We start from the raw sequence: 121,857 nt of genomic DNA, 5'->3' as shown, positions 1-121,857 counted from the left end.
TTTCGTAAGGCTAAGTTCAATAAAATAAAATCTTGCATATCATCAATCTTTAATTGACGCACAGCAGCAACAGCGGCATCGAAAGTTTCGATGAAATTATTTAATGAGGCGGAATTATTTGTGGCCGATTTAATGTTAAATAATGTAGAAATATAATATGAACCTAAGGCCCTTTTATCCTGGTATTTCTTTACTAAACTTTCCCATATGGAAGTATAATTATCACCAGACGGAATTATACCGGCCATTATTTTTTGAGCGCTTCCAGTTAATTTACTAAGTAAATACTGAATTCTTTGTGAATCGGTTAAATCGGTGTTACAATGAATATTACTCCTAAAAGATTCATAAAAGCTAGACCACGTGGACATATTCCCGTCAAAACAAGGAATACAGAGAGGTTCTAGTTTGATACTAGATTTATTATGCGGTACCGATTGTGAAGACGAAGGCTTATTCGCTTCGCTTAATATTAAACGACATCTTTTTATTCGACTAAAAATATCTTCAAACGTTAAAAGTGCCTGGTAATCAGGTTCAAATTTAGGATTCAACTGCATTTGTAACTCGTTTATAGAATCTAAATTTTGTATATATTCATGGCGCAGTGTATCAATGGTTTCACTGTCCGCCATGAATGCCTGCGGAGCGTAAGTCGATTGACGACGGTGACAGATTTTTACAAGTATCACGCAATCTTGTAATACGTTGAAATATAGCTCTGTTTTTAGCTTCTAGCATTTTTAAATTCGACTCCATTATCGTTACGATTATTGGCGTTGAAAAATACAAATTAATGTAGGTAGGTATGTACGCTTACTGCGTAATATGTATTATACAAATAATAAAGTATTATTAAGCGGTAAATGCGGTAATTATTAGAAAATATACCCAAGACTAGGCTTACACACCTATAAAGGTGTGGCGTACTAATATATTAAGTACAGAAAATGCGTATGCGCGGGTGAATATACGAATAGGTACAAAGAAGCGGTATGGCTTATAGCGGGCGGTATAATATAATGAAATTATGTACCTATCAATGCGGGGATGTAAATCTCGTCCTAATTATAGTATTTAAGCGGTAGGTATCCGGTTCGAAGGCGTACCATGGAGAAATGGGGGGTAGCGGGTAAGGTAAGTGGACTGTATGGAAATTGAAATAAAGGGGGATGCACAGTACGTACCTGCGACTGTAGAGCGGGTGTATTCTTGCACAGCTGCTGCACTCGATGAATACTAAGTTTAACACAGGCACGCACACAAAGTTACTTATTGTTAATGTCAATATTATATTAATTAATTTAAAGCGGAGCGGTTGGGACGAGATGTCACCATTCACGTTAGTAGACGAGGTCGTCGGGCGACCTCAGTTGACATACCGTGTGCGGGAAAGGGATTAGGATATGGGGAATAATACCATACCACTTGATATGTTTATAAATGGCGCGAACAAAGGGATTGTTAGTAACATTACTAACTGACCCTTTCTCCCGCATTATTATTTCTATTTGGGTCACTGATATGATCATTACATATTTAAATATTGATTTCAGAATACGATTTCATACGTAATTGTAGGAAAAAGACATTGTTAGTAACATTACTAACTGACCCTTTCTCCCGCATTATTATTTCTATTTGGGTCACTGATATAATCATTACATATTTAAATATTGATTTCAGATACGATTTCATACGTAAGTGTAGGAAAAAGACATTGTTAGTAACATTACTAACTGGCCCTTTCTCCCGCATTATTATTTTTATTTGGGTCACTGATATGATCATTCCATATTTAAATATTGATTTCAGAATACGATTTCATACGTAAGTGAGGGAAAAAGACATTGTTAGTAACATTACTAACTGACCCTTTCTCCCGCATTATTATTTCTATTTGGGTCACTGATATGATCATTACATATTTAAATATTGATTTCAGAATACGATTTGATACTTAAGTGCGGGAGAAAGGGATTGTTAGTAATATTCTAATCACTATGACTGATTTCCACTTATTAATTGTTTAACCAGTTGGTTATATATTCAATATTTTTTCTATTCGAGTATTTAATTGAATTAGTGCTAATTGGTGGTTTGTATTCACACACTTAAACTTAAAAATGTAAAGTAATAATAAAATTATTTAAAAGCAACACGCAAGTTTCTTGCTCGTTCTTCTTGTGATGAGACAGCTTTCCGAACGAGCGGTAGATTAAAAAAAAAATGTAATGACTATTCAAAAGTGCTTCAATGTAAGTTTATTTGAATAAATGATTTTCTATTCTTATTCTATTCTATTACTAACTGACCCTTTCTCCCACATTAGTATTTTTCTTTGATTCATTGACATGACTATTTGTTATTGAAATATTGATTTCAGATACGATTTGATACATAAGTACTTGAGTAAGGGATTGTTAGTAACATTACTGGATTTGTTAGTAATGTTACTAATGACCTCCAGGCTGCTCCACGCTATGTTCAAACGGGGACCGATGTTACGACGGCCTAAGCCGAGGTTCGAACCCCTAGCGGTGCTCTCGTACTAAAGTCGTATCTGTCAGACGGGAGTTGGCCCTCAGCCGCTCCATAAGTCCTTCCGCGGGTTTGGAGTCCCATCTGCACTCGCCCGCTATCGTCCGGTGAAGCTGTAAAGGCCAGCTGCGGCCAACAGCATTAGAGTAGTCCGAAAAAAGATGGCTTTTTTTCGGACTTACTATATATACTTCTCCAATAGTGCTCCGCCAGCGTTCCCTTTTCGTCCATTATAAAAAAGTTTGTAAGTATAAAATTACATTTCTGTACACGAAACTCGTAAAGTAAAAAGGTGGGATCTGACGATACGTTTGTGTTTGTGATGAGTAATTCATAAGGATCTTTAAATGTGGTCACGTGTGTACACTTGGGGCTGTATTTACATTTGGTTTGTTGTATACTAGCTACTTGCCTCGGCTTCGCACGAGTATACATGCATTATACATATAAACCTTCTTCTTGAATCACTCTATCTATTAAAAAACCGCTTCAAAATCCATTGCGTAGTTTTATAGATTTAAGCATACATAGGTACAGACAACGATAGTGACTTTGTTTTATAATATGTAATGATGATGATGATGCTACAGTGATGAGGTGATAACCATCGCGCTACAATAATATTATTAATTCGGAAATTTGTGAGTTTGAATGGATGAATGAATGGATATTTGTTACTATTTCATTCAAAACCTAATGTAGCTTTTACTATAAGAGAGACAAATGTAAGAAGGTTGGTCACTATGCCGGACTGCCGTAAGAAAATATCAGGTAAAGATAAGCAACCAAAGTCGAGCAGCAGATCTGGTGCAGCCAAACACATATTTACATCAGAATGACAGTTTAATATAGAAAGTAGTGAGGTAAGAAATGTTCATTTTATTCTAGAAATAAAAATAATATGAATTTAGATCAATACTATAAATTATTTATAGTATTGTATTCATATTTTTTAATACGTATTAAAAAAAATATAAATTTATATATAAAAATCAACTGAATACATTGCTTTCCTGAAAATAACTTTAAAATACAGCTATTATTATAACATGTTCGAAGTTAAAACTATAAATTTACCCAAAACTGGGAATAAGTTGTGAACATTGCTTTATTTCATTAAAGTAACTTTTAAATTTATGGCCATCGAACTAATACATGGAATAAAGTAGATAGATAGATAGATGGAAAGATAGATAGATAAATTCTTTATTCAACAATTACATACACATAACATAACATGATGATGATGTAATCCTGGCTGATTTGCTCGTATGTGACTTATGTAGTTAATTTTGTTTATGAAAACTCTCGTACATTGCGGGAATGAGAGCACGCCGCTCACATAATTATAGCTGATAGCCGCAGGTGGTCGGAATTTCAGCTCGTTGCATTTAGCATCCAGCTCAAGGAGCCGCCGGTTTTCAAAAGCTTTGACGCTAGATTTATCAAGCGCTCTCCACTCTTCAGGGGTTCTTCTGCGGGCCCTTAAAATGGGTCGCAGGTACGGGCCTCGAGCATATGCTCATTACCTGGGCATACAGCTGGGGTGCACACCCGCGTCGTTCCTTTTTACCACAGTGGTGAAGTCGGCTACAGTCATGTAGCTGGCTGAAGGAGTGGTGGAGCATTGTGGGGATAAGGATGGCTCGCCGGGCCGACTTTGTACGCCGCCCTGCCGCGAATGACGAGTTTCCGTGATGGAGTGAAGGTCGTGCGGGAGCGCGTTAGTTTCGTCCGCGCGCGCGCAAGTGTGCTTCGCGCCCACTATTCGCGGATGACAAGTTACTACACCGTGGGGACCTTAAGATCGCGGGAGATCACGTCCTTACGGACGTACCGTCCGGCATTTGTGCAGAGACGGAGGGCGACGTTTTGTTGGACCTATATTATTTTCAACAGAAATACAACGATTCCATACCACAAGATATACCATCATGAAAGGCACGACCACTCTGCCAAGAATAAACGCCTGAAATAGAAGATTATATTCACCAAAGGTTTGTCTCCAAATTAGCTTGCAGTTCATCTGATAGTAAGTAATCACCGCCATTCATCAGTATCTGCAATACCAAGGGGAATTGCAAGTGCGTTGCCGGCCTTTTAAGAAGGAATAAGTTCTTTTCTTGAAGTAACTTCGTATTGGTTTGCAAATATCATTGCTGGAAGGTGATTCCACAATATGGTTGTGGTTGGCAAAAAATTTCTGCAAAAACACACGGTGGAAAAACCGCCATTCAGATTCATGATCAGGATAATATTTTGGTTCCAGCCGGATAGTGAAATGGTAAAATTCAGCAGCTGGTATTAATCCGAACAATTCATCAGAAGACTCTCCGTGGTATATGCGATAGAAAATGCACAGAGATTCAATGTTTCTCCGCAAAGCCAATGGGTCAAATTTATCACAAAGAGGTTGATTACTAATGTCGTTAGGTTAGTAAATCTTTGCGGACAAATTCGTCATAGGCTATATATAGTTTTCCGTTGAACAAATCCCATAATCCCCCTTCGGCAGGTGAATGGTTTTCCGTTGAACAAACTATGAGACTCCCTTTTAGCCAGGTGAATATACTTTGTGAAGATTTTTTAAACTCCAAAAAAGGTTAGAAAGGTTTAGATAAAAGCCCACTTTCATTATCTAAAAGGAACTGCGGTAATAAACGAGTAGCAAATTTTATAACCAAACTAACTTTGTTCTTTTATATTTAATTTTAATTGAAACGCCTTTTATGAAAGTTTGACGATAAATTTCTGGATTTAAATTTATATTCGGCAACGGTGCAGATAAAGTTTAAGATGCCTAAAAACCAAACGTTTAACTACCTGAACACTGGTTTAAGATAGCAAAGTTTCGAATTTTATTCTCGAATTTTGTCATTTTATAGGAGGTACGTAGTAGTTTTAATGGTTCTGTACTTATTTAGTCAAGTTAAGCGCCACAGCGCTAATCTCATGGTAATCGATGGGAAGACGTGACTTGAGAGAGTTTTGGCATAATGATTTACTACACTGGCTTCGAACTTCTAAGGTTGTTACTTCGAGTCTAGCCGACATCATCAATTTTGACTGACTGTCTAAAAAATACGTCGGCAGGTGCCTTTTTTATCTATTTAGAGACAAAAAATAACATATATATTTGTCTTTTTTAGTTAAAATCCGCTTAAATTTATACAATTTTATTTTATGTTCACTCGTATATTTTTCCAAAATACATAGAACTTTTTATTTGAGCATTAGAGAGAAAAATGTTGTTCACGATGTGCCCTCCAGCGAGCTTCTAAATGAAAGGATTTGGGACATATGTATTTTATTTTTATGCAACAATCTCTCTAATTTTATTATTAAATTTATTCTCCACATAAGTTAAGGTTAAAATTGTCTAATTCTGCTAACATTAGCACGTGTGAGATCACAAATATTCACTGTGGAAACCTGTCGCAGTTTGGTCGCAGAGCAGTCATCACTAGACTCCCTAGCTATATCGGAGCTCTGTTCATTGCAAATGCCTCATTCAGAGGCATAATAAAATTGTTTACTTTCACAAAATATTACCTAATTCAACAAAACACATTTGTATCATCATCACCATCATCTTTATACCTAGTATCTACAAGACTATTTGCGAGATTAAAAAAATTTAGGACTAAGGTTATGGTTGAAATAATTTTCGTAGCATATTTATAATTTTCATTTATTCCTCGACTCCGTGTAAAACTGAATTAGGCGTAGCTATTGAATTACGTGGGAAAGGCTACGTGTGTCCTGAAATTTCTTCTGAACATAAAGCATAAACAGGATGTCGGGGACGCGCAATTTAGGACTTTTCAGACGAAGTGGAGCAGAATGGAATTTTCTTTCGGCTTCTAATGGAATGAAACGCGCGTACATAATATAAAACAGTGCTGGCGTTTTATAAAAATATGACCAACATTATTCACATCACGGCGTTGTTTTGAATGATTATAATAGGGAGTGTGATAAAATTGTACAAGCACCACAAAGATGAAACGATTCATGAGGAACGTCAGGAATTAAACTGCAATAGTTTTCAGAAAGTTGTTGATTTTCATTTAATGTTAGACAATGTTAGACACCTATATATACCTATACATTGTAAATAAACTGACTTTTGAAAAAAAAAGTAATTCAATTGAGTTTATTGTCAGTTCTTCTCAATTGGATCTATATACCGAACTGGACGGACTGGGTAGGGAAAAAAATATATAATGTAAAAACTTGACGTTCATAAGCGGCTAAAATGTCCTACATGAATGCAAATACTGATAATGATTTGCTCCGTTTTTTTAACACTACAACGGTACTAACATATGACTCAACGAGAAAAAAAAAATACCAAAAAGAAGTAATTACATCGCGTCCTCTTTGGAAATTATTGAAAATAGAATAGTTCTATAGGGAATATAAATATCGAAGGACGTATATATGCATGTTTGTGTTAAAATTACTCTCGGTGGTCTAGTTGTTTAGCACACCGCTTTACGTCCGATGGTCGCGGGTTCGATTCCTCGCACGGCACAAACATTTGTATTCATGAGTACGATTGTTTGTGTCGATCTGGGTGTTTTCTATGTATATATGAAAAAAAATATATATCTATATATTTGTATCAGTTGTCTAGTACCCATAAAAGCTTTAGCTAGCTTAACTTGGGTCTAGATGGCGCTGTGTGAATTGTCTTGAGATTATTATTATTATATATATTTTCGAGGGTGGGTCGCTAGTTCATAATAATTTGCATTAAGAAATTCAAGGTCCATTTTTAAATATGAAGAGATAAGCACTGCACTTATTTGAGCCACCTACTAGGGTCTGTATTTATAAACAGTCTATATTAGTTTATATTATCTGTATCGTTATCTGTCCTCTGTATATACCTAAAAAATAAACTACGTTAACTACATTTTTCACAAATTTTATACTGACGAATATACGTAAAGAGATTAAAAAAAATCCATTATTTCCGCCAATGGAATGGAGCTATAAACTTGCTGTTCAGTAGTACGCAAAAGCAAATTAAAACAATTATTAACAGGCCGTCGAGGCTCTGTAAATAATTCGAGAAACTTCCAAATTGTCCGATCCATAGTAACAAAAATGCCAATATTAATTTTGCAATAAATCAAACGCTCGAAATATAATGTTAATGAAAGAGACTTCGGTAATTAAAATTGTGTAAAGGGATATTTTGCTATAATAAATATATGTACCTAGTCTGTCTATATTTATTATTACGTCATTATTTATTTTATTGGATTCATCTCTTATTGTAAAATTAAGTAGGTATTGTTTTTATTGCTTAATTTATAAATTATTTTTTATAATAATAATAATCTCAGGACAATTCACACAGCTCCATCGGGACGCAAGTTAAGCTAGCTAAAGCTTGTTTTATGGGTACTAGACAACTGATACAAATACATAGATTTTTTTTGTAAATTTTTGTAAATACAATCATATTATACATAGAAAATATCCAGACCAATACAAACAATCGTACTCATTAGTACAAATGTTTGAGTGCGAGGAATCGAACCCGTGACCACTGGACGTAAAGCGGTGTGCTAGACCACCGAGGTCGTCATATAATAAAAACTAAGGGGAGCTTGTACAATATGTACTATCTGACAGTTTTTTCTAAACAGATACTTCTTATATTTACTTTATGTAATTGGAATGCCTAAAAGAGCTTTTCGCTATCAACCTCCTTCCAAATCTTATACATCTCTTATAAAAACAACAATTTGGATTATTGTAAAGTACTGTATTAATTGTCTTCCTAATTAAAACTCTCAAATAGACACCACTGTTCTCACTCGCCGTTCGCAGCTTAATGCACGCATGACGCCAGCAGTGTGCGCTAGAGACGACATGATACTTCTTTCTCTTTTTCTCATAGGTACATTCAATATATCATATTGTAAAATTTAATGCATTCATACAAATTTAAATGAAATTTATAGAAGAAATTTACATTTTAGAAAGTAGAAAAATCTGAAGTGAAAATTATACTTCAAGATGGATGAATGGCCTTTCGAACGGGTGACGCGGCCGCCTACGACGTGAATTAGGGCGTGATTTAATAATGAAGGGACAAAGTCAACATTAATCTTTGGAAAATATTCAAAAATGCTGCGCTGGAGAATTTTCAGTGTGACGAGCAGATTAAAATTTACCTCAAATTTATTATAATTATATTTATTTACTTGGACCCTCCATACTGTTATAATAGTTAAGTCACAGTAAGAATTACGGAATTTAATATTTTATTTAGTACTTCTTGTGATGAGACAGCTTTCCGAACTAGCGGTAGATAAAAAAATTTGTTATTACTATTCAAAAGTGCTTAAATTAAGTTTATTTGAATAAATGATTTTCTATTCTATTCTATTCACCGAGTAATGGATTCAAGACTCCCATAATATATACATATATACACATGTATACATGTACAGCACTATGAACATCAGAAAGGGAGGTTCCAACTCAATACGAACATGTCCGGACTCAGCCAATTAACGATATATGCCTATTTGCATGCTGATTAATAGCTCCAACAGATCGGCTGCCAAAACGTATTGTGTTTGCTCTTATGCTACGTTTACATTCAGCCGCTTCCCCTGCCACTCGCGCTGCCGGAAATATTGCCGGGCGACTGAGCGAGAGGGCTGAATGTAAAAACACGCTGCCACTCGCGCTGCCAGTCCTTTGACTCGCTCACGAAAAACCGACAATTGAGAGAGCGCCGGGCAGCGCGAGTGGCAGCGCCAATGGCATGGGAAACTTTGTCAATTTTAATCCGATCGGGCTGAGACTTTGCATGCATAAAGCTATTATGATGTAGGCATCCCGTAAGAAAGGATTTTGATAAATTCCATCCCTAAGGGGATAAAATAGGGGATGAAAGTTTGTATAAATCTTCTTAGATTTTCGACTGATTGAACTGAAATTAAAGATTGGAGCTACTATGATGAAGACGTTCGCTTAAATAGGATACTGATAAATTCAACCCCCATGGGGATAAAATAAGGGATGATGCAGGATGTAAAAGTATTCATTTGAACCTATTAGTATGTAATGGAACGAATAAATGAAGACGTAACATAACTATTTTTAGTTCTTTAGGCTACTTTTATTTTAAAAAAATATATTTAAATTCCACGCGGACTAAGTCGCTGGAACACCTAGTTAGATACAAAATATCGATTTTCATATTATACATGAGAATTCTATTCAACAATTTCACATAAAATAGGAGCTGTTTATACAATAATTTCATTACGTTTGTGCTAGTTATAGCAAACCTAATAAAATCATATGTATTAATATTGTATGAGAACATGTCTGTCCCGCAAGTTGTTAGGACAATCTTTTTACTGTATATATTTCTACGAACAAAATAATTTTTAGTTCTTTTGGCTACTTTTATTTTAGAAAAAGAAAGTAATTTTGCAAAATTCCACGCGGACGTAGTCGCGGGGACAGCTTAATTAATAAGTATGTTAGGGAATTTACTCTCTGCTACCAAAATGTTAGGGAAAGTACTATGTATATATATAGGGAAGCGTCTGTCACGTACCTGTATGGTTCTGCGGATTTCTTGGGCTTCAGGGTCTCGAAGATATCTTCGCTAGCTTTCCAGTTTCACAGTAGGTTTCACAGTAAGTTTAACACAGTTCTAATTTATTTTAATTCACAACACAATGCGCGCGCGCGTCAAGGCCGCTGTACGGTCAGTTCAGTACTAGGTAAGGGAGGGGAAGAGAAACCGCGGGAACACAAACTAACGGACTCTAATATAATAATCTGTGCTTACGATGATACAGGGTAGATTTTGAACAAAGTATTTAATTTTGAATAAAAATGTCCTTTTCATCATTTGATTTTAACGAATACTTCACCAGATATGTTACTTTCAATAAAAGACGAACCTTACAGACTGACATATCAACGCAGTGTTACTAAAATGGGTGTAAAAGTTAAAAAGTCAAACAAATATTAGACCCGACCGAGCGAATTGCTAGTATATTATATTTATTTTCCTTTTGTAGTCGTAAAACTAGTTCGCAGTATTTTCACTTGATTTTCTTTTCACGTGCCACCAACGTGGTACGCCCTTTCTCATTTCGACACCTACACTTTCTAAATATGAAACGGGCTATTTAAGGTTCATTTCTACAGAAATTCCTCAGCTCGCGAGCAATACCATCTGCCGTACATTTTCCTGAGTTGTTATCAATATTGGAATTTAAGTGAATGTTTCAATATTACACTTTTAACTTTAAACTCTTAAAATGTATTAACGTGTTTTTTAAATTATAAACGCGAAAATCTGTGACTATGAATGGATGTTTGTTGCTATTTCACGCAAAAACTACTGAACAGTATTTGTTGAAACTTATATATCAGTATAAGATATAGGCTGTATATTTCACACGAGTTAAACTGCGGGCAGAACTAGTTCAATATATACTGAGATTGTTGATCGTTGTTGATTGTTGTTCTTGTAACAAACAAATAACTGTAATTAAGATACATCTACATACATAAGTATATACACTGTTTTGTAATATTATACGTATGTTTTTTTTTTGGACTATTCTAATGCTGTTGGCCGCAGCTGGCCTTTACAGCTTCACCGGACGATAAGGGGCGATTGCAGATGGCACTCCAAACCAAAGGAAGGACTTATGGAGCGGCTGAAGGCCAACTCCCGCCTGACGGATACGACTTTAGTCTGAGGGCACCGCTAGGGATTCGAACCTCGGCCGTTACGTTACCCGTTAAATTGATCCAATTGAGAAGAACTGGCAAGAAACTCAATTGAATTACTTTTTTTTAAAGCCAGGTTATTTACAATGTATATATAAGTGTCTATGTCTAACATTAAATGAAAATCCCGAACATGAAAACTATTGCCATGCACACTCGTCATTCAAGTAATCGTTTAGAGAGTAATAGGATTTGCTCAATAATGTGATTTTGAATTTATTTAAGGGTAATTCCATTATATCCTTTGGTATGTTATTGTAAATGTTTATACCTATTCCCATATAAGATCTATTGACTTTTTCTAAACGATACTTGGGGCTAGCAAGTTTGTCTTTAAATCTAGTATTAATATTATGAATATTGACTAGTCACTAGTACCGTATTAACCTTTTCAGACCTAATTTTTTTTCATCCGATGGATCTGGTAAATTAAAGTATGAAAGTGACACCGGTGTTAGAGAGGTTGAAGAGTAATCGTCTATCATGGTATGGACATGTAATGCGTAGGAACGAGGATAATATTTTAAGAAAGGTGTTACATATGAATGTGGATGGTTATAAGGGTAGAGGAAGGCCGAAAAAGAGATGGATGGACTGTGTGAAAGATGATATGGTAAGAAAGGAAGTAAATAACGCGATGACTGCGAACAGGGATGAATGGAAGAGAAAAACATATTACGACGACCACAAATAAATGGGATAAGGAAGAAGCAGATGATAATGGATCTGGTAAATTCCTTGTGTCTAAACTATAATAAGGAGACTATAATTGACAGCCTCGGTGGTCTAGTGGTTTAGCACACCGCTTTACTATCCGATGGTCGTGGGTTCGATTCCTCGCACGGTACAAATATTTGTATTCATGAGTATGATTGTTTGTATCGGTCTGGGTGTTTTCTACGTATAATATGTATTTATTTACAAAAAAAATGTATCCATGTATTTATATCAGTTGTGTAGTACCCATAACATAAGCTCTGCTTAGCTTGGGACTAGATGGCGCTGTGTGAATAAGACAGGGGATAAACAAGCATGCGGCTCACCTGATGGTAAGTGATTACCGCCGCCCATGAGCACCCGCAACACCAGGGGAATTGCAAGTACGTTGTCGGCCTTTTAAAAAGGAATAAGCTCTTTTCTTGAAGGTTTCAATATCGTATCGGTTCGGAAATACCATTGCTGGAAGGTGATTCCACAATGTGGTTGTGCGAGGCAAAAAGTTTCTAGAAAACCGCACTGTGGAAGACCGCCATTCATCCAGCTGATCAGGATGGTATTTCAGAATTGTCCTGAAATATTATATTATAAAAAAAAATTCAGCATTAAACTTTTCAAAACAAATGAGTAGTCCTAAATTGAGTAGTTTAAAGTGAACAAATGCGATCGTTTTCAATCGGAAATTATAAAACCGTTGTAAATTATATCTCATGCCTACAGTTGTGCAGGCCAGTTTTGAAAGGGTTAAACAACGACAAGTTGATATGAATAGAATAGAATAGAATAGAAAATCATTTATTCAAATAAACTTAATTTAAGCACTTTTGAATAGTCAACATTTTTTTAAATCTACCGCGTATTTGGAAAGCTGTCTCATCACAAGAAGAATAAGCAAGAAACTTGTGTGTTGCTCTTTTAAACAATCCTTATAAGGTCACATTTTACAAGTGAATATGAAACGTGTGAATACAAACTACAAGCCAGCACTAATTTATTTAGGCTCAAATATAAAAACTAAATAAGATTAAATCAGTGTAGTGATAAGAGCAGACCAGTCCCTACAAGCAGCACTCGTTCACGAGTATAACGGATGAGCCAGCCATCACTGCGCTCGACCATATTTTAGGGAGCCCAATGACCCGGCCCACCATATGTTGATATATCACAGGGGAGGCCGTGTGATAGTTTATTTATGTTGAATTTGAATTTACTGCCAACCTCGTGCGTTTCAGCAGTAAATATAACAGTAACGCGTTTATGACTGCCGAGCGGTGGTTGCTGCCTCGTTTGGGGTTTATTTTTATTTTACGGGGCGGCTTTTGGGGTTTGTTACGTGGGGATGATATGGGGGCATTTGTAACGTAGATATATATATATATATATTTGATTGAGCATATTTTTTTAACTCTTTTAGCTTCTGCATTTGCGCTTTCAGGATATGCTAGCTTTAGAGTATGTTGAAAGTTTTGGAAGTTTTATTTGTTTGGTTTATATATATATATTTGATAATACTAATAGTTATGTTATTATGTGTAGTTTAGATGTTTATCTAAATATATATAACTCAAAGGTGACTGATTGTGATAGTGATCTATCAACGCACAGCCCAAACCACTGGACGGATCGGGCTGAAATTTGGCATGCAGGTAGATGTTATGACGTAGGCATCCGCTAAGAAAGGGTTTTGATTAATTCTATCCCCAATGGGATAAAATAGGGGATGAAAGTGTGTATGAAACTTTGTCCTTATGTATGCTTAAATGTTTAAGACTACGCAACGGATTTTGAAGCGGTTTTTTTAATAGATAGAGTGATTCAAGAGGAAGGTTTATATGTATAATACATGTACACTCCGGCGATGCAGGGGCGAGTAGCTAGTACTATAATAAATACTATAATAAATATAATAAATATATAAATTAGTATTTGGCATGAAACACGAATTGAGACGTCGCTTACGTCAGCATAAAAATATTGAAAAGAGATCGAATAGAAAAATTTTGCTGACTAATAATCCTCTTTCTGTAGCTTAATTGGAAATGCCCAGTTCCTGACTTCAGTCGGAGAATTACATTTCCCACCCTATCCTTCCTAAGACAGCAGCAGACATTTTGAAATTTCATCAATGACAATTATCTTATTAATAACTAACTGTACCCGCGACGTCGTCCGCGTGGAGTTTAACAAAAAAGTTAATTAGAGAATTTTTCTAAAATAATATAGTAGCTTAAGTAACTCGTTATTACATCAGCTACCTGTCAATAAAAGTCGCATCAAAATTTGTTCAGTAATTTCAGAGATTATCCGGAATAAACAGGCAGATAGACAAAAATTGTAAAAAGTGTTATTCTGGTGTATGTACCGTATTTATATTCAGATGTTTGTAGTAAAATACTATTGTTTCAATATTACAAACATATACTCCAATTTTATTTATATGTATAGATATAAACGCGAAAGTCTGGAGTACGGATGTTTGTTACGTTATCACACAAAAACAGCTGATTGCATGATTACATTATCATCCTTAATAAAAAAAATATAAAAGAATAGATGCTCTACTACATAGTGATTAAGAATTCTTTTAAAACGCACAATTAGGGTGCTCTGTCCCATTACATCCATTATTGACGACCTCGGTAGTCTAGCGGTGTACCGCTTTACGTCCGATGGTCGCGGGTTCGATTCCTCGCACGGCACAAACATTTGTATTCGTGAGTATGATTATTTGTATCGGTCTGGGTGTTTTCTATGTATAATATGTATGTATTTACTAAAAAAATATGTCTATGTAATTGTATCAGTTGTCTAGTACCCATAACAAAAGCTTTAGCTAGCTTCACTTGGGTTTAGATGGCGCTATGTGAATTGTCCTGAGATTATTATTATTATTAATATAAAAAAAAATAGATGCTCTACTACGTTGTGATTAGGAATTTTTTTAAACCGCACAATTAGGGTGCTCCATTCCATTATCATCTATTATAAAAAAAAAACATTAATTTAAAATGCTCTACTACATACCGGTTGGGAATTCTTTTAAACCTCACAATAAGGGTGCTCCATTCCATTATCATCTACTATAAAAAAAAATATTAAAAAAATGCTCTACTACATACCGATTGGGAATTCTTTTAAACCTCATAATTAGGCTGCTCCATTCCATTATCATCTATTATAAAAAAAGACATTAATATAAAATGCTCTACTACATACCGGTTGGGAATTCTTTTAAACCTCACAATTAGGGTGCTCCATTCCATTATCATCTATTATAAAAAAAAATATTAAAAAAATGCTCTACTACATACCGATTGGGAATTCTTTTAAACCGCACAATTAGGCTGCACCATTCCATTATCATCTATTATAAAAAAAAACATTAATAAAAAATGCTCTACTACATACCGATTGGGAATTCTTTTAAACAGGACAATTAGGGTGCTCCATTCCATTATCATCTATTATAAAAAAAAAAACATTAAAAAAAAATGCTCTACTACATACCGGTTGGGAATTATTTTAAACCGTACAATTAGGGTGCTCTATTCCATTACATCCAGTATAAAAAAACATAAAAGAATAGATGCTCTACTACATAGTGATTGGGAATTCTTTTAAACTTCACAATTAGGCTGCTCCATTCCATTAGACCTATTATAAAAAAAAAACATTAAAAAAAAATGCTCTACTACATACCGGTTGAGAATTCTTTTAAACCGTACAATTAGGGTGCTCTATTCCATTACATCCAGTATAAAAAACATAAAAGAATAGATGCTCTACTACATAGTGATTGGGAATTCTTTTAAACTTCACAATTAGGCTGCTCCATTCCATTATCACCTATTATAAAAAAAAAACATTAAAAAAAAATGCTCTACTACATACCGGTTGAGAATTCTTTTAAACCGTACAATTAGGGTGCTCTATTCCATTACATCCAGTATAAAAAACATAAAAGAATAGATGCTCTACTACATAGTGATTGGGAATTCTTTTAAACTTCACAATTAGGCTGCTCCATTCCATTATCACCTATTATAAAAAAAAAACATTAAAAAAAATGCTCTACTACATACCGGTTGAGAATTCTTTTAAACAGCACAATTAGGGTGCTCTATTCCATTACATCCAGTATAAAAAACATAAAAGAATAGATGCTCTACTACATAGTGATTGGGAATTCTTTTAAACTTCACAATTAGGCTGCTCCATTCCATTATCACCTATTATAAAAAAAAACATTAAAAAAAAATGCTCTACTACATACCGGTTGAGAATTCTTTTAAACCGTACAATTAGGGTGCTCTATTCCATTACATCCAGTATAAAAAACATAAAAGAATAGATGCTCTACTACATAGTGATTGGGAATTCTTTTAAACTTCACAATTAGGCTGCTCCATTCCATTATCACCTATTATAAAAAAAAAACATTAAAAAAAAATGCTCTACTACATACCGGTTGAGAATTCTTTTAAACAGCACAATTAGGGTGCTCTATTCCATTACATCCAGTATAAAAAACATAAAAGAATAGATGCTCTACTACATAGTGATTGGGAATTCTTTTAAACTTCACAATTAGGCTGCTCCATTCCATTATCACCTATTATAAAAAAAAACATTAAAAAAAAATGCTCTACTACATACCGGTTGAGAATTCTTTTAAACAGCACAATTAGGGTGCTCCATTCCATTATCATCTATTATAAAAAAAAAAACATTAAAAAAATGCTCTTCTATATACCGGTTGGAAATTCCTTTAATCTACACATTAGTCGTTCATTAGACCTCATTTACTGTTACAAATATCGATTCCCTGTCGTGTTCTCTCGTTTGGAGGCACAACACGTGTCGCAGCGAGGCGTCTCAACTAATGCTTGTGGAAGTAACAAATTAACCTCGTTCCTCTATTCAGAAGTCTTCCGCAAATTAACCGTAACCGTTCCTGATTTTTCCGGAAACGCCGAGGAAAGAGATTCTACGTTTTGGTCTCATGGGAACTGATTGTCCTGATTCGACGAAAGTTATCTCAGTTTTAGTGGATATGCTGGAGACAGTCAGATGGTGGGGTTTGAAACAAATGGTTGTCATCAATTTTTACTCTATATCTCTGAGTCCTTATTAATTTTATCAATATTAAATCCAGTTTCTGCAGAACAAAATATTAAAATAGAGATGTGCTAACTCGTAATCAAACTAACTCGAGTTGAAATTTAGATAACTCGAGTTAACTCGAGTTGACTCGAGTTACCTGGAATAACTATAGTCTGTTTTTTAATCCAGAAGACTAAATTGACAGGTGTAAATAAAAAAAATTAAAATAATATTACAACCTATAGCGTAGTAATGGTGTACTTGCGATACCAATTTGTTTAACCGTAAATTTTATTTTAACATATTAGTTTTAAAGCTTTAAATGACATTTCCACAACAGAATTTAAAGATTTATGTACATATATACATACGTGTACGAGAAAAGAAAAAAAGAGAAGACACTAAAATTATATAAATAATAATAAGTCACACTATAAGAAGGAATATGCGTCGGAGACATGGACTCTTCGTGAAACGGAGAAGAAGAAAGTTGACACGTCGGAGATGTGATGCTGGAGACAGATGCTAGGAATATCGTGGACAGAGTTTCCTTCAAATGGTTCCATATTAAAAGAAGTCTGCATCATACAGCGCCTATCAACCACAGTGCAGTCACGCATTCTGACCCTCTTCGGCCACGTATCTCGCCGTGGTAATGACTCCATCGAGTATCTCGCAGTGGTAATGAGTGGTCGCTGCATAGAGCATCTCGTAGTGCAGGGAAAAGTGGAAGGCACCAGGCCACGTGGTAGATCACCAATGAGATGGACAGACCAGATCAAGGCTGCAAATAAGTGCTCAGTTTACGAATGTACCCGGAAAGCTGCAGTCTGCGACGAATGGTATTACCAAAAACCTCACTCATCGTGATTCTAAATGTTGACCACGACCACTCTGACTAGAGTGTGCCGACTAAGAAGAAGAAGAATAAGAAGGAATAAACATACACAAACATATGAATAGTTTGTCACTAGATGGCGTTATTCAATTGTTACAACGCGCTATATTTTCGTTTTCGAGTGACGTATAAAGTGCAGCAGTTTTTTTAATTGTATGACCTTTTCCGGACGATCCCTTATCCAATTCAAACGGGGATCGAAATTACGACAGCCTGACCCCAGGTTGGAACCCCTTGTGGTGCCCTCAGGCTAATTTGATATCCGACAAGTGGGAGTTGGCCATTAGCTACTCCATACCTTCCGCGGTTGTGGAGTTTCATCTGCACTCGCCCCCTATCGTTCGGTGAAGCTGTAAAGGCCAGCTGCGGCTAACAGCAATAGAATAGTCTAAAATAATATGAATTTTCCTCTATACATGTTAATAACATATTTAAAATAAAGAGACAGCCTTGGTGATTAGCGGTTTTGCACATTGCTTTTCTTTCAATGGTCGCGGGTTCGATTCCTCGCACGGTGCAATAATTTGTATTCATGAGTATGATTGTTTGTATTGGTCTGGATGTTGTCTATATTCGCCTTTTTTCAAAATAACTCGATAACTGTAAGAAATATGAGAAAATATTTCAAATAAAAGTTGTAGAGAAAAAAATTCTGCACAAAACAGGTCCTATTCATTAGAATAGAATAGAATAGAAAATCATTTATTCAAATAAACTTACATTGAAGCACTTTTGAATAGTCATTACATTTTTTTAATCTACCGCTCATTCGGAAAGCTGTCTCATCACAAGAGGAACGAGCAAGAAACTTGCGTGTTGCTCTTTTAAATAATTTTATTATTACTTTACATTTTTAAGTTTAAGTGTGTGAATACAAACCACCAATTAGCACTAATTCAATTAAATACTCAAATAGAAGTAAAATTGAATATATAACCAATTGATATAATCTAACTAATATATATTATGTATATATTTAAATAAAATTTTAACAATTTATATCAGTTGTCTAGTACCCATAACACAAGCTAAGCTTACCGTGGTACTAGATGGCGCTGTATTAATTGTCCAGGGTTTATTTATATATAGAATTATACTCATAATATAATAATGTTTTGAAATAGTATTCTTATTTCTCTGACGTAAAGTTTATTTTTGAAGCAACGGCGAGTACACAACTATTCTATATAAAAAATACACAAATAAACCTACAGTTCGTGACAACACATTCAAATATATGAGTGCTTTCTGTACGTGAAGGTTTTAAGGGTGATACTATATCTTCTTTTATGGCCTATCTACAGATTATATAGGTATTGGTATCACCTGATTTTTGCTCACAATAGATCCATATAGGTCGCAGTGATACAGGTCAAAGCACCTTTTTTTATATATACGATGGTGGCAAACAAACATACGGCCCATGTAAGAAAGAAAGAAGAAGCCTATGTTAGGGGTAGTCCACCCCTAATTTTTTTTTTTTATTTTAAGGCAAAACAACGTTTGCCGGTACAGCTATATAGTATATATATATAATAATAGCCCAAAACTCTCTTTATAACGTGGATAATATTCAAGCAACTCTGTGTAATTTATACATGATCTTTATATATTTCACAAACATACTCCTTTAATTTCATCACATGTGTCAAGACAAGTCCAAGCACCAGACAATAGCCCAAAAAAAAAAAAAAGATATTCTAAAATAAAACTTGTGCATTAATGCATATGTAAGTATAATAAAATCATCAGCGGTAGTGATCGCATCCGGGTGGTAACAGATGGTCGTCGTCAGTTAAGTCGTGGTGAGGACGGTGACACTTGAAGTTGCGTATGGCCGCGGCACGGGCCGGCAATAAAAGACAATTTTAAATGAAACATGTGTATTAGAGTATATATATATATATAGAATAAAATCATGAGCGGTAGTGAACGCATCCGGGTGGTAACAGATGGTCGTCGTCAGTGAAGTCGTGGTGAGGACGATGACACTTGAAGTTGCATATGGCCGCGGTAGGGGCCGGCAATAAAAGAAAATTTTAAATGAAACATGTGTATTAAAGTATAAATATATAGTATAAAATCAGCAGCGGTAGTGAACGCATCCGGGTGGTAACAGATGGTCGTCGTCAGTGTAGTCGTGATGAGGACGGTGAGACTTGAAGTTGCGCATGACCGCGGCACGGGCCGGTAATAAAAGAAGATTTTAAATGAAACATGTGTATTAAAGTATATATATATATATATATATATATATAGAATAAAATCAGCAGCGGTAGTGAACGCATCCGGGTGGTAACAGATGGTCGTCGTCAGTGAAGTCGTGGTGAGGACGATGACACTTGAAGTTGCGTATGGGCGCGGCGAGGGCCGGCAATAAAAGAAAATTATAAATGAAACATGTGTATTAAAGTATATATATATAGAATAAAATCATGAGCGGTAGTGAACGCATCCGGGTGGTAACAGATGGTCGTCGTCAGTGTAGTCGTGATGAGGACGGTGACACTTGAAGTTGCGCATGACCGCGGCACGGGCCGGTAATAAAAGAAGATTTTAAATGAAACATGTGTATTAAAGTATATATATATATATATATATATATAAACACCTCTTTGGGCACTTTGTTGATCACGCCACAACCTAAACACTTGCCGATTCCACCTTTTGCACTGAATAACTTGACCTCTATCGCGTATATCTCAGGCGGTATGGCAACGTCGCATTCTATTTTGCGATGCGGCCATATATATTCGTCGATAGTACGATATACTCGACACTTTTTTTACTAATAATTCGTGACTGAATGGCTCCGAACGGCTAAATTTTTGGTATACACAAAGACTTTTTGGCTCTGAATATATTCCAAAAATCAATTAATTATGTTGATCACTTTATATACTCGTCCTTACTGCGATACTTACTTTCATCCGAATATATATAGATACCGTAACGGTCTATCAATTATGACTTTATTAATTTACTAATGTAGATATTTTATATTCGCAATGCTCCATACATGCAAGCTCCAGCAACGGTGGAGGCAGGGTCCCCCCTGCACCGTACACCGCACCCCGCGCACACAAACAAATTAGATATTTTTGAATACACAAAGACTTTTTGGCTCTGTATATATATTTCAAAAATCAATTAATTGTGTTGATCACTTTATATACTGGTCCTTACTGCGATACTTATTTTAATCCGAATATATATAGATACCGTAACGGTCTATCAATTATGAATTTACTAATCTAGATATTTTATATTCGCAATGCTCCATACATGCAAGCTCCAGCAACGGTGGAGGCAGGGGGAGCACCGTACACCGCACCCCGCGCACATAAACAAATTAGAATAAATTAAATTCATAAGATTATTTATATATTTCGACTGCCTCGGTGGTCACACCGCTTTACATCCGATGGTCGCGGGTTCGATTTCTCGCACGATGCAAACATTTGTACTCATCGGTCATCGATTGTTTTCATCGGTCTGGGTGTTTTATATGTATATTATATATGTATTTACAAAATAAAAATATCTATTTATATCAGTTCAGTATCAGTCTGTGTTAATTGTCCAGGGTTATTTATTATATTTTTATAAACGGTTATCTTTTTCCATCGCACCGCTCGCTATCGACAGTGAATTCATAGAAATGTCACTCTAAAAACAAAAATAGTTTTGTGTTTTGTATTTCAAATACTAAATGCAAAATAGGTATTTTCAAAATACTTTTTAAAAATTAAGTACCTTTTGAATTTTTGTCCAAACCTCAGATATTTTATTTATTTTAGGTATATCAATCATTACATAGTAATATAAAAACAAAGTCGCTGTCGCATCTAACAGTACATAAACAAAGAAAGAAGACTTTGGCTCTGATACCGTAACGGCCTATGAATTATGAATTTATTATACCTAATCTAGATATTTTATATTCGCAATGCTACGTACATTGTAATATCCGCCTCCATTCATTGTAACGGTGGAGGGACTAAATAGTTGAATAAAACTGAATAAGCAGTTGCTCCACTCTATAGGTACTGCGTCGTCGTCGTATGCTGTTCATTTTTTCACTCGTTTTGGCGCCAAGAGAGGGTCACATAGTCGTGGTCAAGTTAAGAACTTATAATTTAATTTTGATAACAATAGATACAAGTAAAAAGTAGGTATTATATTAATGTACGTAAGTACTGTACTTAAAAATATTTATTCTTTACTGTATGTACATTTGAAAAACTTAACACTTAAGGACTTGTACATATACACGTACATACTGCCATTTTCTCTTAAAGACATCCAGAGAAGCACTATTTATCAAATACGCGGGGTGCACCGACCTTTGACCTTATAACACCTGATTCGCGCGTTATATAATTACATTGCTACTTTTTGGTATTTTATAGTGGATATGTCACTATAAAATATTATTATTTCTTTAGATTATGACATAATAACATAGTTTACATGATTTTAAGGGAAACATACGATAAAAAAAAATCCCGTAAAATGTAAAAGATAAAAAATGGTTATTGTTGGTTATCCTTAAGAGATAGACATATACCATCACGGACTTTTTTGTTGACCTTATTTTGATACATCTCAAAGCACTAGACAACACGCATTTTCATTAAACAGTATTGTATTTTTTTATTTCTTTAACTTTAATGCACAAAAAAAATTGTACATGTGGCGGACTTAATATTTTGCCGCGTTATTTACCAGGCAACCATGAGTGGTGCAGCGAAAGATTATTGGCGGTGCACTAATATAAATAAGAAATGTCAAAAAAAGATTTATAAAGATAATAAAGATAAGCAAAATATACATTTCTATAAAAAAATAACAATATACATACATAAATATATATCTAAATATAACCCATAAATGTATAAATATTATATATAAGTAAATACATAATGATCCGATAATCAAATTATAAGTACAGTCTCAAATTGAAAGTAAGAAAATCAGAAAATATAGAGAGAACTATATGGATATAACAGAAAGATGTGAAAAAAGGAGAAGGACAGTAAAAAAGTTACAAATTTAAATAATGTTCCCGCAATTTCTGTTTAAATGAATTTATTACATTATTATATATATTAGGCATACGACTAGCCTTATGACTGTTACTTTTTTTTTTAATCTATACATCTATACATGTAAATAAAATTGGAGTGTCTGTTTGTAATATTGAAATAACCGTTTTTTACTACTTGCATATGAATATAAATACGGTACATACACCAAAATAACATATTTTACAAGTTTTGTCTGTCTGTCTGTCTGTTTGTTCCGGCTAATCTCTGAAATAGCTGGACCGATTTTGACGGGACTTTTTTTGGCAAGTAGCTGATGTAATAAGGAGTAACTTACGCTACTGTTATTTTATAAAAATAAAATAAAATTTCACGCGGACGAAGTCGCTGGGGCCAGCTAGTCTATAGATATACCGAGATTTAATGTTTAAGTTGCTATTATGTTGTTGACAAATTTTTACTGTAATGTTACTATTACGTTATCCTACACAATTTGTATTATTTTGGATGAATAAATAAATAAATAAATAATAATCTATACATCTATACATTTAATAAAAATTGGAGTGTCTGTTTGTAATATAGAAAAAACCGTTTTTTACTACATGCATATGAATATATATAAGGTACATATACCAAAATAACAATTTTTATAATTTTTGTCTGTCTGTCTGTCGGTCTGTTTGTTCCGGCTAATCTCTGAAATGGCTGGACCGATTTTGACGGTACTTTTTTTGGCAGGTAGCTGATTTATAAGGAGTAACTTAGGCTAATTTTATTTTAGAAAAATAAAGTTAATTCCACGCGGACGAAGTCGCGGGGACAGCTTGTTTTTAATAATAACTGTTTATTTGATAAAAAAACATCTTTTTTGTGGTACTTGAGAATGTTGTAGCCTGTTGTTTGTAATATTGAAATAACCGTTTTTTACTACTTGCATATGAATATAAATACGGTACATACACCAAAATAACATATTTTACAATTTTTGTCTGTCTGTCTGTTTGTTCCGGCTAATCTCTGAAATGGCTGGACCGATTTTGACGGGACTTTTTTGGCAGGTAGCTGATGTAATAAGGAGTAACTTAGGCTACTTTTATTTTAGAAAAATAAAGTTAAAAACCACGTGGACGAAGTCGCGGGAACAGCTAGTGTATAATATATTAGAGATACTTACGTGTTTTTTTATTGATGACTAGCTGTACACGGGATTTCGTCTGTGTTGAATTTAACTTTATTTTTCTAAAATATAAGAAGTTAAATTCCACGCGGACGAAGTCGGGTGTACAGCTAGTTGTCGATAGTCTAGCGATTTAGCTAGCACACTGCTTTGATTCCTGCTTGGTGGTCGAGGGTTCGATTCCTCGCACGCTGCAAACATTTGTATTCATGAGTATGATTGTTTGTAACGGTCTGGGTGTTTTCTATGTATAGATAATATATATGTATTTACGAAAAAAAATCTTTGTATTTATATCAGTACCCATAACATAATCTTCAGCTAGCTTAACTTGGGTCTAGATGAAGCTGTGTGAATTGTCCTGAGATTACTATTATTACTATAATAAATCTTTTCAAATCAGCCGATGTTTATTTTTGCCATAATACCTGCTGTTACCATGTGATAATATTACGTACGTACTTATTAAACTATTAACGACCACCAAGCAGGAATCAAAGCAGTGTGCTAGCTAAATCGCTAGACTACCGACAACTAGCTGTACACGCGACTTCGTCCGCGTGGAATTTAACTTCTTATATTTTAGAAAAATAAAGTTAAATTCCCCTTTATTCGCTCAGTAACGTTGTTACAAAAGAAAAGATTCCCATCCAAAAAATAACAAGTATTGAGGTTTGATCTGGAGTCACGTTACTCCAGACTGATTTCTATAAATATTTAGATTAGGTAGACTATTATTTTTGAAATACTAGCTAGACATTATTAAGTTACTGTAGCCATAATGTAGTAGCCCAAACGTGCCAATGAGGAAGCCCTTGGCAAATGCTGCACCCTGATTGGCCCGTTTGAATTGGATCAAGAACTGCTCGTATGCCAAAAAGGTGGATTTGTATAAAATCGTGTATAAATCGCTTAATTATTATTATTACTCGTCGTGACAGTTGTGGCTCAAAACGGATCAACATTTATATATGGTCATCTGGCATTAGATCAACAAAAGGCCTCCGGATCAACAAGTGAAAAAGGATCAACAAAAAACTACCTATACGGCACGTCTGAGCCACAAAGTGCCCAAGGGGATATTTATATATATATATATATATATAGAATAAAATCAGCAGCGGTAGTGAACGCATCCGGGTGGTAACAGATGGTCGTCATCAGTGAAGTCGTGGTGAGGACGGTGACACTTGAAGTTGCGTATGGCTGCGGCACGGCCCGCATTAAAAGAAAATTTTAAATGAAACATGTGTATTAAAGTATATATATATATATAGAATAAAATCATCAGCGGTAGTGAACGCATCCGGGTGGTAACAGATGGTCGTCGTCGGTGAAGTCGTGGTGAGGACGGTGACACTTGAAATTGCGCATGGCCGCGGCACGGGCCGGCAATAAAAGAAGATTTTAAATGAAACATGTGTATTAAAGTATAAAATCATGAGCGGTAGTGAACGCATCCGGGTGGTAACAGATGGTCGTCGTCAGTGAAGTCGTGGTGAGGACGGTGGCACTTGAAGTTGCATATGGCCGCGGCAGGGGCCGGCAATAAAAGAAGATTTTAAATGAAACATGTGTATTAAAGTATAAATATATAGTATAAAATCATGAGCGGTAGTGAACGCATCCGGGTGGTAACAGACGGTCGTCGTCAGTGAAGTCGTGGTGAGGACGATGACACTTGAAGTTGCGTATGGCCGCGGCACGGGCCGGCAATAAAAGACAATTTTAAATGAAACATGTGTATTAGAGTATATATATATATAGAATAAAATCATGAGCGGTAGTGAACGCATCCGGGTGGTAACAGATGATCGTCGTCAGTGAAGTCGTGGTGAGGACGGTGGCACTTGAAGTCTCGTGTGGGCGCGGCGCGGGCCGGCACTGCGGCGCTGCACCAGCTGCTGCCTATCGCACTCACCGACACGCAACCCTCCGCTAGTCCTCCCGACCATCTTATGACAAAACCATTTAAGTTTTTATAATAACAAACTAGCAATATACCCCAGTTTCGCACGGGACTTTTATTTGTTTGACTTTGAAACTGTTTAACACTTATGTATTTAGATAAGGATTAATGTCATGTTTATACAAACATCTTCGCAAATAATGCATTGTTTAGAAGAAATTTGATTACCATTAGAAAGGTTATAGTGAATTAACCTTAAAAGATAGATATATTATATATATAGACACATGTCGGATTGTCCGCTCCAGAGACACTGGACATCGCTGTATCGCTTATAAGTCGTTTACTAACATAATATGGATACATATCCGAAATATATATATATATATATATATATCTTATATATAAAATTCTCGTGTCACAGTTTTCGTTCCCATACTCCTCCGAAACAGCTTGACCGATTCTCATGAAATTTTGTGAACGTATTGAGTAGGTCTGAGAATCGGCCAATATCTATTTATCATCCCCCTAAATGTTAGGGGTAGTCCACCCATAATTTTTTTTTATTTTAAGGCAAAACAACGTTTCCCGGGACAACTAGTATATATATATAATGTGTTATGTATTTTTCAAACACCTTTTTTATGTGAAATAATATACTCAATTGTGTTGCTCTGAAAAGAGATTATATTTATTACAAACAATTGTCTTAACAAGTATAACAGCGCATTACTAATAGTATCAATTTTAAACAACTCACCTGAAAAGAGAAACAACATTTAACGCTATTACTTCACAAAATTATCAACTCAAATTATAAACAATTATACACGTATTATTCAGCAAACAAACTGTTAGAAACATCTAGAAACTTCCTCGACAAATGACGTACGTCATTCTGACGTTTAAATTTAATTCACCTACAAATGCGCGCCAAATTCAAATAATGAATGTCAATGACTTTCATTTACATATATATATATGTATATATATGGACTTTTTTCAGAACTATTAAAGGAGAATAATTCCGTAATACTTATATTTTGCGTAACTAAACGTTTATGCAGTGGAAGCACTCAAAAATAATCTTTTTTGCCACATCTTACATTGCTGCCCCCCTTCTATTGGTCGTAGCGTGATGTTATATAGCCCAGGGTAAGCGAACCATTACGCATCAACGTGCCATTTTTCCAAAAAATGTTTAATGGGGTCATTGACCGGCCATCAAATATTGACTTTCTGATTATTTGAAAAATAATAATAATAAATATTGTGCGTGTTTAGTATCTTTCATAATATGTTCATCGTTATCATATACCCTTATCACTTAATAGTGTTCGAGTTCACATTAATATTGTAGAAAAATCCGATATCTTAAAAACATATTAAAAAAATTTTTAGAATGCATTAACACTCACCTTCACTACTTGTGGTATCCTCCCAGTCCCTATAATATTCACAATTACCTATCTCTTATTAGTTTTTATAATAATATAAACACTCCAACCTTTTCGCTCCAAACTACCGCTACGTCAGTTCCATCCATCCATCAATCTACTTGTCAATGTCAAAATGTTACAAACTTTTTTAGACTCTGGCCTCTGCCGTTTCGTTTCAGGTTACTCTGAACGCCATAGATGATTATTGACTTTACCATTTTTAATTAATGGTGTTTCACACGATTGTTAACATATAAAACACTACATACTTAGCTGTATATTGAACGTAAATACGTTGAGAGTCGGAGGGCGAGACGGTACACTGTAGTGGCCACACTTCAAATCCTTTACTACCCACCCATTGGATAGTTAAGTCTAGTTTTTGATCTCCTGCAAACAAGACAAATTATTTAAAAATATAGCATTAAAAATAATTTTTATTTCATCATCATCATCATCATCTCAGCCCGTAAGACGTCCACTGCTGGACAAAGGCTTAGGATTTCCACGACGATTCTGCGCTGCTCACATCCAATGCCTTCCAGCGATCTTGACCAGATCGTCGGTCCAACTTGCTGGAGGCCTTCCCACGCTGCGTGTTATTTTTATTCAAATTAACTTAATAAAAGCTCTTTTAAATAGTCATATTTTTTTAATTCTGCCACTCGTTCGGAACCCAGACTCGTCACAAGTAAAAAACTTGAGTGTTTCTCTGTTAAATAAGTGTAAAAAAAGAGTGATTACAAAACTGCCAAATGATAAAGTTGATATAAATAGTTATTTGAATAACAACCTAAATCAGTCATAGTTAAGAGCAAATCAGCCCCTACAAGTAGCACCTTTTCACGAGTATGACGAGTGAACAGCAATCACTGCACTGTGTGGAACTGCACCACCCTCCGTATGGAATTTAAGTGAGCATGACCTTAAACCACGTATCAAATTAAAATTCTTTAAGATAACAGTAGATTTGTTTATTTTCTATCTTCATCAAGATAAAATTAGAAGATGATGTAGAGTTTTGATGGAGATCTGATTGAGACTATGCAATAAAAGTCCGGGTGATAAACCACGATGTTTTCACAAAAATACTTATTTGAAAATCTATATATATATATATATAACTCAAAGGTGACTGACATAGTGATCTATCAACGCACAGCCCAAATCACAGGACGGATCGGGCTGAAATTTGGCATGCAGGTAGATGTTATGACGTAGGCATCCGCTAAGAAAGCATTTTGATTAATTCTATCCCCAAGGGGATAAAATAGGGGATTAAAGGTTGTAGGAAACTTTGTCAATTTTAAACCGATCGGGCTGAGACTTTGCATGCATAAATCTACTATGACGTAGGCATCCCCTAAGAAAGAATTTTGATAAATTCCACCACTAAGGGGATTAAATAGGGGATGAATTTTGTATAAATCTTCTTAGATTTTCGACTGAAATTAAAGATTGGAGCTACTCTGATGAGGACGTTCGCTTAAATAGGATTTTGATAAATTCAACCCCCATGGGGATAAAATAAGGGATGATGCAGGGTGTAAATGTATTAGTTTGAACCTATCAGTACCTAATGGAACGAATAAATTAAGACGAACAAAATAGTTTTTAGTTCTTTAGGCTACTTTTATTTTAGAAAAATAAAGTTAAATTCCATTTAACAGCTAGTAGGTTATAATCTATATATATTAATATTATAAATGCGCAAATGTGTTTATCTGTCTGTATTACCTTTTAATAACCAAACGGTAAGCCGTTTTGTCCTATTAGAGATCCTAATAAAATTTGATATGAAGATAAATCTTACGAGATCGGATATAGGTTATCTTTTATCTCAAAAAGGCAGACAGACGTAGCCGCAGCTAACGGTACATAAGAAAGAAAATAAAGAAAGAACATAACATGAAAATACACTTACGGCAAGTGTGTGCGACAGTGAAGTAAGTCTTCCTGGTATCGCCGTCGGTGACAAACCCGAAGTCAATACTAACCGGCTCCACTTTGAGAATTGGAAACTCCACGTCGAGTACTAGAAGCTGAGTCTGCGAAGTCACATATATAATAATAATAATAATAACATTAGTTCAAAATGATTATAAGCACCGCCATGATCAAGTTGCTACAATTATACATCAATATATAGCACATAAACATAAATTCATAGAAAGCAAAGTTCCATATTACAAATACAGCCCTATTAATGTATTAGAAAACGATCACTGTAAACTGTACTGGGATAGAACAATAATTACTGACAAAACTGTACATCACAGTAGACCAGACATAACATTACACGACAAAATCAATAAAAAATTATATCTTGTAGATATAGCCATCCCAAACACACACAATATACAAAGCATAGTCAATGAAAAACTAACAAAGTACACAGATCTAGCAATAGAATTAAAAAAACAATGGAAAGCACACACCATCCACATAGTACCTATAGTTTTGTCATCCACAGGAGTTATACCAAAAAGTCTGAACAAACACCTAGACACGTTGCACATCCCCTCCTCTACAATAGACCTATTACAAAAAGCCGTCATACTAAACACATGCCGAATAGTCAGAAAATTTCTATCTTCATCACATAACTCATCCATGCTTGGCTAAGGCCCGCGTGTTTGAATATATTACCCCCGTAAAAAGGGAGATATAATAAATATATATATATATGTAATAATAATAATAATAATAATAAGTATAAGTTGTAAGTAATAAGAGGTAAGTTAATGGCAACTTACCTCTTATTACTTACAACTTAGAGGGGACATGAGAATTTTTGTAAAATAATAATCTCAGGACAATTCACACAGCACCATCTAAAACCAAGTTAAGCTATCTAAAGCTTGTGTTACGGGTACTAGATAACTGATACAAGTACATAGATATTTTTTTCTATGTAAATACATACATATTATATTTAAAAAACATGACTAACTAGTATAAGATATGGCTCAACCGTCACACTCGTGAACGGGTGCTGCTTGTGGGGACTAGTCTGTTCGGTTGCGAACACTGATAATTTTTTTGTTTTTTGCAATAGCATATGCTGGTGGTCACTCTATTCTCCCAAATTTGAATTTAAATGAATCTGTATTATTGTAAACATGTACAACATTTATTTGAAAAGAATACGAGCCGAATTTCTAGTGAGTTCTTCTCATCTGGAAATCATTCCGAACTGACGGTAGATTCGACATATCATAAGAGTCTGTAATAGACCTACACGAATATAGATATTTTTTTGAATTTTTAATGTACAAACGCACAATAAAACAAGTATATGCTCTTAATAATATAGAAATGGTTTGAACATTTTCCTTCTAAAAATATTATTTCTGTTCAATTTCAAATATAAAATAAGCTGACTTCCACGAGAGTGCTGTATCATCGTATAATGCATCCGGGAAAATGAAATATTGAATTTGTACTCTCACATTCAATAAATATTTCCTACTAAAGTCTTATCAATACTCCCATACTAATATTGGTCTGTATTATGAACCTGGTAAGCAGATTGTATCACCGGCTTGCTTACTGAACCAAAGGGCGCTTGGTAATACTGGCCACAAATAAATATGGCCACTAAATGTCTAATCTATACATATAAATAAAATTGAAATGTCTGTTTGTAATTGTTACGGAAGGAAGGATGGACTGTATTAAGGCTGGTTAAAAATGAGACACGTTCTTAGGTGAGGTAAAATAGCTGTAATCAGCTCGCTAGCAAAAATATAAAGACAATATGGCATTAGAAAACAAATAGTATAAATAAATAAATATAGTTTTTCTTTTTTTTTTGAGGGTAGCTGTGTAACACTAAAGACAAAAGTTTTTACTCTCTATTACAAAATTATAAAAAAAATATTTATATCTTCATATTCTACATTTATTTATATGAATTCTTAAATTAATTATATTATCTACCTGAAGTGCTAATTTCCTTTCACTTATATTAACAAAATTTGTAAAATGGACACACTACACAATACTATGGCCGGTATGTTGGAGCATTTTAACAAAACTATGGCTGATTTCAAGAGTCAGTTGGAGAAGGCAAGAAACACACCCACTACTATATCCTCACTGGAGTCAGACTTCGACACATTCCGGAGTTTCATTACCACAGCACTCACAAATCTTCAGAAACAAGTGGAATTGGTTGCTCGTCAACAAGATCAGATGGAGATGCGTAGTCGACGCAAAATCTTATTGCTGCATGGTGTCACCGAGTCTCAGAAGGAAAATGTTGCCCAGGTATTATCAAAGGTTGTCATTGATAGGCTGCAAATAGATGACTTTTCAGCTGATCAAATCCGTCGCTGTAGCCGCCTTGGTCGCTCCATTAAAGACAAACCTCGTCCCATTCTTGTTAAGTTCCGCGATTTGGATATTAAAGACGAAATATGGCACTCCAAGACTAAGCTCAAAGGTACCGGTATTACTATGTCCGAGTTTTTGACTGCAACTAGACACAGCGTTTTCATGGCGGCGAGACAACTGTTTGGAATAAAAAAGTGTTGGACACAGGACGGGTTCATTATCGTTGCTGGTGAAGATGGAACAAGGCATCGTATAAGTAGCACCAACGAACTAAACCAGTTGATGAGCCTGTCGCCACCCCCAGCAGTGCATTCTGTTTCAACTCCTAATAATACAAAGGACTCTGGCGTCATCACGACACGCTCAAAGCGCCATAAAAAGTAGGATAGTTCATAGTTTTTTATAGTCCATATTGAGTTTCCATTATGTTTGTACTATTCACGATCATAGTTACTTTACTTTATTTATGTACCTCTAAATCACACTTTATTAATTTACCGACAAATTACTTTTATTTTATAATTATTTTGTAAACAGACATGTCAATCAATTTTTTGCCAGCTCGTAACTGACAAACGTCAAATTGATCGTCATTCATTCATGTCATCATAGTGTTGTCTGTAATAAAGTAACTAATATTTGCAACGTTCCGTTACATGCACTTATAATCTTTAGATATTTCTATAGGTTGTTATTAGTATTAAATATACATATTTTTTTTTTTTTTTAATTTAATTAACAGGTAGATAAGATCTTGGGATCTTGATTTAAGTTTAATTACATTAGTAATAAGTTTAGTACTTTTATAGATAATTCTTTTTTTTTTTTGTTAACTTTTTCTTGTATAGGTATAATATATATTTATTAAGGTTTATTTATGTTGGAAGATGATAATTATTCTTCGTCTTCAAATTCATCTTCTAGTTATAATTCTACATACTGTGATATTATTCCCCTTAATGAGATTTTAAATGTTAATTTAGATAAAACAAATAAAATTTTTAATGTGGTGCATATTAATGCCCAAAGTATTCCGGCCCACTTTCCAGATTTTTTAACATCTTTCAATGTTGAGAATTTACACGCGATTTTGATATCAGAATCATGGCTAAAGCCGTGTCTCCCATCAGTGTCATACTCTTTACCCGGCTTTAATCTGATTCGTAATGATCGAATAAAGGGGGGTGGTGGAGGAGTTGCCATCTATCTTCGTGCTCATTTATCCTATAATATTATCCTGTCCTCTGATATTTCCAATCCCTCCCTTGAACCAGAATTTCTTTTCATCAATGTTGATTTCTCACACTCTAAAACTCTTCTAGGTGTTTTCTATAGTCCCTCGTCCTCTATTGACTACTTCTCTTTTTCTAGAAAACACTCTTGAAAGTCTAATCCCCTCCTTTAATCATACCATTATTATGGGTGATTTTAATACATGCCTCCTTAAAAATGACTACCGTTCAAACCGACTAAGGTTGTGACGGTTCGCCTGGTATTCATTTTAGTTAACACCATATATTTTATAGAATTATGATAAAAGAAAATAATAACAATAATTATTTAAAGATTAAGACTTATAAGTTATATAATGGAAATAAAGCAAACAAAACAAAAGAAAGAAATAGTTATTAGTAGATAATTCTAATGTAATTATCATTCTGATAAACTCCATGATAATTAGGGGGTCGACTGTGACGGTTCGCCTAGTACTCATTTTAGTTTTAACGTCATATTTTGCATAAAATGGGCGATAAAAGGAAATAACAATAAAAATGTACATATTAAAAATATTCACTTCAAAAATTGTATTTGATAACTAAACATAGAATAAATTAGCATATATTCCGTTATTTAATTGACAAAATAATTGTAGTAGAAGCATCGTCTTATTTGATAAATAAAATACATAAAATAAGTTATATGTAAAATAGTACAAAATATTAAATAAAATCAATATTGTGTATTTAGCTTTCAACACCAGAAAAAGGATAGTTCGCTATAACTATCTATAGGTATAACATGTGTGTCAAAATAAAGCCATTAAAAATTGTTAAATGCATATATGTAAACATGGTTACTAGCAGAAAAGACAATAGGGCGGCATCCTTTTGTGTTCGTCAAAAAGAAGGCCGACAAACACACTATCTACAGATATTACACGTGTGTTAAAAACAAAACTATTAAGAACTGTTAAATATTTTTCTGTAAACATATTTACTAGCAAATAGGACAATAGAACGGCATCCTTTGTGTTTAACAAAAGAAAGCCGACATGCATGCATAGGATGTTCCAATTTACTATGTTGTAAGAGATCATGATTTAAATAGATAAATAGAAAACGACTTCTAAGGAATTAATTGTATTGACACATTAGTTCAGGTTTTGATAATAGAAAGGAATTTATTAGAATTTCATAAAAACACAGTATGTAAAATAATAGTATCAACAGAATGAGCGGTTATATATGAATACTAACGTTTATCTAATTATAATGATTTATTAAGTAAATTATAAATTACATTTTTATTTTTATTACAGACTTTAATATTAATTACATATTATATATGTGTTTGCGATTTATTATAATGTTATATCAGCATTAAATTGATAAACAAGTAAATATATTATGTAAACTCGGTAAATGGTTGTTTATATTTTATATAAGAAAAATATTTGTAAAACAAAATAAAATTTAGGATAAAGAAAAGTGTTACAAAATAAATTTAAAAATCATCCTGTATAATTAGTGTGAAATGCCTAAGAACGAAGTTCTCACGTTGAGTTATGTTTAGATATATATATTTGGCAAAAACAAAGTCGGTAGAAGGTTGTTAGGAAGGATGAAGAATCAAAAAAAAGAGTTAGTCGTCGGCGAGCTTCCGTAGGAGTAACAAGTGTATATTTAACTTTTTTACTATTCGTAAATGAGGAGATTTTAGTAAGTGATTTTAATACTTTAATATCCGTTCTTGTCAACATATTGGTAAGTCATTTTAATTCTTTCACTTTATTTATTGTGCTCATAATATACTGTATGTCTGTTTTCATTTGACTGTATTATTGGGATATGTTAGATAAACTGCCAAGTTAATTAGGAAATGTACATGTGTTTATTTATTTTATGATTTGCGTGGAATTAATATGTTGACGAATACATTGATTTAGTTTAATTACTTATAATATAAAATTTAACGAGCATGGTTTATTTGTGTCTTTCTTATATTACGATAATAGTCTCAATTTGTACCTAAATCTGAGTTATATTGATTTATTTTCTTTAGTTTTAAAAGGTTAGGAGTTTAATATTAAATGTGTATATTTACTCGTTAGATGCTAATGAATGTAATTCTGTTTTTTAACAGTTGTTGATAACTCTGATATTTTATATGAGAATTATATTAATAATAAATTTACTACGACTAAACTAAAAGTAAATTAAGGAAGTTATAGTAAAACCCTATTATACTTATAATGATGGCTAATAATAGTTCAGTTACTTATCAAAAATAAATATTTCATTCACTTATTTCAACTATTTATTACTTATTTCAAATATTTCATTATTCACACTAAATGTCTTGCTGTGTGGTGTTCCTTGTTTGGGATAGTAAATTACGTTTAATATTTCGAATATGTATTACATTACACGGAAGATGTAGTGAGAGGAAGATCCTTGAGTCTTATATATATTTTTGCTGAAGGCTTTATTAGAAGGAGGCAAATGTTTGTATCGATGAATAAACTATTGAAGTAACATTTTCCAATAATTTATGATGATCAAATGTGAACCGTAAATCTCTATGGAGATAATAAATAGGTTGTGGAAGTTTTCTTTCGAGCAATGTAAATCATTTGAAGTTATAATAAATAGGTTGTGGAAGTTTTTATCAGTTGTAGGAGAGAGAGGATATGCTTGTGTGGGTAAAGTTAGGACAGATTAAATAGATAATTAATAGACGATGAATTATATACTATGATGAAGTCACATGTTCCATCATTTGAGGAGAGATGAAGTCAAAGCTCGTAATGAAGGTTTTTTGAGAGAGATGGGTCAAAGCACGATCCACTCCCTGTGGAGATTTCTACAACCAATAGGGATTTCTGTTTAGTTGATAACTGAGTGGTTATCTAGGACACACCCTAAGTTTTATCGTATGCATGTTGTATGGCTGGTGTATCAATATAGAGATATATTGCTACTCTGGATATGCAGCATTGTGTGAGTAAAGTTTAGGACGCATTATATTTATTATATTACAACTTATTATACACTGCACAAATTAAATAAGTAATTAATAGACGAATTAACCATTGAATATAATTATATTAACCAGCAGAAGCAATAGCAATGCGGTTCACTATGACTTCCTTATAGATATATCTTGCATTTCATAAATAAAGGAATTGCTAAATTATAATATAGAATTATTATATTGAAGTATAAGAATGCATTTATTAGATCACCACATTGAGATTAGTAATATTAAGTGTATATGCACTTAATGTTGTAACAACCTTTATGTTAAATATATTTTATATGAATAGCATAAATTAATAATTAGGGTTGTAAGAGATTACATTAATATATATGTAACTGTGAATATTGTAGGCATTGGGGGGTTTATTAGATGAATTCTGGGAGGTTCCCAGAAGTAGTGAAGGTGAGTGTTAATGCATTCTAAAAGAGCTCTTTAAACCTACACCCGAGTCACAAGTCTCGGGCACCACTTGTGGTTCTCTCCCTGAATCATCAGTGGCCGGTATGAAGGCTAATCGTCATCATAACTAGTGGGTTTAATAAACATGTACATATAAAAAAGTATAATTGCTAATTAAGCCAGTATTATAATAAGACTATATTGTTTCTTATTTAATAAAACTACAATGTAATAATATATAAACTAACTATAAATAAGACATGGGATCTTAACATCTCCAGTCATTCCTATCAATCACCCATTGGGCAATCGGATTCATGTGGGCGATGCATTATCAAAATTATTATATAATTTTGAATATATTGAAATACAAGACCAACCATATACATATAGATATCGGTAATAATAATATTACATTTTATTCTACAATCAATTCTAAGGAACTTCGGTTCTTTATTAATTAATATATTTAATATTATTCTTCTTGTTCCAGTCAATTCAATAAAATAAAGGTTTATTTTAAGGTCTTTGGCCTTAATAATAAATACTAATTACTTGAGCGTAAATATTCAGTATAATAATATTAGGACTCTTAGTCCTTTAATTTATATATACATATTATATGTATATATACATATATATAAATATAAATACATACACATAATCACATCTATGGGCTTCGGTCCTCAATGAAAATATATTTTATGACTATCCATTTTATGGCTAAACATTTTATCAATTACCAAGCCTTGGCTTTTATATCCAGGACTCCGGTCCTCTATCATATCGACTATCCACCTAGTGGTTGTCTATACATAACAATCATCCAGGTCACAGACCTCTGTCACTATTATTTATATTATTATGATTATTTCACTATGTGATTAATCAAATTCTACTGATTACTATATCAGGACATGCAGTCCTTCTACAAACTAAACATTACCTTCTGGTTGATTCTTTATGTGGAGCATCCAGACATTTATTTTCAGATATGGGACTTATAGTTCTCGCTTATAATATCTCATCAATATAAAGATTACTTCGCCATGCAAGTAATTCTAATTTACATATAATCAATCATATTAGAGCCCAGCTCTTATTCACACAATATCTAATTCTTAATTCCTTGAGTATTCTTGGTATTAAGTAAATTTATAAACTTTATATGCTATGTTTGTAATATAGCAATTATCAACATTATATATTGGATTGACCAATATTGTGGTGTTGATGGCATTGAGCTATCACACTACTCTATTATTATTATTTATCGTACTGCAATTACTGGTGATCTCCAATGTCACATTATAGGGCCGAAAGGATTATCCATTAGTAAGTTCTGGTATTTGATTGACCTCCTAGTTTCTGTTACGACTCGTACTGTATCTACAGTCTGATCTCCAATGTCACATTATATATAGCCGAAGGGTATTCCCCATTAAGTAAGCTACGTGACCGAGTGATGCTGGGATTTAGTTTCGAGATCGGGCAGTCTCTTTGACAGTCTCTCTATCGCCACATAGAACCGAAGGAGTCAATATCCATAAGTAAGCTTCTGTGTCGTGAGTGATCCTGAATTCAGTTTCGATCTGCCTATGGCAACTATATTTTATCTACCTACTTTAAGCATCGCAAGCTTGGTGAAACCACTTGTAATGTTGAATTAATAATATAAATTAATCTTGTTTTGGTGCTGAGAATACTCATCCCATTTCACTTTCAAATGGTGCATATTGCAACCCTACCTTGCATATCCCACCTTATTTATTAAAATCATAATGGTTCAATGATTCAAATATATACCTTATAATTATTATTCATAACATATACTCTGTATCATAATTTGTATTATTGAGATATGTATTTATCTCGCAGTTATTACTCCATCATATACCAATAAAAGAATCTATAGTTACTACATATACACAACGGGTCCACCGATACTAGACGATCACAATAATTTATTTATATGGCCAAATGATTAAAGATTGAGTGTTCCATCGTTATATGATCTATATTTAGATGATCCTCCGATATTTAGAGAGGGTGTTTAGTTCAATTTCGATAGGTAAGGGGGGAACGTTACAATTGGTGTGGCGCCGTAACCAGGATTACCAGGATGCCAAAATTGGGGTATAAGTAAAATTTTATTAAAATAGATCACTTCGAACACTTGATCACAATTGGAGTCTGTGACTGAGTGAATTGGTTTTAAAATATGATGAGAGTAGCAAATATATGTAATTTAATATGTTATACTATTATGAAAATAAATTTACGAATATATTAGGTAACTTATGGAATATTAGGTGACTTGTGGAATATTAGGAAATTAGTGGAATATTAGGGGACTTATGGAATATTAGGTAACTAGTGGAATATTAGGTGACTTGTGGAATATTAGGTGACTTGTGGAATATTAGGTAAATAGTGGAATATTATGTGACTTATGGAATATTAGGTGACTTGTGGAATTTAGGTGACTTGTGGAATATTAGGTAACTAGTGGAATATTAGGGGACTTATGGAATATTAGGTGACTAGTGGAATAGTAAGTGAATAATATAGGTTTTACAGTGGAATATTAACTAGTGATTTTTGTGGAATATTAGGTAACTAGTGAAATATTAGGTGACTTGTGGAATATTAGGTAACTAGTGAAATATTAGGTTCGACTTAGGTAACTAGGGAATATTAGGGGAATAGGAATATTAGGTAATATGTAGGGGACTTATGGAATATTAGGTGACTAGTGGAATATTAGGTGACTTGTGGAATATTAGGTAACTAGTGGAATATTAGGGGACTTATGGAATATTAGGTGACTAGTGGAATATTAGGTGACTTGCGGAATATTAGGTAACTAATCCACTAGTACGAATCTAATGAATCTAATTGCTTTTACAGATGACGTCATTTTCACAACAATAAATAATTGCGAAATTTTGCGATCGAAGTTAGATAATTGGTCCACTGGTTAAAATATAAGTAAATGTGTTAAGTTAGTTAATATGTATTATTGTTTCGAAATTACTAAAGGTTTGGGGTCGCTTAGAAATTAAAACTGTTGAGGAGATAGAATAAATTTAACGAATAATTAATTATATAAAGTAAATGTGTTAACTAGCTACTACTATTTTTATTGCTTTCAAAATTACTAAAATATTGGGTGTCGCTTATAAATTAGAACTTGTTGGGAATCGATAGAATAAGTGCAACAAGTAAATAATTATGTAAAGTATATGTATCAAATTAGTTACCATGTTATTAATTGTAGGGTCGCTTATAAATTAGAACATGTTAATTATATAAATAATATGTATCAAACGTAAAGTTATTATGCTATTGTTTTTTCAAATTACTGAGAGGTTGGGGGTCGATAGAAATATTTATATAACTATGTTATGCATAAAACTAATTATTAATTACTGTTTCCGAATTATTAATCAATTGGGGGTCGTTTATAATTTAAAATTGTTGGGAGTCGATAGAAATATTTACAACAAAATTAATTATATAAATAATATGTATCAAGCTAGTTATTGTGTTATTGGTTTTTCGATATTACTAAAGGATGGGGGTCGATAGAAACATTTACAACAAAATTAATTATATAAATAATATGTATCAAACTAGTTATTGTGTTATTGGGTTTTCGAAATTACTAAAGGACGGGGGGTCGATAGAAACATTTACAACAAAATTAATTATATAAATAATATGTATCAAACTAGTTATTGTGTTATTGGTTTTTCGAAATTACTAAAGGATGGGGGGTCGATAGAAATATTTACAACAAAATTAATTATATAAATAATATGAATCAAACTAGTTATTGTGTTATTGGTTTTTCGAAAGTACTAAAGGATGGGGGTCGATAGAAATATTTATAACAAAATTAATTATATAAATAATATGTATCAAACTACTTATTGTGTTATTGGTTTTTCGAAATTACTAAAGGATGGGGGGTCGATAGAAATATTTACAACAAAATTAATTATATAAATAATACATGTATCAAAATAGATATTATGTCATTGTTTTCGAAATTACTAAGAGGTTGGAGTCGATAGAAATACTGATATAATTATATTATGTATAAAACTAATTATTAATTATTGTTTCCAAATTGCTAGCAGTTTGGGGGTCGATTATAGTTTGAAAGTATAGGGGTGTGATAGAAAGATTTATTAGAAATGTGTTGGCGACAGCTCCTCAGGGAGAGCAGTGGACTGTATCGATGGTGGGGTTAGAAAGAAACGGTTGTCTCTCGAAGCCTGTTTATTCTCTCCACAGAAGTTTCACAATTGAGTTATAACCGTATTCGATGTTACATTCAAGTTTCAGCCGCTGTAGCTTAGACTGTATGGCGTCTATAGGAAACTACCGCGACTGACTTTACAATAATAACGGACTATAACTGCCGTCCGTACTGTGTTCGATTATGACAGCCGTCGGCATATAACAATCCGACTATGACTGTCTGAGTCCCTCTATTATAACAGTATTATGACTGCATTATAACTATATTATGACTAACTCGATACAAAAATTCCTCGCCTTATATATGGGAGGTATAGACTGTAGTGGGGACTACAGTCCTTACAAAATTCTTACTGGCAATAAACCAATTTCCTTGTCTAATTACAATGCACTGTAAACACGGATTGGACAATATTCATAAAGACATGAATTACCGTGTTCCGTCCGTTAGTCTACAATAAGAATATGTTTACAATTCCCTACGGTCTACTAAAGAAACCCTACGGTCATCATAAACCCGATGGCTAGAAAATAGTAACGGTGTTATCTTATCACAAAAGGCCAACAAATATTCATTGTGTTTATAAACAATGAATGCCAAATGAACGCTGGTACCCAAACAGATGTTCAACCGTTATCGTAGTTTTAAACAGTGAATCGATGTCTTATTCTAAAACAGCACTTTTAAAAACTAATATTATTTCTAAGTTATTGTCCAATTTCAACACACAACTTATTGTCTACCTAATCTACACAAATATTATAGGTGCGTCGCGACGCCGCTTATATGTGTCGCCTGTCGTCAATAAAATGAATAATTATTTTCGAATTGTTACCTTCTATTAGAAATGGCATCGGCCTCTGCAATAGTATACTTAATAATCCATTAATAGAAAAGACCATCAAAATTATCAATATAGTCAAATTTGGCATTATCGAAAGAAATGTATCATAATTTAGATATTTTGTATTGATGCATCGATAGGAGTGGCATATTCTCCGAAAAAAAAAAAAAATTTGAATTTTAAGTATTAATAATAACATTGAGGTCGAAAAAAAACCGTAGGGGTAGATATTAATATTTACCACAAAGTATGTACCACCAAATAGGTTAGAATGCAATGCAGGTTGCAATTAGCGTTAGTATATAATATTATCTTATTAGTAGCATTAGAAATAATGATGCATATGTTTTATTAAATTGTCAACCATACTGAAATCTCCGTTAATACGTAAGTTAGATATTGTATTGCATAGCTTTGGGAACAATATTACAAAACATAACCACATAAGAAAAAAAAAAAAGAGTTATGTTTGGTCATTCTTAATAAAAGGAAACAGTCTTATAATTATAAAATAAATTGTCAAAAGTTTAAAACTATAAGTTATATAATGAAAATAAAATATGTTATATAGGAAAATCTAATGTAATTATCATTCTGGTGAACTCCATGATAATTAGGGGGTCGACTGTGACGGTTCGCCTGGTATTCATTTTAGTTAACACCATATATTTTATAGAATTATGATAAAAGAAAATAATAACAATAATTATTTAAAGATTAAGACTTATAAGTTATATAATGGAAATAAAGCAAACAAAACAAAAGAAAGAAATAGTTATTAGTAGATAATTCTAATGTAATTATCATTCTGATAAACTCCATGATAATTAGGGGGTCGACTGTGACGGTTCGCCTGGTATTCATTTAATTTAACACCATATATTTTATAAAATTATGATAAAAGAAAATAATAATAATAATTGTTTAAAGATTAAGACTTATAAGTTATATAAGGAAAATAAAGCAAACAAACCAAAAGAAAGAAATAGTTATTAGTAGATAATTCTCATTTTAGTTTTAACGTCATATTTTTTTAACGTCATAAAAAATGGGCGATAAAAGGAAATAACAATAAAAATGTACATATTAAAAATATTCACTTCAAAAATTGTATTTGATAACTAAACATAGAATAAATTAGCATATATTCCGTTATTTAATTGACAAAATAATTGTAGTAGAAGCATCGTCTTATTTGATAAATAAAATACATAAAATAAGTTATATGTAAAATAGTACAAAATATTAAATAAAATCAATATTGTGTATTTAGCTTTCAACACCAGAAAAAGGATAGTTCGCTATAACTATCTATAGGTATAACATGTGTGTCAAAATAAAGCCATTAAAAATTGTTAAATGCATATATGTAAACATGGTTACTAGCAGAAAAGACAATAGGGCGGCATCCTTTTGTGTTCGTCAAAAAGAAGGCCGACAAACACACTATCTACAGATATTACACGTGTGTTAAAAACAAAACTATTAAGAACTGTTAAATATTTTTCTGTAAACATATTTACTAGCAAATAGGACAATAGAACGGCATCCTTTGTGTTTAACAAAAGAAAGCCGACATGCATGCATAGGATGTTCCAATTTACTACGTTGTAAGAGATCATGATTTAAATAGATAAATAGAAAACGACTTCTAAGGAATTAATTGTATTGAAACATTAGTTCAGGTTTTGATAATAGAAAGGAATTTATTAGAATTTCATAAAAACACAGTATGTAAAATAATAGTATCAACAGAATGAGCGGTTATATATGAATACTAACGTTTATCTAATTATAATGATTTATTAAGTAAATTATAAATTACATTTTTATTTTTATTACAGACTTTAATATTAATTACATATTATATATGTGTTTGCGATTTATTATAATGTTATATCAGCATTAAATTAATAAACAAGTAAATATATTATGTAAACTCGGTAAATGGTTGTTTATATTTTATATAAGAAAAATATTTGTAAAACAAAATAAAATTTAGGATAAAGAAAAGTGTTACAAAATAAATTTAAAAATCATCCTGTATAATTAGTGTGAAATGCCTAAGAACGAAGTTCTCACGTTGAGTTATGTTTAGATATATATATTTGGCAAAAACAAAGTCGGTAGAAGGTTGTTAGGAAGGATGAAGAATCAAAAAAAAAAGAGTTAGTCGTCGGCGAGCTTCCGTAGGAGTAACAAGTGTATATTTAACTTTTTTACTATTCGTAAATGAGGAGATTTTAGTAAGTGATTTTAATACTTTAATATCCGTTCTTGTCAACATATTGGTAAGTCATTTTAATTCTTTCACTTTATTTATTGTGCTCATAATATACTGTATGTCTGTTTTCATTTGACTGTATTATTGGGATATGTTAGATAAACTGCCAAGTTAATTAGGAAATGTACATGTGTTTATTTATTTTATGATTTGCGTGGAATTAATATGTTGACGAATACATTGATTTAGTTTAATTACTTATAATATAAAATTTAACGAGCATGGTTTATTTGTGTCTTTCTTATATTACGATAATAGTCTCAATTTGTACCTAAATCTGAGTTATATTGATTTATTTTCTTTAGTTAGGTTAAAAGGTTAGTTTAATATTAAATGTGTATATTTACTCGTTAGATGCTAATGAATGTAATTCTGTTTTTAACAGTTGTTGATAACTCTGATATTTTATATGAGAATTATATTAATAATAAATTTACTACGACTAAACTAAAAGTAAATTAAGGAAGTTATAGTAAAACCCTATTATACTTATAATGATGGCTAATAATAGTTCAGTTACTTATCAAAAATAAATATTTCATTCACTTATTTCAACTATTTATTACTTATTTCAAATATTTCATTATTCACACTAAATGTCTTGCTGTGTGGTGTTCCTTGTTTGGGATAGTAAATTACGTTTAATATTTCGAATATGTATTACATTACACGGAAGATGTAGTGAGAGGAAGATCCTTGAGTCTTATATATATTTTTGCTGAAGGCTTTATTAGAAGGAGGCAAATGTTTGTATCGATGAATAAACTATTGAAGTAACATTTTCCAATAATTTATGATGATCAAATGTGAACCGTAAATCTCTATGGAGACTTTAGCAAGTAAATGAAGTTATAATAAATAGGTTGTGGAAGTTTTTATCAGGAGGAGAGAGAGGCTCAGATCGATGAATCTATGATGAAGTCACATGTTCCATCATTTGAGGAGAGATGAGTCAAAGCTCGTAATGAAGGTTTTAGACCACGATCCCTGTGGAGATTTCTACAACCAATAGGGATTTCTGTTTAGTTGATAACTGAGTGGTTATCTAGGACACACACCCTAAGTTTTATCGTATGCATGTTGTATGGCTGGTGTATCAATATAGAGATATATTGCTACTCTGGATATGCAGCATTGTGTGATATTACAACTAAAGTTTAGGACGCATTATATTTATTATATTACAACTTATTATACACTGCACAAATTAAATAAGTAATTAATAGACGAATTAACCATTGAATATAATTATATTAACCAGCAGAAGCAATAGCAATGCGGTTCACTATTATACTTTATACATTGCACAAATTAAATAAGTAATTAGATAATATCTTGCATAGATATATCTTGCATTTCATAAATAAAGGAATTGCTAAATTATAATATAGAATTATTATATTGAAGTATAAGAATGCATTTATTAGATCACCACATTGAGATTAGTAATATTAAGTGTATATGCACTTAATGTTGTAATAACCTTTATGTTAAATATATTTTATATGAATAGCATAAATTAATAATTAGGGTTGTAAGAGATTACATTAATATATATGTAACTGTGAATATTGTAGGCATTGGGGGGTTTATTAGATGAATTCTGGGAGGTTCCCAGAAGTAGTGAAGGTGAGTGTTAATGCATTCTAAAAGAGCTCTTTAAACCTACACCCGAGTCACAAGTCTCGGGCACCACTTGTGGTTCTCTCCCTGAATCATCAGTGGCCGGTATGAAGGCTAATCGTCATCATAACTAGTGGGTTTAATAAACATGTACATATAAAGGTATAATTGCTAATTAAGCCAGTATTATAATAAGACTATATTGTTTCTTATTTAATAAAACTACAATGTAATAATATATAAACTAACTATAAATAAGACATGGGATCTTAACATCTCCAGTCATTCCTATCAATCACCCATTGGGCAATCGGATTCATGTGGGCGATGCATTATCAAAATTATTATATAATTTTGAATATATTGAAATACAAGACCAACCATATACATATAGATATCGGTAATAATAATATTACATTTTATTCTACAATAAATTCTAAGGAACTTCGGTTCTTTATTAATTAATATATTTAATATTATTCTTCTTGTTCCAGTCAATTCAATAAAATAAAGGTTTATTTTAAGGTCTTTGGCCTTAATAATAAATACTAATTACTTGAGCGTAAATATTCAGTGTAATAATATTAGGACTCTTAGTCCTTTAATTTATATATACATACATATATAAATATAAATACATACACATAATCACATCTATGGGCTTCGGTCCTCAATGAAAATATATGTTATGACTATCCATTTTATGGCTAAACATTTTATCAATTACCAAGCCTTGGCTTTTATATCCAGGACTCCGGTCCCCTATCATATCGACTATCCACCTAGTGGTTGTCTATACATAACAATCATCCAGGTCACAGACCTCTGTCACTATTATTTATATTATTATGATTATTTCACTATGTGATTAATCAAATTCTACTGATTACTATATCAGGACATGCAGTCCTTCTACAAACTAAACATTACCTTCTGGTTGATTCTTTATGTGGAGCATCCAGACATTTATTTTCAGATATGGGACTTATAGTTCTCGCTTATAATATCTCATCAATATAAAGATTACTTCGCCATGCAAGTAATTCTAATTTACATATAATCAATCATATTAGAGCCCAGCTCTTATTCACACATATCTAATTCTTAATTCCTTGAGTATTCTTGGTATTAAGTAAATTTATAAACTTTATATGCTATGTTTGTAATATAGCAATTATCAACATTATATATTGGATTGACCAATATTGTGGTGTTGATGGCATTGAGCTATCACACTACTCTATTATTATTATTTATCGTACTGCAATTACTGGTGATCTCCAATGTCACATTATAGGGCCGAAAGGATTATCCATTAGTAAGTTCTGGTATTTGATTGACCTCCTAGTTTCTGTTACGACTCGTACTGTATCTACAGTCTGATCTCCAATGTCACATTATATATAGCCGAAGGGTATTCTCCATTAAGTAAGCTACGTGACCGAGTGATGCTGGGATTTAGTTTCGAGATCGGGCAGTCTCTTTGACAGTCTCTCTATCGCCACATAGAACCGAAGGAGTCAATATCCATAAGTAAGCTTCTGTGTCGTGAGTGATCCAGAATTCAGTTTCGATCTGCCTATGGCAACTATATTTTATCTACCTACTTTCAGCATCGCAAGCTTGGTGAAACCACTTGTAATGTTGAATTAATAATATAAATTAATCTTGTTTTGGTGCTGAGAATACTCATCCCATTTCACTTTCAAATGGTGCATATTGCAACCCTACCTTGCATATCCCACCTTATTTATTAAAATCATAATGGTTCAATGATTCAAATATATACTTTATAATTATTATTCATAACATATACTCTGTATCATAATTTGTATTATTGAGATATGTATTTATCTCGCAGTTATTACTCCATCATATACCAATAAAAGAATCTATAGTTACTACATATACACAACGGGTCCACCGATACTAGACGATCACAATAATTTATTTATATGGCCAAATGATTAAAGATTGAGTGTTCCATTGTTATATGATCTATATTTAGATGATCCTCCGATATTTAGAGAGGGTGTTTAGTTCAATTTCGATAGGTAAGGGGGGAACGTTACAAGGTGTCTTGCAAATTCATGTAATCTCAACATACTACCTCTACAGCCGACTCATTTCTTTCCTAACTGCAATCCTTCCCTTCTAGACCTTATGCTTGTCTCCTCTCGTGATCACGTGGCTAGACATGGTCAGTGTTCCGCTGAAGCTTTTTCCTACCATGACCTCATCTATATTTCCTATAAAATCCGTCCTCCTAAAGTTAGGCATAAATTCTTAATGCGGCGTAGTTTTGGTAACATTGATCAGGAAAGTTTGAGGAACGATGCAGCTGCAGTCGACTGGGTAGCAGTTCATAATACAAAATTGGTTGACGACCAAATTAAATTATTCAACTCTATTTTATTGGAACTATATGATCGGCATGCTCCCGTACGACCAGTACGAGTTAAGCATCTCCCTGCACCTTGGTTGACCGACGAGATCAAACCCCTTCAAATAAAAAAAAATAGAGCCAAAGCCAAATTTAGGTCAAACCCCGATAAATACCGAGAATATTACATTCGGGCAAGAAATCTCTGCAATAGAGCTTGTAGGAATGCTCAACATCGCCACATTCATAATTCTGTAGAGGATAGTGATCCGGCTAAGGTCTGGAGATTTCTTAGATCACTAGGAGTTGGAAAAACCCATAGTCCCGGACAGAATAACATAGACGTCGAAAGTCTTAACAAGCATTTCTGCTCTTCTGTTGTGTTTGACAACAACGATAAATTAAGCACACTAAATGTTCTTTCTACCTTCTCAACTCCTGACATATCTCCTTTTTCTTTCAGTCAATTTACCGATTGTGATGTTAAGAAGAATATACTTGCCATAACCACGAATGCCATGGGTAATGATAGTATTAGTCGTAATATGATCATTCCTATCCTTGATATTATCCTTCCTACTGTAACAATTATACTCAATAATTCTATTTCCTCTGCCATATTTCCTTCCACGTGGAAAGATGCACATATAATACCTCTCCCCAAAAATAAAAATCCTTTGACCTTTTCAGAATACCGACCCATCTCTATTCTACCATTCCTATCTAAGGTTTTAGAACGCCTTGTTCACAAACAGCTATATAATTTCCTTTCTGTGAACAATCTCCTTAATCCACTCCAGTCTGGTTTCCGTCCTGGTCATAGTACGACTACCGCTCTCATCAAGATCACCGATGATATTCGGCTTGGCATGGACAAATCGCAACTGACAGTGCCAACGCTATTAGATTTCAGTAATGCGTTCAATACTGTTGATTTCGACATTTTACTCAGTATACTTAGTTCTCTTAACATATCTCCAACGGTGATTGAATGGTTTCATACTTACCTGTATGGGCGCCGGCAGCGTATTCGTATCGAGGATATCTGTTCATCCTGGTGCACAACGACTGCGGGCGTACCTCAGGGTGGCGTTTTATCTCCTCTTCTCTTCGCATTGATTATCAATTCTATCACACTTCATCTTCGTTCATCCTACCACCTCTATGCAGACGATTTACAAATTTATTCTCAAGGCACTTTGTCCAATATCAATGATACGATTCGTGATATTAATCTTGACCTCATCTATATCTCTGATTGGAGCAAAGCCTATGGCCTTATTATTAATCCAAAAAAAACACAATGTATCATAATTGGAAGCCCATATTTTATGTCTAAATTAAATAAAACAAGTCTCCCGCCTATTACCTTCAATGGCCATGTCATTGAATTCAGTGCCCAGGTAAAAAACCTCGGTATTTATTTCGATGAAACATTATCATGGTCGCACCAAATTTCGCAATTAAGTCGTAAAATATTTGGGTCTCTCGGAAGCCTAAATAGATTGCGAAATTTCCTGCCAGTAGTTACCAAGACTGCGCTCGCACATTCGTTGTTACTCCCAATCCTAGATTATGCAGGTTCCTGCTATGTAAATCTTACTGAAGAACAATTGAATAAACTTGAGCGACTCCAAAACATTTGTATACGATTTATATTTGGTCTTCGTAAGTATGACCACATATCTCAATTTCGCAAACAACTCAAGTGGCTTCCCATTCGTCTTCGCAGGAACTACCATATTTTATCCCTCCTTTATACAATCCTCTCCCACCCTCATACTCCTCATTACTTAAAAAGGAACTTTCAGTTCCATTCTAAACACCCGGTTTCTGAATTACGCAGCACAAGAAGCCTCTGTCTTACCTTCCCACCTCATTCTTCTAAATATTACGCTGATTCTTTTACTGTACAAGCTATTCGTCTCTGGAACTCCTTACCACTTCCCATTCGATCAGCACAATCATATGCCATTTTTCAAAAATTATTAAAATCGCATTATATATCCCTGTAATAGAATAATAACACGTCCTCTCGTCCATTATTATGTAGTATATGTATGTATATTGTATGTATTGGTGTGTAAGTTTATTTATTTATGTTTATAAAATGTATGTTTATCTATAATTGTATAATAAATACAGTGTTTAGTGCGCCTCCTACCTTCTCTCTTTATGTAAATACTCTCTGTTAGCACCGGGTTGTCTGTAAGAGATTGCTGATAGCGATAAGACCGCCTTTTGTAAAACATTTATTTTCATTGTTTTATATCTGTCCTATGTTTATGTATGCGCAATAAAGAGTTATTATTATTATTATATAGTATATAAAAACAGAACGTCAAAATATAAAATTCAAATATATATAAAAAACATAAAAACTATCAAAAAGCTTGCCATCGGCAACAGTAATATTGTTATAACATTTTACTACATGCATATGAATATATATACGGTACATACACCAAAATATTTTTTTTACAATTTTTATCGGTCTGTTTGTTCCGGATAATCTCTGAAACGGCTGGACCGATTTTGACGAGACTTTTTTGGCAGGTAGCTGATGTAATAAGGAGTAACTTTAGAAAAATAAAGTTAAATATCACGCGGACGAAGTCGCGGGAACAGCTAGTGCTGTTCGTAGAATAAAAAAACAATTGAAAATAAGAACTGAAATAAAAAGGACGCTCCGTATTTTTAACTATATGAAACAAGATAATTAATGATTTATTTAACATAATACAATTGTTTTTATGAAAATATACACTGTAGAGTGCGTGGCCACTAAACAGTACTACACATCGGGACGTTCCTGAGCAAAGGTGAGTAAGTTTGGTGTTACATTGCTTACTTTGGGGTGGTCGGAGTGTGGAAGACGTTCTTCCAGGTTGAATATTATGTATATACTATTTCTGCTTACTTTTCCATTAATTATTTTCTTTTCAATAAACACAATAAAATATGGCCCAGCGCAGTGATGGCTGGCTCATCCGTCATACTCGTGAACGGGTGCTGCTTGTGTGGACTGGTCTGCTCTAATCACTATGACTTATTTCCTCTTATTAATTGTTTAACTAATTGTTGTGTATTGAATGTTTTTTCTATTTTATTATTTAATTGAATTAGTGCTAATCGGTAGTTTGTATTCATACACTTAAACTTAAATTGTAAGTAAGAATAAATTATTTAAAAGAGCAACACACAAGTTTCTTGCTTGTGATGAGACAGCATTCCGAATGAGTGGTAGATTTAAAAAAAATGCGATTACTATTCAAAAGTGCTTCAATGTAAGTTTATTTGAATAAATGATTTTCTATTCTATTATTCTATTCAATTCTTACAGTCCACTCTCTATTTTATACATATATATATATTCTTTATTGCACTTTTAAATGTAGTTGTAAACATAAATATATACAGAGTGAGCAATCATGGACTTATCTCTAAAAGAGATCTCTACTAGTCAACCCAACAGTGAGGCAGAACTATTAGTGATTGGGTAACACATATACATTTAACAATATGATGTAGAAATGTCCAAAAGTTGAGAAAAAAAAAATTCAACAACTTAAATAATCTTGTAATAATTATAATTATTTATTATTGTATATTTTATTATAATTGTTGAATATTATTTTCTCAAACATGAATAAAATATATATAGACAAATACATATATATTACTTTATAAGGATTCGTAATTCAACAAATGTTATAAATACGAAACTGTATCTTACTTTTTTATACTACGTAAGTGGCAAACAAGCATACGGCCCATCTGATGGTAAACGGTTACCGTAGCCTATGAACGCCTGAAACACCAGGGGTGTCACGTGCGCATTGCCGACCCTTAAGAAACCTTAATATACCCTTCTTGAAAAACCCCATGCTGTAGTCTCGTGGGAAAACCTCAGCAGGTAGTTCATTCCACAATCTAAGTGTACGCGGGTGGAAACTCCTCTTGAATCGTTCTGTCTATATTTTTAACATTACTACTATATGTATAATATGTATATATTTACAAAAAAAAATCTATCAGGCTTTAGCTAGCTTACCTTGGGTCTAGATTGCGCTGTGAATTGTCCAGATATTTCTTTTTTTTTCTTTATTTTGGCAACAAACAGTCGTTATAAAAACATATAAATATACAAATACAAATAGAAGTAATTTTTACAATAGACATTGAGTGCCGAAAATTTTATACTTCATTTTAGTGAGCCTAGTGGACTAAAATAAAAACAAAACAATACAACTACAAAGAAAATGAATAAGAAAAAATAAATGAGAATATTACAGTACAAACATTATAATAATTATAATAACAAAAATAAAAATAAAAAGGGCTTACTTTAGTGTTTCGAATAGTTTCTTTCTGTATGTAACTAAGGTGCAACAAAACGGATCCAAGTCAACAAACTTTGTGTTATACATATTGACGGAACGGGGTATAAAGCAATTACTGGTATAGTTCTTTTTAAATCGTGGTCGTACCAACATGTTACTGGAGCGTCGAGAGAGGGATGCAGGTCTACATATTTGTGTAATTATTACAAACAATGGTTATCACTTCTGTTAGGGTTCACAAATCTGATATTTTATATTAAAAGAAGGTAGTTTCATTATTACTCGGTATCGTTAAACTAGTTTCATATAACCCCCACTCATATCTTCTCTGTATAAAAGGGAGGGTTTTTGTAAGCCGCGGCACGTCGCCCGAGGCTCGTTCTCATTGACCCCGATGACCCCATAACGGCAGGTAACCTCCCCACGGGCCCACCCGTTCCACCCCGACCACACTTTTACACACACACACACACACACACACGACACCGTCCTCGCCGGCGAAGACGACGACCTCAAACACTCAATATCGTACATTCAACCGGGCGCCTGCGCGCGCCCGGGCGCTCCACACCGGCGCCCCCGGGCGCCCTTCCGTTCGATCCCCTGTCCAATTCAAACGGGGATCGAAATTACGACGGCCTGAGCCGAGGTTCGAACCCCTAGTGGTGCCCTCAGACTAAAGTCGTATCCGTCAGGCAGGAGTTGGCCTTCAGCCGCTCCATAAGTCCTTCCGCGGGTTTGGTGTGCCATCTGCACTCGCCCCATAACGTCCGGTGAAGCTGTAAAGGCCAGCTACGGCCAACAGCATTAGAGTAGTCCGAAAAAAAAAAAAGCCGCGGCATTCGGTCTTTGTGCACAGGATGTGGTTGTATTTTAAATTGCTAAAGTAAATTGTGTTAGAGACATAGTTAAATTAATGTTATATAGTTGTTATTTTATTATAATACATACTTTTACTAGTACATAGAGTTGATATATCTATCACTTCCTACCAGACGGTCTATTTGTTTGCCATTCCAGTTTTAAAGAAGAATAAGGTTTGTTTTTCTTGTAAGTCCTTCAATAATTCACAATGTTTTTAAAGTATAAAGAAGTAAAACCTTTCAAGTTGTAAAAAGGCCATGAAAGCTGGCATGCTTTTAATATCGGCCGCGTCGCAAACAAATGAGTTTAAGTAAAAATAAAAACTTCGTTTTTTCATAATCTATCAATAATTTAGTTACGACTTCGTCTGTATATCTTTATATATAAAACTTACGTGTCACGTTGTTTATCCGCGATGGACTCCTAAACTACTGAACAGATAGCCAATTTGATTTGCACATTGTGTGCACTTTGATCTAACTTGAAAGATAGTATAGGTTACATCTTAATTTATAGTCGCAATATTATTTTATTGGAAATAGCCACAACAACGCATGGACAGGTCTGCTAGTTTAAATATATATAACTCAAAGGTCAAAGTAAAAAAAAAGTCAAAGGTGACTGACATAGTGATCTATCAACGCACAGCCCAAACCACTGGACGGATCGGGCTGAAATTTGACATGCAGGTAGATGTTATGACGTAGGCATCCGCTAAGAAAGGATTTTGATTAATTCTATCCCCCAGAAGATAAAATAGGGGATGAAAGTTTATATAAAACTTTGTCAATTTTAAACAGATCGGGCTAAAACTTTGCATGCTTAAAGCTACTATGACGTAGTCATCCTCTAAGAAAAGATTTTGATAAATTCCACCCCTAAGGGGATAAATTAACACGAGCGAAGCCGCGGGTAACAGCTAGTAAAGGATAAATAAATAAATCATCATCATTGCCTTGCCTTTATCCCATTATTAGTGATCGGCGCAGTATGTCATTCTCTTCCACTGCTCTCTATCAGTCGTCATATCTGAACATACTCTTCTTTTATTCAATAAATAATAGGTTGTAGTTAAATAAAATTTTGTGTTTGTTTTATAGCACACATAAAACAGTTACTCACCTACGAGGTCAATTAATAAATATTACGTACAGCAAGCAAGTTGTCGCCATCACGGAACACCAGAGGCGTGACGGTTCTCCGTCGAGGGGGATACGATGGCGGCTGGCATGGTGGGGCACCAGCTGTAGTCGGCCAAATCTCCGCAGCATCACAACACACCTCCACGCACATCTGGTGACAAAGCGCTCAATTAAAACATACCAATCTCAAGGTTATTTTGGTGTATATACCGTATTTATGTTTTTTACTACATGCATATGAGCATGTAGTAAAAAACGGTTATTTCAATATTACAAATAGACACTCCAATTTTATTTATATGTATAGATGAGTGACAATACTGCAAAAAAAATCATTTTTTATGGATGATAATGGAATTATGCACCCGCCTGCGCTAACGGTTTACGCTGGCGGGGCACCAGTGGAGGATGATAAGATGAGCATGAGATCAGGTCAGTTTGCCCATAATTATTAAATAATCAAGAATTAACCACGATGGTTTTCGAGGGGCACCGCATGGAGGTCGACCTAACATGGTACATGGCTAGGAATGGAGTTGTTAGTAACACACCATTAGAAAGAGCACATTGGAATTAGTGTGATAAAATAATTACGTTATAACAATTGAAGGATTTTTGTACTGAGTAAAATTACATCGAAGGCCTCCAGCAAGGTGGACCGACGATCTGGTCAAGATCGCTGGAAGGCATTAGAATAGAATAGAATAGAATAGAAAATCATTTATTCAAATAAACTTACATTGAAGCACTTTTGAATAGTCATTACATTTTTTTAATCTACCGCTCGTTCGGAATGCTGTCTCATCACAAGAAGAACGAGCAAGAAACTTGCGTGTTGCTCTTTTAAATGATTTTATTATTACTTTACACTTTTAAGTTTAAGTGTGTGAATACAAACCACCAATTAGCACTAATTCAATTAAATACTCAAATAGAAAAAATATTGAATATATAACCAACTGGTTAAACAAATAATACGAGGAAATCAGTCATATTGATTAGAGCAGACCAGTCCCTACAAGCAGCACCCGCTCGACCATATTTTAGGGAGCCCAATGAGCGAGGAGCCCAACAATAATATAAGATTTGAATTGCCTCTCTGTCAGATTTAATGCAGATTCTGGCAGTTTATTATAATTTTTTGGTTAACACACGTAGTGGACAATAATAGACTCAGTCCCTTGGTATTTAAAATTACTTTTAAAATAATTGGGAGGTTGAATTACTAAATTTATTATTTATACTAGCAGCCATATAATGTGGTCGTGATTTCCTCTGCATGCGAGCACCGCAGGACCGATCGTCGTGGAGATCTTAGGGTCTATGTCCAGTAGTGGACGTCCATCGGGCCGCGATGGTGATGGTGATGATGATGAAAATCACATCGCCATAAGGCCAATTTTGTATCCGTGTTCAGTTTCCAAAAAACAAACAGTGAATTGTAAACTGCAATTCAGCGACCGTAAGATTTACGCGCTGGCAAACAAGCGATATATTATCTTGTTTGTTATTTTATGGGCACCGTGCGACAATTTATGTGGTTTGGTTCCAGTTTAAAGAGTAACCTGTGTAAACAACCTTTGTATTAAAAACAATTTTTTCGTTGAAATTTTATGACTTTTGAATGAACTGAATTTATTTTTTTTTTATAACACAGGGGACAAACGAGCATATGGCTCACCTGATGGTAAGTGATTACCGCCGCCCATGAGCACCCGCAACACCAGGGGAATTGCAAGTACGTTGTCGGCCTTTTATAAATGAATTAACTCTTTTCTTGAAGGTTTCAATATCGTATCGGTTCGGAAATAGCATTGCTGGAAGGTGATTCCATAATATGGTTGTGCGTGGCAAGAAGTTTCTAAACTCTAAATCATGTCAGTCCTATTGTACCCTAAAATTTATAACTATATCACTTCAGTGAGCAAATTGCCTACTAGTGTTACAACTTGAACAGTGAACAAATTGCCTTTAAGAGGGAAGTGAATTGTTGGTCGAGTATCCTCACTGCTAGCAATGTACCATTTTTGGTCGACCTCCACGCGGTTCCCCCCGGAAACCATCGTGGTTAATTCTTGATTATTTAATAAAGATAAGCAAACTAACCTGACCTCATGTTCTTCTTATCGTCCTCCATCGATGCCTCGACAGCGCAAACTGCGCAGGCGGGTGCACCAGTCCATTATCATTCATAAGAAAAATATTTGTGAGCAATGATGGCTGGCTTAACCCTCATACTCGAGAACGGGAGTTGCTTGTCCCCACAAGCAACTCTCGTTCCCGAGTATGACGGATATACGAATATGACTAGTCTGTTCGGGTTACGACCACTAACTAGATTATTTTCTTTTAACAGAAATAAATAGCATATTCTCGTAGTCGCTACATTGAGCAACCAAGTTGGTTTACATTTAGGGTACGAATTAGGGAAAAAATTCTCTCTGATTTATAATTTACGATTCCCTTATCATTGTAGGATAAGAAAAATAGATGTTGGCTGATTCTCAGACCTACCCGATCATCATCATCTGCTTCTTCCTTATCCTACTTATTTGTGGTCGTCGTAATATGTTTTTCTCTTCCATTCATCTCTGTTCGCAGTCATCTCGTTATTTACCCCCATTCTCACCAAATCATCTTTCACACAGTCCATCCTCAGACCTACCTGATACGATCCTATAATTTCATAAAACTCGGTAAAGCCGATTCGGACGAGTTTGATAACCGCGATACGAGAATTTTCTATTTAAGAAATTAGGGATAAATTTAAAATGTAATATGAGAGTTAATAAACGGAATAAATGTTTTTCGGTACCAGAAATGAATTTGTTTTTGTACACCATATAAGGTACACAACACACTTGAATCAGCGCCGGCTTTGTTTACCAACAAGGTTTGTGTAACAATACACCCTTTAATAATTAACCATGCGTTCTTATTTTGTCATAAACATTTTTATTTTTAACTACATGTACACGGGACTTCTTCTGCGTGAAATTTAACTATATTTTTCTAAATAAAGGTAGACTAAGTTACTCGTTATTATATCAGCTACCTGCCAATCAAAGTCCAATCAAAATCGGTCCAGCCATTTCAGAGATTATCCGGAACAGACAGACAGATAAACAAAAATTGTAAAAAATGTTTTTTCGGTGTATGTACCGTATTTATATTCATATGCATGTAGTAAAAAATGGTTATTTCAATATTACAAACAGACACTCCAATTTTATTTATATGTATAGATTAACATTCGCCCGAGGTAACTTGTGTTACGAAAGAAAACATTCTTGGACTTTTTTCAGAGCAGAAAGTTTTCATAATAATGAAACACAAACAACGATCTGTGTCAGAGAGGCAAAACTAAATGTAAAATTTTATACCTAGCATCTTGCCTAAGGTTCTAGTAGGTAGTGCTAAATCTAAAAAAACACGTATAGCTTGCAGTGGTACGTTAATGACAGCCTCGGTGGTACAGTGGTTAACACACCGTTTTGCTTCCGATGGTCGCGGGTTCGATTCCTCGAACGGTGGAAACATTTGTAATCATGAGTATGATTGTTTCTATCGGTGTGGATGTTTTCTATGTATGTTTTTACAAAACAAAAATCTAAGTATTTGTATCAGTTGTCTAGTACCCATAATACAAGCTTTAGCTTGCTTAACTTGATTTAAATTAAAACAGGGACTAGATGGCGCTGTTTTAATTGTCCAGAGTTATAATTATTATATCGTTAACCGGGTCTTGACACGAATAATTTAAGAGTAAATAAAGATGTTCGGTGTTGTGTTGTTGTGAATACAAATGTTTGTGCCGTGCGAGGAATCGAACCCGCGACCATCGGACCTAAAGCGGTGTGCTAGACCGCTAGACCACCGAGGTCGTCAAATATAATAAAACAATACGTGCATCTTTGCCGCGATCTGGTCGACGTCGTGTTACGTCGACCAGTGGTTCGCGGCAAATGTTCAAAACTCATATATGACGACTTCGGTGGTCGAGCGGTCTAGCACACCGCTTTACGTCCGATGGTCGCGGGTTCGATTCCTCGCACGGCACAAACATTTGTATTCATGAGTATGATTGTTTGTATCGGTCTGGGTGTTTTCTATGTATATTCTATGTATGTATTTACGAAAAAAAAATTATCTATGTACTTGTATCAGTTATCTAGTACCCGTAACACAAGCTTCAGATAGCTTAACTCGGGTCTAGATGGCGCTGTGTGAATTGTTATTAGATTATTATTATTATTCTTTATTTTTTCTCAGCTATTGCTGGTTTTCTCCACACTTACGGGCCGAAACCGAGTAAGTGCAGAGTGTGTGTATGTGTGTCTGCGCGTGTATGTATGCGTGAGTGTGTGTGTACTTATTGTGTGCCTGGTGTGACTGGTGTTATATCATTTTCATCGATTTCGAGAAATTTTCGGACTGTACGACAAGTATTTAAGATGGCAGCTTTTTGAAGGGTGATGTAAAGTGTTTTTTGTATATCTAACTGTTTCAGGCTATGATGTAGGTGTTTGGGTATGATACCTGTAGATGAGAGGACTACGGGTATTACATAAACTTTTTCCTGTTTCCAAATTCTTGTTACTTCTTCCTTTAGCTCTGCATATTTGTTTATTTTTTCAGCAATTGTCTTCTGGAGATTATGGGTATTAGGAACTGCAATATCTATCAGGTAGGTTTTTTTATTTACTTTATTTATTATTATTATTATTATTATTTTGTACAATGACGTTTTGAGATTGGTGTTCACGACTGTTTCCGGTTTATTCATGAACTCAGAATAATATATTGAATAATGTAGACACCATAGGAGTTTATAAATGACACAGAAAATCCTCCATAAGTACATTAATCTTAATATGTAATATAACAGAGACAAATTCCTGTGTGTTCAAATATAGGTTCGAACTAATACATTTACATTCTGCATCATCCCTTATTTTATCCCCATGGGGGTTGAATTTATCAAAATCCTATTTAAGCGAATGTCCTCATCATAGTAGCTCCAATCTTTAATTTCAGTCCAATCAGTCGAAAATCTAAGAAGATTTATACAAACTTTCTTCCCCTATTTTATCCCCTTAGGTGTGGAATTCTTTCTTAGGGGATGCCTACGTCATAGTAGCTCTATACATGCCACGTCAGGTTACGTCGACCAGTAAATCACGGCAAAGATGTTGTATCTTAATATTAACTCATTGTGCAGATTTACAAATAAATTACATACTCATATATTATATTGTACAATGACGTTTTGAGTCTGGGTTTACTACTGTTTCCGATTTATTCATGAACTCAGAATGATATACTGAATAATGTATGCCATAGAAGTTTATAAATGACACAGAAAATGCTCCATGAGTACATTAATCTTAATATGTAATGTAACAGAGCCAAATTCCTGTGTGAATGTATTGTACAATTAATGGTTCAATGTTTCAAATTCAAATTCAATTCAAATTCAAAAATCATTTATTCATGTAGGACATTTTAGCCGCTTATGAACGTCAAGTTTTTACATTTTTTTCCCTACCATCCAGTTCGGTATATAGATCCAATTGAGAAGAATTGGCAAGAAACTCAATTGAATTACTTTTTTTTAAAAGCCAGTTTATTTACAATGTATATTTACATAGGTGTTTATGTCTAACATTAAATGAAAATCCCGTGCATGAACAACTATTGCCATGCACGCTCGTCATTCAAGTAATTGTTTAGTGAGTAATAGACTTTGCTCAGTAAATATGATTGAACAGATGTTTTGAATTTATTTAAGGGTAATTCCAATATATCCTTTGGTATCTTATTGTAAATTTTTATACCTATTCCCATAAAAGACCTATTAACTTTTTCTAAACGATACTTGGGGACAGCAAGTTTGTCTTTAAATCTGGTATTAATATTATGAATATTGCTGTTTTTTGGAAATAAGTCAAGATTTTTATGAACATATAGGATATTTGAATATATAAATTGAGAAGCAACGGTGAGAATATTTGCCTCTTTGAATTTCTCTCTTAATGAGTCACGACTCTTCATACAGTAGATCGCTCGAATGGCACGTTTTTGTAATATGAATATATTTTTAATATCTGCCGCTTTTCCCCATAGTAATATTCCATAAGAGAGTAAACTATGAAAATAACTAAAATAGACCAATCTAACAGTATCAGTATCAGTGTACTGTCTAACCTTACGCACGGCAAAAGCTGCTGAACTCAGTTTCGCTGCAAGACTTTGAATTTGTGCACCCCACTGTGTTTTATTATCTAGTGTGATTCCTAGAAAGACAGTAGATTCTATAAATTCGAGAGATTCGTCATTTAATTTTATGTTGCAAAATCCGTTCAGTAGTTTTTGCGGGAAAGAGTAACAAACATCCATACTTACAAACTTTCGCATTTATAATATTAAAAAGAGTCCAAAACCTCGAAAACTCAATACATTCTAAACGAATATATCTATACTTTATCCTAATTACACCTACACACCTACGAGCTATGAGCAAATAAATCTGACCTCTAAAGAGCTTCTAGGTTCAAGATGAAGAGGCAGGAGATCAAGTCGTTTTCTCGTTGCCCGTTGATAGCATCCACAGCCAGTGCCACATGGTAGACCATGTTCTTGTCTGTCCTCCTGTACAATGCGCCAGGGTGCTTCCGTCTCAGCTGTGACATTTAGAGGTCCATTACCTACATTCTGTATTCGGAAACGTTTTCTAATCCTGCAACAATATTAGAATAGGTTAAACATATAATATATAGTGTTGTAGTTTTATTTTACACTTTCTAAAATAATTCGATTTTTTATAAAATAAAAGTAGCCTAAGTTACACCCTAGCAGCGCCCCAGGCTCCATTATACTGACAAAACGTTCCGGTACTGAACTAGGGTAGTTCATTATCATTAAAAATTGACAACCTTTTGGACTTTATTTTTATTTATATACTAGCTGTTCCCGCGACTTCGTCCGCGTGGAATTTAACTTTATTTTTCTAAAATAAAAGTAGCCTAAGTTAACTCCTTATTACATCAGCTACCTGCTAAAAAAAGTCCCGTCAACATCGGTCCAGCCACTTCAGAGATTAGCCGGAACAAACAGACAGATGAGACAAAAAATGTAAAAAAAAATATTTTGGTGTATGTACCGTATTTATATGCATGTAGTAAAAAACTGTTATTTCAATATTACAAACAGACACTCCAATTTCATTTATATGCATAGATGTATAGATTAATAAATAAATAAAATAAAAACCCTATCACATATTAAACATTCAATTACCTTAAAATAAGCGTACGTCGACGCTGGCAACAACTAGTATCTAAATTATCTATAAGAGTAGATCCACACCCCCCAACTGATTTGCTGGCGATATGGTCGCCGGCAAGTGTAAACGGCACTCGAGCCGGCGCAGCGCCGGCCTATAATCCACATTAGCAATAGCAATACCTTAAAACATCACCAAACGGCAAGTCGAGAGCACTCAGCTTGGCGATTACTTCTCGGCAAGAAAGACGCAGCTGGCCCTCTCGGACTGTCTGCTTCAAGTATACCAGCTGCGGAGCTGGATCAGGTCGGTACCAACTGTCACTGCAAAATATCACACATGTATATATTTGGACACTTGGTGTGACACGATGAACTTACGAATAAAATTATCTAAGGAAAGAAAGGAAGGAGAAGACCAAGACACAGCTATATTAAGCAGATCAAGGAAGAAATAGGAGTCGTGTTGTCGTATCAAGAACTAAAGAGATTGGAAGAACTTACAAATAAAATTATAGAAGGAAAGAGAGGAAAGGGAAGATCAAGACACAGCTATATTAAGCAGTTCAAAAAAAATAGGAGTCGTATCGTCGTATCAAGAACTAAAGAGATTGGACGAACTTACGAATAAAATTATAGAAGGAAAGAGAGGACGGGGAAGAGCAAGACATAGCTATATTAAGCAGATCAAAAAAAAATAGGAGTCGTGTTGTCGTATCAAGAACTAAAGAGATTGGAAGAACTTACAAATAAAATTATAGAAGGAAAGAGAGGAAAGGGAAGATCAAGACACAGCTATATTAAGCAGATCAAGGAAGAAATAGGAGTCGTGTTGTCGTATCAAGAACTAAAGAGATTGGACGAACTTACAAATAAAATTATAGAAGGAAAGAGAGGAAAGGGAAGATCAAGACACAGCTATATTAAGCAGATCAAGGAAGAAATAGGAGTAGTGTTGTCGTATCAAGAACTAAAGAGATTGGAAGAACTTACAAATAAAATTATAGAAGGAAACAGAGGAAAGGGAAGATCAAGACACAGCTATATTAAGCAGATCAAGGAAGAAATAGGAGTCGTGTCGTCGTATCAGGAACTAAAGATATTGGACGAACTTACAAAAACGAACTTATCGAAGGAAAGAAATATTATAGTGAACTTATAATTAATCCGAATTGCAGTATTAAAAGCAATTAATTAAAAGAGCATAACGCACGTTTCTTGCTCGTTATTCTTGTGATAAGACAGCTTTACAAATAAGCGGCAGATTATATATACATATATATTCTAAAGTGCTTAAATTGAATAATTACTTTATATTCTAAAACTATCTATCAATATATATATATAACTCAAAGGTGACTGACGTAGTGATCTATCAACGCACAGCCCAAACCACTGGACGGATCGGGCTGAAATTTGGTGTGCAGGTAGATGTTATGACGTATCACGTAGGCATCCACTAAGAAAGAATTTTAATTAATTCTACCCCCAAGGGGACAAAATAGGGGATGAAAGTTTGTATGAAAGTTTGTCAATTTTAAACCGATCGGGCTGAGACTTTGCATGCATAAAGCTACTATGACGTAGGCATTCCCCAAGAAAGGATTTTGATAAATTCCACCCCAAAGGGGATAAAATAGGGGATGAAAGTTTGTATAAATCTTCTTAGATTTTCGACTGATTAAACTGAAATTAAAGATTAGACTTAGACTAGGATGAAGATATTCGCTTAAATAGGATTTTGATAAATTCCCATGGGGATAAAATAAGGGATGGTGCAGGATGTAAATGTATTAGTTTGAACCTATCAGTACCTAATGGAACAAATAAATTAAGACGAACAAAATAATTTTTAGTTCTTTAGGCTACTTTTATTTTAGAAAAATAAATGTAAATTCCACGCGGACGAAGTCGCGGGAACAGCTAGTAATATTATAAACGCTTATGATTGTGAATATTGATGGATGTTTGTTACTCTTTCACGCAAAAACTGCTGAATGGATTTCGATGAAACTTTACAGTGATATAGCTAATACATCACTATAATATAAGGGCTATAAATTTCACAGCTAATTAAAAATGTAATAAAAAAAAATTATGTTAAAATATTATACTAAGGTAAGAACTGAATAGCGAACATTTATTTGTTACAAAACAATATTTACATACCACGAAATTCTCACGCTGACCCAAAAGCGGATACATTAGGGATGAAATTTTAATTAATTGCCGCATACAATGGGATGCTGTACTTGGTTAGCGTGAGAGCGATTACGTATGCCACCAATGCCTACTGCATGGACCATTACATCGTCTCGTTTATGAATTATCAGCATTACCCGCGACTACGTCCGCGTGGAATTTAATATTTCTAAAAAAATATATTTTTTCAAAAATAAAAGTTAATCACAATACTTTTTTTTAAAATAAAGTAGCCTAAGTTACTCCTTATTACATCACCTGCCAATAAAGGTTCCGTCAAAATCGGTCCAGCCATTTCAGAGATTACCCGGAACAGACAGAGTGACAGACAAAAATTGTAAAAAATGTTATTTTGGTATATGTACCGTATTTATTTATTCGTATACATGTAGTAAAAAACGGTTATTACAAACAGACACTCCAATTTTATTTATATGTATAGATTACCCATGTTTTTTATGACTGCTAATCTGTGGGGTCTTTTAAAATGCGTAAACAGATGAAAGCCGCAATAAACGTTGTTAACTTTGTACATTTTTATTTTATGTAATTGGAATGACAAACAAACATACAACCTGACCGAATGTTTGTTTTTCCTTGCAAATAAATGAGTGCTAGTTGTTTGTTTGTATTTACACGTTCTACCGATTATACAACGGACTGTGTTCTGAGGAATTGTTCGACATGATACCGACGGCCACCTTTTACCACCGCACCGCTCGCCATCGACAGGGAATTCATCCCCACACGCTGGAACCTAAGTGGTCTCGGACAGTGCGGTTTCAGAGGAGCTTCCTCCCGCGTACACTTACATTGTGGAATGAACTACCTGCCGAGGTTTTCTCACGAGACTACAGCATGGAGTTTTTCAAGAAGGGTATATTAAGGTCTCTTAAGGGTCGGCAGCGCGCACGTGACACCCCTGGTGTTTCAGGCGTCCATAGGCTACGGTAACCATTTACCATCAGATGGGCCGTATGCTTGTATGCCACCATAGTAGCATAAAAAAACACGTATCGACTTGAAAAATATAACGTTAGAAGGATTATTTAAAAGAGCAACACACAAGTTTCTTGCTCATTATTCTTGTGAGGAAACAGCTTTCCTACTGAGCGGTAGATTAAAGAAATTGTTATGACTATTTATGAGCGCTAAATTTGAACAAAGTATTTTCTATTACTATTTTTCTTTTTTTCTCTTCTTTTATACATTTAAAAGAAGGTTATACTCACCTACACGGGCCTTTGCCAAGTGTGGGAGAGGTTGTGCTGGGTGAGGATATTGTTGAGGAGGTCAAGAATTTTCGAGTTATGCGACAGGTATTTAATATTGTGAATTTTTGTAGGAGATATGTTTTGGAAGGGTGAATATTTAATGTTTGCAGACTATTTTGAAATGTTTTGGGTACAATACCCGTAGTAGAAAGTACAATAGGTACAGTATGTACAGTTTCAGCTCTCCATTATGTTATTACCTCTATTGCAAGATCCTGATATTTTGAAACTTTATCTGAAATGGTAGTTTGTATATTGTGTGTCTGTAATTGTGAATAAAGAAAATCTATCTATCTATCTAAATAACAAATCACTATGTTACATGGTTATAACAGAATTACCAATGCAAACATTCTTCGTCCCGTAAAACTATTGAAAAAATCGTCTGGGAAAACCCAATCGTAATTTGTCCACAGTTTATCTGACAATCATGCAGTTGCTGAGGCTATTTACTTGTTAAATTCCACACAAAACCTTTCCGCCCCTTATCTAAACGCTCTCGTACAGGCTGGACCAGGGGCGGATCGTGAATTTGTGGGGCCCTGGACTAAATCTACTTAGGGCCCTACCTACATTACGCAACTAAAAAAACCACCGACCAAAAACAAGCGACCAGAAATTTCCCGTTCCTTTCGATAGCACCTGCATGTGTTGATTGATCTCAGGATTGCCAACCTTATGATAGGTTTTTTAACGTTATAGATATTTTTTTTATATTCTAAATATCGTTTCAGTGGGGATTGGGGGCCTTTGTAAATTCGGGGCCCTGGGCTGCAGCCCAAAAAGCCCTTAGGTAGATCCGCCCCTGGGCTGGACACTCAAAATCTTGGCCCATAACCGCTCCACTCACCCCGCAGATAATTTTGCAGGTCCATTGGAGCCGTCATTGTCATTTACTCATACATGTACACAGAAATGTTGAATTTTATAGGACGGTCCTAAAAAGGAACGTACGTTCTCAATGTTCACCCTCACTTCCTTACTAATATTATAAATATGAAAGTAGAGATGTTTGTTACACTTTCACGTAAAAACTACTGAACTGATCACCATGAAATTTTGTACACATCTCCTTGGAGTTATTAGAATGAACATAGGATACTTTTTATAAAAAAAAAACATATATTTTTAATAGAATAGAATAGAAAATCCTTTATTCAAATAAATTTAATTCAAGCACTTTTGAATAGTCATAACATTTTTTTTTAATCTACCGCTCATTCGGAAATCTACCTCATCACAAGAAGAACGAGCAAGAAACTTGTGTGTTGCTCTATTAAATAATCCTTGTAAGTTTACAATTACAAGTCGAAACGTGTCAATACAAACTACCAACCAACACTAATTTATTTGGGTCAAATATAAATGTACAATAAGATTAAATCAGTCGTAGTGATAAGAGCAGACCAGTCCCTACAAGCAGCATCCGTTCACGAGTATGACGGATGAGCCAGCCATCACTGCAAATAAAAAAAAAAACAGAAAAATATAATATCAACCTTTTGCTGCTTCAGCGCCATCTAGTAGCCAGTAATTAAATTATACATCAATTACAAATCAGCGCCATCTAGTAGCCGAATAGTGAAGTTTTCCGAGCGAAGCCGCGGGTAAAAGCTAGTATAAGATATGTTCGGTACGTTTTTTATTTCATCATATCATCCGAATGGCTGAGCAGTATACGAGACTCGAATAAAGAAGGTAACTACATCTTAAAAATTCGTGGGTAATGCACTGAATTTTACTTACCGTTTTGTTGTTCCTCTTAAGTCAAGAAATTGTATTTTTTAAATCTTATTAAGAATATAAACGCGAAAGTTTTTTTTTATACTGCTATGGTGGCAAACAGGCATACGGCCCATCTGATGGTAAATGGTTACCCTAGCCTATGGATGCCTAAAACACCAGGAGTGTCACGTACGCGTTGCCGACCCTTAAGAAACCTTAATATACCCTTCTTGAAAAATCTCATGCTGTAGTCTCATGAGAAAACCTCAGCAGGAAGTTCATTCCACAACCTAAATGTACGAGGTAGGAAGCTCCTCTGAAACCGCACTGTTCGAGACCACTTAGGTTCCAGCGTGTGGGAATGAATTCCCTGTCGATGGCGAGCGGTACGATGGTAAAAGGTGGCCGTAGGCATCATGTCGAACAATTCCTCAGAACACAGTCTGTTGTATAATTGGTAGATCACACAAAGCGAAGCGAAGTCTCGCCTCAAACAGATTCAAAACCGCAAGAGAGATTAGGTGGATGGATTGACAGATGTTTTTTTAATCCGAGAAACTTTACAATAATATAGCTCATACGTCAGAATAACACATCGGATATAAATTTCATATGGACGAAATTGCGAGTATAGCTAATCTATACATCTATACTTATAAATAAATTTAGAGTGTCTGTTTGTAATACTGAAATAACAAAATCAGACTTTTAAAGAAAGAGAATAAGTTAAGAAATCACTGTGACAATAATCTGATATTAAATATATTACAATTACTTGATCAGTATGACCCGTAACTCTAAACTACAACGCCGAAAAAAATCGAGAATACAAAATGTATGGAAAAAAAACGTAATAATAATCTCAGGACTATTCACACAACACCTAGACACAAATAAAGCTAGCTAAAGCTTCTGTTATGGGTACTAGATAACTGACACAAATACATACATATTTTTATCGTAAATACATACATGTTATACACAGAAAACATCCAGACCGATGCAAACAATCAACTCATGAATACATACGATTGTGCCATGCGAGGAATCGAAGTCGTGACCATCGGATGTAACATAAACCGCTAGATCACCAAGGCCGTCAAATAATAACATTTATCTTACTTTCCGTTATATATGCTGAATTCATTTTGCCACGTGTTAGCAGTCATTTAACATATGTAACGATGAAAAGAGAAATATTTCCTTTTATATTTATGAGCAATTATTTTCAAAAAGGAGTAAATATGTTGATATAGAAGACTAAACAACCACCTCATAAAACATTATGAGGCTTCAAGGAAAATAAACGTGATTTCCCGTAAAGTCTTACATTTAAAAACAAAATTTATAATGAGACTTGCGAAAAGAGAAAAAATAAAAGTAGGGAAAAAGAAAGACACAACCGAGCAGGAATGTAATGAACGATTTTTCGAGACAACTATGAAGGAGAATTTCAATGGCTATAAATTTTTCATAATTACATAGTATTGTTAGGTGTATATACGGCCTCCTCACCGATTACGATTTTATAATAGTTGTTGTCAAAATACTGATTGACATTATTGTAAATATATTATAAAAAGGGACAATAGAATTATTCTGCTGCAAACATATATATTATTTATTAGTAATCATATCATCTTACATATCATCTAAACAAAAAGGAGCCCCACCACAACAAGTATAAAACAAAGTCTCTGTCGCTGTCTGTCCTTCCTATGTATGCTTAAATCTTTAAAACTGCACAACGGATTTTGAAGCGGTTTTTTTGACAGATCGAGTGATTCAAGAGGGAAGTTTATATATATAATACACGTACACCCGTGCGAAACCAGAGCTGTGTCGCTGTGTCGGTGGAGCTCCCACCACCTTCCACGATCTTCTATCAGTCTTTTTAGCTGTTGATATGACACGATTCCAACTTGTTCTTTAACTTGCTTGATATATCTGTGTCTTGGTCTTGCCCTTCCTCTCTTTCCATCTATTTTTCCTTCGATAACATTATTAATTATTTGATCATATCGTATCAAATGCCCCAATATTTTTCTCATATATTTTCTTAATGTAATAATTTTAAGAAGAACAGAATGAATAAATTTATCAAAAGACATTCATGTACATGAATATTTAATATCTATAATTAGGAAATTTTAAACAAAGACGTAGCACAAACCCAAAGGTATCTAGCGGCAGACAGCGCAGCAGTATCATGGAGTTAGGTGCAAGCTCACCATGTCCTGGTGACATCAAAGTTACCGTCCAAGAATTGAAAGCATTTGGATCTACTGTGCAGACTTCTGGCTCCACCTATAAGTTTAAACGCATTTTATTCTTAAGGTTTCACATTATTCGCAAATAGAGTGTGAATATACAAAGCACCTGCAGCACTTATAGTTGGAGATTTATAAAAATTGTTTGAAGGTACAAATTTAACAGCATCGTCTTCAATTAATTAAATTAAGTTTAATTAAATGTACATATTATTTGCTCTTTTTTATCGTTTGTTGTTTATATTGTATTTTTTACATTGCACTGAATAAAATGTTTCTTTCTTTCTTTTCAATGTTAATATAATATCAATGTCTCAAAATACTATATCCCAATTTAGATTTACACTAATGTCGATTTAGACAAAGTTAGCAATTCTCGTTTTGTTATGAAAATATCATTCTTTAGTGACTCAATTATTTTTTATAGCTTTTAGCTGTAATTTTGTTCGTTGCTGTTATGTTGATATATTTTACAATATTCATATTCTATATGAATTACAATTTTATTGCAATTCTATTTTAATATTAATAGTAGTAAAATACTATAACTAACCTTATAATATTGATCGTCTTGCACTCCATAGTCCTCTGCTAAATATAATTCTATACCAGTGTCCATTTCTTCAGAGAAACTTGTAGATTTGGTTTCAATATCACTTTCACCAGGTAAACTATCCGCTGCAAAATTTATTAAGCCAATTACATTAATTATAATTGCATCTATCAGAGTACTATTTATATTGTTGTTTCTTTATCGACAATATTTATAATCATTATAATTATCTTTATTAGCATTTCAATTATTTCAATCATTCATTTATTCATTCATAGTTAGGCAAAGAAATAATCATTGCTTCTATTATACACTAATTGGGCCTGCGATTTCATCCGTGTGAATTTATGTGCTATTCTGATGTATACGCTATATTATTGTAAGTTTTAATAAAATCCATTTAGTAGTATTTGCGTGAAAGAGTAACAAACATCCATTAATCCATCCAAATTCACAAACTAGCTCTTTTATAACATTAGTAAGATTTACTATTTCCATATCTTCATAACACAAAAAAATCACAATTGAATTAAATTTCATTTTTTCCTCAATATCTAAATATATATAACTCAAATGTGACTGACATAGTGATCTATCAACGCACAGCCCAAACCACTGGACGGATCGAGCTAAAATTTGGCATGCAGGTAGATGTTATGACCAAAATACTAATGCTATGATCCGCTAAGAAAGGATTTTGATTAATTCTACCCCTAAGGGGACAAAATAACGCGAGCGAAGCCGCGAGCAAAAGCTAGTACTGCAATAAAGTTCTTGATAGCTCATACTAAGTTGTTTGGACTAAATTGTTATCCGAACACCAATATAATAAAACTAAATGAAAAATTGGCAATTTCGTTAATTGAATAGTTGAATCGCTTTTAGTCGATCGTATGTGCAAATGTTCAATTGGCATCACAACAGTTGCCTCTGTCGGCAGCAATAAATCTCGCTCAGAGCCCGCTAATAAATCACATTATTGACATCAGCCCACCCACTCTGTTCTCTACGTAGATGTATTACAACTAAATTGAAATGAATGCATCAATTTAACATGTTAACGTTGGATAAAAGTTGTAAAACATGACCGGACAGATTTACAGTGCGATTGTGTAAGTACATTGTTTTTAATAGTTGTTGATGAAATTGTGCCACCGCCGGCGCTAACCATTACGGTGCATGATATACACTGTTGGTAACTATATTCATACAAAATCTTAAGCATACAACATTCTATTATAACGGTTGTCTGTAAGAAATTGCTTTAATACCGCCTTTTGTATAACATTTTTATTATACTTTATTTCTTTGTTTGTCTGTGCACAATAAAGAGTTATTATTATTATAACATTTGTTTATAGAATAGAATAGAATAAAGAAAAAAAAATAAACTAAACTAAATTTAAGCACTTCTAAATATACAATAAGTAACGTTTTCTAACGTTTCTTTTGTACCTAAAGGTTAGCTGGTAGAGTATGCCATTTTGCATTAAGCTCGCCTTTTGTACACGTGTTTTTGTACAATAAAGAATAAAAAAAAAAAACTCTAAACAGCAATAGCTAAGTTTCTCTCTTATTATACGTTGCGGAATCTTTATTATAAACTCAACTGTAACGCTGCACGACTTCCTAAGCGGGGAATTTAACTTTCTTTTTTACGGAAATAAATAAAATATCTACAATAAAAGCAACTTAAGTTAAGAAAGTCCCGTGAAAGATTATTTTTTAATTTATATTTTGAGATATTTAATATATATACTTTCATATGAATTTAGTGCGAAGCTATTAATTTGAAAGTAATAATAGAAATAGCTTAAGTTAAGAAAGTCCCGTGAAAAAGATTATTGTTTTAATCAATGTTTTGATATATTTATCGCATATACATTTCTCATTTATATTAGTGCACCGCCAACAATCTTTCTCTGCACCACTCATGGTTGCCTGGTAGATAACGCCGCAAGGTGTTAATTCCGCCATATGTACACATTGTTTTTGTGCATTAAAGTTAAATAAATAAAAAATAAAATATACTTTCATATAAGTTTAGTGCAAAGCTATTAATTTAAATGACCTATTCACTTTTTCTAAACGATATTTGTCCCCAAGTATCGTTTAGAAGTCACTAGGTTTAAATTTTATTAAAAGTTTTCAATTAGTTTAAAAGTCAATAGGTCTTTTATAGGAATAGGTATAAAAATTTATAATAAAATACCAAAGGATATATTGGAATTACCCTTAAATAAATTCAAAACATCTGTTAAATCATATTTACTGATCTAGGCCTATTACTCACTAAACGATTACTTGAATGACGAGCGTGCATGGCAATAGTTTTCATGTACGGGATTTTAATTTAATGTTAGACATAAACACCTATATAAATACCTATGCATTGTAAATAAACTGGCTTTAAAAAAAAAGTTATTCAATTGAGTTTCTTGCCAGTTCTACTCAATTGAATGTATATACCGAACTGGACGGACTGGGTAGGGAAAAAAAATTATAATGTAAAAACTTGACGTTCATAAGCGGCTAAAATATCCTACATGAATAAATGATATTTGAATTTTAAACTTCGAAAAAAGTATAAATAGACACTTCATTTTTACATATGAATAAATATGAAGACAAAAAAAAATAAAATGAGAATACTATTGATTTGAATAAAGATAATTTATATTACACAAAGCCTGCGAACATGGACATGTTGCTGAAACCACATCCAGAAAACGTATGTAGATACGAAATGGCAGACGATCTTGATGTTGTTCTGAAACAACAATATTGACGCTTCATTACATATATAAAACAAACTCGCTTCCTGTGCGTCCCTATGTATGCTTAAATCTTTAAAAATACGCAACAGATTTTGAAGATGTTTTTTTAAAGGATAGAGTGATTCAAGAGGAAGGTTTATATATATAATACATTATTTATTATAGCTATTCTTTAATTTGTAAAGTCTAACATCTAACGTGCGGTGTAGAATAAACTACCTACAGCAGTTTCCTCTGGAGACAATAAGGAATCGCATCATCATCTGCTTCTTCCTTATCCCATTTATTTGTGGTCGGCGTTTTTTGTTGTTTTTCTCTTCCATTCATCCCTGTTCGCAGTCATCGCGTTATTTACTTCCTTTCTTACCATATCATCTTTCACACAGTCCATATGAACTTAATATAGGCACTTTTGAATAGTCAAGTTTTTTATTCTACCGCTCATTCGGAATACAGACTCATCACAAGAAGAATGAGCAAGAAACTTGTGTGTTGCTCTGTTAGATTAAAGTTTCTAATATAACAAAACGCAATGTAAGCACATAAGCAAACAATGTAACAAATATAGTATCAAAACGTAATATGCCATCTTTGTATGATGGGTTGTACTTAAAAAAAAAACTATTCTTTGTCTAAAAATATTTAATAATAATAATAATATATTTATTTGAACAGAATATGGTATGTCATCATCAACGTCATCATCGCAGCCCGGAAGACGTCCACTGCTGGACATAGGCCTCCCCCAAAGATCTCCTCGACGATGGTGGTAAGTATATATAATATATGTTTCATCATAATCTGCTGTTTCCAGCGTACAAATATTAATTCTGTAATCCTCATTATAAATCAATCAAGTCATTATAAATTCTAAATATTAGTCATTCACCATAACTTCTTACTTTAAAAACATTATGGAATATAATAAAATTTTACGGAATATAATATAATAAAATTGCGGTCAAGCACACCGCTTTACGACCGATGGTCGCGGGTTCGATTCCTCGCACGGCACAAACATTTGTATTCATGAGTATGATTGTTTGTAACGGTCTGGGTGTTTTCTATGTATAATATGTATGTATTTACAAAAAAAATCTATGTATATGTATCAGTTATCTAGTACCCATAACACAAGCTCTAGCTAGCTTAACTTGGGTCTAGATGGCGCTGTGTGAATTGTCCTGAGATTAAAAAAAAAAATGTTAATATTTCATTAATTGTCAACATTTTATTTTAATTCTATATAATTCAATTGATTGATACTATTTCGAAATACATTAATTAATCGGATAAAAACTAATTAAACAATTGTATTACCATGTTCACATATTACATAAGCGTGTACATAGAGCCGTGATCTGGAGGCATTGCGAGCACGAACCTTACGGGTGGGGTCTGATGCTGACATCCTGCGAATAAAGAAGAATAATTTCAGTATCGTACTTACCAATAAAGATTTAGATAATAATAATCAATATCTAGTAAGAATAAGTTTATTTGCAGACAACGTTATAATTTCCTTTACTTCTTCCTGTGTTAAATATCCCACTTTGAATATTGTCTTAATATTATAACTGTTTGGTTTCGTTCCGTTGCCTGTAGTCCATTTTAAAAAAAATAAATTACGTTGGCGCCAAAATTTAAATATATATAACTCAAAGATGACTGACATAGTGCTCTATCAACGCACAGCCCAAACCACTGGACGAATCGGGATGAAATTTGGCATGCAGGTAGCTGTTATGATGTAGGCATCCGCTAAGAAAGGATTTTGATTAATTCTACCCCCAAGAGAATAAAATAGGGGATGAAAGTTTGTATGAAACTTTCTCAGTTTTAAACCGATCGGGCTGAGATTTTGCATGCATAAAGCTACTATGACATAGGTATCCCCATAGAAAGGATTTTGATAAATTCCACTCCTAAAAGGGATAAATTAACGCGAGCGAAGCCACTGGCAAAAGCTGGTTTAGTCTAAAAATATAACATAACCAAGTCAACCTATCATTTCTTTTTCCAACTTTTCTAGATGTTAAACAGTGTTAAATTATCTATGACCTTCAATTTGGAAACTTGTAAATTATATCAACGGAAAACGTGATCTGATTAGCATTGCAAAGTATTATTGTCTGTCTGTCGTAACTTTATTTAAAGTTGTCTCACTGATTGGTTACGTTTTATTAAAGCGCTATATCTGTATCTACTAATAAACTACAGAACAAAGATTTGCGTTTAGTTTTTTTTTCTTTATATTCTTTATAGCACCAATTAGAGAACGAAAAAAAAAACAATTAAAATAAAAAATATACATTGACTGATGTAACAGGCTGTCTTATTGGTAAGCAAACTCTTCCAGACTACCTTTAGGTGGATAGAGAAATAAAAATAAGAACAGTGTAGGTGACGCACGTAATAAATAAATTAAATATATATGACTCAAATATACATAAATATATATTTATAGTTATTTTTAATCCAATCCAGTCAGCTCGTGACCACGGTTAGGGCAACCTATTTCGGACTACTCCAATGCTGTTACAAACAAACCAACAAAAATTTATATCATTAACCGTCTCAACACAAATAAATATATGGCAAGTAAAGATTTACCTCTTTGACGTTTTGACTTACACCATCGATACCCCGTCCAATTCAAACGGGGATCGCTATTACGACGGACGCTCAGTGCATTTTTTACTACATGCATATGCATTATTCATATGAATATAAATACGGTACATACACCAAATTAATATTTTTTTTTAATTTTGTCTGCCTGTCTGTTTGTTCTCTGAAATGGTTGGAATAATTTTGACAAGACTTTTATTGGCAGGTAGCTGTGTAATAACTTAGTAACTTAGGCCACTTTTATTTTAGAAAAATAAAGTTATTTCCCACGCGGACGAAGTCGCGGGAACAGCTAGTCTTATTAATATTATAAACGCGAAAGTTTGTGAGCATGGGTAGATGTTTGTTACTCTTTCACGCAAAAACTACTGAACGAATTTTAATGAAATTAAAGTAGCTTATAAATTAGAATAACACATAGGCTATAAATTTCACGCGCGCGAAAAAGCGGGCCCAACTAGTATAGAATATAAGCCAGTTAGCATCAATTTGTGCGGCGGCAGTCACGTGGATGTACAATTAATTATACAGTACGTACTTATGGTCTAATCCTTATCAAGGGCGGAGGTATTAGAGGGATATACAGGTAAAATATTTGGATTGCTACATCGCCCTTTGTTTAAACAGCCCTCTCTATATCTGTCACGTTCAAATTCAATTCAAAATATCTCTATTCATGTAGGTCTATTACAGACTCTTATGATATGTCAGATCTACCGTAGACAGGTGAAATATTTGGATTGCTACATCGCCCTTTGTTTATACAGCCGTCTCTATATCTATCACGTTCAAATTCAATTCAAAATATATTTATTCATGTAGGTCTATTACAGACTCTTATGATATGTCAAATCTACCATAGAGAGGTAAAATATTTGGATTGCTACATCGCCCTTTGTTTATACAGCCCTCTCTATATCTGTCACGTTCAAATTCAATTCAAAATATCTTTATTCATGTAGGTCTATTACAGACTCTTATGATATATCAAATTTACCGTCAGTTCGGAATGATTTCGAGATGAGAAGAACTGATAAGAAACTCAGTTCGTTCTTTTCAAACAAATGTTGTAGGTATGTAATTTTATGTACTTTACAAAACAGCTTTAAAATTTTCGTTTCATTTTGAGATATTTGAGAAAGTACATAAAACAGAAAATTACCAAATTTTTCACAAAAAAAAATTTTCATTGAAAGTTATGTCTCTCCACCCGCTACTTTTTATATTAGTTCACAGTATAACTATTCATTAGTAATATACAAAAAAATCAGCTGCGGATATTTGCGGTTTTAGAAGATATAAGAACAAACTGATAAAAGTCGGAGTATGAAAATTCGGTATCATTTGCGGTTTACCACAGGGACTGTTCGCATGAACATTATGGGCTATTTTTTTTTTTTTAATTATTTTAATAACTAAAGTGTCTTATCAAATTTGCACCCGTTTTGCGTGAGACAATAACAGATAATTCTAGCCATTAAGTCCAGTGTAACTTCAAGTGAAGTATAACGAAGTATATATAAACCACATGTTGTACATAGTCTCGTGAGAAAATATATAACATTCTCGTGACGCAGTGTTTGTTACCAAACTCTTGTATTATAGCTACAAGACAACTAATATAAATATTTAGATATGTTTATTGTAAATACACACTTAATATACATAGAATTCAGACCGATACAGTCATATTCATGGATACAAACTTTTGTACCGTTTGTACCGTGTGAGACATTGAAGCCGCGCATTTACAGCTGTAATTAGCACAGATTGTGAATTATAGTTATACAATGTATTCCTTAAACTGTATTATTTATATTTAGTTGTAATTTTTATAACAATTGTTACTTTATATTGGACATGTAATGCGTAGGAACGAGGATAATATTTTAAGAAAGATGTTACAAATGAATGTGGATGGTTATAAGGGCAGAGGAAGGCCAAAAAAGAGATGGATGGACTGTGTGAAAGATGATATGGTAAGAAAGGAAGTAAATAACGCGATGACTGCGAACAGGGATGAATGGAAGCGAAAAACATATTACGCCGACCCCAAATAAATGGGATAAGGATGAAGCAGATGATGATGATGTTACTTTATATTTCACTTTAAATATATAAGTTACCTCTTTTTTCGTGCTTATCCCGTGTTTTGTCGCTTTACGCTATTTAAATTTAAACATACAATGAGAACTCATTATAAATTATATATTATTTGAATCTACATACATTACTGCATATATATACCAAATTTCATTACGATATGATAAAAACTCAGGAAGTTATAGATTTTTGATCCGAAACTGACCTATATTTTCCATAGTGCGCCGCCACAAGTTTGAACTTTATAGCGGGCATGACTGTTTCAAGTTACTCCACTATGTCATTTATATTATTTACTTGAGTTATTGTAATATGTCTGTTTTATTTGGGTACAACGGAGCCGAAATCACATTACAGCAACCTTGTATTGCACCATCTGTTTTTATAGAACTCCTACTGGTAACGTTTGCAATAACTATAAATATATTTTTTTGTTTTTGTTCATTTTTATTCCAAGTCGATTGTAATTGGTGTCGTGTTTCTAAATGCCAACCAAATGTATACCATTTTTTTAATCTAATATGTTATCTAAACATATAAATAAAATTGGAGTGTCTGTAATATTGAAATAACCGTTTTTTTATTGAAATATACGCATTTGAGATAAAGTATATTCTAACCGTCGAAGGAAGTAGAAAGGGTTTTAATAATGATTATTTTGAAGTTATGATAAACTAGCTGTCCCCGCGACTTCGTCCGCGTGGAATTAAACTTTATTTTTCTAAAATAAAAGTAGCCTAAAAAACTAAAAATTATTTTATTCGTCTTAATTTATTCGTTCCATTAGGTACTGATAGGTTCAAACTAATACATTTACATCCTGCATCATCCCTTATTTTATCCCCATGGGGGATGAATTTATTAAAATCATATTTAAGCAAACGTCTTCGTCATAGTAGCTCCAATCTTTAATTTCAGTTCAATCAGTCGAAAATCTAAAAAGATTAATACAAACTTTCATCCCCTATTTTATCTCTTTGTGGGTAGAATTAATCAAAATCCTTTCTTAGTGAATGCCTACGTCATAAAATCTACCTGGATGTCAAATTTCAGCCCGATCCGTCCAGTGGTTTGGGCTGTGCGTTGATAGATCACTATGTCAGTCAGTCACCTTTAAGTTATATATATTTAGATTATTGGTGATGATGTCACAACGGGTCAATTGACTTGGTGCTCTGCTAGCATTCATTGATAGCATAAGCAGTGCATCATTGCCAGACGTCCCGTATTTCCTGGGACGTCCCGTATTTCAGGCTTAGTATAAAATGTCCCGGTGGGAGTGACTGTCCCGTATTCGAATCGTGCTCCGTTTTTTTTTAGTACTAAATCGATCTACGCTAGATAATTTGTCTTTTGATAATTTGTCCCTGGTAAAAAACTAAATTCCTGTATTTTGTTGCCTATTTAAGCGTCTGCCTCTTAGAGGCTGAAAAAGAGTCTGCTCTCTAATCATTTCGAAACTCAACAAAGATATTCTTGATTATATGATTCTTAAAAAATATATAATTCAATTAGTTAAGTTTCTTGCCAGTTCTTCTCAATTGGATCCATATACAGAACTGGACGTTAGGGAAAAAAGAAAAAAAATATAATGTGAAAAATTTGATGTTCATAAGCGGCTAAAATGTCCTACATGAATAAATGATTTTTGAATTTGAATTTAAATTTAGAGGCGAAATCCGCGTCGCAATATGGGTATCGGACAATTAAACAAAATAATGTAAGTCCAGTAAGTAAATCAACAAATTACAACGGTAGGGAAAAAAGAAAAATATAATAAAAAATTTTACGTACATAAGCGGCTAAAATGTCCTACATGAATAAATTATTTTTTAACTTATATTTGAATTGATGGTACAAACTTAAGCCAGCTCTCATCTCCACATAGATCTACTCCACCGATTAAGAACCAAAGTCTGTCCGCAGTAGATGCTTTAAATTGATTATGTTAGTCTGATAAAACAGACACCATTAAATATTATGGCAAGTTTATCTAAATTACAAGTCGAGATGGTAACACGGAGCAATTTATGGTTTGGCACATTGAATAAATCCGTTGTTAAAACAGATTTTCTTCCAAGACGATCTAATTGAAATAAAAAAAAAATTAGATCTAACACAATACTCTAACTTAAAAAAAAAAACATTCATCTAATAAATAATTACTTTAAAGATGAATAATTAATAATAATAATAATCTCAGGACAATTCACACAGCGCCATCTACACCCAAGTTAAGCTAACTAAAGCTTGTTTTATGAGTGTTAGACAACTGATACAAATACATAGATTTTTTTTTGTAAATACATATTATACATAGAAAGCACCCAGACCGATACAAACAATCATACTCATGAATAATGTTTGTGCCGTGCGAGGAATGGAACCCGCGATCATCGGACGTAAAGCGGTGTGCTAGACCGCTAGACCACCGAGGTCGTCGAAGATATATTTCTCAAAACCATACAATTTCAAAACTCAAATTAATTTTTTTTTACTTTTCAACAAGTTTTTATTTTACTAACTCAACACACACTTTCCACAGACTACAGTCTAATTCTATTTTTATTTTATAATTAATATCAGAAACTTAAACTGGTGCAAAAAAAAATACAAATGTCACGTATAACTACATAAGTATACATTATTATCATAACATAGTATAAAACAAAGTCGCTGTCGCTGTCTGTACCTAGGTATGCTTAAATCTTTAAAACTACGCAACCGATTTTGAAGCGGTCTTTTTTAATAGATAGAGCAATTCAAGAGGAAGATTTATACGTATAATACATGTACACCCGTGTGAAGTCGGGGCGAGTAGCTAGTTATTACATAGTATAAAACAAAGTCGCTGTCGCTGTCTGTACTTATGTATGCTTAAATCTTTAAAACTACGCAACGGATTTTGAAGCGGTATCTTTTAATAGATAGAGTGATTCAAGAGGAAGGTTTATATATATATAATACATGTACACTCGTGTATTATAATAAATAATCATAACATATAATATAATTCACACAGCGTCATCTAGTCCAAAGCTAAGCAGACCTTCTTATGGGTACTAGACAACTGATACACATACATTTATTTTATTACACATACAAAACATTCATACTCATGAATACAAATATTTGTATTCATGAGTATGATTCCGTGCGATGAATCGAAACTGCGACCATTGGTAGTAAAGCGATGTGCTAAACTGCTACACTAACGAGGCCGTCTAAAATATTAGTACGGTAAATATTTACTATCAATCGAGGTATTTGATTATTTGCCATTCAAATAACATTACATACAACATTTAAGAAACTTATTATAAATTTTGTAATGACATATTGTAAATTTAATATTGTAATGGGTGAAAACTGTGATCGGTACAGCCTATGCTGTAAATAATATAATTGACGTAGTGGAGTAACCAGAAACAGTCATGCTCGCTATAAAGTTCAAACTTGTGGCGGCGTGGTGGGCCGGGTCGATGTGCTCCCTCAAATATGGTTGAGTACAATGATGGCTGGCTATACGTCATACTCGTGAACGGGTGCTGCTTGTGGGGACTGGTCTGTTCAGGTTGTGAAGTGATTAAATTTTTTGTTCTTTGCGATAGCATATGCTGGTGGTCACTCTATTCTCCCAAATTTGAATTTTAATGATTGTGTATTATTATAAACATGTTTCACTGTTATTTGAAAAAAATACGAGCCGAGTTTCTTGTCAGTTCTTCTCATATCGATATCATTCCGAACTGACGGTAGATTTGACATATCATAAGAGTCTGTAATAGACCTATATGAATAAAGATATTTTGAATTTGAATTTGAATTTGAAAAAACATAAAAAAACCTTACCATAGTACTGGTGAGTCGCCGTCAGGTCTTTTGGCAGGGAAATAAAGGGGAGCTCCCAAAATCTCCACCCACACATCGAGTATAATTGGCTCCAGACTTTCAATCTATAAATACATATATATAACATATAAGTATTTAGTATATCATATCATAAATCGTGTACAACACAGCAATACACCAGCCCAGGTCTTGTGCTGGAAACAGCGTTGCAGCGCTCCAGCCGCTGCAGCATTATGCTGAGCACGGATCAATTCGGTAGATTCTTCGACAAACATACACATGCGCACACACGTAATTTGTGTACTTTTTTTTTGTAATTGTTGCACTGTTTGTTTTTTTTATTTGTTTAATGTGCGTTTTAATTTTTTCTCTATCTACTGATCTACTGAATAAACATCATTTCTTAACATTTTAAGTATATATAATACCAACGAACGAGAAATATTGTAAAAAGATTATTACATAGAAAGAAGTGTAGGCAGATTGTATAATTATAATATAAAAAAATAAAAAAATTCACACAGCGCCATCTAGATCCAAGTTATGCTAGCTAGATCTTGTGTTATGGGTACTAGATAACTGAGACATACATATAGATATATATTTGTCTGTAGTCAATTTTCCAGAAAAAATCATCAATTGTGTCAAAATATATTCTCTGTAAAAAAGCTTATTATAAAATTGAAGAATTTATAAATGATAATAATGTTTTTGTACAAAATATCTAACTTAAAATTCATAGCGCTGACAATGTTATCTGATTGAACAGAGATTAAGTGTGTAGCGGTTTCTATGTTGATTGTCGCATGCCTAATCCTTGTTATTAATTAAATATAAGTAAATAAATATTTATTTAAAAGAGCAACAATCAAGTTTCTTTCTTATTCTTCTTGTGATGAATCTGCATTCCGAATAAGCGGTAGAATAAAAAAACTTGACTATTCAAAAGTGCTTATATTAAGTTTATTTGAATAAAGATTATTTCTATTTCTATACATAGAAAACACCCAGACCGATACAAACAATCATACTCATGAATACAAAATATTTGTGCCGTGCGAGGAATCGAACCCGCGACCGTCGGAAGTAAGGCGATGTGCTAAACCGCTAGAACACCGAGGCCGTCAGCAAAATGGAAAACATATAAGTCATATATAAATTTTTGTGTCACAATGTTAGTTACCATACTCTTGTGAAACGGTTTGACCGATTTTTATGAATTTTTATATACAGGTTCAGTACGTCTGATAATTGGTTTCTATGTATTTTTCTTACCCCTAAGTGATAAAGGTTGTCCAACCCTAATATTTTTATTTAATTTTATGGACTAATATTATTTCTTTATAATGTGGCATTAAAAATACATACAACCCTAAATTTTCACGCTTCTACCATCAACTGTTATTTTTAATAGCGATTTTAATTTATATGTCAAAACATTTCCGGGGTCAGCTTGATAATATAATAAACGGGAAAGTTTGTCAGTATGGATGTTTGTTCCTCTTTTACGCAAAAACTACTCAATGGCTTTGATCAAACTTTACAGTAATATTGCTTTTTTTTTTATAACACAGGGGACAAACGAGCATGCGGTTCACCTGATGGTAAGTGATTACCGCCGCCCATGAGCACCCGCAACACCAGGGGAATTGCAAGTACGTTGTCGGCCTTTTAAAAAGGAATAAGCTCTTTTCTTGAAGGTTTCAATATCGTATCGGTTCGGAAATACCATTGCTGGAAGGTGATTCCACAATGTGGTTGTGCGTGGTGAGAAGTTTCTATAAAACCGCACTGTGGAAGACTGCCATTCATCCAGATGAACAGGATGGTATTTCAGTTTCTGGCGGGTGGTACGGTGGTGAAACTCAGCAGCTGGTATTAATCCGAACAATTCCTCAGAACACTCCGTGATATATGCGGTAGAAAATGCACAGAGATGCAATATCTCGCGCAAAGCCAATGGGTCGAGTCTGTCACATAGACGTTGATGTTGATTGTTGCTTATACATCAGAATAACATATAGGCTATAAATTTCACGCAAGAAACCGCGGGCATAGCTAGTATATACATAAAATAGCCGGTTACCATATCTCTCAAGTTTCTCGTTCACGTTATATTAAACTAGCTACTCGCCTGGACTTCGCCCGGGTGTACATGTATTATACATATAAACCTTCCTCTTGAATCACTCTATCTATTAAAAAACCGCTTCAAAATCTGTTGCGTAGTTTTAAAGATTTAAGCATACATAGGGACGGACAGACAGCGACTTTGTTTTATGCTATGTAATGACTAGCTAGTCGCCCCGACTTCACACGAGTGTACTTGTATTATACATATAAACCTTCCTATTGAATCACTCTATCTACTAAAATAAACCGCTTCAAAATCCGTTGCGTAGTTTTACAGATTTAAGCATACACAGAGACGGACAGAAAGCGACAGCGACAGCGACTTTGTTTTATACCATGTAATGATAACATGGGAGAAATTGAGAGTAATACAAAGAGAAAATGTGTATCATAAGCGAAACGTAATAAAAATGCACTGGAGCAAGTATCTGTTATATTTGATACGTAAATATTGAAAGCAATAAGCTGAATACCAATAAGAAACAAAACCTTCAAGTGAAAGGAAGGAAGTTCAAAAGATCCGAGTGAAATATTTCCCTTATAAATAGAAACTTTTATTCTATCATTATATAGCATAAAACAAAGTCGCTGTCGCTGTCTGTCCGTCCCTATGTATGCTTAAATCTTTAATACTACGCTTTTGAACGCAGATTTTGAAGTTAAAAATGAATCTGTATTATTGTAAACATGTACAACATTTATTTAAAAAGAATACGAGCTGAGTTTTTTATCAGTTCTTCTCATCTCGACGTCATTCGGAACTGATGGTAGATTTGATATATTTATGATTATATCATAAGAGTCTGTAATAGACCTACACGAATAAAGATATTTTGAATTGAATTGATTGAATTGAATAACTGATTACTCTCTCTAGAAAGTTATTAAATGCCTCCAGATTTAAAAACAAACTTGCCATAAAACATCTTTTATATAATAAAAATAACAAGAACAAATATATTATTCTTCAAAACATCTGTTAAATCATTTAATAAGAATCACTAAACGATTACTTGAATGACGAGCGTGCAAATTAGTTTTCATGTTCGGGATTTTCATTTAATGTTAGACATCTATATAAATACCTTTGTATTTTTAAAAAATAAAAAGTAATGAATTTTGTCATTTTCTCAATTGGATCTATATAGAATATAATGGAAAAACTTGACGTTCAAAAAAATGGACATGAATAAATGATTTTTGAATTTGAATTGAATTTGAATTTGATAAATTCGAACTCACGACTTTCAGACCGCCGTTTGACGCTCTCAATTTTCATATTCAAAAGATTCCGTAAGTTGGACGTGAGCATGGAAGGGTCGAAAAACTATTAAATACAAAATTGAGTGGGAACTGTATGAATTATTGATATGAGAAGCCATGTCCGACAATCTGCGGAGCCCCGGGCACCCATCGCACGGGAACGGTCCGCGACTCGTCACGCCAGATGTGTCCACCCTATTTGGGAGTAGGGTTACCTTTTGGCTATATAATTTAGGGAGAAAATATAAAAATATAGATCTTTATAACTTGTTCTCTATTTTTACAGAATTAGGTGTTCTTTTCCGGAATTTCATTAGATTATTTTTCTCTAGTTTTCTATTTGACCCGTGTCAACACTAGAGTTCTGTTGTTCTTAGCTCGAAGGCACTCCGAACTGACGGTAGATTTGACATATCATAAGAGTCTGTAATAGATCTACATGAATAAAGATATTTTCTTTTTTTTATTACATATACACCAGAACATATATTTACAAAGTGACAGATTTTAATCTTGCATTAAAAGCAGTTTAATACCAGAAATAAAAAAAAAACTGTACACGATTTTGTCATCATCTACTTCTTCCTTATCCCATTTATTTGTGGTCGCCGTAATATGTTTTTCTCTTATATTCATCTCTGATTGCAGTCATCTCGTTATTTACTTCCTTTCTTACCATATCATCTTTCACACAGTCCATCTATAGTATTGCACGATTTTTTGGAAAATTATATTGAAAAATATTCAATGTATTTTGTCTATCTGAGAAATTCCAGGAGACCTTTTGTTTTCTATTCGATTTGGGAAATTTTCAGGACCGATTTCGAGGGAACTCCTGGCATTCTGGGAAAAGTGGATACCCTAGCAGCGCCCCAGGCTCCATTATACTGACAAAACGTTCCGGTACCCTAGTTCATTATCATTAAAAATTGACAACCTTTTGGACTTTATCATTATTTATATACTAGCTGTATAATCCACGCGGACGAAGTCGCGGGAACAGCTAGCTATTTTTCTAAAATAAAAGTAGGCTACTTTTATTTAAAAAAAATATCTTATTAACTTTTTTGTTAAATTGTTGACTATTCAAAAGTGCTTAAATTAAGTTTATTTGAATAAATGATTTTCTATTTCTATGTAATAGACTATTCATTATATTTTTTTAATATACATATAACATTAAATTCCACGTAATATAAATAAAAATTCAAAGTTGTTATATGTATATCATTATCAATATACATATAACATACAGTTCTGGAGATGTACATCTCATCTAAGTACAATGGGACGGCTCATGTTACTAAATATCTTCCTGCAATATCAGTTTCCGATATTTAACTGCTAAACTTAACTCAATAATAACTCGCAAACCATCTTGTTAAGTTAACCACTTAGAGATTACTACTGTACCCTTCATCTTGGAAACTGTTACAGGATTTCACAAATGGCAGACAAAACAGTTAGACGCTAAACCGCAAATTCTAATCTATACATATAAATAAAATTGGAGTGTCTGTTTGTAATATTGAAATAACAGTTTTTTACTACATTCATATGAATATATATATATACGGTACATATATCAAAATAACATTTTTTACAACTTTTGTCTGTCTTTCTGTGTGTTTGTTTGTTCCGGCTAATCTTTGCAATAGTTGGACCGATTTTGACGGGACTTTTCTGGCAGGTAGCTGATGTAATAAGGAGTGACTTAGGCTACTTTAATTTTAGAAAAATAAAGTTAAATTACACGCGAACGAACTCGCAGAAACAGCTAGTGTATACATATATAAATAAAGTTGAAGTGTCTGTTTGTAATATTGATATAAACGTTTTTTACTACATGCATATGAGTATAAATACGGTACATACACCAATTTCTTTTTGTTCCAGCTAATTACTGAAATGGCTGGACCGATTTTGACTGGACTTTTTTGGCAGGTAGCTGATGTAATAAAGAGTAACTTAGGCTACTTTTATCTTAGAAAAATAAAGTTAAATTCCACGCGCACGAACTCGATTGTATAGCTAGTGAATAATAAAATTGAATTGTCCCACTGGTAGAACTCTCGTTAGTGAGATGAGTGCTTAGAGAGTTAACTACGAATTTTGTCTGGATTGAAGTAGGTTTATTGTTAGAACTATATATAATAAATTTATAGATTTCCTTCAATGTAGAAGATATTGTGTTTCTTCACCCTTAACTATAATTATTATAATACTAGCTTTTGCCCGCTGTTACGCTCGCGTTAATTTGTCCCCTTAGGGGTCGAGTTTATCAAAATCCTTTCTTAGGGGATGCCTACGTCATAGTAGCTTTATGCATGCAAAGTCTCAGCCCGATCGGTTTAAATTGACAAAGTTTCATACAAACTTTCATCCCCTATTTTATCCCTTTGGGGGTAGAATGAATCAAAATCCTTTCTTAGCGGATGCCTACGTCATAACATCTACCTGCATGCTAAATTTCAGCCCGATCCGTCCAGTGGTTTGGGCTGTGCGTTGATAGATCACTATGTCAGTCAGTCACCTTTGAGTTATATATATTTAGATAATTACGTGAATCAAAAACTTTATACACCTTTTTAAGAAAAATGCGCGGACGGTGGAGTCTGATCTGATCTATCATCATTACTTAGTATAAAACAAAGTCGCTGTCGCTGTCTGTCCGTCCTTATGTATGTTAATCTTTAAAACTACGCAACGGATTTTAATGCAGTTTCTTTTTTTTTATTAGATAGAATGATTCAAGAAGAAGGTTTATATGTATAACTAGCTGTTCCCGCGACTTAAACCGCGTGGAATTTAACTTTATTTTCTAAAATAAGAGTAGCATAAGTTACTTCTTATTACAGCAGCTACTTGTCAAAAAAAGTCCCGTCAAAATCGATCCAGCCTATTACTATCAGATGGGCCGGCCGTTTGAAACGGCTTAACCGATTTTTATGAAATTTTGTATGCATACTCAGTAGGTCTTGAATCAGAATTACTTTTCATACCCCTAAGTGATAAGGGTTGTCCACCCCTGGCATTATTTTTTATTTTTTGAGCAAAACTTTTTATTTATATTTTTTTATTTTGTGTCATTAAAAAATACATACAACCCTAAACATTTGCGGGGTCTACTAGTACAGTGTAGGCGAACCTTTATGCATCAACGAGCCATTTTTTCCAGAAAATGTTTAATAGGGTCATTGACGTGCCATCAAATAATTTTGACTTTCTGATTATTTAGAAAATAATAATAAATACTATCAAAACTCTCTATGAAATAAAGTAAACAAAAGAGGTACATTTTGGATTGTTTTCATTACACGCATAAATTATATTACTGTAAAATTAGTGTGACTTCTATTGCTGCAAGTTAGATGACAAATAATTTATGTCAGGCTTGTACAATGTTACTTTTAGCAACTTTTAGCAAAATGCATGCTGAACTGGATTCATCTGTTCAACGGTTTATAACCGAGTTTTTAATGTTATTCATCTCTGAAAATAAATCGCAGGCATAGGTAGGTGAAAATATTGTTAAAATAGCATGAGCCAGCTTCTTCAAACAGTTTTATGATCGTCGACGTGCCCAAAATATTGTGTCGCATGCCGTCAATGGCACGCATGCCATTGGTTCGCCTATCCTGAGCTAGTATATCTATAATAGTATTGTGTCGCGTGCCGTCAATGGTATGCGTGCCATTGATTCGCCTATCCTGAGCTAGTATATCTATAATAGTATTGTGTCGCGTGCCGTCAATGGCACGCATGCCATTGGTTCGCATATCCTGAGCTAGTATATCTATAATAGTATTGTGTCGCGTGCCGTCAATGGCACGCATGCCATTGGTTCGCCTATCCTGAGCTAGTATATCTATAATAGTTAGTGTATACGGTTCATCGGGACACAGTACTTAGTATCAAATAACGAATAACACAAAAAGCAAACATGTTACACATAGAAATCAATCCCGATACGGAAGAGTGAATAAACACATTAAAGTGCTCGAGGCGAGATATTTGCCCGCTTCTGTTCTCTGTCGAGTGCCCAAGTTTGTCTATACAGGGTGATGTAATGGGTCGTTGTTGAGACGTCGCCTGATAGATTGTTTTTCCTGTACTTTTTTATACGACAGGGAATTCAACCTCACACACAGACACCCGAACCTAAAGTGGTCTCGGACAGTGCGGTTTTAGAAGAGCTTCCTTTCGCGTACAGTTAGATTGTAGAATGAACTATTTATATGGCAGGGAATTCAACCCCATATACGTACCTTACCCAAAGGGGTCTGGGACAGTGCGATTTTATAAGAGCTTCGTCCCGCGTACACTTAGATTGTAGAATGAACTCTTTCCAAGATTTTCGTGGGAATTTCAAGGGAATTTAACCCTACACACGACAGTCGAACCTAAAGTGGACTCGGACAGTGCGGTTTTAGAAGAGCTTCCTCCCGCATACACTTAGATTATGGAAGGACCTCTTTCCAAGATTTTCGAGAGACTACAGCATGAGGTTTTTACAATATAATTTTTACTAAGGTTTCTCAAAGGTCGACAACGCGTACCTGACACCCCTGGTGTTTCATATGTCCATACCAAACTACCCGAGGTGAGATATTTGGTCGCTTCTGTTCTCTGTCGAGTGCCCAAGTTTGTCTATACAGGGTGATGTAATGGGTCGTTGTTGAGACGTCGCCTGATAGATTGTTTTTCCTGTACTTTTTTATACGACAGGGAATTCAACCCCACACACGGACACCCGAACCTAAAGTGGTCTCGGACAGTGCGGTTTTAGGAGAGCTACCTGACGCGTACAGTTAGATTGTACAATAAACTATTTATACAGCAGGGAATTCAACCCCATACACTGACACCTAATCTAAAGTGGTCTCGGACAGTGCGGTTTTAGAAGACTTTCCTCCCGCATACAGTTAGATTGTAGAATGAACTACTTGCCAATATTTACTCGCTAGATGGGGTCGCTAGACTATAGTATGGGGTTTTTCAAGAAGGGTTTTATTAAGGTTTCTTAAAGGTCAGCAACGCGTACCTGACTGCCCTGGTGATTCAGATATTTGATCGCTTCTGTTCTCTGTCAAGTGCCCAAGTTTGTCTATACAGGGTGATATAATGGGTCATTGTTGAGACGTCATCTGATAGATTGATGGTACATTATTTTTCCTGTACTTTTTTATACCACAGAGAATTCAACCCGACATATATACACCCTAACCTAAAATGGTCTCAGACAGTGCGGTTTTAGAAGAGCTTCCTCCCGCATACAGTTAGATTATAGAATGAACTACTTGTCCAGATTTTTTCGCGAGACTATAGAATCCGATTCCGGGTCGTCCGCTGGTCCTTTATGGACCGCCGGAACGGGCCTCGAGCTGAGCTCTTTACCCGAGCGTACTGCTGGGGTGTACCACCCCAACGTCGTTCCATATTATGTTATATTTTGTTCTATATTACGTCGTTATCTTTTACAACTATAGTATGGGTTTTTGAAGAAGAGTTTCTTAAAGGTCGGCAATGCGTAGTGGTTCAGACGTCCATACACTACGGTACCCATTTAAAGATAGTCTGTAAGATATTGCTTAGCGGTAAGACTAACTTTTGTACCAGTTTATGTAAACTTATTTTAATTCCACTGAAAATCAGCGTTTGGGCATTACAGCCCAGACACAAAGCTGAGTGGAAACCAATTTGACCGCAGCTGTATTTTTAAAATATTTTGTTATTTTTGTTATTTTTTTTAATATGTTGTATGATTGTTTTGTATGCGCCAAATAAATAAATTTTTCTTTCTTTCTAAATGTATATAATGTACAAAGTTGCGGTCTTAGCTTGTCTTTAAGAAAGCAATGAAAGATATACCTGTATCATAATCTGATCGCGGTACAGTCCCCAGCAGTCGGAGTACACTCGGACGGTGAGTTCCACTTGTGACTGGCCAGCTAAAACACCACTCGCTGGCTTCACTTCTAGAGCTAATCCAGGATCACGCATCATAGCTGCCCAACGATCTGTAAGTAGGATTTTAAATTCAATAATCATTTATTCATGTAGGACATTTTAGTCGCTTATGAACGTAAAATTTTTTATATTATATTTTTTTCCTACCGTTCAGTTCAGTATATAGATCCGATTGAGAAGAACTGGCAAAACTCGATTGAATGACTTATTTTTTGAAGTCAGTTTATGTACAATATAAAAAATTATAATATAAAAAAATTTAAGTTCATAAGCAGCTAAAATGAAAAATCCTATATAGGTGTCTATAAATGAAAATCTTCGAAAATCCGCGACATCGTCCGAGTGGAATTTAACATTATTTTTTTTAAATAAAAGCATTTTTCTAATATAAAAGTAGGCTAAGTTACTCATTATTACATCGCCTGTCTGCCAAAAAAATTTCAGAGATGAGCCGGAACAACCAGACAGACAAAAATTGTAAAAGATGTTATTTAGGTGTATGTACCGTATTTATATTCATATGCATGTAGTAAAAAACGGTTATTTCAATATTACAAACAGACACTCCAATTTTATTTATATGTATAGATATCATATTGCCTGTACTGCCTACACTCTCACTCAATCATCACAAGAAATGAGTATATGATGACCATATTCATCATTCATATTCTGGATATACATAAATAATCTAACACGTGTATGAAATCACGCATGCCACGCATCAAATATGAATACAATGGACATAGGTAATTACGACTCGTGTAATTGGAGAATGCTGTGATGAAAATTGTATACATCGTACGCAATAATAATAATGATAATCTCAGGACAATCCACACAGCGCCATCTAGACCTAAGTTAAGCTAGCTAAAGCTTGTGTTATGGGTACTAGACAACTGATACAAATACAGTGATATTTTTTTTAAATGAAATAAAAAACACTTTATTGTTCCTCTCATAGAAAGATATTACAGTTACATAAATTAATATGTATATTAGATATAAAATGTGGCGGCGTGGTGGGCCGGGTCATTGGGCTCCATAAAATATGGTCGAGCGCAGTGATGGCTGGCTCATCCGTCATACTCGTGAACGAGTGCTGCTTGTAGGGACTGGTCTGCTCTTATCACTACAACTGATTTAATCTTATTGTGTTTTTATATTTGAGCCTAAATAAATTAGTGCTTGTTGGTAGTTTGTATTCACACGTTTCGACTTGTAAAATGTGAACTTACAAGGATTGTTTAAAAGAGCAACACACAAGTTTCTTGCTTATTCTTCTTGTAATGAGACAGCTTTCCGAATAAGCGGTAGATTTAAAAAAATGTTGACTATTCAAAAGTGCTTAAATTAAGTTTATTTGAATAAATGATTTTCTATTCTATTCTATTCTAAAAAGAAAAACAACATAATTATAATATAGAGTTAACAATGGGCGGCCTTATCGCTAAATAGTAATTTCTTCCAGCCAATCTTAGGATAGAGAGGAGTGATTAGACTGTGCTGGTCGAGGTGTAACAATTAGTTATTGGATGTACAATTTACATATCATATACACTATAAATACTTAATATTCATTAACTCAAAGGTGACTGACATAGTGATCTATCAACGCACAGCCCAAACTACTGGACGGATTGACATGCAGGTAGATGTTATGACGTAGGCATCCTCTAAGAAAGGATTTTGATTAATTCTATCCCCAAGGGGATAAAATAGGGGATGAAAGTTTGTATGAAACTTTGTCAATTTTAAACCGATCGGGTTGAGACTTTGCATGCATAAAGCTACTATGACGTAGGTATCCCCTAAGAAAGGATTTTGATAAATTCCACCCCTAGGGGGATACATTAACCGCGGGCAAAAGCTGTATATATATATAGTTCTCGTTTTATTATATAGCATCATCATCATCTCAGCCCGGAAGACGTCCACTGCTGGATATAGGCCTCCCCCAAGGATTTCCACGACGATCGGTCCTGCGCTTCTCGCATCTTTCCAGCGATCTTGACCAGATCGTCGGTCCACCTTGCTGGAGGCCTTCCCTTCCTTTCCCTTCCCTTCACTATTATATAATATATATAAATTGCAAATTAATATTGTAGATGTTAATTTTGTGAAATTAGTAGATATCTTGTGTCTGTGTATCAGAGAACTTAACTGATTTTAAAGAAATGTTCTATATATACTCGGTAGGTCTGTTTAAGTGTATATGTAACCCTTAAGTAATAAAGGTTACCCGAAACATTTATTTATTTTTTTGTAAATTTTAATATTTTAATGATATCAATTAAAAATTACATACAACAAATTTTTTACATTTCTACCATTTACTATTATCATTTTTTTAATAGCGATTACAGATCAGATAAGAATTTTATAAATGTATCTTATTAATTATTATTTGGTTATAAATTTCTTTCTAATTATTATCTTTAACTTTTAGGTTGGTTTGGCTTTTAGGTAGGTTGGTTGTTTTATGATTTGCTGAAGGTGCAATGTAGAGTTATGACTCTACATTGCACACAAGTGATGGCCAGAAATGAGGGTAAGTTATGCATTAGCCACGTTACTAAGCAATATTTGTTATATATACGAGTAAAAACAGATTCAAATGACAACAATACTAAACTAATTATATCATTTACATAACTTAATTATACAACTACAACCTAAAATTAAAAAGGTTAAAAAATATAATACAATAACTAAAATATATTATTAAAAAGGGTCCCTTTAGGCAACGTTCCGAAGATACTGGCAGCGTTCCCTCTTTGAATATATTTATAAATATATCTGATACATTTTTCAAAAATATTTCCTTTTATTTCAAAGACCAAGCCACGCATTGCAAGTTGAAATAAAGGTATTTCCAAGTATATACATAATGGTAGTCATGATGGGGATGTAAATTAGTTCATTCATTGTTACTTTACAATTCCATCAACATAGATTTTATCCCAGAAATACGATTATACAAAAAGGAAAAATTATGCTCGGAATTCTCGGATACTTTACAATTCAAATGTTGCTGCAATGGAGTGGCAATGGCTGAAATATATTTAAATAAATTAACTGTTTTACCCGCGACAGACTTCGTTCAAAGTGTCATTGTTTCATCTATTTTTGCTATAAAACAGTATCTTATTTATAAAATTCTCGTGTCACAATGTTAGTTACCATACACCTCCGAAACGGCTTGATGGATTTTTATGAAATTTTATATGCATATTCAGTAGGTCTGAGAATCGGCTACTATCTATTTTTAATACCCGTAAGTGGTAAGTGATAACCACCCCTAAATATATTTTTTTTATTTTAGCGACATAATATTTTATTTAGAATTGAAAATTACATACAACCCTAAATTTTCACCTTTCTAGCATGAACTTCAATTTTGTAATAGCGATTTTAATTTATATAGCAAAACAATGTTTGCAGGGTCAGCTAATAGTCCAATAAAATTATAATTTAAACCATTATATTATGGGGGGTAGGTGATTGTTAGTAATACTAGAAATCCCCATTGCTAGCAATATACCATGTTACGTCGACCTCCACGCGGTTCCTCCTTGTAAACAACGTGATAATTCCTTAGTGAATTTGTCACGATGGCCTAACTGACCTGACCTCATGTTCATCTTATCATCCGCCACTGTTGCCCCGTTAGCACAGGCGGGTGCACCATTTTATTATCATCCACAAAAAAATAATAATGTGACCAGTTTAGGTGCAAAGATTCAATATTCTTTACTTGTAAAACATGCGTGATTACATAAGGAATGATATATATATAGAAGGAAAGAAATAAAAAAATAAAAATAAAAGGGTTCAAAAACGCCTTTTTTCAAAATAACTCTATAACGGTAAGAAATATGAAAAAATATTTCAAATAAAAGTTGTAGAGAAAAAAATTCTGCACAAAACAGGTCCTATTCATTTTTTTTATTATCTGCTGTTGTTTAGCCACAAAAATTAAAAACTAATTTGGCTCGTTGTCAACTGAAAAAAGTAGTGAAAAATATTACTGCCCTGTATAATGCAGCGCGCGCATCACACAGGTAAGTACTAACACTATTACAAATGTTTCCCCTTTTATAGATCGTTTAAGATGTGAAATAACATCAGATTTTAATGATATCTGCATTAGAAGGTATTATTTTCTAAGTATATTCAATATTTTTTCTATTTGAGTATAATTGAATTAGTGTTAATTGGTAGTTTGTATGCTGCACACACTACGACTGATTTAATCTTATTATATTTGACCCAAAAAATTAGTGCTTGTTGGTAGTTTGTATTCACACGTTTCGAATAAACTAAAATTATTTATAAGAGCAACACACAAGTTTCTTGCTCGTTCTTCTTGTGATGAGACAGCTTTCCGAATGGTAGATAAAAAACAAATTGTTATGACTATTCAAAAGTGCTTAAATTAAGTTTATTTGAATAAATTATTTTCTATTTCTATTTCTAAAATTGTAGTTTGTATTCACACACTTAAACTAAATTGTAAAGTAATAATAAAATTATTTAAAAGAGCAACACGCAAGTTTCTTGCTCGTTCTCCTTGTGTGAACAGCTTTCCGAAAAAAAATGATTTTCAAAAGTGCTTCATTCTATTCTATTCTAAGTTATAAAGTATTACCATTACAAGGTTTGGTAGTTGAATTAAAAGGTATGAAAACAGGTATGCCTGAAGGTATGAAATTCAAAACGAAGTTCGCCAGAGAACTAAGGTCACCGACATAGACTCTTCGTATTTGCAAATTGAAGTGGCAGTGGGCTGGTCATATCTGCAGAACGGTTGCTCGCTGGAGTAGACGAGTTCTAGAGTGGAGACTGCGAATTGGCAAACGTAGTGTAGGACGCCCCGCAGTTAAGTGGAGCGACGGCATACGTAAGGTTGCGGGTAGTAACTGGATGAGAAAGGCTGAAGATCGTGCCCAGTAGCATACCTTGGGAGAGGCCTATGCCCAGCAGTGGACTGCAGTGGGCTGATGATGATGATTATGGGCCATTAGCTATTTTTCTATTGCAGTTGCTTATAAAAATCTTTAAAACTAAGCGTTATGAATAATATGAGTAAACAATAGACACTGAACAAAGCTAATTAAAAGTATAAAGTTTTAATATTTTTAATTACTTTTATATTGTCTTATGAAATCAATTACAAAGTTAATAATCATGGCGTCGGTTAAAACTTACTACGACAATTATAAAGTTTTTTCTTAATTATGCTATCTTAAATAAAGTTGTGGAAAATATAGTAATTATAAAATAAAGCAAAACTTTTATACAAATTAAGATCAATTCTAATTCAAAACATCTATTAAATCGTATTTGAGCAATGCCTATTACTCACTAAACGATTACTTGAATGACGAGCGTGCATGGCAATAGTTTTCATGTTCGGGATTTTCATTTAATGTTAGACATAGACACCTATATCTAGACACGCGGCAGCGTGTCAAGCCGAGTTTCAAGTAAACTGGCTTGCAGCACCGTGTGTATATTTACACGAACCATTTGGAGCCACTTTTGACCCCCTCATAACTCAAAAACTCTTTCACACAAACCTGTCAAATTTGGTTCATATATTGAGACTTGCGAGATAAATAAGTGTTCCAAATTTCATAAACATATCTCAAACGGTTATTTAGATATTAATGTCCAAAAATCGTCATTTTTATCACTGATCAACTATAGATCAAAATTATAACCCACTTCCAGATGACCTAGGAAGTTCAAATTTGGTATGCAGATAAATATACATTCTAAATAAATTGGCTTTTAAAAAAAAATGTTCAATTAAGTTTCTGGCCAGTTCTTCTCAATTGGATCTATATACTGAACTGGACGGTAAGGAAAAAAATCAAATAATAATGTAAAAATTTGGACGTCAAAAGCGGCTATATAAATAAACTAGTTTTTGCCCGCGGCTTCGCTCGCGTTAAGAAGTATTATTATTACGTATAGTTTTTGCGGCTCTACAGTACTTTCGTACAAACTTTCATACCCTATTTTATCCCCTTAGGGGTGGAATTAACAAAATACTTTCTTAGAGGATGCTTACGTCATACTAGCTTTATGCATGCAAAGTCTCTTACTCTTACACTTAGAAATCGGTCGGTCTGAATTTTATCATGCAGGTAGATGTTATGACGTAGGCATCCGCTAAGAAAGGATTTTGATTAATTCTACCCCCAAGGGGATAAAATAGGGGATGAAAGTATATATGAAACTTTGTCAATTTTAAACCGATCCGGCTAAAACTTTACATGCATAAATCTACTATGACGTAGGCATCCCCTAAGAAAGGATTTTGATAAATTCCACCCCTATGGAGATAAATTAACGCGAGCGAAGCCGCGGGCAAAAGTTAGTTTGATTTACATACGCGAAAGTTACCATTTACCATCACTAAATTTACCTAACAAATTATGTAAAAAAACACTATATTTCTGGCCTTAATACATTCTTGTAACGTTAACTCTCTCCGAATGTTGGCAATAGGCCCAAAATGAATGAATTCAGCGACTCGAATAAATGGAAAATGAAGAAACAATATCGAAACCGAGTATTTTTTCTAAACCAATTGGTTTACAGGTTAACAGATGTCATTGATATCTAAAAATGGAAGAGACAAATAGGTTATTATGAGAATAAGAGCAAACTTTCAACTTTCAGTTACAACAAACCAATGAAAATATTTAAATTACACGTAAAAGAATAGAATATAATAGAATAGAAAATCATTTATTCAAATAAACTTAATTTAAGCACTTTTAATAGTCATAATTTTTTTTTATCTACCACTCATTCGGAAACCTGTCTCATCACCATCACAAGAACGAGCATGAAACCTGCATAAAATGTAAAGTAACAATTTTATTGTTACTTTACATTTTTAAGTTAAAGTGTGTGAATACAAACTACCAATTAGCACTAATTCAATTAAATACTCAAATAGAAAAAATATTAAATATACAACCAACTGGTTAAACAATAAGAGGCAATCAGTCATTAGAGCAGACCAGTCCCTACAAGCAGCACCCATTCACGAGTATGATTGATGAGCCAGCCATCACTGCGCTCGACCATATTTTAGGGAGCCCAATGACCCGGCCCACCACGCCGCCACAAGTCTGGACATTTTAGTGAGCATGACTACTCAAGACACTAGACCACGTCATAGCTACTTAAAATTGCCATCTGATAGTTAGGCAGGCAGGCATTTTATTAGTATTTATATACTAGCTGACCCCGCAAACGTTGATTTGCTTGAATAGGGGTTGATGGTAGAAGGGTGAAAATTTGGGGTTGTATTTATTTTTAATGCCACATTATAAATAAATATAAAAAATAATTTTGGGCAAAACATAAAAAAAGTAATGTTAGGGGTGGACAACCCTTATCACTTAGGGGTTTTCTAAAATAGATAGTAGCCGATTTTAAGACCTACTGAATATGCATATAAAATTACAATTGGTGAATCCGTTTCGGAGGAGTATGGTAACTAACATTGTGACACGAGAATTTTATATATAATACTAGCTGTCCCGGCAAACGTTGTTTTGCCATATAAATTAATAACGCTATAAAAAAATAGTGGTTGATGATAGAAGGGTGAAAATTTAGGATTGTATGTATTTTTGTATGCTGTATCATAAAAAAATAGAAACTAAAAATTTTGTTTAAAAAATAAAAAATAAATTTAGGGGTAGACTACCCTAGGGGATGAAAAATAGATGTTGGCCGATTCTCAGACCTACTCAATACGCTCACAAAATTTCATGAGAATCGGTCAAGCCGTTTCCGAGGAGTATGGGATTCGTGACACGAGAATTTTATATATAAGATTATTTTAACTTCCGTGTGACTGTTTAAACTCGTCCTATATCGTTGTGGACTGGGATGACGAGCGATTTGTTACCCAACAACGTGGAAAGTGCTGACTTATCGGAAAATGCAGGCTGTAGTTGTACGCCGCGGTTTCTGGGGCCGACTGTTATGTTTTGCAACTAGTTGTGCCTGCGGCTTTGTTTGCACCACGTGATAGTATATACTTAGTTGTACTTAACAAATTAAAATTATTGTTTTGATATTAGTATATTTAGAGTTTATTTTTTTGTATTCTTTAATCCAAACTATAATAATATATAAAGCTGAAGAGTTTGTTTGTTTGAACGCGCTAATCTCAGGAACTACTGGCTCGAATTGAAAAATCATTTTTGTGTTAGGCAGTCCATTTATCGAGGAAGGCTTTAAGGTATATAACATTACGCTACGACCAATAGAAGCATCAGTGAAAAGTGTTTCAAAAATGGGGAATTTTTTTATATTGGATTGGATTTTTTAATATCGTCCTTTGCATGCGCTGCGTAAACGGTTCAACCCAAAACATATGTAGGTATGAAGGTTTTTTTGATAACCACGCGAACGAAGTCGCGGGTACAGCTAGTTATATGTAGTTCACTATGTACCGTTAGTATTAAAACATTTATACTTTTATAAATAGAAGATCTGCATCACATATTAATGGAGTGTGTCCGAGACGCTGTTAAAAGGGAATTGTTTTTGAAAAAATTTGGACTGAATCGGCTTGATGTTGGTATGTACCACGGTGTACTATCTGATCCTGTATCATCGCCAGCAAAATTTTTATTTTCATTGTGCAGTAGAAGATAAGATTAGTAATAAGATACGATGGGACTGGCATTATCATATTATGATAAAAGTACCCAAATAAATGTAAGAATAAAAAATAAAAAAAATAGCTTTAGTACATATTTCTACAACAAAAAAATCATACTGTTTTATATCCATACCAATATTATAAACAAAATCCATGAACAATAAATACAAAATTTTTTGAACAATTTTTTTTTTGTATTTTTATAACGTGGTATTAAAAATACATGTAATTCTAAATTGAATCATCAGTCATTCATCATCAACTCTTCTATCATCAATCCCTATTTTTAATAGCGATTTTAATTGACGTACGGCCGGAAAAAAATATAATATAAAAAAAAATACATTCATAAGCGAATAAAATGTACTACATTAATAAATGATTTTATCGATGCATGCATATGAATATAAGTACGGTACATACACCAAAATAACATTTTTTACAATTTTTGCCTGTCTGTCTGTCTGTTTGTTCAGGCTAATCTCTGAAATGGCTGGACCGATTTTGATGGGACTCTTTATGGCAGGTAGGTGATGTAATAAGGAGTGACTTACATGAATAAATGAGTTTTGAAACGTTGTTTTTATGCGAAAAAGTTGTGGGGTCAGCTTGGAGTATCACTTAACGATGGGCTTTTGATTGGACCTAAATTACAATAAGAGTTAAGAGATATTATCCTAAGATGGAGAACATATAAAATAGTCTTTGTGGCAGATATTATTAAAATGTATCGCCAGATAAAGTATATTTATAAATATTCGACGCGTAGATTCAGCTAGTACTTTATATGCTGCGTCCACTAAGGATGAAGAAATAATAATTTTACATTCTAATGTACAAAGCATGAATAATAAAATAGAAGACATTGAATTATTAACAAACAGTATGAATTGTGATGTGATGTGTTTAAGTGAAACTTGGGTGTCCGAGTTGCAAATTAATATAATAAATATTAATAACTTTCAATTAGGGTCATATTTTTGCAAAAGAAAAAATAAGCATGGCGGTGTTGCCATATATGTCAGAAATGAAATGAAATATCGCACTAGAAATGATATAGGACGTTTATCTGAAGAGTTACACTGCGAATTAACAGCAATTGAACTGAAGTTATCAAATACTATAATTGTTTGTATATACCGGGCAAATTATGACATAAATATATTTTACGACACGATTTCTAAAGTTTTAAATAAAATCAGTAAAGAAAATAAACAAATAGTTTTGTTAGGTGACTTCAATTTAGACTTCCAACTTAAAAGTAAACATTTAAAAGACTTTAAAATAATACTAAATAATTTCGGCATGAAACACGTTCTTATCAAAGAGCCTACTCGTGTTACAGAATGTACTGCATCTTGTATAGATAATTTTGTAACTAATTTTCATGACAAATCTGTGAAAACAGAGTTCTAGACTATAAAATATCAGATCATAATGTTATTAAACTTAGTTATACATGTAAATCAAAACATAATGGTAAAAAGGATGTTAATAATATTTTTATAGGACGTAATTTCTCTAAAAGTAACTGTTATTATTTTCACTATCTAGTAAACACTGACAAACATTTTTATGATGAAGTAAATAATTGTATTGACTCAAACAAAAAAGCTGAGATTTTTATACTTGGATTAAAATATTTTTATGATATCGCTTTCCCTAAGAAGAAAATGTATGTAAGAAAAAACCAATCTAGATGGGAAACCAAAGGAATACTCAAATCAAAGGACACTTTAAATAAACTCGAATTATTACAATGCATTTACCCATCCAATAGACGAAAACAAAAAATCAATAAATTCAAAAAATGTTTAAAAAAAGTAATGGTAACTGCGAAAAAAATACAGATATCATATAAAATTAAACAATCCAATAACAAGATATGAGACAATGCTGGAATATAATTTCTAAGTTGACGCGAAACAATGGAAAACAATTCTCAAAAGGTACGATTGACAAAATTAAAACAGAAAATGGAACAGTTGCTACAAACCCGATTTTAATCGCAAATTTTTTAAATAATTTTTACTGTAATGTTGGAGAAAAAATAAGCAATACTGTAAAGATGGACAAAATAAAATGCACGAAATTTCTATCCATGATAAAAAAACCATGTACATCACTAACTTTTCATGGAATTACTTTACAAGAATTGGAATATATTATGCGCTCTATAAAGTCTAAAAAATCTAAAGATATTTATGACATGGATTATAGAATAATTGAATTAATATTAAATAATGACAAATTAATTTATTTATTACTTATTGTTGTAAATTCATGTATTGACGAAGGAGTATTCCCGGATGTTTTCAAATTTGGTAAGATTATCCCAGTATTTAAAAAAGGTGACGCTGTAGAACCTACAAATTATCGTCCAATATGTATTTTGCCTGTACTTTCTAAAATTATGGAAACAATATTAAAGAAATATATGGTGAAGTATTTCGAGGAAAATAATCTCTTCACAGACAAACAATATGGTTTTAGATCAGGAAGGTCGACAGGTATGGCAATTACTAACACCATGGAATTTATACTGGAATCTCTTGATAAATCTATGAAATGCGGTAGCATTTTTTGTGACCTCACTAAAGCCTTTGACTGTTTGAGACATGACATATTATTTGATAAATTAGATTACTATGGACTTAGACATAATGCTATTAAAATAATGAAATCATATTTAAATAACAGAAAACAGATAGTATCGTTAAATGACAATACAGTATCAGAAATGCAGAACATTAGTATTGGTATTCCTCAAGGTTCCATCCTTGGACCTATTCTTTTTCTTATATATGTAAACGACCTGCCAGCTAATTTACCAGAAGAGGCGTTTGTAACTTTATTTGCAGATGATACGCATGTAGGAATAAGAAATACAAATAAAACGGAACTAGATAGAATGATGACTAACACTGTAGAAACGCTGCATGAGTGGTTTCAATCGAATGGTATTGTATTAAATGCCGCTAAAAGTATTTTAATGTCTTACTCCACCAGACGTAAGAAGCAAAATTCTGTCTGTTCTGACAACACATATAGTCAAAGTACCACATTTTTAGGATACACTATTGATAGTACAGTAAGTCATGCATCACATATCGAAAGATTATGTAATAAATTAGCATCAGCCAATTATGCTTTGAATAAACTGAAGCAAGTATTATCAAAAAAAGTACTGAAAACTGTGTACTTCGCATATTTTCAGTCTTCATTGTCATATGGTATTACAGTCTGGGGTAATGCAAGTCTCATAGCAAAAGTCCTGAGGCAACAAAAAAGAGCTATCAGAATTATATGCGGAATCCATAGACGCACCTCTGTGAGACCGTATTTCATTGAACAGCGTATAATGACAGTTACATCATTGTTCATATACTATTCCTTGTTAGACATACACGAAAAGAGCAAAACACTGCGTAAAAAGGCGGATAACCATAATTACATGACACGAGATGGACATAAATTAGAATTACCAAGATTACGACTTACAAAAACAATAAAACAAGGTATTTACTTAAAAATAAAAATGTACAATAAACTATCAAATAAAACAATGCAATTAACATCAACAGAATTTAAGAACAAAATAAAATCATATTTCGAACAATATCCTTTTTACAATGTGACGGAATATCTGAATTCCAATGTACAATTATGACATTTTCCATTAAGTGACTTTTATTACTATGTTATATATTATTTAATTTATTATTTTGAATACTTAAAATTGTAATTGTGACATAATTATCTTGAAAATGTAATTACTATTGACATGCTGTTGTGTAACGAGATTTGTTACATTTGTGAATAAAGTAATATGAAATATGAAATATTCGGTCCAATATCTTTTGAGAGATCTTGAGAGATGATTTTACCATTTGTAAAAAACAATAGATAATGATTAGTAGCAATATCTGAGTATTGCCAGATGTCAATGTCGACCCTCGTCATGGAACAGTTTGTTGTGGCAGCGTTTGTTCCCAACAACCGCCCTTAGATTACACCCCTGAGACTATTGTCTAGTTGTCACCTAGTGCTTCCATCGCCGAGCTGTTCTTGTATCTTGAAATGAATAATAATAACTTAAAAAAAAATTACACCATCTCCACCAGCCCCGAACTAAAAAACCCCGAATAAAAAAACAGCTGCTGTAAATACTTAAACACATCTTTTAGATCCAAGTACATATAGACACATATATACATATAAATAAAATTGGAGTGTCTGTTTGTAATATTGAAATAACCATTTTTTACTACATGCATATGAATTTATATACGGTACATATACCAAAATAACATTTTTTATCATTTTTGTCTGTCTGTCTGTCGGTCTGTTTGTTCCGGCTAATCTCTGAAATGGCTGGACCGATTTTGACGGTACTTTTTTTGGCAGGTAGCTGATTTATAAGGAGTAACTTAGGCTACTTTTATTTTAGAAAAATAAAGTTAAAATCCACGCGGACGAAGTCGCGGGAACAGCTAGTACATAATGAAAATACAAAACGCCGTTTTTCTTATGGATGATAATGTAATGGTGCACCCGCCTGCGCTAACGGTTTACGCAGTTCAGGTCAGTTAGCTAATCGTGGTAAATTCACCATGAATTTATCACGATGGTTTCCAGGGGGAACCGCGTGGAGGTCAACCTGACATGGTACATTGCTAGCAATATGATCATCATCATCTAGGATTATCATCATCATCTATCGGATAGAATTCAAAACACCGTTCTAGGTGTATGTAGACAAGAAGTATTTGTAGCGTGTGAAAATCGAACCCGCGATTATTAGAATTAAATCATGGCTAAACCACTATACCACCGTATCCGTTGAATATATTGAAATACATGTTAGATATCAAGAAACGTGATTTGGCATATTTTTTATTATAGCTGTATTCGACTGAACTGACGGTAGGTATACGGTAGTGGGAAACCAGTAAAGGTTAATAAAATGAAAATGTAATCATCATCGCAGCCCGGAAGACGTCCACTGCTGGACATAGGCCTCCCCAAAGATCTCCACGACTCCTGCGCTGCTCGCATCCAATGCCTTCCAGCGATCTTGACCAGATCGTCGATCCACCTTGCTGGAGGCCTTCCCACGCTGCGTCTCCCAAGTATGTAATATCTGTAGACAATTAACACAGCGCCATCTAGTTCCAAACTAAGCAGTGCTTGTGTTATGAATACTAGATAATTATTGCAAACACATCAATACATTTTACACATAGAAAACATCAACCGATGCAAACAATCATACTCATTAATACATTTGTACTGTGGAATCGAACCCGCGATCTTCATTGAGGCGAAGTTCAAAACCGCTATACTACCAAGGTCGTCAATATCATTGACAATACAATAAATTGTTAACATTGTGTGGTCAAATACAGGGATACGTCAAGAATAGAATAGAATAGAATAGAAAATCATTTATTCAAATAAACTTAATTTAAGCACTTTTGAATTGTCAACATTTTTTTAAATCTACCACTTATTCGGAAATCTGTCTCATTATAAGAAGAATAAGCAAGAAACTTGTGTGTTGCTGTTTTAAACAATCCTTGTAAGTTCACATTTTACAAGTCTAAACGTGTGAATACAAACTACCAACCAGCACTAATTTATTTAGGCTCAAATATAAGAAAGAAGATGATTCCTCCCGTAATCAGTCCAAGGTTCGAAGTTACAAAGTAGATCGTGTAAAACATTGTAAAGATATAAGAGGGTGACTCTGAAATTAGTCCAGCCGAGGCTTTCTGTTCCGTATAAATAAAAAAAACAACTCTGACCCGCAATAATACGAATTGCCTCTGTAATTCCCATTTCATGAGGCTGCAAGTATCGCCGGGCGGGTAAAGATATATTGGCTCCAATTGCGTGTTTGGACAGTAAACGCCGATTGGCCGTCGGCCGACAGATTTCATTACTGATATTACGCGCAGCGTAGATATTGGCCGGGAGAATGACATACTTCCATAAATATATACATCACAAAATTGTGAAGTGTGTTTTTTTTTAACGGATGATATATATATCATCTATTAAAAAAACACACACGTATATACATATACGTAGTAATGCTCAGAGTCACTCAGAGGGTACTGGCTGCATTGCCCTCTGAAAGACTCTGAGCTTGTCTGTCAGTCTGACTGAGAGGGCTATGCTCGGAGATTCTCTGCATGATCGAATCGAAGGAGATCCGCAGAAGAACCAGAGTGACCGATATAGCCTGAAGAATTGCGACACTGAAGTGGCAATGGGCAGGGCACATAGCTCGTAGGATAGATGGCCGTTGGAGGAATAAAGTCCTCGAGTGGCGACCACGGACCGGAAGACGCAGCGTGGGAAGGCCTCTAGCAAGGTGGACCGATGATCTGGTCAAGATCGCTGGAAGGCGATGGATGCGAGAAGCATAGGATCAATCGTTATGGAGATCTTTGTGGGAGGCCTTTGTCCAGCAGTGGACGTCTTCCGGGCTGCGATGATGATGATGATGATATATATAATGGCCATTTTATTTATTTTATACATATGTCCATAACAGACTATGCGTCTGTTATGGACATATGGATAAAATAAAAGAATTTTTCTAAAATAAAAGTAGCCTAAGTTACTCCTTATTACATCAGCTACCTGCCAATAAAACTTCCGTCAAAATCGGTCCAGCCAATTCAGAGATTAGCCGGAACAAACAGACAAACAGTTAGACAAAAATTGTAAAAAATGTTATTTTGGTGTATCAACTGTATTTATATTCCTATGCATGTAGTATAAAACGGTTATTTCAATATTACAATCAGACACTTCAATTTTATTTATATGTTTAGATGTATAGATACATACATATGTATAGATGAGACTATCATGAGAATTTAATATGTACAAAAGTCATAATATTGTAGGTACATATATATAGACATTTACTTTAATTAAATTCCGTGGTCAAGGTCATACTTGAACATTTCAAGCTGAGTATTTAACTCCAAAATTCAAACTAATCCCACTAGCTTAAGAGGAATTTCAAATGATGAGGGGTCAGCTGAACGTTTCAAAATTATTACCTAAAATTACTACGCAATCATTATATAGTCTGCTTTTTTAAAATTCATAATTAAAAATCTAATAAAGTGACTGTTTTACCTCAAAAAATTTGATAAAATTTAAAATAATTATTCAGCTAGGAATTTCAAAAGTTTTCTATTGTTAAATTGAGTACTTGATGGATTTTTACCACCGCACCGCTCGCCATCTAAATTTAAGCACTTTTGAATAGTTATAACAATTTTTTTTTTATCTACCGCTCGTTCGGAAAGCTATCTCATCACAAGAAGAACGAGCAAGAAACTCGCGTGTTGCTCTTTCAAATAATCCTTGTAAGTTTACATTTACAAGTCGAAACGTGTGAATACAAACTACCAACCAGCACTAATTTATTTTTGGTCAAATATAAATATATAATAAGATTAAATCAGTCGTAGTGATAAGAGGAGACCGTAAATCAACTGAGACGACCAATAAACACCTACTACAGCAAACAAAATAAATTCTACTGCAAATGAATCCTAGTGAAAATGTGAATCAACATTTACAGGCCGACTTTTGATTTTCGTATAAACGTTGAAACATACCTATAAAACCTACATACCTTATATTCAGGGCAAAGGGACACAGAAAGGAAATGCAAGTGCTTCACTCGCACAGAAACTCGGAAATCATTCTACCTTTGTTACAAAGGTTTTTAGGGCACGACTTTACTGCGTTACTAAAGTTTACAGAGGTTTATAAATTGGGAACAATTTAAATGGTGGCACTATTAGGTACATTGATTTTAGAGGAATAGAATAGAATAGAAAATCATTTATTCAAATAAACTTACATTGAAGCACTTTTGAATAGTCATTACATTTTTTTTAATCTACCGCTCGTTCGGAAAGCTGTCTCATCACAAGAAGAACGAGCAAGAAACTTGCGTGTTGCTCTTTTAAATAATTTCATTATTACTTTACATTTTTAAGTTTAAGTGTGTGAATACAAACCACCAATTAGCACTAATTCAATTAAATACTCAAATAGAAAAAATATTGAATATATAACCAACTGGTTAAACAATTAATAAGAGGAAATCAGTCATAGTGATTAGAGCAGACCAGTCCCTACAAGCAGCAAAATGATTACCCCACAAATGATTTATAAGTGTTTTTTTTAAATAGATAGACTGATTCTAGAGGAAGGTTTATATATACAATACATGTACATCCGAGCGAAGCCGGGGCGGGTAGTCAGTTATATAATATAATACAATGAAAATATATTTTAGTTCAATAAATCGATCAGTGCGATCAGTGAATATTTTCTACATAAAGAGAGTCGGAACTTTGTATCGATAACTCACTCGCTATGTCCGTAAACGACTTGCATGCTGAAAAGGGGTCCGTAGCCTTCCTTTGTGTAATAGACAGACATATGGTAAAAGACTACGATATAAGCGATGTATTTTAACTAAACGCAGCCACTTTTATGATAAAATGTTATATTTGTGAAGAAATTTCTTTGAGTTATATAAAAATTTAATTTTATTAACACAATAACACAGGGGACAAACGAGCATGCGGCTCACCTGATGGTAAGTGATTACCGCCGCCCATGAGCACCCGCAACACCAGGGGAATTGCAAGTACGTTGTCGGGCTTTTAAAAAGGAATAAGCTCTTTTCTTGAAGGTTTCAATATCGTATCGGTTCGGAAATACCATTGCTGGAAGGTGATTCCACAATGTGGTTGTGCGAGGCAAAAAGTTTCTAGAAAACCGCACTGTGGAAGACCGCCATTCATCCAGATGATCAGGATGGTATTTCAGTTTCTGGCGGGTGGTACGGTGGTGAAACTCAGCAGCTGGTATTAATCCGAACAATTCCTCAGAACACTCGCCGTGATATCACAATATTCAGCGCCATCTAGTCCCAAGCTAAGCAGAGCTTCTGTTATGGGTACTCGACAACTGTTAGAAATACTCAGATATATATTTTTGTAAATATGTTACATAATATACAAGGAAAACCAGACCTATAAACTCATGTGTACAAGTATGAGCGAGGAATCAAACCTGCGACTATGGGAGATAGTTGGATTACAAAGATAGTATTTATATATGATTGTTTGTTAAAAAAATAAAATTATATAATATTTATTATAAACTAGCTGTTCTCGCGACTTCGTCCGCGTGGAATTTTATTTTATTTTTCTAAAATAAAAGTAGACTAAGTTACTCCTTATTACATCAGCTACAGCCAAAAAACCCCGTCAAAATCGGTACAGCCATTTCAGAGATTAGCCGAACAAACAGACCGACAGAAACACAAACAAAAATTGTAAAAAAAAATATTTTGGTGTATGTATCGTATTTATATTAATATGCATGTAGTAAAAACGGTTATTTCAATAATACAAACAGACACTCCAATTTTATTTGTATGTATAGATATTTATAAGGTTTTATAGATATATAGAAAGGCTTTTAGTTTATCACCTGACCATTTAAATCAGAGGTTCCCAAACTTTTTTGTGTCGTAGACCCCTTGCTATATTTTTCTGTTTTGGGTAGACCCCCCATTCTTACCTGCCATTGATTTTTTAAAAAAACAATAAATTAATTTACAAATTACTACAGTAAAGTTTAGTGTTGAAAACATAAAGTAAAAACCGCTGTCGTAGACCTTACAGTTTATCATAGACCCCTGGGGGCCGATATATATATATATATGTATGTAAGTATGTATTTAATTATAGGAGCCAACAGAATATCAGCGCTGCAGACTTATCTGTAGCTTCATGCTGAGTTGGTTGCCTCTTCATCATTGCGACACATAAAGCCACCTCCATTTTTGTTTTTTCTCCACTTTATTTATATTTATAAAATGTATCTCATGTATGGTATGTGTTTGTAATTGTTGAATAAAGAACTTATCTATCTATCTATATATTCAGAGATTTAGAGAGAGTTAGGTTCATTTGTTCGAAATTATCATTTCAAGTGCACAGAACAGTGGCATTTACTGGCAGCTTCCGATACCAAGCAACAAAACGTTGGAACAACATCCCGCCATCAGTCAGGCACCTAATTACCGTACACAGTTTTAAAAAACCTCACAAAGAATACTTATTAAAAAAAAACAAATTTTAGGTATCCCACAGAAATTTCTTGGCTAGCGGTTGCAATCTCACGTAACGATTTTTAATTTTTTTTCTTTTTTTTTTTTCTTATTAATATTTTCTTTTTTCTCGTTTAGTCCTTACCACTTAGTTAAAATTATATGTAATTATACTGTGAACTATTTACATTATTTTTATTATACACATACCGCACAGACAATCACCAATTATATTGCTCTCTTTATTTTATATTTATTTTAATTATTATTTTCACGTACCCTCAAATGAAGCTGAAAATCAGTGTTTTGTTCCCTGAACAATGTTCCACGCTGTGCTTCGACCTTTTTGTATTGCTACAGATCACACATAATGACACAGTTTTATAGTCTTATAAAACTGTGTGTAACAAACAAATAAACGATATATCTATCTATCTATCTATATAGACCACTTTGAGAATCACTGATCTAAATGAAAGTATTTTCTATACGAGCTTTTAGCGGTTAATACTTTTAATAACAAACTGGAATTTATATCGACTATTAAGCTCTTAAGACCTTACTTAGTACTATAAAAAATAAGTTTATAACTTAGTGTAATAGAAAATTATGGGTCCTAAAATATATAATTTATTTTATACTGATTAAAGCTGGTAAGTAACAAGTTTTAGAATAGAATAGAATTCAAATTCAAATTCAAAATATCTTTATACATGTAGGTCTATTACAGACTCTTATGATATGTCAAATCTACCGTCAGTTCGGAATGATTTTGAGATGAGAAGAACTGACAAGAAACACAGCTCGTATTCTTTTCAAATTAATATTATACATGTTTACAATAATACAGATTAATTTTTACATTCAAACTTGGGAGAATAGCGTGACTACTAGCATATGTTATCGCAAAAGCAAATAGTCTAATCAGTGTTCGCAACCCAAACAGACCAGTCCCCACAAGCGGTACCCGTTCACGAGTATGACGGATGAGCCAGCCATCATTGCACTCAACCATATTAGAGGGAGCACATGGACACGGCCCACCACGCCGCCACAAGTTTGAACTTTATAGCGAATATGACTGTTTCAAGTTACCCTACTTCGTCAATTATATTATTTACAGCATAGGCCGTACCAATCACAGTTTTCACCCATTACAATATTTAATTTACATTATTACACCTATGGTTGCCTGGTAGAAACTGCCGTATGGTGTTAAGTCAGCCAAATGTACTTTACTATATTTTGTATATTGTGTGCATTGAAGTTAAATAAATAAATAAATATCTTTTATATTATATTATATTAATATCTTTTATATCAGTATTGTTGTGCCAAGACGAGTTTATAATATTTGAACACATCACAAAAGTCAATGTGTGTGTGGATGGATGTTTGTTACTTCTTCACGAAAACAATACCAAACTGATTTTGATGAAACTTTACAGTAATACAGAATAACACAGACTAGACTACAAATTTCATGTGGGTAAACCGCGAGTATAACTAGTACTGAATATTTCTATTTCTGTGGTGGATAATATTGTATGTATTATGTTTGTATGTCACTTCTTTATGTGCAGAAAGCTATTGCATCTACTCTATAACTATATAAAATAAATCGATGCAAAAAAGAGTAAAATAAAATCGTATATTTTTCTTATGACAAAATTAACAACTCAAATTTATGTACATTCTTTTTAAAGAAAATAAAAGTAGCTTTAAGTGGCCAGCAATACACTATGAAGTCCAACAATTTCTATTACAGCAAAATGTCCTCTTCAATTCATAGAACACAGATATTATCGTAAGCTCGGTTTAATTTTAATCCTAGTTAATTAGTGAGACTAACTCCACGGTCAAACTTTTAACTCGCATTACGCGTCTTTATCATCGGCAGTAATTTAAGAATACTAACTTACAAAAGGGTGTCATAAATTGACAACTTATTTGCATAATTGCTATAATTCCTCCCTCGTCCTCTGCCGCCTCCACTTCACCCCCATAATGAAGTTCAACCCCAATAAAAGCAATTCAAACTTATTCTATCCTGATTTCGCTGATTGTGAGTCCTGATTTACAAGCGTTACGTTCCTTCTTTCCAATTTTCGTGTTGGGATTCTTTTCTTCCGTCATTATAATACAATTGTGTTGGTAACTGACCCCGCTCCCGGTTGACAGTGCGTTCAATTCCAGCATTGAATTTGTATTCGCTTATTTTCTGAGAGAAATTCACTCAGAGTTTGTTTTATGTATTAAATTTGTTTTACAAAGCTGTGCCCGCGAGTGCTCTGATGTTGAATTGAGTTTTTCATTTCTGTTTTATGAAGATAGCGAGTTCGATAACTGACTTGTTGCAAATTGGTAAGTATAGTTTACTAACTACACTAACCAATATGCTGAAAGAAAAAAAAAGTAATTCAATTGAGTTTCTTGTCAGTTCTTATCAATTGGATCTATATACCGAACTGGACGGTAGGGAAAAAAATAAAATTATAATGTAAAAAATTTGACGTTCATAAGCAACTAAAATGTCCTACATAAATAAATGATTTTTGAATTAAAAAAAAAAATTAAAGGAAATGGAATTTCGGGTACAGCTAGTGTTATAATATAATCAATGTTGTAATTAGTCTCTGTAGTTTAGCACACCGCCTTACAGCCAATTGTCGCGGGTTCGATTCCTCGCACGGTACAAACATTTGTCTTCATGATTATGATTGTTCCTATCTGGCTATTTTCTTTTTCTATCTATTTAAAAACGTATCTATATATTTATATCAGTTGTTTAGTACCTATAAAACAGGCTCTACTTGGCGTAGGACTAGATGGCGCTGTGTAAATTGTCGTAAGATATTACTATTAATGTAATGATATTTCATCAAAAGGTTACGAGCACAAACAAGAAATACTTTCTACTGTTTCGCATATACACTGTGAATGTACAAGATGCAATATATATATAAATAAATTGGTCTCAACGAGACGCTGCAGCAAAGCAACCATACTGGTGTACAGTGCAATTTAACTCGTAACAACCTGAGGCTGGATTTCACCGAAGAAACAGATCGCGTTTAGTTTGAACTGAACGCGATTAGAATAGAAATCATTTATTCAATTAAACTTACATTGTGGAATGAATTCCCTGCCGAGGTTTTCTCGAGAGACTACAGCATGGGGGTTTTCAAGAAGGGTATATTAAGGTTTCTTAAGGGTCGGCAACGCGCATGTGACACCCCTGGTGTTTCAGGCGTCCATAGGCTACGGTAGCCGTTTACCATCAGATGGGCCGTATGCTTATTTGCCACTTAAGTGGTATAAAAAAAAAAATTGAATAGTCATCACATTTTTTTTAATTTACCGCTCATTAGGAAAGATGTCTCATCATAAGAAGAACGAGAAAGAAACTTGCGTGTTGCTCTTTTAAATAATTTTATTCTTACTTTGCATTTTTAAGTTTAAGTGTGTGAATACAAATTACCAATTAGCACCAATTCAATTAAATACTCAAATAGGAAAAATATTAAGTATACAACCAATTGGTTAAATAATTAATAAGAGGAAATCAGTTATAGTGATTAGAGCAGATCAGTCCCTACAAGCAGCATCCGTTCACGAGTATAACGATTAAAACGTTTAAACATGTTCGAAGCTACATTTTGTTTTTCACCACTACAAATTTCGCTAAACACGTTTATAAATTCTAAACGTCCGATTTCCTACGGTTAACCCTTTAAACGTATTTAAAGCAGCTGTCAGTTGTCAAACTGTCATCAGTCAAAATTTGGACAATATAATATTTCCGATATTATAAAAAGAAAATTGCGAGTAGTGCAAAAAAAATTATCAATAAAATAATTTCTTACAATTTTTCTAGGTAAAGGTTGTTGTTATATGTTTTGTAATCGACGGTACTTATTAAATTAAAAACTAAAACACTTATCCTAATTATCACATGTATACAATAATCATATTTTTTAAATATATTATAATTAAATTACCCATTACATCAAATATTATTTTACGAGCGTGTAACACTGCGAACGAGTGAAAATCTAAACTTCATTTTGGTAAACGCGATCTATATAATACTGTTGAATTCCATTTAAAGTAAACCGAGATCAACGTCGTTCTTTTTTCGAGTTTACTCTGAACTCAGTTTCCTTGAACTTGTTTATACTGCGATTGGTGGAATCCAGCCTCACCCGTTTATTACAGACCGTTTAAAATGCGCCAAGCGACAAACTAATTTCGACCCTATTAAGAGCAATATGGAGTTGAATATTTTGTTGTAATTATATACTAGCTTGTGGCATATGCTAATTTCTTTCAAGTGGATTAAAAACGTTGCAAATGGTCAAGTTAGAATAGAACAGAAAATTATTTATTCAAACAAACTTAAGCAGTCTAAAAACCCCGTCAAAATCGGCCCAGCCATTTCAGAGATTAGCCGGAACAAACAGACAGAAAGAGAGGCAGAGAACAGTTGTAAAAAAAAATATTTTGGTTTATGTATCATATTTATATTCATATGCATATAGTAAAAACGGTTATTTCAATAATACAAACAGACACTCCAATTTTATTTGTATGTATAGATATTTATAAGGTTTTATAGATATATAGAAAGGCTTTTAGTTTATCACCTGACCATTTAAATCAGAGGTTCCCAAACTTTTTTGTGTCGTAGACCCCTTGCTATATTTTTCTGTTTTGGGTAGACCCCCCATTCTTACCTGCCATTGATTTTTTAAAAAAACAATAAATTAATTTACAAATTACTACAGTAAAGTTTAGTGTTGAAAACATAAAGTAAAAACCGCTGTCGTAGACCTTACAGTTTATCATAGACCCCTGGGGGCCGATATATATATATGTATGTATGTATGTATTTAATTATAGGAGCCAACAGAATATCAGCGCTGCCAGACTTATCTGTAGCTTCATGCTGAGTTGGTTGCCTCTTCATCATTGCGACACATAATGCCACCTCCATTTTAATTTTGTAACATTCATACATTTAAAATGTATCTCATGTATGCTATGTGTTTGTAATTGTTGAATAAAGAACTTATCTATCTATCTATCTAGAGAGAGTTAGGTTCATTTGTTCGAAATTATCATTTCAAGTACACAGAACAGTGGCATTTACTGGCAGCTTCCGATACCAAGCAACAAAATGTTAGAAGAACATCTCGCCATCATTCAGGCATCTAACTACCGTACACAGTTTTAAAAAACCTCACAAAGAATACTTATTAAAAAAAAACAAATTTTAGGTATCCCACAGAAATTTCTTGGCTAGCGGTTGCAATCTCACGTAACGATTTTTAATTTTTTTCTTTTTTTTTCTTATTAATATTTTTATTTTCTCGTTTAATCCTTACCACTTAGTTAAAATTATATGTAATTATACTGTGAACTATTTACATTATTTTTATTATACACATACCGCACAGACAATCACCAATTATATTGCTCTCTTTATTTTATATTTATTTTAATTATTATTTTCACGTACCCTCAAATGAAGCTGAAAATCAGTGTTTTGTTCCCTGAACAGTATTCCACGCTGAGCTTCGACCTTTTTGTATTGCTAGAGATCACACATAATGACACAGTTTTATAGTCTTATAAAACTGTGTGTAACAAACAAATAAACGATATATCTATCTATCTATCTATATAGACCACTTTGAGAATCACTGATCTAAATGAAAGTATTTTCTATACGAGCTTTTAGCGGTTAATACTTTTAATAACAAACTGGAATTTATATCGACTATTAAGCTCTTAAGACCTTACTTAGTACTATAAAAAATAAGTTTATAACTTAGTGTAATAGAAAATTATGGGTCCTAAAATATATAATTTATTTTATACTGATTAAAGCTGGTAAGTAACAAGTTTTAGAATAGAATTGAATTCAAAATATCTTTATACATGTAGGTCTATTACAGACTCTTATGATATGTCAAATCTACCGTCAGTTCGGAATGATTTTGAGATGAGAAGAACTGACAAGAAACACAGCTCGTATTCTTTTCAAATTAATATTATACATGTTTACAATAATACAGATTAATTTTTACATTCAAACTTGGGAGAATAGCGTGACTACTAGCATATGTTATCGCAAAAGCAAATAGTCTAATCAGTGTTCGCAACCCAAACAGACCAGTCCCCACAAGCGGTACCCGTTCACGAGTATGACGGATGAGCCAGCCATCATTGCACTCAACAATATTAGAGGGAGCACATCGCCCCGGCCCACCACGCCGCCACAAGTTTGAACTTTACAGCGAGCATGACTGTTTCAAGTTACTCCACTACGTCATTTATATTATTTACAGCATAGGCCGTACCAATCACAGTTTTCACCCATTACAATATTTAATTTACATTATTACACCTATGGTTGCCTGGTAGAAACTGCCGTATGGTGTTAAGTCAGCCAAATGTACTTTACTATATTTTGTATATTGTGTGCATTGAAGTTAAATAAATAATTTAAATTGTTGTTAGTTTTTTTATTATATCAGTATTGTTGTGCCAAGACGAGTTTATAATATTTGAACACATCACAAAAGTCAATGTGTGTGTGGATGGATGTTTGTTACTTCTTCACGAAAACAATACCAAACTGATTTTGATGAAACTTTACAGTAATACAGAATAACACAGACTAGACTACAAATTTCATGTGGGTAAACCGCGAGTATAACTAGTACTGAATATTTCTATTTCTGTGGTGGATAATATTGTATGTATTATGTTTGTATGTCACTTCTTTATGTGCAGAAAGCTATTGCATCTACTCTATAACTATATAAAATAAATCGATGCAAAAAAGAGTAAAATAAAATCGTATATTTTTCTTATGACAAAATTAACAACTCAAATTTATGTACATTCTTTTTAAAGAAAATAAAAGTAGCTTTAAGTGGCCAGCAATACACTATGAAGTCCAACAATTTCTATTACAGCAAAATGTCCTCTTCAATTCATAGAACACAGATATTATCGTAAGCTCGGTTTAATTTTAATCCTAGTTAATTAGTGAGACTAACTCCACGGTCAAACTTTTAACTCGCATTACGCGTCTTTATCATCGGCAGTAATTTAAGAATACTAACTTACAAAAGGGTGTCATAAATTGACAACTTATTTGCATAATTGCTATAATTCCTCCCTCGTCCTCTGCCGCCTCCACTTCACCCCCATAATGAAGTTCAACCCCAATAAAAGCAATTCAAACTTATTCTATCCTGATTTCGCTGATTGTGAGTCCTGATTTACAAGCGTTACGTTCCTTCTTTCCAATTTTCGTGTTGGGATTCTTTTCTTCCGTCATTATAATACAATTGTGTTGGTAACTGACCCCGCTCCCGGTTGACAGTGCGTTCAATTCCAGCATTGAATTTGTATTCGCTTATTTTCTGAGAGAAATTCACTCAGAGTTTGTTTTATGTATTAAATTTGTTTTACAAAGCTGTGCCCGCGAGTGCTCTGATGTTGAATTGAGTTTTTCATTTCTGTTTTATGAAGATAGCGAGTTCGATAACTGACTTGTTGCAAATTGGTAAGTATAGTTTACTAACTACACTAACCAATATGCTGAAAGAAAAAAAAAGTAATTCAATTGAGTTTCTTGTCAGTTCTTATCAATTGGATCTATATACCGAACTGGACGGTAGGGAAAAAAATAAAATTATAATGTAAAAAATTTGACGTTCATAAGCAACTAAAATGTCCTACATAAATAAATGATTTTTGAATTAAAAAAAAAAATTAAAGGAAATGGAATTTCGGGTACAGCTAGTGTTATAATATAATCAATGTTGTAATTAGTCTCTGTAGTTTAGCACACCGCCTTACAGCCAATTGTCGCGGGTTCGATTCCTCGCACGGTACAAACATTTGTCTTCATGATTATGATTGTTCCTATCTGGCTATTTTCTTTTTCTATCTATTTAAAAACGTATCTATATATTTATATCAGTTGTTTAGTACCTATAAAACAGGCTCTACTTGGCGTAGGACTAGATGGCGCTGTGTAAATTGTCGTAAGATATTACTATTAATGTAATGATATTTCATCAAAAGGTTACGAGCACAAACAAGAAATACTTTCTACTGTTTCGCATATACACTGTGAATGTACAAGATGCAATATATATATAAATAAATTGGTCTCAACGAGACGCTGCAGCAAAGCAACCATACTGGTGTACAGTGCAATTTAACTCGTAACAACCTGAGGCTGGATTTCACCGAAGAAACAGATCGCGTTTAGTTTGAACTGAACGCGATTAGAATAGAAATCATTTATTCAATTAAACTTACATTGTGGAATGAATTCCCTGCCGAGGTTTTCTCGAGAGACTACAGCATGGGGGTTTTCAAGAAGGGTATATTAAGGTTTCTTAAGGGTCGGCAACGCGCATGTGACACCCCTGGTGTTTCAGGCGTCCATAGGCTACGGTAGCCGTTTACCATCAGATGGGCCGTATGCTTATTTGCCACTTAAGTGGTATAAAAAAAAAAATTGAATAGTCATCACATTTTTTTTTAATCTACCACTTAATCGGAAAGCTGTCTCATCACAAGAGGAACGAGAAAGAAACTTGCGTGTTGCTCTTTTAAATAATTTTATTCTTACTTTGCATTTTTAAGTTTAAGTGTGTGAATACAAATTACCAATTAGCACCAATTCAATTAAATACTCAAATAGGAAAAATATTAAGTATACAACCAATTGGTTAAATAATTAATAAGAGGAAATCAGTTATAGTGATTAGAGCAGATCAGTCCCTACAAGCAGCATCCGTTCACGAGTATAACGATTAAAACGTTTAAACATGTTCGAAGCTACATTTTGTTTTTCACCACTACAAATTTCGCTAAACACGTTTATAAATTCTAAACGTCCGATTTCCTACGGTTAACCCTTTAAACGTATTTAAAGCAGCTGTCAGTTGTCAAACTGTCATCAGTCAAAATTTGGACAATATAATATTTCCGATATTATAAAAAGAAAATTGCGAGTAGTGCAAAAAAAATTATCAATAAAATAATTTCTTACAATTTTTCTAGGTAAAGGTTGTTGTTATATGTTTTGTAATCGACGGTACTTATTAAATTAAAAACTAAAACACTTATCCTAATTATCACATGTATACAATAATCATATTTTTTAAATATATTATAATTAAATTACCCATTACATCAAATATTATTTTACGAGCGTGTAACACTGCGAACGAGTGAAAATCTAAACTTCATTTTGGTAAACGCGATCTATATAATACTGTTGAATTCCATTTAAAGTAAACCGAGATCAACGTCGTTCTTTTTTCGAGTTTACTCTGAACTCAGTTTCCTTGAACTTGTTTATACTGCGATTGGTGGAATCCAGCCTCACCCGTTTATTACAGACCGTTTAAAATGCGCCAAGCGACAAACTAATTTCGACCCTATTAAGAGCAATATGGAGTTGAATATTTTGTTGTAATTATATACTAGCTTGTGGCATATGCTAATTTCTTTCAAGTGGATTAAAAACGTTGCAAATGGTCAAGTTAGAATAGAACAGAAAATTATTTATTCAAATAAACTTAAGCAGTCAAATTCAAATTCAGAAATACATTTATTCATGTAGGACATTTTAGCCACTTATGAACATCAATTTTGTTATACTATAAATTTTTCCCTACTGTACCTACCTATAGATTTGTAGCAACACAGTTTCTACACGTGCCACCATACACTTTCTAGAATCCTTATCGCACGGCACGTGTAACATTAGAAACGCAGCTGCGCGACCTTCCAGCCGTCGTTACCTGCAGTTGCGCTTAAAAGCGACACGTGTAAAATGGTATATAGGGCCCGAATATTTTTACAATAAAAACACCCCTCGATCGATCACCCGTCCAATTCAAACGGGGATCGAAATTACGACGGCCTGAGCGGAGGTTCGAACCCCTAGTGGTGCCCTCAGACTAAAGTCGTATCCGTCAGGCAGGAGTTGGCCTTCAGCCGCTCCATAAGTCCTTCCGCGGGTTTGGAGTGCCATCTGCACTCGCCCCCTAACGTCCAGTGAAGCTGTAAAGGCCAGCTGCGGCCAACAGCATTAGAGTAGTCCGAAAAAAAAATACAATAAAAACACTTCTATTTTGTCCGTCGAGTCTATCATTGAAGCTCCCAAATTCTCAACAAGTAGGTCATATACCTAACCCTAAAGGAGTGTACATACACCTCCTTAAAGATTCAATTGAGAAGAACTGTCAAGAAACTCGATTGAATTACTTTTTTTTCATATTCTGTCATAGTTATTATTCTTTTAATCTATCGCTCATTCGGAAATCTCTCTCAACATAGAAATAGAAATAATCTTTATTCAAGTAAACTTAATATAAGCACTTTTGAATAGTCAAGTTTGTTTATTCTACCAATCATTCAGAATACAGACTCTCTCTCTGCATTCCGAATGAGTGGTAGAATCAAAATATGACTGTACAAAATTGCTTGTAATGAGTTTATTTGAATAAACTTAATATAAGCACTTTTGAATAGTCAAGTTTTTTTATTCTACCACTCATTCAGAATACAGACTCATCACAAGAAGAATGAGCAAGAAATAATCTGCATTCCGAATGAGTGGCAGAATCAAAATATGACTGTACAAAATTGCTTGTAATGAGTTTATTTGAATAAACTTAATATAAGCACTTTTGAATAGTCAAGTTTGTTTATTCTACCAATCATTCAGAATACAGACTCATCACAAGAAGAATGAACAAGAAATAATCTGCATTCCGAGTGAGTGGTAGAATCAAAATATGACTATACAAAATTGCTTGTAATGAGTTTATTTGAATAAAGATTATTTCTATTTCTATATTTTATAATTTCTAATAGCTAACCAAAGCTGTTCAAAAATGTTCTATACATTACTGTAAAGGGCTGCTACACACACATAACACCTTCCAGACAAATTTGTACACACATGCCTTCAGAATGTCATGTCATAAATCATCGCATGACGCCATATTCATCATACTCTATCAGGTAGCGCCGTGTCAGAGAAAAATCAAGGGTGTTTTCACGACGCTGCCGGAGCGAAGGACATCCCTTCGAATAATATATGTTACTGGCTGTTCCGCGACTTCGTCCGCGTGGAATTTACATTTATTTTTCTAAAAGTAGCCTAAAGAGCTAAAAATTATTTGTTCGTCTTAATTTATTCATTCCATTAGGTACTGATAGGTTCAAACTAATACATTTACATCCTGCATCATCCCTTATTTTATCCCCTTGGGGGTTGAATTTATCAATATCCTGTTTAAGCGAACGTCTTCATCATAGTAGCTCTAATCTTTAATTTCAGTTCAATCAGTCGAAAATCTAAGAAGATTTATACAAACTTTCATCCCCTATTTTATCCCCTTAGGGGTAGAATTTATCAAAATCCTTTCATAGCGCATGCTTACGTCATAACATCTACCTGCATGCCAAATTTCAGCCCGATCCGTCCAGTGGTTTGGGCTGTGCGATGATAGATCACTATGTCAGTCAGTCACCTTTGAGTTATATATATTTAGATATGTATATATATATATATACGGGATTATCGCGACTGAGACTTGAAGAAACGTCTTATAATATTTAGTTACTCATTTGCGTATTAAAATCGTCTTTACGTCGTCATACGTCGTTCCATAACTACATCAACTGTTTCTTTTTGAAATAAATCTATACATATAAATAAATTGGAGTATCTGTTTGTAATATTCAAATAACCGTTTTTTACTACATGCCTATAAATATAAATATGGTAAATACACAAAAAAAACATTTTTTGCAATTTTGTCTGTCTGTTTGTTCCGGCTAATCTCCGAAATGGCTGGACCGATTTTGACGAGACTTTTATTGTCAAGTAGCTGATGTAATAAGGAGTAACTTAGTCTACTTTTATTTAAGATAAAATAAAGTTAAATTCCACGCGGACGTAGTCGCGGGTACAGATAGTACATAAATATAAGACTATATATTAAGAAATACTGTTCTGACATCTTTTTATAACGTAAGAGCCGGAAAAGAAGATTCAATAGCCTGTCATCCGCACAATAGAAATACTTAACCAAAAAAACTCCTAATATGTCTCTTAATATATTAGTAACCTATATTTTTAATGTAATATTACATTACAAGGCAATTTATGTCGAGTGAACAAGATAATCAGGGGATTAAGGTTACAAAATTACAAACAGTAATTTTGTAATAAACTCTGTTATGAATGAATGAATGAATGAAACTCTTTATTGTTCCTCTCACAGAAAATACAATTATGTATAAAATGATAAAAAATATATATAATACAATAAACAAGACAAAGAGGTAACAATGGGCGGCCTTATCGCTAAAAAGCGATCTCTTCCAGGCAACCTTAAGATGGTGAGAAGTGATTAGATTTGCGTCCGGTAGAGGTGTAATAATGGTAACTGTTACAAACATTAACTGAGCAAAGTAAATCATTACATCTAGACACGCGGCACATACATACATATTTTTACAAGT

The 121,857-nt window shown here is 33.7% G+C and overlaps 2 protein-coding genes and 1 long non-coding RNA gene across 3 annotated transcripts; 1 reads left to right on the top strand and 2 right to left on the bottom strand.

Annotated features, from left to right (window-relative positions):
* Positions 1–26,191: 26,191 nt before the first annotated feature.
* Positions 26,192–29,662, bottom strand: LOC131841344 (uncharacterized). Its single transcript, XR_009357446.1, has 3 exons — positions 29,550–29,662; positions 27,895–28,015; positions 26,192–26,232 (listed from the first exon to the last, which is right to left on the bottom strand). It is a non-coding gene; the product is annotated as an uncharacterized LOC131841344 (long non-coding RNA).
* Positions 29,663–31,492: 1,830 nt separating this feature from the next.
* On the top strand, positions 31,493–32,526 carry LOC131841343 (protein unc-13 homolog C-like). The gene has a single exon (XM_059189666.1). It carries the CDS (start codon positions 31,613–31,615, stop codon positions 32,345–32,347), a length of 735 nt encoding a protein of 244 aa, XP_059045649.1. The 5' UTR covers positions 31,493–31,612; the 3' UTR covers positions 32,348–32,526.
* Positions 32,527–54,367: 21,841 nt separating this feature from the next.
* On the bottom strand, positions 54,368–111,414 carry LOC131841361 (uncharacterized). The gene is made up of 9 exons (XM_059189680.1): positions 111,360–111,414; positions 90,314–90,462; positions 81,047–81,150; positions 73,781–73,872; positions 69,684–69,808; positions 69,034–69,167; positions 61,843–61,983; positions 60,910–61,114; positions 54,368–54,526 (listed from the first exon to the last, which is right to left on the bottom strand). The coding sequence occupies exons 1-9, from the start codon at positions 111,412–111,414 to the stop codon at positions 54,368–54,370; spliced, it is 1,164 nt and encodes a 387-aa protein (XP_059045663.1).
* Positions 111,415–121,857: the final 10,443 nt, after the last annotated feature.

The sequence above is a fragment of the Achroia grisella genome, unplaced genomic scaffold (genome assembly GCF_030625045.1).
Source record: "Achroia grisella isolate CSIRO2021 unplaced genomic scaffold, CSIRO_AGI_Agris_v1 utg1589, whole genome shotgun sequence".
Lineage (NCBI taxonomy): Eukaryota > Metazoa > Arthropoda > Insecta > Lepidoptera > Pyralidae > Achroia > Achroia grisella.
This window is presented reverse-complemented; position numbering and strand designations above follow the sequence as displayed.

Bases quoted from the DNA above. Each gene is read 5' to 3' on its own strand.
- LOC131841343 (XM_059189666.1), top strand. From the start codon at position 31,613: ATGGACACACTACACAATACTATGGCCGGTATGTTGGAGCATTTTAAC.
- LOC131841361 (XM_059189680.1), bottom strand. From the start codon at position 111,414: ATGACGGAAGAAAAGAATCCCAACACGAAAATTGGAAAGAAGGAACGT. The intron at 61,984-69,033 runs GTTTGTGCTACG...GATATTTTGCAG, and splicing joins CTGCCGCTAGATACCTTTGG to TGACAGTTGGTACCGACCTG. The intron at 54,527-60,909 runs GTCAGATTTATT...CTTTGTCACCAG, and splicing joins AACCTAGAAGCTCTTTAGAG to ATGTGCGTGGAGGTGTGTTG.